General features: G+C 38.2%; 10 protein-coding genes, 2 long non-coding RNA genes and 1 pseudogene across 20 annotated transcripts; 4 read left to right on the forward strand and 9 right to left on the reverse strand.

Moving 5' to 3' along the window:
* Positions 1 to 17,356: 17,356 nt before the first annotated feature.
* On the reverse strand, positions 17,357 to 21,499 carry LOC133742856 (trihelix transcription factor ENAP1-like; annotated as a pseudogene).
* Positions 21,500 to 30,440: 8,941 nt separating this feature from the next.
* On the reverse strand, positions 30,441 to 31,670 carry LOC133744128 (FCS-Like Zinc finger 6). Its single transcript, XM_062172266.1, has 2 exons — positions 31,180 to 31,670; positions 30,441 to 30,851 (listed from the first exon to the last, which is right to left on the reverse strand). The coding sequence occupies exons 1-2, from the start codon at positions 31,461 to 31,463 to the stop codon at positions 30,704 to 30,706; spliced, it is 432 nt and encodes a 143-aa protein (XP_062028250.1). The 5' UTR covers positions 31,464 to 31,670; the 3' UTR covers positions 30,441 to 30,703.
* A 9,131-nt stretch (positions 31,671 to 40,801) lies between these two features.
* On the reverse strand, positions 40,802 to 44,706 carry LOC133707550 (probable glucan 1,3-beta-glucosidase A). The gene is made up of 7 exons (XM_062133200.1): positions 44,456 to 44,706; positions 44,247 to 44,366; positions 43,794 to 44,150; positions 43,378 to 43,547; positions 42,532 to 42,687; positions 41,752 to 42,104; positions 40,802 to 41,227 (listed from the first exon to the last, which is right to left on the reverse strand). The coding sequence occupies exons 1-7, from the start codon at positions 44,645 to 44,647 to the stop codon at positions 41,040 to 41,042; spliced, it is 1,536 nt and encodes a 511-aa protein (XP_061989184.1). The 5' UTR covers positions 44,648 to 44,706; the 3' UTR covers positions 40,802 to 41,039.
* Positions 44,707 to 60,751: 16,045 nt separating this feature from the next.
* On the forward strand, positions 60,752 to 84,584 carry LOC133707215 (uncharacterized). 4 transcript variants are annotated; one of them, XM_062132770.1, is made up of 8 exons: positions 60,752 to 61,148; positions 61,264 to 61,380; positions 61,464 to 61,565; positions 62,232 to 62,293; positions 73,984 to 74,088; positions 74,167 to 74,253; positions 74,329 to 74,673; positions 74,751 to 76,906. In XM_062132770.1, the coding sequence occupies exons 6-8, from the start codon at positions 74,245 to 74,247 to the stop codon at positions 75,405 to 75,407; spliced, it is 1,011 nt and encodes a 336-aa protein (XP_061988754.1). In that variant the 5' UTR covers positions 60,752 to 61,148; positions 61,264 to 61,380; positions 61,464 to 61,565; positions 62,232 to 62,293; positions 73,984 to 74,088; positions 74,167 to 74,244; the 3' UTR covers positions 75,408 to 76,906. The 4 variants fall into 4 exon arrangements, 1 of the variants encoding a protein (XP_061988754.1); XR_009845009.1 differs by lacking the exons at positions 73,984 to 74,088; positions 74,167 to 74,253; positions 74,329 to 74,673; positions 74,751 to 76,906 and adding exons at positions 82,717 to 82,790; positions 84,221 to 84,584 and having other exon boundaries at positions 60,758 to 61,148; positions 62,232 to 62,624; XR_009845011.1 differs by lacking the exons at positions 73,984 to 74,088; positions 74,167 to 74,253; positions 74,329 to 74,673; positions 74,751 to 76,906 and adding exons at positions 82,717 to 82,790; positions 84,221 to 84,564 and having other exon boundaries at positions 60,762 to 61,148.
* On the reverse strand, positions 62,618 to 65,185 carry LOC133707216 (uncharacterized). The gene is made up of 4 exons (XR_009845012.1): positions 64,922 to 65,185; positions 64,783 to 64,834; positions 64,289 to 64,349; positions 62,618 to 63,189 (listed from the first exon to the last, which is right to left on the reverse strand). It is a non-coding gene; the product is annotated as an uncharacterized LOC133707216 (long non-coding RNA).
* LOC133741810 (uncharacterized) lies at positions 69,125 to 72,038 on the reverse strand. Its single transcript, XR_009862151.1, has 4 exons — positions 71,521 to 72,038; positions 71,382 to 71,433; positions 70,889 to 70,949; positions 69,125 to 69,789 (listed from the first exon to the last, which is right to left on the reverse strand). It is a non-coding gene; the product is annotated as an uncharacterized LOC133741810 (long non-coding RNA).
* Positions 84,585 to 87,175: 2,591 nt separating the features above from the next.
* Positions 87,176 to 88,575, forward strand: LOC133745609 (protein DOWNSTREAM OF FLC). Its single transcript, XM_062173714.1, has 2 exons — positions 87,176 to 87,431; positions 88,046 to 88,575. The coding sequence occupies exons 1-2, from the start codon at positions 87,278 to 87,280 to the stop codon at positions 88,369 to 88,371; spliced, it is 480 nt and encodes a 159-aa protein (XP_062029698.1). The 5' UTR covers positions 87,176 to 87,277; the 3' UTR covers positions 88,372 to 88,575.
* A 3,222-nt stretch (positions 88,576 to 91,797) lies between these two features.
* Positions 91,798 to 95,234, forward strand: LOC133743460 (2,3-bisphosphoglycerate-dependent phosphoglycerate mutase 1). 2 transcript variants are annotated; one of them, XM_062171402.1, is made up of 8 exons: positions 91,798 to 92,153; positions 92,572 to 92,843; positions 93,003 to 93,226; positions 93,562 to 93,680; positions 93,772 to 93,928; positions 94,079 to 94,180; positions 94,291 to 94,410; positions 94,797 to 95,234. In XM_062171402.1, exons 2-8 carry the CDS (start codon positions 92,573 to 92,575, stop codon positions 94,839 to 94,841), a joined length of 1,038 nt encoding a protein of 345 aa, XP_062027386.1. In that variant the 5' UTR covers positions 91,798 to 92,153; position 92,572; the 3' UTR covers positions 94,842 to 95,234. The 2 variants fall into 2 exon arrangements, with proteins under 2 accessions (XP_062027386.1, XP_062027385.1); XM_062171401.1 differs by having other exon boundaries at positions 91,798 to 92,049.
* A 1,085-nt stretch (positions 95,235 to 96,319) lies between these two features.
* LOC133742154 (aspartic proteinase NANA, chloroplast-like) lies at positions 96,320 to 98,215 on the reverse strand. Its single transcript, XM_062169837.1, has one exon. It carries the CDS (start codon positions 98,160 to 98,162, stop codon positions 96,651 to 96,653), a length of 1,512 nt encoding a protein of 503 aa, XP_062025821.1. The 5' UTR covers positions 98,163 to 98,215; the 3' UTR covers positions 96,320 to 96,650.
* A 3,093-nt stretch (positions 98,216 to 101,308) lies between these two features.
* On the reverse strand, positions 101,309 to 105,017 carry LOC133746197 (uncharacterized). 4 transcript variants are annotated; one of them, XM_062174365.1, is made up of 7 exons: positions 104,948 to 105,017; positions 104,777 to 104,848; positions 104,153 to 104,250; positions 103,872 to 104,048; positions 103,329 to 103,427; positions 102,666 to 102,908; positions 101,309 to 102,026 (listed from the first exon to the last, which is right to left on the reverse strand). In XM_062174365.1, exons 3-7 carry the CDS (start codon positions 104,225 to 104,227, stop codon positions 101,601 to 101,603), a joined length of 1,020 nt encoding a protein of 339 aa, XP_062030349.1. In that variant the 5' UTR covers positions 104,228 to 104,250; positions 104,777 to 104,848; positions 104,948 to 105,017; the 3' UTR covers positions 101,309 to 101,600. The 4 variants fall into 4 exon arrangements, with proteins under 4 accessions (XP_062030349.1, XP_062030348.1, XP_062030347.1 ...); XM_062174364.1 differs by having other exon boundaries at positions 104,777 to 104,862; positions 104,948 to 105,013; XM_062174363.1 differs by lacking the exon at positions 104,948 to 105,017 and having other exon boundaries at positions 104,777 to 104,941.
* Positions 105,018 to 106,390: 1,373 nt separating this feature from the next.
* LOC133745717 (uncharacterized ATP-dependent helicase C29A10.10c-like) lies at positions 106,391 to 113,669 on the reverse strand. Of its 2 annotated transcripts, XM_062173837.1 has the most exons (10): positions 113,480 to 113,669; positions 112,599 to 112,819; positions 111,441 to 112,499; positions 110,384 to 110,572; positions 110,174 to 110,272; positions 109,912 to 110,071; positions 109,667 to 109,799; positions 107,818 to 109,578; positions 106,957 to 107,722; positions 106,391 to 106,824 (listed from the first exon to the last, which is right to left on the reverse strand). In XM_062173837.1, exons 2-9 carry the CDS (start codon positions 112,744 to 112,746, stop codon positions 107,300 to 107,302), a joined length of 3,972 nt encoding a protein of 1,323 aa, XP_062029821.1. In that variant the 5' UTR covers positions 112,747 to 112,819; positions 113,480 to 113,669; the 3' UTR covers positions 106,391 to 106,824; positions 106,957 to 107,299. The 2 variants fall into 2 exon arrangements, with proteins under 2 accessions (XP_062029821.1, XP_062029820.1); XM_062173836.1 differs by having other exon boundaries at positions 111,441 to 112,819.
* A 3,866-nt stretch (positions 113,670 to 117,535) lies between these two features.
* LOC133706881 (uncharacterized) lies at positions 117,536 to 120,836 on the forward strand. Its single transcript, XM_062132431.1, has 4 exons — positions 117,536 to 117,817; positions 117,914 to 118,461; positions 118,657 to 118,743; positions 120,473 to 120,836. Exons 1-4 carry the CDS (start codon positions 117,581 to 117,583, stop codon positions 120,753 to 120,755), a joined length of 1,155 nt encoding a protein of 384 aa, XP_061988415.1. The 5' UTR covers positions 117,536 to 117,580; the 3' UTR covers positions 120,756 to 120,836.
* Positions 120,837 to 122,237: 1,401 nt separating this feature from the next.
* Positions 122,238 to 127,686, reverse strand: LOC133744011 (probable beta-D-xylosidase 7). The gene is made up of 6 exons (XM_062172111.1): positions 127,169 to 127,686; positions 126,263 to 126,562; positions 125,165 to 125,334; positions 124,586 to 124,683; positions 123,108 to 123,872; positions 122,238 to 122,904 (listed from the first exon to the last, which is right to left on the reverse strand). The coding sequence occupies exons 1-6, from the start codon at positions 127,574 to 127,576 to the stop codon at positions 122,312 to 122,314; spliced, it is 2,334 nt and encodes a 777-aa protein (XP_062028095.1). The 5' UTR covers positions 127,577 to 127,686; the 3' UTR covers positions 122,238 to 122,311.
* Between the last annotated feature and the right edge of the window lie 15,492 nt (positions 127,687 to 143,178).

The raw sequence follows: 143,178 nt of genomic DNA on the forward strand, positions 1-143,178 counted from the left end.
TGACCCACAAGCTTTACAATTTAGATTCAGAGTTCATGGAATCTAACAATGACTAACCTTTGCATTTTTGCAATCCCAGAACAAAAGATTTTCCTACCAAAACACAGATTAACATATTTATTAGATAACCACACAACCAATCAATTTAAAAAATCACATACAGATTATGTTTGTTTTCATTTAAATTAGACAAGATTAAAAGGGGATAGATTTTACCTAATTCGTTGTGTGAAGAACCACCATTTCAACACCTTATATGCCTTTGAACCACTACTTGAACCAAGCAACTGATCTAGCTAGGATTCTAGGGTTTTCGAAAAATTTGGGGATTTCGAAAATCAAACGATATATGGGTTGAAATTTAGTTGGTGAGGTTTGCATCTTGCTTAGATTGTGTTATTGGACTGGAATTGCGGCTGGGTTCTGAGAGAAAGAGAGATTGAGAGAGTGGTGTCGAGAGAGAGAGAGAGAGAGAGGGTCGAGAGGATGTGATGGGAATGAGAGCTCTAAATGAACCCCTTAGGGTTTTCTCACTTTCAAATCAGATCCAATGGCTTTCATGGATTGTTGATACATCAACGGCTAATAACACACCTATATATATATACAGATCTTATCCAGAGCGGAGCTCCGCTTTGAAAATTAACGTGTGAAGTTCGAGTTTTTGGTCACTTTTCAGTCGCACATCCACATCTTGACCGTTCAATTTTTAGGTCCTAGTGTATAGATCGTCTCTGCAAATTTTCAGCCAAAATGATGATCGTTAAGACATTGATAACTGCTTTAAAGCTAGTACGGTTCAGGTTGACAGATTCAGTCCGTCCATTGGTTTAAGCGCGTTAGATAACTTAACGATCATTAATTTGACTGAAAATTTGTAGAGATGATCTATACACTAGTACCTAAAAACTGAACGGTCGAGATGTGGATATGCGACCGAAAAGTGACCCAAAACTCGAACTTCACACGTTAATTTCAAAGCGGAGCTCCGCTCTGGATAGGATCTATATATATATATATATATATATATATATATATATATATATATATATATATAAGCTATCCTACCGGTCGGTTCGGCAATACCGAACCTCCTCCATTAGCTAAACCGCTACCGAGCCAAGATCCTTCACTCGGTACGGCATTACCGCACCGCACCTCCGGCTGCCGTTTTGTTCGGCGCCGACTCCGCCGGTTCGGCCGGTTTCCGGTTGGTTCCGGCAGGTTCGGCATTTCAAGCCAGCCCTAAGATTTTGCCAACTATATTAATTCATTCGCTTTCAACATGTATGTCGTAATAACTGTAACCATCAGATGATAAAATTTGGTTTCTCCTTTCTAGTTTAAGATCTTGTACGAGGTGTATTATATGTTCATTTTAAACAGAATTAGGTGGGAGTGAAATCTGTATTATTATGTAGAGATGAATTGAAGCCAAACATGCGCACTTGTCCATCAACATAAATGAACATGATGGACAATCTCTTTATAGAACCATTACGTGCACGCTGGCTCATCTGTACAACTTGCGGCTGGGTTTTACTCTGTGAAGCATGCATGGGCCTCAACATAAATTCCAAAAACTTACCAGTCGGGGACCCCAAACTATTGTTTAAGTTTGAACCATCATGAAGCCAATAATCAATCTTCAACCACCCCCAGTCCTCTCAACTCAATCTCATTCACAAAGCCAATAATGTTTGGGGAAACAAGTAAAATTTCATGACCTAGAACTATAAGATTGAAGCCGGATTAATTGTGCAAATTAGCTGCACACATAAACCAACAACAAATATATGTTCATTCGATCATAAGAATTTAATTGAAGTGAAAATGTCTGATTACAGCTTTCTTTTGACCGATTGTCTTATAATCGTAGCAGCAAAAATGATTCATCAATTTGGAGCTAATCATACATATATAAGATAGCAAATGGAAGCTGCCAATGTGCAGGCTGAGATCTTCATACAAACTGTGTCCGCATTCCTCAATAGGTACCTGTGACCTGTCTGTACGTTCTAAGATTATTACTTTCCTCATGCAGAGTGAAAATAATAGCTCGATCGATCGAGCATTTGATTTGATTCCGACAAATTAAAGAGGCTCCTTCACCTTTATTAAGCCCTTGACAGTAAACACTTTAACATGCTTAGGTATTGATAATATCATATAGGTCACATCTGTTCATTTCGTGGGCTCAACCCCATTTGTCTCCTGAATAAAAGCTGATGATCATGAAAATCATGCAAGAGAAATTATTCATCCCAACAAAAGTCTGGAGCCAAATTAACTTGGGAAGTGGAGGATGGTGTGAGAGAACTCCTCCAAAAACCACAAAAGTCCTTTGCCTCCACGAAGAGTTGCTGTCCACAGAGTGGGCACACAAACAAGGAGGAAGGCCCTCGAAACCAAAAATTGTAAATGAAAACCAGTGGGTTGACATTGACCTTCAACCAAACCCTGCAACTGGGTTGCTTAGGTGTCAAGCTATTAATGGTTCTGGCCTAACCCTAACAACTGTCTTTTTCTCATTCACCTCCAAGAAATAATGAAAAATCATTTTGGTGGGGAATTTACGCTGTATCTTCTTCTCAGCAATAATTGAAGCTCAGGATATAGAAAAGCCTTCTTTGGTTTGTACTTTATACCAAGTTTATTGTGGTTAAGAATCAATGTAATTCAGCTGATAGGATTATAATGCAGAAAACAAATCAAGGAGCATATGTGACTTGACTGGTAGTGTTAAGCATCAAGCTCCAATCCCAGCTGGTTGGACCCATGGTTTTTGGGGTCATTCCTAAGTGAGGCCGTGAGGGGAACAAGATTGGTATGATCATACTGCATAGTCTCCAGATAAGTTATGGTTCGATCATGACTTGAAGTACTTTGAGAAGTGAAGACTAATATAAGTAGTACTTAACCTAAAGTGTGTGCCTGCCTTTCTTTAATTTTTTCATGGATCATTCCTAGTATTCTTAGATTGCAGAATTGAGCTTACTGAATTGCTATATCTATAATAAGGTGTAGACCCTAAGAAGTGAATAGTAGTAATTGAGAGAATTGAAATGAGAAGACTGAAATTGCAAATTCTCTGAATACAGAACGTATAGAAAATATTTGAAAATTTCAAAAACATGTCGTGTGATCTTCATCCTAACGGTAAGCCAGAATCTTTGTTAGCTCAATCCCACTAAAAATAACGTTACACCACGCCAAGTTAGTCCTAGTTACAGCAGAAAACTACAAACTCAAAGAAAATACCCAAACGAGTTTGGACCCTAACACTAGAGACAAGCTATGATACTGGTATGGACTATAGAACTTTCCCTAACACTATATTTGTAGCAACAGCAGATTCTTATTTGTCGTTTTAAATTAATCTCCATCATACGTAGGTACTCAATGGTAATATATATATATATATATATATATATATATATATATATATATATATATATATATATATATATAAATCTCCATCATACGTAGGTACTCAATGGTAATATATATACGTAGGTACTCAATGGTAAAATATATATATATATATCCGTCTCAGATGCGGACGTCCGTACCGAGCGGACGGTACGGATTTCCTGTTTTCGACCACTTTCCGGCCACATTTTTACATCTTAACCGTTCAGTTTTTAGGTCCTAGTGTATAGATCACCTCTGCAAAATTTCATCCAATTTGGTGATCGTTAAGGCATCCAAAACTGCAATTTACCATTATAAATACGAACGGTTCCGGTTCGACAGATTCGGTCCGTTCGTGTAAAATGCAGTTTTGGATGCCTTAACGATCACCAAATTGGCTGAAATTTTGTAGAGGTGATCTATACACTAGGACCTAAAAACTGAACGGTTAAGATGTAAAAATGTGGCCGGAAAGTGGTCGAAAACAGGAAATCCGTACCGAAAATTCGGTACGGACGTCCGCACCTGAGAATAATTATATATATATATTAGGGGTTTTGTCCATTTACCCCATTTTTAGAGATTTTTTTCTCACTTACCCCATTAAGTTTTTTTAATTCTCTCTTACCCAAAACACTCTAAGGAGGTCTTCCCTAATACCCCATTAAGATTTTTTTTTTGTTTTTAAATTTTTTTTAATACCATTTTACCCTCACCCCTTTGTTACTTAGAGAGAGAGAGAAAATGGAAGAGAGAGAAACCATGGGAGACTTCGCCGGAGCCCGGTCACCGGTCACCGGCCGCAGGAGTCCGGTCAACTTTCGCCGGATTCCGGTCACCGGCTGCCGCCCACCGGAATTTGCTGAAAATCTCACCGGAAAGTTTTTTTGCCCCCAATAGACATCTATTGCCCCCTAATAGATGGGCAATAGAGGTCTATTACCCCCCAATAGACGACTATCAGCCATGTATTGCCCCCCCCCCAATAGAACTTTCAATTACCAGAATGGGAACTAATCTCCCTAAATTTAGACAAATAAAACTTTGATTACAGAAAAAAAACAAGGAGATTACATCAATTCAAAACGTCTATTGCCCCCCAATAGCCGTCTATTGCCCCCCAATAGAACTTTTGATAGCCAGAACTAATCTTCCTAAAATTAGATAAATAAAACTTTGATTAAGCAAAAAAACGAGTAGATTACATCAATTCAAATGTCTATTGCTCCCCAATAGACGTATATTGCCCCCCAATAGACGTCTATTGGGGAGCAATAGAATATTATTTTCCTGTTTTCTTTCCTTTCGGGCCTTCTGTTGCAAAACAGAAGTCACACCATTTTGATTTGCCTCTAATACAACTTTTTTTTTTTGCTTTCCTTCTCGGATTTCTTCCCACAGTTTACAAAAAAAAAAAAAAGATTTGGGCACCCAAAAAATTCTCTGGGCACCCAAGACCAAAGCACCCTCAGGCAACAAACCTGCCGGTGTCGGACTTGGTGGGCTACTGCTCGATGAGAACATCGCCGGCGACTTTGACGGAGAGCCTTGGTTGAGCACCGGAGGCGCTAGATCTAGCGTCGGAGGGCCTGGGTAGAGCGCCGAACGCCGGAGGGGCTGGATCCAGTGCGCCTTGGTCGAATGTCGAACGCCGGAATGGCGCCTGAGTCGAACGTCGAACGCCGGAATGGCGCTTAGGTCGAACGTCGAACGACGGAGTGGCTGGGTCTAGCGCAGGAGGGGCTGGGCGAACGCGGGAGGGCCTGGGTGGAGCGCCGGAGGGCCTGGAACATTGCCGGAGGGTCTGGAACGTTACCGGAGCCGGAGGTCAGTTAGGGGGAGAGAGAGAGAGAGAGAGAGAGAGAGATCGGGATGAGACAGAGATTATGAGTGGCAGTGTGTAATTCATTAATTAAGCTGAGGACAGAATAGTAATTTGATTTTAAATTGGGTTAGTGGGAACAAAAATCTGTTGCTGGGGTAAGTGGGATAACTTTTGCTCATTTTGGTGCTATTGGTCAAGGACCCTATATATTAATCTCCATCATACGTAGGTACTCAATGGTAATATATATACATAGATACATACTAGTAAATATAAATATATGTGGGAGTTGTCTAATAATTTGTTGATGATGATTGGTTGGGATTTTTCTTTTTGTCAGAATGATTGGTTGGGATCTTAAGCTGTAGGGTTCACAAGATTCTTACTAACAATATCATATATCTGTATATACCTTTATCGATTTATTCCCAGACTAAATGTACGTGTAGCGGTTGGTGGCTACGTACATTAAACTTGAAAAGGTTAGGTAATATAGGTACAAGTTTTGACCAACTTGGTGTATTGGCATTCCCATACAAAACGGTGAAGTATCTTCCAAGCTGATCCAAGAGAATCTCAAGTAAATGCATCCATGCATATATGGTAGACGTAGATTAGTGGTTGGTCTAGGAAAGTATCTTTTGGGGTTTAATATTCCTTATTTAAAGATATTTTTTTGTTTGCCAAATTATGTTATTGATTTCCTAAGTATTTTAGGATTTGGTGGATATCTTGTATTAAAAGTTCATTTCCTAATTAAAGTCTAATTATGGTAGAATCTTGGGGCATTGAGCAGCTGCGTTGGTCAATTATATATTGCAGAAATATACACGGTCAGAAGCACCACCTAAAACGCAAGAATGTTTTTGGGAGTCTTGCTTGTTTGCTTGAGATTGATTTGGTTATAAGAGTCAAAGACACTTGGTCCATGTATAAGTGTTCTTGATCATCTTTCATATGCATATATTCTCTTGAGATCAGTAGAGAGGCTGTGAAGAAAGAAGAGCGATATTTGATGATCGTTCAAGTGAAGAAGGAGTTCAAGACGGAAGACAAACTTCGTATTAGTTTTTGTCTAATCATTGTAGCCGAGCTAGTGCTATTCGAGTTTGTAAAGAACATATCCTTCATCATAAGTTAATTCTTATTTTGGGTTCTCAAGAGTAAGAGCCCGCAGTGTTTTTAATCTCATATTTGAGGTTTTCACTGCGTAACCAAAAATCTGGTGTTCTGTTCGTTATTTTTGATTTCTGCCCAGTAAGGATTGATATGTGCCTTGCAATCCCCATTTTCCAGAAAACACATTCTGTCCTTGTATTTTCACTTGGCATCAGAGCAGGTTCTAAAGCTTTTTAGTAGATCCGAGGACATTATGGAACATGAATATAACAGAGCCTCCAGTTCGATAAACTGCGCCCCTTTGTTTGATGGTGAAGATTACTCAGAATGGAAGATCATGATGAGGGCATTCCTCTACTCTCAGGATGAAAATTATGTGGATATATCGTTGTTGACAAAAGAGTTCAAAAATTTTCTGAAAAACAAAAACTCATTTGGAAACTCTTCGAAATTTTTTCCTAACAAACCTAAATGCTTTGAGTGTGGTGGAATTGGACATCTTGCTACCGATTGTGGCAACAAGAAGTATAATTCACGTGGTAACAAGGCTTTAAAGACCACATGGAGTGATAGTGATGAAGGGTCTCAATCAGATGGTGAAGAGGTAAATCTTACTCTTACTTCTTCTCTTAATATTGATTTATCGGATGATTCTGACTTGGGAGATGATACTCTTGATGAAGAAACAAATGAAAAGTGTAAGCAATTGTATAATGCTTCAAAAAAATTACAAACTTAAAAACAAAGTTGAATCACTGAGAGTGGAAAAAGAAAAGATTGAGCAAAAATTTGAAACTTCTTTAAAAGAATGGGATGAAGAACATACTGACCTTGTTTGTAAGATTAAAGTTTTGCAGGGTGATGTCAAGTCTAAGGATTGGGACAAGGAACATGGTGATCTTAGGCCTGGGATTTTCAAATCGGGAACCGTGGAACCGACCCGGTCCGAACCGGAAAAGGCGGTTCGGTTCGGTTTAATAATTTGAAAGAGTGTTTTTTGTAAGCACCGAACCAATTTTCCTATAACGGTTCGGTTTCAGTTCTTAGTTTTTGTTAATTGTTGGAACCGGCAGAACCAGAGTTTGGGAGCTTAGGCTACTTAGCGCCTTAGCCTGCTTAGATATGGACCAAAGATTTGAGAAGCCCACATCTAATGTGCAGCCTAGTACCCATTTCAATTAACCCAAAAACCCACCGTTTGCCTACTCAGTCAGTCAGTTTCGATCAAACTGACCTAGCCCCGACCTTTTCTTCACTTCTTCACTTCTTCCAGTTCTTCTATTCTTCCCCAATCGGCGATCCTTTCTTAGCTACCCAGTCAGACCGTCAGTTGGAGGCTCGCAGCCCTAGTCGGCTAGGCAGCTAGCCCTAATTTCTCAGAACCCCAAGCTTGCACTTCATCCCCAGGCCATTTCAAATTTCCAATTCCAATTCCCAAACTCAGTTCATCATCTTCATTCGTCTTCCTAGCTCACCAATCGAATTTGTTTTCGGATACCAATAGAGGCGTAGAGCTACAACTTCATTGATTCTCTGCAAGCTCCATCACAACTACTTGAATTTCCCGAAACTGACATGGCTTCAATTCCTTCGATTCCTTCAAATTCAAGTACTGATTCTCCCGGGAATGAGATTGTACCTGCTTCAACAGCAGCACAATGACGAGAAGAAGAAGTCCAATCCTGGCACATCGAATAAACCTGCTACAAAGAGAAAGAGGGCTCCGAAAGTTCAGAAAGTTCCTCGAAGCTGGGTTTGGGAGCATTTCACCAAGGAGGAGCACCCGATAATGGAGATAATTGATGGAAAGGAGCAGCAGGTTGGGCACACCACAAGAGCACAGTGTAAGTATTGTGCTACTCACCTAGCATGCAATTCGACTAGTAATGGAATTAGTTCTTTGATAAAACACATTGAAGTTATATGCAAGTTGTATCCGGGCATAAATCAGTTGGCAGGGGGTCAAACTCAGATTGTAGGTGATGATGTGGATGATACTATAACTGCTAGGCAGTGGACTCAAGAAGCTTGCATTCAAGCTGCTACGGTTATGATAGTCACGGATGAAATGCCATTTAGTGCCATAGAAAGACCAGGGTTTAGGTATTTTTGTAAGGTGGCTATTCCAAAATGGAAAGTTCCTTGTAGGAAGGTTATTGTGAAAAACTTTTTGAAAATGTATGAGATGAAGAAGGAAGAGCTGAAAAAGGAATTGAGCTCTCATTGTGTGTGTTTGACAACCGATACTTGGACATCGGTTCAGAATATTAATTATATGGTTTTAACTACCCATTTCATAGATAATGGGTGGAAATTGCACAAAAGAGTTATTAATTTCTGTGTGATCCCAAATCATCAGGGAATTACAATAGGGAAGATTTTGGAGTCGTGTTTGAGGGCTTGGTCTATTGAGAGGGTGTTAACTATTTTGAAGATTTTGGATAATGCTTCTGCAAATAAGCATGCAATAGACTACATTAGGGAAAAAATGATTAGTTGGGAAAAGGAATTGATTTTGGGAGGTAAATTTCTGCATGTTAGGTGTCTAGCGCACATCATGTCATCATCAACCTTATTGTGAGGTCTGCATTACATTTATTGGACAAATCTGTTGGTAGTATAAGAAATGCAGTTAGATATGTCCGAAGTAGCTCATCAAGGTTGGATGCATTCAAGGCTTGTTGTGAAAAAGAAGATGTTGGATCGAAGAAGATTTGTGTGTTGGATGTTCCAACAAGGTGGAATTCCACTTACATTATGTTGGAGACAGGTTTAGGGCTTAGGAAGGCATTTGATAGGCTACAAGATGATGAGGATGTGAAGTACACTAATTACTTTGATGAAGAAGAAGAGTTGGTTGAGGAGGATGGTGACGAACCGGATGATTTCAGTGTGCCTTTGTCTCAAATTAGGAGAAGGGCATCTAGTAAGAGAGTTGGACCGCCTAATCAACATGATTGGGCAAAGGCAGCGGTGTTCACCAAATTTCTAAAGGTGTTTTACGATGTTACTTTGAGAGTTAGTGCCGCAAAACACCCTACCTCACCTCATGCTTTCCATGATATTATTGCTATACATGCTGAAATTGAAGACTTGTTTACGCAGCCTACAGATGGTGATGCAAGTGAGACACAAAAAGTCCTTTTTCAGATGGCACAGAAGATGAGGGCTAAGTATAAGAAATACTTCAGAAAGCTTGAGGACATTAACCAGCTTTTGTTGGTTGGCTTGGTTTTGGATCCTAGGTATAAGCTTAGGAATGTTGAAAGGACGTGCAAGTGGATGTTGAACATGGAAGATTCAGTAGTGAAGCAAAAGAGTAGTGAGTTGAAAGACTTAGTGTGGTAACCCTAACTGATTTGTATGCCTCTTCTAATGGCAGATATGCTTAGGGATTAGGAGAAAGAGCTTGAAGATGGTGATGCTGTTGTCGTGAATAATGAGGTTGAAAGATATCTTCTGGACCCTATAGAGAAGCCCCCCAAAGGCACTGAATTCAAGATGTTGACATGGTGGAAGCTAAATGGCCCTAAGTATCCCAATCTCCAAGCCCTAGCAAAAGATGTTCTTGCCATTCAAGTGTCAACCGTGGCTAGTGAATCCACTTTCAGCACCTGAAAGAGGGTTATAGATCCTCACAGGAGTTCTTTAACTCCTAGATCAGTTGAGGCTTTGATATGCCTTCAAAATTGGCTGAAATCATATGCCATTACCAGCTTGGCTTATGTTCCTACTCCGGAGGAAATGGAATGGTTTGAAGAGGCTAAACAAGGTATGTTTTTAACCTTATGTTCAGATTAGTATCACACTTTAATTTTGTCTCTCATAACCTGTTTTTACTTTTGTTTGGCAGAACAAGATAAAGAAGAAAGAGAGAGGAAAAAGAAGGAGAAGGAGAAGGAGGCTACTGCATCTACAAAGGCAAGCAAAGTCAGCAGGGCATCCACAAGCACAGATGCAGCAAAAGCCATCCAAGTGTCTACTTGAGGTGATATATGCTGCCATCTAGCTGTGTTATGTTTTTTTTTTTTTTTTTGTTGGTTGTGTGTACTATGCAATTATGTAGCTTTCAGTTTGCAGACTTGGTGTTGGCTTTAAAATGTGAAGCTTGCTGCCTTATTTTCAATTTCTGCATTTACTGATTGGCTTGCTGCATTAAACTGTGCAGTTTGACAGTTTCCTACTTTCCTGTGTTTTGGAAATCCATAATGCAATTCATAATGCATTATGGATATTGTTGTGTTGTAGAATAATATGGATAATGAAGTAATGCCATTTGACATCTTGCTGTGCATTTTGGATATTGCTGTGATTTGTTGTCTTGATGAAGATTTTCTGTGATTTGTTGGCGTGAATGCTTGATGAAGATTTGGCTGTGATTTGTTGGCTTGAATGCTTGATGAAGATTTGGCTGATTTGATTCGATCATTTGACATGTTGGTTTGCAGATTATCAAGAATGGCAGAATGCATTGTGGCATTTGTGTCTTGGAACTTGGAACAATAATGAAACTGTGTTGTATGCAAGGCTGCAAGGAATCAAAGACAAGCAATCTCAGTTTTATTAATTTTTCCATTGTACATACTAGGGAAGTCTTAACTAGGTTTGGCACTATCGGCTGGGCCCCATCGGTACTCCCAGGTACTATGCCATGGGCTGGGTTCACGACCCACCATGGCGGGACTCATATGGGATGTCACCCCGGGCACCCAGGGCCCGGGGCAATGCCAGCACAGCCCATCTGATTACACAGCAGAAGGTTGATGAGGCACCAGGAGAACAACCTGCGTCCCACATCGAAGATAAGGGAAACTCCTTTCCCATGCTCGAGTATTAAAGCATCAGTACAACTTCTATTACGGGTAATAACTCATTTATCCACTATTTACTTGATACACTTATATATTAGTTTCTCACTCAGGCATCGGAGAGGTGTAAACTGTCTGGTACGGTTTACCCCTCTAACGCTGTGTTCTTGATTGAGGATCTAGGAGTTGGATCGGTACCCCAGGCGGTACAACATTCTGTGTGAGGTACCCGGAGAAAGCCACCAGAAACATCCATGAACTTTCTATTCTGCTCATTAATGATTAATGTGGCATTTGTGATTTGTGCAAGACTGTGATTTGAACTCTTCATTAGTTCATTCTTTTCAATTTTCATAACTTCATCAGTTCATTCATCATTGTAGCATTTTCAATATTTCAGGGCATTGGTGACTTGGACTTTGATTCAAGACTGTAATGTTGTTTTGATTCAAGACTGTAATGTGACTTTGTGCAAGATTAATGTAGAACTGTTGAAGTGATATTGATTAGAACTTTTGAAGTTTTGATTACTTGATTCATTTGACTGCAAATTTTTAATGTTTTGATTGAATCATTTGATTGTGTAGTAAATTTCTGCATTATGCTTTAATGATTAATGAAGTTATTCAAGTGATGAGTTGATGTGTTCTTTGATGGAGAAACTGGAAAAACTGCAGAACAGAATGTGGCAAAAACTGGACAGCTTTGCTGTTGAATCGCTGTGTACAGGAACCGTTAAGAAGCAGTAACCAAACCGAACAAAACGGTTCCAGTTCCAAATCGGTTTTGGTAAGAACTGTGACAACACCGAACCAGAAAAACAAGGTCGGTTTTGGTTCCGGCGAAAAATGTCAAAAAAAAAAACCTATCCCAGGCCTAGGTGATCTTATTAACAAAATTAAAGTTTTGCAGGTTGAAGTCAAGGCTCAGTCCACTCTAAATGTTTCACTAACCCTTGAAAATGAGAAATTGCAGGATGAGTTACTCAAAGTCAAGGAAAGTTTCAACAAGTTCTCTATAGGGTCTGAAAAGGTCTCCAAGATGATGGGCTTTGGTAAAACTCATGGCAACAAAGAAGGGTTAGGTTATAAAGGTGAGTCTTGCAAGCCTTTAACCTTTGTTAAAGGTGTGGAATGTGAAAGTTCATTGGATCAGTCACAAGCTTCAAATAACAATGATTCTGGTCCCAAGTTGCCCAAAAGATCAGAGGCAAATTTAGCCCTTCAAACCCATGAAGGTGCTCAGGTAAGTTCTGACAGTCACAAATTTGTGCGTCAGCTCAGGTACGTTCATAACTCTAAAAGCTTTATTCCCACTTGTCATTATTGCGGAAAATTGGGACACATACATCATATGTGTAATATACTTCGCAGGGTCACTCAAAATCAGAGAAAAGCATCAAAAATTAGCCCAACTGCATAGCTGCAAGCTGAGCTGAAAGAGCATCTGAAGTTGATTAGCAGGATTGCAGAGCGTATTGCAATCCCCAAAGAGTAGAAGTTGAAGCAGAAGCAAATCTGGATTAAAAAAGGTTCAAATAATCATTTTTCTGCTCATACAGATAATCTTGATAATATGCTTGAGATTGTTTTCGTTCCTACTGAACACAAATTGGCTAATTCGTTTACTAGGCCGTTAGACAGAACTCAATTTGAATCACTTAGAAGCACCGTTGGTGGATGCTCTAAGTATTGATACTCTCACTTCTCTTGATCCATTTTGCATGCATTCATGTTGTATGTCTTCATGATAGTATAGGTGCATTGTCTTTACGTTTCTGCATTGTTTGGTTCAGTTTCTGAAAATTCAGGATTGAAATGGTGGTTTGTATCCCCGAGTGTCTGACAAATTATTTTGAACTTAGATTGACAAGGGCCATACTCTTTTCCTTAAATCTGTGTGTAATGAGGTGCCTAGCACATTTTGATTTTGATTTTGCATCACTCTGTAATTGTGAGCTTCAACAACATATTCTCTAGGACTAAATACTGTTTAGTCCTTGAACTTTTACCTGAAAAACACTTCAGTCCTTCGCCTTCAAATTTCACATGTTTAGTCCCTGTACTCTCCAATTTTGAACCAATAGGTCCATTCCGTTACTCTCTGTCCAAAAACTCCGTAAAGTTGCTGACGTGGCAATCCTTACGCATCAAAAAGTCTATAATACCCTCAAGTCTTTTTTTTCTTTCCTTAATTTATTTTTTTCTCTCTTTTTTTAATTTTTTTTTTCTGCTTACGCTCTCTCCAAAACCCTGAACCTCCTCTCTCTCCCAACCATCAAAATCCAGACCAAACAGCTCCATGCCCCAATCTTCACCGCCATCACCAACGCCACTACTCCGCCGCCGAAAACCATATCCGAAATGAAAATCCCTCACTTCTCCAATGGCGGCCTACAAAACCATATTCCATACTCCTCTTCTCATTCTCATACAAAACGGTGAAGTATCTTCCAAGCTGATCTAAGAGAATCTCAGGTAAATGCATCCATGCATACATGGTAGATTAGTGGTTGGTCTAGGAAAGTATCTTTTGGGGTTTAATATTCCTTATTTAAAGATATTTTTCTGTTTGCCAAATTGTGTTATTGATTTCCTAAGTATTTTAGGATTTGGTGGATATCTTGTATTAAAAGTTCCTTTCCTAATTAAAGTCTAATTAGGATAGAATCTTGGGGCATTGAGCAGCTGCGTTGGTCAATTATATATTGCAGAAATATACACGGTCAGAAGCACCACCTAAAACGCAAGAATGTTTTTAGGAGTCTTGCTTGTTTGCTTGAGATTGATTTGGTTATAAGAGTCAAAAACACTTGGTCCATGTATAAGTGTTCTTGTATGCATATATTCTCTTGAGATCAGTAGAGAGGCTGTGAAGAAAGAATAGCGATATTTGGTGATCTTTCAAGTGAAGAAGGAGTTCAAGACGAAAGACAAACTTCGTATTAGTTTTTGTCTAATCATTGTAGTCGAGCTAGTGCTATTCGAGTTTGTAAAGAACATATCCTTCATCATAAGTTAATTCTTATTTTGGGTTCTCAAGAGTAAGAGCCCTGCAGTATTTTCAATCTCATATTTGAGGTTTTCACTGCGTAACCAAAAATCTGGTGTTCTGTTTGTTATTTTTGGTTTCTGCCCAGTAAGGATTGATACGTGCCTTGCAATTCCCATTTTCCAGAAAACACATTTTGTCCTTGTATTTTCATATAATTAAATAGATATGTTCTTCTCTGATAAATTTTGGAACAATTCTAAGGTCACCTCTAGGGTGAACGAGCATATTCACCCTAATTGTCGATTAACATACTTTTACTTCAAAAATTTATAATCTAACGGTCCATATCTTAAATTAACCTTTAAAGATCATCTTTGCAAAAAATTAATCGAATCGCAAATCATTTTTAGTTATCCAATTGAATCAAACAAATGGATGGTTCTAACAACACTTACTACTATTATAATGAACTGCTCATGTATTTCATAGAAATGAATAACTAAAAGGTCTTCAATTTGATTGATTTTTTACAGAGCAAATCTTTGTATTACGTTATACAACATGAATGGTTGGATTAGAAAATTATAAAGTTATTATGCGTTAATCGCAAAAGAGAGTGAATATGTTCATTCATCCAAGAGGTGAACCTAAGAATTGTTCTAAATTTAGGGTTCTTGACTCAAAGTACCAAAAGGAGCTAAAATTATCTCACTTATCCCAGCAACAGATTTTTATTTTCACTAATCCAATTAAAAATAAAATGACAACTTTGCCCTCAGCTGAATTAATAAACTACAGCCACAGCCATTAATCATTCTCCTCTCTCTCTCTCTGCCCCTAATCATCGTCAATTCCAGATCCCTATGCCGAACACCAGACTTTCCTCTCATTTTTCTTGAAATTCTCGTCGGAATTGTAATCGGGGAAGTAGTAGTGTTAGGGTTTGGGAAGGGGCCGAGATGAGCTTTCAGGATTTTCGGGATCTGGAAGGGGGCTGTGGGTCGGTTCAGTCTAGGTGACACCCGACCCAAGCCATGGCCTCCGACATTTTCCAGATCACCACCACCGTGTCCACGTTTCTGGAGAGTCGAATCTGGAACCGAAGCCGCCGAAACTGGAGAGTCGTCGCTGGGCTTGGAGTCGAGTCGCTGGAAGATCTCAATGATGAGCTCTTCAGGAAGACACGTATTGATCCGATCATGGCCTTGTCTACTTTCTTCTAGAGAGAGAGAGAGGTGCCTTTTCAATTGGGGGGAAATGCAGGCGATGGCAATGGCAGTAAGGAGGAAGGGGAGGAGGGCGAATCTGAAGGCGGAGGTCCAGGTGAATTTGACTTTGACAGTGGTGAGGGAGGAGAGGAGTTTGTGACGCCAAGACCTCAGATGACGATCGTCATCGCTGTCGAAACTGCAGGCCCCATCAGACCTAAACGACAAGCTAGCTCTCAAGTTTGCCAGATTTAGTTCTTTCTTCTTTTTGTTTTCTTTAGTAAAATGGGGGCAAAATGCCTATAAGGAAAGAAAAAAAATGTTTTATTGTCTCACATTTTTCAACATTTATTGCCCCCCAATAAAAGTTATGAATTTATGTAATCTCCTCATCTTTTTCCTTAATCAAAGTTTTATTTGTCTAATTTTAGGGATATTAGTTTCCATTACGGGTAATAAAGATTTATTAGGGGGCAATAAACCTCTCTGGCGACCTATGAGATCTCCAACGATCTTTTTGGGGACCTCCGGCGAGGTTTCATAAACTTTTACTGCCCCCAATAAACATTTATTGGAGCGCAATAAAGGTTTATTGCGGGGCAATAAATGTTTATTAGTATGAGAGATCTCCGACAACCTCCGGCGGCTGGCGATTGGTGAATGGATTCATGCAACCGGTTACCAGATTCCGGCAAATTCTTCTATGGCTTCTCTCTCTTCCATTCTCTCTCTCTCTCTCTCTCTCTCTCTCTCTCTCTCTCTCTATGTAACAAAGGAGTGAGGGCAAAATTGTCACGCCCCCAAATCCAAGGCCAATATTGTACTGAAATATGGCTCGTGAATTTGTGACGTGAGTCAAAACAAATACAATTTTCTTCTTGAATAAATCAACAAGAAGTAAAAGAAAATATATACATGTTTGAATAGTACTTTTATTAGAAAACTAATATCGGTAATATATTTACATAACCAAAGTTAAGCAAAATTCGAATCAGTACAGGTATTCACTAGAAATAGTAGTAGAAAAATATTATTTTATCTAGTAGGTTCATCCCGTTTCCCCAAGCATCTACTCAATACCTGAAAACAAGAAGGTGTAGCATCATGAGCAACACAAGCCCAGTAAGTACACAACTTACATTCTTATATTAATGTATCTTATAAGAAATCAAAACTGAACAACCAAGTTAAAATGTACTAAGAACCATTTAAGTTCATACGAATTCTTAAATATGTATATATATATACACACAATACACACACACATATATACAAATATATTCATTCGTGTGAATGGTTTGGTAATAAATCACATAGTCACATATTCTTATCAAACCAACAAATATTGTAGCATTAGTATGTGAAATAACATTAAAGCAACACATGCTTGATTTTCTTTTTACTAACACCTTCACATATTAAAAATATATCATAGATAGATATTTGATCAAAATAACATAAGTACACTTCTCTTTTTAGTGAATTTTCAGATTAACTGGTAACAAATCACAAATCCACGTGTTAGGGTCCGACGTACTATACCCAAAACACGGGAAAACCAGGTTGACTGGTAACAAATCATAAATCCACGTACTAGGGACCGACGTACTATTCCCAAAGTACGGGTAAGCCGCAGCATACCAAGGACACAACCAAGACATGTATACTCAAAGTAAGCACCCTTCCTAAGAGTATAATAGTGCACTATCTGAAGGGACTAGGGCCCACAGCTTAACAACCACGAAGCATAACCACGAAGCACCAAAACACATTTACCAGTAATTCACTTAAGCACGGGGTTGTTGTAATCACCCGGCTTCATAATTGTACTTTTCAGACATAATCAAATTCACAACATACAATCTTTATAAATTATAGATCGTAATATATGTATATGTACACACACATATAGATACATATACTTAGGAATAATCTCATATGAAAACATGTATAACATAATTGTATATCACAAATAAGTATCTTAGACATAATCAAATTCACAACATACAATCTTTATAAATTATAGATCGTAATATATGTATATGTACACACACATATAGATACATATACTTAGGAATAATCTCATATGAAAACATGTATAACATAATTGTATATCACAAATAAGTAAATTCACTAGCAAACAACATAATTAAAAAGAAGTTTATACATAATTGAAATAAGGTAAAATAGGTAATAATAAAGCACAAGCATTAAATAAGTAACTATAAACAATTTAACAAAATTATATTATAGTTAGTATTTCAGTCCTTATGTCCAAATCCATTGAAGTTCATCAACCATGTTCATGTTTCTCCGATTAGAGTCATCAAACTTCAAGATGTGTTATGTTGTCCATCACAAGTCCGAATTAGTCAAATGAGTACACCATTTCAAAGGGTTTTTCACAAGGAATCTAATGGAATAAGTCATGTAATCCTGTTCGAAGTCACATAGTCCAGAAATGGTGAAGAACCATAACAGTGCAGAAACCAATATTTTTGATACTGCCCTTTGATGTTTAAGTCTTTACGTACGGTGTATTTTACCATTAATTCTCAAACTCTCCAGATCACAAGTAGAGGTCCTAAGCTTCAAATTGATATAAAGTTTGTAGAAATCGGATAAGAAATGAGAGAGATATGAATTTTTGAAGTTGTGATGGCTGTATGAGATTTCCAGCGAGTTTAAAAGTTGAAAACTTTGATTAGCCATAACTTCTTCATTTCTTAACCTTTTTGAGTGATTCAAAAGCCTAAATTGAAGAACTTTTGATGAGGAATTTAATACTGTAATTAGTTTTGACAAAACAGAATTTGTTATATACGAAAATACGGGTTTGAAGCAAAGCAGATCCTTTTCCATTTTATCATTGATTATGCAATTTGATAAATCTTAAAGACAAAAGAATATAGGAATGTATTCATGTACTTACTTAAGGAACTCAGAAGGTGAGGTGAAGATTTTGGTCTTGAAATCAAGCTTGGACTTCTTTGACAAAAAGGGAATTTCTTAAGAGAAATAGGATGAAGGATTTGTGTGAGAATCTTGAGTTTTTTCTCTTCAACTAAGGGAGTTTTTGATCAATTCTGCAATTGATCTTCAAGCTTGTAGGAAATATGATAGAGAGCATGTGTTTATATAGGCTAGGAGTATGCACTAGAAACCAATTCTCACCAAACTTAATTCACTAATTTAATTAAGACCAAAGTGGATAGTTAGGCCAAAAGTATAAACAAGAAAAATAATTAATAAGAAAGTAAAAGAAAAGAAATCAGCTGCTTGCTATATATATATATATATATATATATATATATATATATATATATATATATATATATATATATATATATATATGTACACACACATCCATATAGATACACATTTACCCAATTAATAAGTAAAGAACTTTAGTGCTTTCTTAAGGTAAAAATAATAACAATAATTAGTACTAAAATGACATGCATCACAAAAATAATATAGATGAGAGTCTTGAGCTCAATAACAAAGTAAGATTTTTCGAATATAACTAATAATATAGTACTCTATAGTTGACACTAATTTTCGGGTTATTACAAAAATAGTCTCAAAAAAAAAAAAAACTTAATTCGTTATTAGGGAAGACCTTATTAGAGTCTTTATGAGTAAATGAGAAAAAAAATAAGTGGGTGGTGTAAGCGGGGAAAATGTCCATAAAATTAGGGCAAATGGTCAAAACCCCATAAATTTACAATAAAGTTTTTTTTTCGATGGAAAAAGAAAATTAGAGAAACCCCTAAAACAACCTAAGCTAAGAGAATCAAAAGCAAAAGCATTTTGAACAGCCCGAGGTAGAGTATGAGACCAACTGCCAACACCAACTTGATGACCAAGATTCGCCAAAGCGTCAGCAACAAAGTTCGCTTCTCGCCAAACATGATTAAACTGAATCAAACTAAACTGGTTGGCCAAAAAAATCCAAATATCATGTACTAAGGTGGTAATTCTCCAAGGAGTTTGGGTTTTGTGGGTAATGGCATCAATAAGTAACTTTGAATCACCTTCAACTTTAGTATGAGTTAACTGATGAAGCAAAGCAGCTTGCAAGCCAGCACGAAAAGCAAAAGCTTCAGCACAAAGAACATCAAAGTGTCCAAGTCTTTTAAATTTATAATAAAATTTTGATGTCCTGTGTGAGGTCATTTAACCTTTTTAATTGTCATATACGTATGCTGCGATTTGACAAGTATGCAATACATATATTATTATTTTTTTGTTTAAAATGTAAAACTTTATTACTGATGGGTTAGTTATGATCTAATTATTTTCCTTCTTCCAATTTAGAAGGGTAGAATATAGTAATGGGAAGTAAGGGTGTCCAGCAGGATCATTGGAACTAATTGTTTGGAAAGATTTTGAGTTTGATTTGGTTTGAAAACAGAAATTAAAGTTTGAAAATAAGTTACGTCGAGAGGAATCAATTAGAGGAAAGAGTAAGAGTGTCTCTACTGCTAAACAATCAAGAGAAAAATGCACAGACAGTGTCTGGACACTTTGAGGACTGTCAAAGTGATACCTGAACTTTAAAACGTATCAATGTGATACCTGGACTTATATTTTCTTATCAACGTAGTACCTACATCAACTTTCCGTCACAGAACCGTCAAGTTAACCATGTGAGGCTGAAAATGAGGGCAAAATGACTGATGTGCCCCTCAAAAAAAAAAATTTATCTGATTTATGATTTAATGTGAATAAAATAATTAATTTAAATGGTTATATAAATAAGAGAGAGAAATAAATGAAGAATTAAAAAAAAAATTCTTCTCCTCTCTCATTCATCATCAGTTACCCAGAAGGCCAGAATCGATCGGCCTCCGACTTCACTCTCAATTCTCTGGCCTGCAATTGCTATTCCTCTGATCAAGAGCTTGCATTCAAATTGACCACACTGCCTTGTAAATCCGTGGCTATCTTTTCCGTTATCTTTTGTGAAGATCCAAACCCAATACAGCATTTAGTGAGGATTGAAGAAAAGGAGGACAATTAGAGCCTAAATCAGCTCCATTAAAGACTAATCAGTTTCTGAAAACCCTAATAGAGAGGAGAGGAGATTAAACGAGGACTTTGAAAGCTTGTTTCTTTGAAATTGAATTGGGGAGATTGCTTTCGAAGCGAATAGATTATTCAATTATCAGCAACACTTCTCAACAAGAGCATATAAATCCAACAAGACCCCGAAAACTAACAAACCAAAAACAATCCTATAGCATATAGAAGAAAGCTGACAGATTCGGCTCACCATTAGAGCCGGGTCGCTTGCCGTGCTTGATCCGCTCCAGCTGGACCTGTGTGGCCATGAACATCCTCATTCTCTGAACCTCCAAGTCCTTAGCAAACTGCATTCTCTGCTTTTCCAACTCCACCATCTGCCTCAACTTCTCAGCCTCCACTCTCTGATACACCTCCCCAAACCTCTCTATTGCCCTCGACAATCTCTTCAACCCTTCTCCTCCGCCGCCTCCAATCTCACTGTCGTTGTCTCTCTCCCTCTCCCTCTCCCTCTCCACCTCTGCCTCCTCATCCCCGTCGTCGTTATCTTCCTCATCCTCGTCATCCTCTTCGTCGTTCTCCGCCGCCGCCGTGCGCAGTAGCGACCGCCGAGTAATTCATCCTGATGAACCCCTCATTCATCGCCGCCGCGGACGCCGACCTTTTCTGCGGCAGAGCCACGGCCGTCACGACCGGCCTCGCCGGCGACGACTTCTGGTACGCCAGCGGCAGCGGAACAGCGACCGACGACGAGAGCTTCTTGACGTTAGATCCGATGAGAGCGTCGAGGCGATCGAAAAAAGGCTAGGAAGAGGTTGCTTTCGAAGCCCAGGTGCAGCAACGATCTTTATTTGATGCTTCAAGGCAAGTTAATCTCCTATAATCCGATGAAGTTGGGATCTTAATCTGCCGGATTACTGCACCACATCCTCCCTCCCCTCCTCGAAGACTGCGCACTCCCGCCGGATTCAATCAAAGATGCCTTCCTCAAAGCCGCCACTACCGTGAAGTCACGCGCCACCTTGATCTTTACCTCCGATGAACGACGAGGAAGACTTCATGAGGTCGTGCAAAAAGAAGCAGAAGACAGCTTCTAATCTCATCTAAACTTCGGAAGACACCACCTGATTCACAGAGGTCGGGATTTGGAGATGGAGTTTCAGGTTAATAGAACAAAGCAAAAAATTTCATTCAACTTTTCTTTTTAATATAATAATTTATTTAGTTTTTAATTTCAATTTTGATAATCCATTTAGGATGATGGGGTGAAAAGTCTTTTTTGCCCTCATTTTCAGCCTCACGTGACTCACACGTGGTCAAAATTGACGGTTCTATGACGGAAAGTTGACGTAGGTACTACGTTGATAAGAAAATATAAGTCCAGGTATCACATTGATATGTTTTAAAGTTCAGGTATCACTTTGACAGTCCTCAAAGTGTCCAGACACTGTCTGTGCATTTTTCCCAACAATCAATTAGTAACTATCTACTTCACTCAATTTAGTGCAATTTTTTTTTTTTTTTTTGAAAAGAAATTCAATGCAATTAGATGCCTAGAGTGTTAAAGTTAAAAATGTATATACAACTCTCTTATTAATTGGTGTCACTATAACTTGATATTCAACAAGATGATAAAGAAGTGTATTATCAAATACCTAAGTTGCTAAACTACTTAAGCAAGAAGAGTATATGAACATAACAAGCAGAGCCGCTCCTGAATTTTCAAAGGCCTAGAGCGAAAATCTAAATAAGCCCTATTAATTACAGGATTTAAAAAATATATATATTAAAAAAGCCTTGGTGGAAAAAAAAAAGATGATAGAAATGAACAAAACAAAAACAAAGAAAGAGAGTTGCCTGAGATTTGAAATCAGATCCTGGCATCTAAAAATATAGCACCTTAACCAACTACACCACTTCGTACTTGGAGGCCTCCTGAAATCGGAGGGCTAATGCGGTCGCACTAGTAGCAACCCCTCAAGGCTACCCCTGATAACAAGATACCTATGAGGTGTTATCAATTAGGGTTTAAAAGAGAGAGAGAGCTCCCATAGCCAAGATTTTTAGAAATTATAACACATATTTGTTAAGAGGCTATACGTTATAGGGAGCCATTCTAATGAGAACCACTAAAATAAGGACTAGTTGAGGACTTTTTTGTGAGACTCACTTTTTTATCACATTTCCACAAATTAACTGTTAGATGTTTGATAGTTATGTGCAGATCAGTTATGTAAATTTTCAACCAAATTGAAAATCGTTAAGGCATTTATAATCGTATTTATCAGTTATGAATAATGGGTCATATTTGACAGATTTAGTTAGTCCATTGATTTGATCTAATTCGGTAACTTAACGATTAGCAATTTAAAAGAAAAATTTCAGAAGTGATCTACTTATGCATATTTAAACATCTAACTGTTGATTTGCCGTAATGTAATCGAAATGTGGGTCTCCCAAACTATTGATTAGAAAATCCTTAAGTACTTCTCATTTTAATAGTCTTCATCAAAAGAGCTCTCATACGTTATAAATATTCAAATCCAATTGTTATAAATACTACATTCTTTTAAGTTTTTCATTAGGTGGACGAAACATTAATGACAGATTACAATATGCCACCCTGTTCTAGTTTATTGATACTACTTTGATTATGTTGTTTACCAAGATTGGTCATGTGAAGAAGCGCGCGCGCACACACATTTGGGTAGCAAATAGTAAAAATATACTAAAGTACATGTAGTGTATACTTGCATGTTGCATATCACTTATACTTAAGGAGTTGAGGGTCAGAGACCAATTGTTTTATGTGTTCAAGGAAAGAGAGTCAGCAATATTAATAGAATACTATGCAAAGCACTTGATATTATTCGATCCCAATAATGATGTCCCCCATTTGGCCAATTTGAGGGCCATTGACCCCTTCAAAAGAGAAATTATAGTGATATATTTCCCTTTAAGGCTTTAAACAAGTAAACCTTGTTAGGTTGTACTTCTGGATCTAGTAACATTTTTCACCAACCGATTACGATGAACGGTTGTCCACCAATGTTTGATTCATCATCATTTTATATTAGTGAATTAGTAAAAGCACTTGAGAAAGGTAAAACAAATATGGAAGGAAAGAGTTGCTACGTACGTACATAAAATACATATATAAGCTCCTTTAGATTTTACCATTTGACTTCTAGTCTTGGTCTTAATCATGCATGCATGATATATAATTAACATTCCAACACACATAATACCAAATCAATCTAAACGGTTTTACAAATGGCCTATACCCAAACCCGGATTTCACTTAACTTGCAAGTCTCATACGTTAGCACCTTCCGAACTAATTAATTTCATATATGTATTACCTACAGGACATGGCTATATATATACATGTAGATTTCCTTATACAATTCATTATAGAGAACTATAAATTTTAAAAGGGATACTCATTTTCAGAAAAATACGACGTACACATCTCAATCGTTCAAACTTGAAAATTTATATCTTAGAATTTAACGAATGTAGTTAAAAATTTATAGTTCTTCAAAGTATTAAAACACTAAAATGATGAGCCATTAAATTAATTATTATTTAAGATACGCTCCAAACAATGAACTAATCTGACGACTACCCTCTAATATCATTTTCAAAAGAACACCTATAATAACGAGTTAACGACTCCTTTTGCAGTTAAGCATATGTTCCATCTTTACACCAAGTACAAAGAAGAGTTCATAATTCTTTTTAAAAGCATCTCTGGTCCACATGTCAAAATTAAAATTAGTGGCTGAAATCCTCATCAGACTTATCATTATATATTTATTTATATATATACAGCGTCTTTTTAATGAGGGATTTTTTTTCTTGGCCAATTTGAAGGATCGCTTATTAGACACACTTTTCGATCACATATACACATCTCAACCGTTCAGTTTTAGGGTCTATATGAGTATATTATCTCTGCATATTTTCAGCCAAATTGATAATCATTAAGGCATTTATAACTGCGATTTACAATTATAAACATGAACGGTTCAGGTTGGACAGATTCAGTTCGTCCATTGATTTAATCTAGTTTGATACCTTAACGATCATCAATTTGGCTGAAAATTTGCAGAAGTGATCTATACATTAGGACCTAAAAACTGAACGATCGAGATGTTAAAATATGAACAAAAAAAGGGTTCCATAAGGGATCCCTTAAAATGGCCAAAAAAAGGGATCCCTTAGTGGAATGGCCCTGTGTGTGTGTGTGTGTGTGTGTGTGTGTGTGTGTGTGTCAGGGCCCTTCTAGTGAGGAATCCATTTTTTTGGCCATTTAAGAAATCACTTATTAGACCCACTTTTCGATCACATATTCACATCTCAACCGTTCAGAACTTAGGTCTATATGAGTAGATCATCTCTGCAAATTTTCAGCCAAATTGATAATCATTAAGGCATTTAAAACTGTAATTTACAATTATAAACATGAACGGTTCAGGTTGGACAGATTTGGTTCGTCCATTGATTTAATCTGGTTCGATCTCTTAACGATCATAAATTTCGCTGAAAATTTGCATAAGTGATTTATATATTATGATCTAAAATCTGAACGGTCGAGATGCCGAAATGCGATTGAAAAGTGGAGTATGAATGGTTCAAGTTTGACTGATTTGGTTCGTTCATTGATTTAATCTAGTTTGACACCTTAACGATCGCCGATTTGGCTGAAAATTTGCAGAAATGATCTACACATTAGGACCTAAAAACTGAATGGTTGAGATGCCGAAATGTGATCGAAAAGTTGCTCTAATGCCCTATCCCTAGAAAAGACCCAAAAAAGGGATCCTTCACTAGAAGGACCCTGTATATATATATATATATATATATATATATATATATGTGTGTGTGTGTGTGTGTGTGTGTGTGTGTTATCATTTGGCCTGCGGGCCCCTCATATCAAGCATGCCCAACGTAAGGATAGGGCGAAGGGTTCAAAGTTCAGGCCCGACCCATTACCCATCAAAGTCCGGCCTTATAAGTCCTACCCAAAAGCCCATTCAATAATAATATTAATACTTTTTATATAGCTATTAGTTGAATATGTGAACTAATTATTGCATTAGGCTATACTTTTCTTTAATTTTGTATTTTATCTTATTCAATCATTAACATATCATAATTTTTCATAATTTTTTGTATTTTCTTTAATAAAAGAATATTACATACACACAAGTGAGAAAACCCTAGCTCTCTCTCCCATAGCCGTCTAGGTCTCCTCTTCTTCTTTTAGTGTCGCTAGTCCGACGACGGCCCAGCGTTGATGTCGATCTTGGTTGCGCTGATGCTATGGAGTTGCTGCCAGGCAGGTGGTGGTTGGGCTTGCTTTCGGGCCTGGGGTGGTTTTTGCTTGTAGGCGGATCAATGGTGGTGTCAGTCTTGGGCCTGGTCTCAGTGCAACATTTGAGGCGGTATGGTCATGATTAGTTTCATGGGACGGTGCTAGGCAGCATGGGATGGTTTCACCAGACGGCAGGGACTGTGTGTTGGCGTAGGGTGGTCACCAGACGACGACGGTTGTGTTTGGTACCGCAGAGGCGGCAGATCAGGGTGCCGTTTTTTTGGAGGATTGTTGCGGTAAGCCCTCTGGAGATGGTGTCGAGATCCGTCTGGTGCTGATGGTGCTCCGTTTTGTGAGACGGTGGCTGCGGTCATTGGGTCTAATGATGTTGCACAGCGAAGCAGGGCTGGGCCGGGCTTTGGTTTGCGTCTGGGCTGGGTCTCTCTTGAGCTCTTGGGCTGCTGCTCTTAATTAGTTTTTATAGGGGATTGTTTTAGTGGGCTTCGGCCTGGTCTAGGCTTTTTATTTCTTGAGTCGCTAGTTAGGTGACAAATCTCAGTCATTGTTAGCACGATCAGGTTTGTCTTGTCTATGCTAGTTGAAACTCCTCTAGGAGCCTTTGTAGAAATACTTGGTTTCAACGTACCACAATAGCGTGCTCGGCATTTGGAGCCAGGTAGAATAGATTGCCTACGAGGCGATGTGTTTTTTGTTAGCATAGACTGCTCTAAGCTACCGATGTCAAAATAGAGTAATATTCTTTGTACTTTTCTTTGCCCATGAATCAGGGCCATATTAATTTATGTGCTCTTTATCTCACCAAAAAAAAAAAAAAAAAAAACATTACACACATAGATATATATATATATATATATATATATATATATATATATATATATATATATACAGACCCTATCCAGAGCGGAGCTCCGCTTTGAAAATTAACGTGTGAAGTTCGAGTTTTGGGTCACTTTTCGGTCGCATATCCACATCTCAACCGTTCAGTTTTTAGGTACTAGTGTATAGATCATCCCTGCAAATTTTCAGCCAAAATGATGATCGTTAAGGCATTGATAATTGCTTTAAAGCTAGTACGGTTCAGGTTGACAGATTCAATCCGTCCATTAGTTTAAGCGAGTTAGATACCTTAACGATCATCAATTTGGCTGAAAATTTGCAGAGATGATCTATACAGTAGTACCTAAAAATTGAACGGTCGAGATGTGGATATGCAACCGAAAAGTGACCGAAAACTCGAACTTCACACGTTAGTTTTAAAGTGGAGCTCCGCTCTGGATAAAATATATATATATATATATATTAGTGGATAGTCATAAAAGGTCTTTTACAGAGCACCTAATAACTTATTCATATCTAACCTGATGATGACTCAATTTCTATCTCCTCTTACTACTTTTTTTTTTTTTTTGAGGATGTATCTTCTCTTACTACTTCGGTTAAATTGAAGAGCAAAATATTTTTTTTTGTTGAAAAAAGAATAAAATATTCTTAATCTTACGAAGCAAAGATAAATCTCTTTCATTTATTTCTTATTTTATTTAAAAAGAGGACCCATTACAAGCAAAGTTGACCAGGCCACAGATTCCTCACTGTTTGCCTTTTATATATGTATATATAAGCACTAATCATGGACTCGTATGTCATGCAAATAGAATCTCTTAATTATGAAACTATCAGACCCGACTCCACAATATATATATATATATATATATATATATATATATATAGGATTTTTCTCAGGTAAGGATGTCCTTAGTTTTTCTTATGGAACGGATTTACTGTTTTCACCCACTTTCCGATCACATTTTCACATCTTAACCGTTCAGTTTTTAGGTTCTAATGTATGGATCACCTCTGCAAAATTTCAGCAAATTTGGTGATCGTTAAGGCGTCCAAAACTGCAATTTACACGAACGAACCGAATCTGTCGAACCGGAACCGTTCGTTTACATTGTTGTAATTTGCAGTTTTGGATGCCTTAATGATCACCAATTTGGCTGAAATTTTACAAAGGTGATCTATACATTAGGACCTACAAACTGAACGGTTAAGATGTGAAAATTTGATCGGAAAGTGGGTGAAAACCGGAAATTCGCACCTAAGAAAAACTAAGGACATCCTTAGTGTAGCCGGACTGTATATATATATATATATACAGATCCTATCCAGAGCGGAGCTCCGCTTTGAAAATTTATTTGTGAAGTTCAAGTTTTGGGTCATTTTTCGGTCGCATATCCACATCTCGATCGTTCAGTTTTTAGGTATTAGTGTATAGATCGTCTCTGCAAATTTTCAGCCAAAATGATGATCGTTAAGGCATTGATAATTGCCTTAAAGCTAGTACGGTTCAGGTTGACAGATCCAGTCCGTTCATTGGTTTAAGCGAGTTAGATACCTTAACGATCATCATTTTGGCTAAAAACTTGCAGAGACGATCTATACACTAGTACCTAAAAACTGAACGGTCGAGATGTGGATATGCGACCGAAAAGTGACCCAAAACTCGAACTTCACACGTTAATTTCAAAGCGGAGCTCCGCTCTTGATAGGATTTGTATATATAATTAAAATTAAAAAACTCCACAATATGTGTGAATCTAGTAAAAAAGATACTCTTAGCATAACAAAACTTATCTTTGGTTTTACTTGATTTGAAAGGGTTTCAATCATACTTGATTTAAAATGGGCATGAGTACCATCAGAAATGTGTCAGTTTGTCATGCTCCAAGATCTTGTAATGAGGTAGCACATCGTTTAGCTAGTATAGCCTTTGAAGCTAGCAATAGTTCCTTTTGGGTGGATCATACTCCAGATTGCATTCTGGATGTATTACAATTTGATTGTAATCAACTCAATTGAGTTCATTCTATAAAAATTCTTTCTTTGATTCAAAAAAAGAAAGGGTTTCAATCATATTTAACAATCAAATGGTTGTGTCAAACAACCAACACAAATAAGACGAAAAAAAAATCCTAAGTGCGAATATGCACGCATCTAAAACCCTAAATAACGCTGACGGCCTTCGGCTATATCTCTTCCTACGCAACACCATCTCACCATGGCTTCCATTGAGGATGTTAGCAACTTGCATCTCTAAATGATTTGAGGCGTTTTTTCAGAAGGGCTTGGGTTCTGGATAAGAGCTTCAAGATTCAAGAACGTGAACACAATAACTTTTTCCTGGCTTTTGACCTACTCCGAGACCGCAACAAGGTTCTTCCGGGAGGGGGGGGGGGGGGACGTGGAGGTTCAATTAGGCCCTTGTGGTGTTACAGGAGTATGATGGCATGGCGCCGCTGCATTCGGTGGACATGAGCTCCCTCTTTCTTCTGGGTGTGAATCACTAACATCCACCTTCTTTTGAATACCCGGATACCATCAGAGACATTACCTCTGTTGTTGGTAAGTTTCTTGAACTGGATGAAAAGCTGTTTGAGAATTTGGGAAGAGTTAGGGTTATGGTTTCTCATGAATTATCGAAACCTTTCTTTCTTCAAAAAGCTCTTCGACTTGCTTCAAATGTGGAGGCGGAGATTTCCTTCTTCTTCGAGAATTTGGTTGGCAAGTGTAATCTGTGTCACCTATTACTGCATGAAGGGGATCATTGTCCCTTAAGCACACAGGATCTGCAAAACCAGTAGAGAATAGGCTTGATATTGGAAGCTCATCTTTGGGTTTCTCTACAAGCAAGTTTATGGATGGAGCTTTCTGCTTCCAAGGTATTCAAACTTCGATATTGCCTCCTGTAAGCCGATAATTGTTTGGTTCATATGATCATATTGGACTCAAGCCAGTTATCTTGCATGAAAAGTTGATGCCTACTAAAGACACTGCTACCTCCATGGCCTTGGTCCCTGTCACCAAACTCAGTGAGGATGATCTTTCTCCTCCCAAAGAAATTGCATCTCCCCCATCTTCTGAGTTGATGGTTGTCCAAGTAATTGAACCTGTGCATTCTTCTGTCGTACAGGAAGATGACTCAGGGGCGCACATTGAATAGACCACCTCGGAAACCAAAGATGCTACACCTCCACAGGTAAAACATACCACTGATTATCCAAAAAAGCTAAAGATTTTTCTGCCTGAGCTATTCAAGAAAGTTGAGCAGCAAGATGCACCAACCAAAAAGCTGAAAACACCTACTTTTCCTAGCAAATTCTCTGCTAGGTCTCTTGAACTACTAGAAGCACCAGGTAGCATTTTGGTGCAATCAATAGTGGAAGTGAAGCTGGAACCGAAGAAGAAGAGAGGAAGGCCACTTGGTTCCAAGAACAAAAATCCTCCAAAGTCGAAAAAAGTTGCTGAGGCACAGGAAACTTGTTTTGCGTACCTTACCGTATTGTTGGCAGTGGATGATATGTATTCGTGTCGTTCTGGCTTTAGCTAATGGAAATCTATTTTACTGATTAAAAAAAAAAAAAAAGAGTTTCAATCATGAACTGGTAATCTATTCAATTAATTGACCCAATAGATTTCGGTTTTGATCCTATTACTTAGTTCTAAAATTTTTTTTTTTTTTTGAAAAGCTTAGTTCTAAAATTTAAAAGCTCTCAGTTTCATATCCACAAGAAAAGAAGGGAATCTGTTGGAATCCAATACCACCAAATAAACTCAGGTTTCAAACGGCCAGTCATCGATTTTCTCAAAAACTTGCAGGCTTGCAGCACCATTAATTCACATGTATGACACTAAAAATTAACTCAGAAAGACAAAGGAGCTCACTACATACATGATGAAGATTTAGAATTAACTCTGTAAATTTTCCATTAACTAAAGGGAAAAAAAAAATACCAAGAGGGAGAAATCTATGATGAAGTTGTGTTTTGCCTGAATCCACATGAAAATTACAGCTTCAAATCCCATTCATAGTTTCATGCATAAACCTAACCCCCAAATCTACTTATATTCATATGGTCCAGCGGCGCCTGCAAAGATCGTGCTGTGTTCACCGGGTTGACATACCACACTACACAGCGGCCATAGTTTCCCCTTTGGAAGAGACATGGTGTCCGGCGACGACGGCGGTGGAAGCCGAAGATGAACACTTATCATTCCTCTCATCAAGGGTCATCTGTTGCTGCCGGCACTCTAGACTGCAGAAAGCAGTATCACCTCTGCATAACTCAGATCAGTTATAGGAAAAAGAAATTGTGAGTTAATGCTGAATAATACAGAAGAAGTAGCATACAAATAATTAGATTAGTTTCCAAATATCGGCATATATATGTATATACATCATTTTTACTATATATACCTAAAAAACAGAAAATCCAGGAAAATAAGCAAGAAATCTCCAGACAGAAATCAATCTGGGAAGGACTGACTATCAGAGCCAGGTAAAATCAAGAACAGATGGCCTCAATCCAAAAAAGTTATGAACTGGGTTGTTTCCATCAATTAAAAATAAAAAAGAACGAAGCTCTAGTGGTTAAGAGCATTTACCTATACATGTAAATATCGCGGCCAGGAACAAGGCGGCGTTTGCAGAGACCGCAAGCCCTCAAGAAGTGAGGAGTCTCAACGAAATCAGCAGAGTTCCTTCTGTGGTTTCTAGGTGAGGGTGATGAGGAGGCCATCTTCACCATAAGGCCATCAAACGCCAGAGGGCTGAAGGGGTTGTGGGGATCTGAGGGCTGAGGTTGAGCTTCAGTGTTCAGATCAAAGGTGATCTCTGACATGCTTGTGGTCCTCTTCATTGGAGGCCTTGGTCTCTTCCCCAACAACATTTTTGCTCCTCTTCCTTCTTTCTTTCTCTCTTCTGCTACAACTATTAATACTGCTACAACTGCTGTTCTCTCTAAATCTAAATCCTTAGAGAGAGAGAGAGAGGAGAAACGAGAGAGAGGGAGGGGTAAAGGCTGAAGAGAAGGAGGGGAAGATAAAGAGGAGGGCCAGAAACTGAGGAGCGAATCTGGACCGTTTGATTGAATTAAAGACAGAGACTGTGAGACTTGTTAGCATTATATAGGAAATCCACGTCAGCCCTCCAATTGTCATTTGTTTATTTTCTGGGCAAATGGGAGCTTCGGATTCTTTTTCGTTTCTTTCTTCATAGTTCAAAGCTATGGCAGTCACTTACAGTGAGTTTTACTGGCTCTACTCTCTTATAATTGCAAATGCATGTAGCTTGTCGCATAAATAAAGGTCCACATACTCGCCATTCAACACGTATGTACAATATCCCTGACAATTGTCCCTTTGGCAATTTTTTTGGACTTTAGGTTAATCTAGGGTCGAGTAAACTTATTGGATGGTGAAAATTTTATAAGAGGAGTTGGTAATTCGGTAAACAGTCAAAAAGAATAATGGTATCTGCACAATAAGAAGTGATAACTATTAATTTAACCTGAAATATCCCATTGGTAATTCAACAATAAGAAGTGGTTAAATTAATACATCTATTGTTATCCTTTAAGTTTGGCTTCTGGTGTAAATTTGTCCTTACATCTCAGAAGTGATAACTACGTGTGCTATGATAGTAAGTGTGCTTACTCTTCTAACTCAATATTTAAGTTGGAGCAGTTACACTCTCACATAAAGTTATCTTGGATCTTTCCATATATACATCTATATGCAAGGTAATATTATTTTGTCATATTTCTTACATCTTATGACATTAGAATGATGTTTTATATTGCAAAGTTAGTCTTGTAAGAACATTTTGTGAGATTTTTTTTAATTAGATGACTATTTGTTTTTAGAACCGATCCGTTTGAATGGAAAAGAATAAAAATATTGGAGAAGAAAAATCTCACATTTAAAAAGTGACAAAAAATAATATAACTTATAAGTGGATTACTTTTTGTTTTTGAACTTGATGAAAAAAAAATTACAAGTGAACTTACACCTAATTGTAATGAGATATTTTGAATTAAAACTCAACATATAATAAATTGTTAAGTTAGGACAATATATGTACAGTGATTGGCCACATAAGCCACGTTTCTCGTTGTTCAACATAATCATAAATAGGCAAATCCCTACTACCTTTTCATACACAAAAACAACCACCTCTGCCATGACGACAGTAGTTTGTAGGAAGGCTCCCTCCACAGCTGGAAACGCAATTCATCGTCCACACATACCTATATAAATAGCCTTGTTCACATGCAAGTTGTGCCGCTAATATGCTTGCAAACCGTCTTCATTTACAATGCTATCAAGGATATGTCAAAAAACCATTAGAACCATGTCTCTAGTGTAAAAACACGGTCCATTACCAAGAACCCTAGACTGGCCGCTATAGGAAGCAAAACTGACCAAGAACTTCCCATCATCCAAAGTGTTGATCGTCACATCCTTGGGTCCCCTTTTGCAACCCATCTTGCCCACAAACACTGACGTCTCGAAGCCTTTAAAATGAAGAACTCGAGATACCATATGGAACTCCATTTTAGTGAAAACTTTTTACCGGTGTGGTGAAGACAATTCAAAAGTTAGTCGAATTATTGATGATTGTAAGGATTATTTACATGTTTTTGATGCTATTATAATTCGGCATATTTTTAGATAAGCAAATAGTATTGCATAGAGATTTGCCCACTTTGTTAGTTAGGTCATGTTTCTGATATATCTTTAGTTGAGGCTCTTACTTTCTTACAGAATATTCTTTATGATAATATTTGTAATGCAAATATGAGCACTAGGGTTTCAGGTATTACGTCCCCACCGATGCGATAGTATGAAATGAATAATAATATAGGCGTGGGGCTGAGTCTCCCAACTTGACTGGGTTACAAACCCCTTTTCAATTAAAAAAAGTACATCCACCACGTCAGAGTCTCCCAAAATAAGCTTGGAGGCTAGACTACCGCCATTAAATCCATAGAAAACATGCTAACAAGAAAACCCTTACCCTAGTACTGGAGAGATAGCGATTTATATCGGTGTAATATTCATAAAACTATTAGTGTTAGCTTCATCATTGATACCCTTAGTTAAACACACAAAAAAAAAAAAAAAAATCTCTTCTTCATTGCTCATGGTTGTTAACTTACTAATCTTTTAACATGAATTAAAATAGATTAACCAGCTTCTCCTCAGCTTTTTCCAGAAGCCAGCACTTTTTCGATGGAAAAGCCAAAGCCGTCTCACCCCAGCTTTTAGAAGCAGCAGATGGCTTTTGTCACTGTAGCGATGCTTACTGTAGTTTAATGAACTTCTGAAAATACCAATTTATGTCCTCTCTTCGTTTCAGCAATTACACAGATCATAGAAACTGAAAGAAAAAAAAATTTAAAAATAGAAGTAAATCAGATTATGATTTTATTAGGAAACTTTAATATATATTAGTTTCAGATTATGATTTTATTAGGAAACTTTAATATATATTAGTTTTTTATTGGTATAAATTAAATTAGAGATTTTCGTTAAAAAAAATCTTCTTTAATTGGATATGTCATATAAGGATATTTCTGGAAAGAAAAATGAGTTAGATAATTAAATATAATAATTGAAATTAAAATGTACGGTGTAATGAGTAAATAGGGTGAACAAAGAAAATAGTAAGGTGGCAATGGCTGCACCCATAATATAAAAGATGGTTCTAGTTGGACCTCCAAATTTGATATTTGGACCTCCGACTTTTTCAATTATTAATAGACTTTGTCAAATTATATGAAAAGACAAATAAGGACAAAGAGAGAAAAATGAGAAAAAAAAAATTACTCTTCTTACCTCCCCCAAATATAACATTCAATTCAATTCAATTTTTTTTTCCAAAATTTCCTTATATTCCCTATATAGTTTTATAATTTACCTAAAGCAATTAATTAAAAATAATAATTTCTATAGATGGCCCATTTAATACAAAAATAAATTCAAAGCAATCTGATTTGGAATTTCCTTAAACTAAATTCATTGAATATTATGATATAGTTATTACTCGATCTTCCAACCCAAAACCCTTAAAATTCTTCTTTTAGCAAATTCAAAGGGATTCCAACAACATATCAAGATCGAGAACCAACTCTCTGATTAATTTTGGTGGAGGAGAGACCTACTAATAAGAGAGCAACATCATGTGATTTTGATTCATTCTTCTTCTCGTAGTTGAAGATATAGATAAAAAGTAGAGTAACAAATTGTTGTATCTATGTTCAAGGGTGTTTTGGTAAAAATATGGAGGTCTACTTAGCTATTCAAGTATTCTAAAAAGTAAATTAGAGGTGTACTAAGTATGGGATGTCTAAATAGCAAATTTGGAGGTCCAACTAGAACCACCATAATATAAATTGTCAAAAATCCCTTTAGGCTAGGAAATAAAAAAAGCATAATGCATTCATCTAAATAGTTTATTTTAGGGTCTTTGACCCAAAACACTAAAATCAGCTAAAATTGTCTCACTTAGAGTATCTTTAGCAGACTCTATATTTTAGCTCCTTAGCTATTTTAGAGAGCATGTTTAACTTTTTATCTATTTTAGCAGCTGCACCAGACTCCTAAGAGCATCTTTAGCAATGCTAACTATTTTTGAGTTAAATTTTAGCTAAAGTAGCTAAAAAGTCATTTTGGCTAGCCATTTAGCCATTTTAAAAATATGTCTGCATCAGTGTTCTCTATTCTAGCTAGTTTTGAATTTATATTATTTTTTAAATGAATATTAAATAGTTTAAATATATTTATATGTTATATAAAATAACTCAACAAGAATGTTTTAAATTATAGAGAGCCTCATCTCGCTCTCTATATTTAGGAGCGAGATAGCTAAAAGTTATAATAGAGAGCCACTTAGGAGTCTGGTGCAACAGCTAAAATATATAAAAAGCTAAACATGCTCTCCAAAATAGCTAAAGACCAAAAATAGAGAGTCTGCTAAAGATGCTCTAAGTGACTCTCTATTATAACTTTTAGCTATCTCGCTCTTAAATATAGAGAGCGAGATGAAGCTCTCTATAATTTAAAACATTCATTTTGAGTTATTTTATATAAATTATAAATACATTTAAATTATTTAATCTTCATTTAAAAAGTAATATAAATTCAAAATTAGCTAAAATAGAGAGCACTGATACAGACGTATTTCTAAAGTGACTAGCTAAAATGACTTTTTAGCTACTTTGGCTAAAATTTGACTAAAAAATGGCTAGCATTGCTAAATATGCTCTTACTCGAGCAACCAATTTTTATTCTCACTAACCCAATTTGAAGCAAAATGACAATTTTAGCCTTAACCTAATTAATAAATAACATTTTATACACTCTCATCTCTCTCTCTCTCTCTCTCTCCATCTCTAGTGCGGCGTCGAACTCCGACATCACGCTTGAAGCTTCGGTCAGAGCTACCAGAGTCGAACGCAGTCTCAATGAGCGTCAGAACAGCGCTGACTTGCCTGAAGACGACGAAGAAGCTCCGGTCGGAGCTACCTCGCTGGTGGAGAGCTCAGATCTCGATGCAAAGCCGGAAGTCATGGGCCCTACTCTCAGCAGTCCGATCTTAGTCGCCTCTGGTCCGAGTTTGACTCCAACTCCAGAGTTCGAGGGTCCGAGTTCGACTCCAACTTCCGAGTTCGAGGGTCCGAGTTCGACTCCTAACTAACTCCAGTTCGATCGTGAGGCCCTCTGGAAGGACTTTCCGGCTAAGCTCCACCACAAGATCTTTGAGAACTGGCTCAACGCCACTCTTTCCTGAAAACGACTGTCGGTGTCGGGTCTGCAAAATCCAAAAGAATATATTTACCCTAACAAAATTCACAAATTATTATATCTCATGCAAAATACCAAAAATAGCGTTTTTATGGTTGTATCTGTAAAATTGATACATGTAATTTACTAATTGAACGATAAAACAAAATCAATGACTTACCAACTAATTGAAGAGATTTTTCTCCTCAAAAGGCTACATGTCTCCACTGTAACAATAAGGTCAATGCCATAGCTTACCCTATGTGTTGGTTCGATGTGAGAAAATATCCAAAACATTTTATACCTCGTAAAATATATCTCATGCAAAATACCAAAAATAGCATTTGTACAGTTGTATCTCTGAAATTGATACAAACAGCATTATGTAATTGACGGTACGATGAGATCAATGATCTGACCATGTAATTGAAACGAGTTTCTCCCTCAAAAGATTACATGTTTCCTCTATGGTTTTGTTTTTTTTAAATATGCACTATTCCAAAAGAAGGGGACGAAGTCTTTGGATAGTACAATCAGTAGTACTCTAAAATTATTGCAGTAAAAAGCTTACATCTTGCACCCCTACTTCTGATGTCATTTTCCGAGCTTGCACTTATCACCAGATAGCCCAACTATTTAGGGGGGTTGGCTTAACCCCTGGTCTTCCCACTTGCCCCTTAAAAATGTTCAGCTAGCTGAATCATAATAGTTAATGAACATAGAGATCATACTTTCTTAATACAGATGTCTCCCAATGTGACATACCCCTGGTATTCTAGTATAAACATATGCACCAACCTTGAAGGAGATCGAGATTCCAATAAAATGCAACTACTGCTAACTGTGGTTGCATTTCAACTCAATTCTTTAACTTGGAGTCGAAGATGGGGTAAGGAAAGCCAAAAGTTTCTGATTCTTTTAAGAAGATGGGTTAAACTATTTGGTCCCGATCATCCACTAGTACGTACTTCAATTTAAACGATGGCTCTTTGGGTTAACTGTTGTTGTTTTCCCATTTACCTTTATTTACATAATGTACACAATCTTCAGTTTCATTGACTTTTAATTACATAATGCAAATTCATCCTCGATCACTCTTTTTTTTATTTTTTCTTTAAAGAAATATCTAAATGAATTTATCTGACAATTACCTGGTCATTCAAATGCATATCATTCGATTGTCTATTAGTTCACTATGCTAAGAATTAGAGTACGTTCTAGTCCTCCAACCTTTTATCCAAAAGAAAAGAAGAAGAAAAAAAGACTGTGGTATAAAACTGGAGTGTTTTAGAGTTTCTCACTTTTTGTTTCCAAATCTCTCTAAATGATTTAGAGTATATGGAATAGACGAAGTGATTATTCCTAATTCTTTTGATAAAAAAAATCACTCCTTCATCGAATATTAGAAAAGTATAGATATGGAATACAAAATAACATCCTTTGGGAGTTCAATATATTCTTTTAACATGGGGAATATGCTGTGAACACAATAGGCACACAGTGCTATAGCAAGTGACATATGTTCAAGAGGGTATGGCTTGCTACATACATACATACAGAAAAACATATATATGCAAAATAAAGCCTTTTAGACTAGTTCTAGTTAGTTAGGTTTATTGTTTACCAAAATTCCCAGGGAGCTTAATTAAATTCTAAGGTAGGAATCAGCTGCTACTTAATTAACAGGAGAATATATGCAAAATATAAAGATTCTATTTGGCCACTTTTCTTATACGGAATTAAATTGATAGGATTTACTTTTTAATTAGATATTGTTCCATTCTAGCTCTGTTTACATACGTACTCTACACGACTAGAATCAATGTTAAGCTTCCCTAATATTTTCGCTTAAACCCTACTCACTTCAATTTATGACCGTCCAATTAACCAAAGAGCTACTAAGATGCACTACTCAATTTAAGCGATCAATTTAATATTTTAATTTATAAAGAGTCACATTCTCTCTATACAGACAGCTCAAGATGGACTTATTTGGTCTCCAATTGGCATTTTCCTCTCTAGGTAGCTGCTAACCTACTCACGTGCATTATTGCAGAAAAGTTCTATGGATGCTCGATTTATTTCACTTATCCCTAATCCAAACCTAACTTTGTTTGCGAAAATTTTAATGATCTTTAACAACTGAGATCCTTATCCTATTGGTTTGAAAATGATCTCAAAATCAGGTAGCAGCTTCAATTGTAAAGCACTAAAGCATTTATCCTCCCATCCTATGTTAAATTTGGTAAAATTCGATCTCCTTATCCTTTTTTACGAATTAAACTTAACTTTTTAAACCTTTTACCAAAATAAAAATGAATATTTTCATATTGCGCGTTATGAATCATCTGCATTGAATAAGAGTTTAGAATTTAGATTATTTTGTTATGTTTTTTTTTTTTTTAAATATCGAATGACAACACTCTCAAAATAGATAACTTTATGCTAAAATAAAGTTTTCCAACTCCTCCAACGCTATAATTTTTGTATTATAGAGAATCAAAAGTCAAAGGTTTAAGCAATGTTTCTTCTCCAACTCAAACAAATTTTCTATATTACAGCAATCTCTAAAATCTCCATAATTCTTCTTTAAAATTTTAGAAATTGCTGTAAATTTAGAGAATTTCGTTTTCTCTTTCCTCACTATCCCTAAAATGGGGATAGTTATAGAAAATCTGTTGGAGCAAAAGATACTCATTTTTCTTTAAAATAGAGAAAAATCAAATTATGAGGAAATTGTTGGAGTTACTCTGCCTAGATTTTCTTTGGCTGTTTAATATCAACTACGCCCGAAAACTCAATGTGGCCAAATTGAATCATTGCTAGTTATAGCAAATAGCAATCAGGATTACTGAAGAGGGACCAGATGATACCAGGCTAGTGGTCCATCAAATTAAGACTTTGGAGACTAAGTCTACACATGTGAACAGCTCACCTAAAGTTGAGATGTCATATGCTGCTAGCTGTAGTTTCCTGCTTAATAATTGACCTTAAAACTTGTTAAGCAAAAGAAGCTTTCTTAGCACCTACGAATCTCTTCAAGTGGGCATTTACAAGTGAGTTGCTTCCATTGCAATGCCTTGTAAGAGTGCAACGCCCACCATCAGAACCAAAATATCTTCCCTAAGATAACAATAGGAGGGGACCGACCACTCTAAAAATTATATCTCCTTATTCTTAAATCTGTGTGGTCTATACCTAAGATAATTTGTACGCCGCAAGGAAATAGACACTATACATTTTAAATATTACCATGTTTTGAAGCTCTTAGTGAAAAATGAAAATTAATTCTTAGTTTTTTTTTTTTTTTTTTTTTTTTCCTTCTCAAATTAAACAAAGATGAGTTTCCCACCAACAAGTTGGGAATGAACATAACTTTCTGAAGCCCGTGTGAAGGCTATACCTAATTACCTATATTGGCCATAGGTACCGTCACCTCCTACAGCAATGTACGTATTCCACTTGTGTTTGTTGCTTAACCCCTATTTGTGGGGTTAAAAGCTTTGTTGCATACAACAAACATATCATTGGAAGAACCCACTTGTCGCATCATCATGTCTGATCGAATACTATCAATCTCTGAGATGCAACGGCACCAACCGATTCCCTCATATGAAACTTTAACTGATTGATTTTATTTCATTTTTTTCATCCAATAGAGACATCAGTTGATCTTATTCTTAAAACCAGGAGGAAGTAAAACAAAAACTTCGTAAGAGGAATCAAAACCACCTCGATCGGGATCTGACCCGACTAGGATAAATGTGTGCGTATCCAATCTAGTAAATACAGATATAAATGAACCATCATAAAACTATAAAAGTAGGTTTTACATGTTTGTAATCAAGTGTTTGACATTGATACAAATATATATGTCTCATAATTTAAAGTATATCTCACATGTTCGGTCATAAAATTTGATAATACAATAATGTAGAAAGTATGCGATAATTTAAGCATGAATATCTAATCTTAAATTCACATGAAATGTAACCTTTGCTTTCTCATGCTAAATTCTCAAAAATAGAAGATAGATATCCATGTAGCTATATGTTGAAATTGAGAATGGTCCCAAAAGGGACCACAATGTTCTCTACTACTTTTTATGCCCAAGGTTTTGGATCTATACAACTTCAGTTTTATGTTCTTAATTGGGCCTATACCTTTGCCTAAGAGGGGCTTAGGTCTTGGCCCCCTCTTTTTATTTATTTTATTTTAAATAAAAAAGAAACTTAAAAAAAAAAAAAAAAACCAAGAAGAAATGAAAACAAAGCTGACCCTAAAGATCGTCTTGGCCATTTCAATTGCATGGTATTTAGAGAATATATATATATATATATATATATATATATATATATATATATATATATATATATATATATATCGCATAATTCTCTAAATTATTATACTGAAATTAGAATGCTTTCTGATACTTCTACCCTTCAAATTATAATTGTAATTGAGCTTTTATTGATATTATTGGTAAAATGCCATTCATTGATCTCATGTCACAGATTAACTGATCGATTCTTCTGCATGTAAGCTGCAATAGTTATTAGTCCCAGAATGAACCAAAGTACTATTACATACAGACCACGTATTGTTGAAATCATAGTGATGACTTAAGACAATGGGTATGAATGTAATTTTTTTCTTTCGGCCAATGGGTATGAATCTAATTAAGTTGGCAGATTTATGTAACCATTCTTTATCATCCACTCAAGACTCCAATGGTTATTGACGTTCCTAAGAGTCCAATAAGCCCACCCAAATGTTGCTCGCCCCCAGACTTCTAACTGAGCCTTGGCAAATCTTTGGTAATCCTCCTTTGTTGCATCTCTCACATTCCATTCAGCTACCCATTCACCTGCAAATGTAAGCCGTTAAGAAATAAACCAACCATACATCAAGCAAACATTTTTGCTTATATGCACTTTCATGCAAACAGTTAGAGCTACATGATGCCTATTTGTATCGGTTTACCAATTTGGTTAATATGTTTAACTTCTAACCTAAACTGAGTTTTCCTTTTACGATAAGAAGTGAGTGATAATTTATGCGTTATTTAATAAAGGCATTTCATAGGCTGAATGAAGGAACATGGACTCACAATAATATTTCCACGGCTACAAAAATTCTAGGGCTGTCCTTGACGTGCAGTCTCATTTTGAACATCTAGGGGAAAGAACAAAAAGTTTCACACCCCAACTTTCTTTTGCTTTTTTCTTTGAGGTATTTCGTAGAACACCTCACTTCAATCGTTTTGCACTTACCTAATTACTCGCTGAAACCTAGAACCACTAACTAAACTAAAGTAGGAATGGATGTCAATGTAGATGAAGTGGCCAACATCAAATCGTAGATAAACAAAGTGGGATTCGGATCACATACCAACAAAAGTGAGAGGGCCATTTGATGTGGTAACAGTGTTCAAATCCGTAGTCCGATTAGTATAGATGAAGTCGATGTTCTGTTGGACAGTCAAGTTGTCAAAAGCACTCACAAAGAGGTTATAGTAATGGACATCAATGACGACTCTCTCCAAGCCACTGGCAACAGGAAAGAGCTCAGTCGGTTCCATTGGTCCTAGTCTGTTTGAGAACACAACGAAAGCTGTGGAAGAGTGCTTGCGAACCGCAGCATAACCAGCCTTGTAGTATGTGGTCAAGTTCTGCAGAGAAGTTCCTGGGGAGAGTGGTTCGTTGATGAGCTCAACTGCGTATAGGCTTGGACTCTTTGCATACCTGCAGTTGTGTATCGCTTAATGTTGAGAATGACAACAATAAATACAACTTGAAAAATAATTTTTGATGGCTTTATCGGACTTCAAATATTTATATTATTAAAATATTAATAGTTTAAAGTAACTGATAGAGTTAGAAATTTGTATATTACTAAATATTATAGAGAAATTTTTAAGTCAATTCATCATATAGTTTATGTATATTGTTACAATGAAGTTGTTAATAGGGTAGACTGGGAGGCAACAACCAAAATTTAATATGAGAAATCTAACTAGAGACCCAGAGTTGCTTAAAATTTCAATGACAAATACCCGTTAGTCACAGTATCCGCTAGCCCTAAAACCATCTAAAACTCTACTCTAAACATTAAGCTTTACAAGAATTTGGCACATATTCTAATGGTCTATAAATGACACTAATTGTTTACCTTGCAGTCAAGAACTCGATGACATCAACTGTCTGCTGTATGTTAGCATCGGTTTGGCCCCATTCCTGAGATCCATCTCTTGAAGCACTGTGTTCAAAACCATTTTGAGATCCTGGTGCTGCATGCAGGTCAATTATTACCTTCAATCCATATTTCCTGCCAAGACAACCACATGTGTGCATAAATTATCTCAGATATTTCTATCAGACTTGGCAAAATCAATGATTTCTAGTCTCCTTTCAAACATGGCCTATGTCATGCTTAGGTTGGTCATTTGATTGGGTCCAGAGTCCAAACTCAACCACTACTTTAATCTAGACATAACTTGGACCCATTGAGGTATTTAAAAAAAATTAAAAAACCCAAGAAGAATAAGCAGCTTTTGGTTGGACCGGTACATACTCTACTTTTAAGCCTCGTTTGATTCACCGAAAGAAAAGTAATTCTTTTATCTTTCTCATGAAAAAAAAAATAAAATTTCTGAAGAACTTTTCATTCCGATGTTTGGTAACATTAGAAAAGTTGTTAAAAAGTTTGTAATTAATGGAATAAAATAATATGTTGTGAGTAATAAATGCAATGAAAGAAGGGGAAAAGTGATTCTTTTGGTGTTTGGAATGAACCACTTTCTCCCTTATTTTCCATTCCTTCAGGAAAGTATTTCATTTCCTTTTGTATTCCAAACGCAAGAAAGGAAATTTGGAAATAAACAAGTTTCATTTCCTGATACTTACTTTCCGTGAACCAAATGTGGCCTTAAACTGAAAAAACTGCATTTCTAGTAAAGGTGAGGATTGATAGTGAGGAAAGTGTTAAGATATAGCAGGATGAAAAGTAAAAACATACTGTGACCAGAGGAAGGCATTGTCCAAGGCTTTCAAGGAACCCCCAACATAAGGGTGTGGAGGGTTTGGGTCGCTTGATATCCACCAACCAACTGGTATTCTCACTGCGTTTAATCCATTTTTTGATATGAAATCAAAGTCGTCTTCAACAATGAATGTCCTCCAGTGCTCCTGATATGCACATGTTCCACACAAAAAAATCAGTCAAACATGTGTCAAAACATTATACCGCTAAATACTGAGACGTTATATTATCCTACTGTCAAATTTAACTATTTACAACATAGCATGACATTAAATCATAATTGTTAAATGGGTAAAGTTTAATTCATGGTCCGACAACACAGCAGTCAAGACAAAAGTACGTTATGGATAAAATGTATGGCAAACTTCTGTAAGAGTGATTATATCCCTTACCTTCATGACTTTAGGAGCCAATTTTCCATAACCATTTGTTATTTGAAACTCCCCCTGCAAACGTCCAGAAATGGTAATCACAAAAACAGAAGGATCATTGTCTCCCCATCCACTACTACTCTCTGCATAATCAGCTGTAACCAACACCTCTGTCTTCGCCTGCAAGAAGAATCCATTGGGTGCTTTGATCCGTACCCGGCTTGAATCATCCGGTTTTCTTATGATTTCAAATGTTTCCGATACACCCGGCGCGGTCACAACAGCCACCACGTCTTTTCCATTTCCCTTTACATCAATTCCCACAAATTGTTTGCCGAAGACCCTGAAATTAAATGTGGTCTCATTGATCCTCCACAACTGCAACACAATTCACATAAAAGAAAATAAGAATATAAACCAACACCATGTATAAGTTATTACATTTTGACAATCAAAACTAATCAAATTGATTACTTTGAATGTTTCCCAGCCTGAAGCTGAGGTTCGGTTGGCAACTATGATGCTTCCTCCTCCATTCTCAGCAGCAAGAAATTTCCCAGTTGTGACTGATTTGAACTGAAGGCCGGTTCCATCCTATAACAAAAGCTCAATCCATAAGTAAAGATATGAAATGACTAACAAGCTATACAGAACTACAGAAGAAGAAGAAGAATGATAATCACCAAGAAGTCCTTGTTGGGAATGCCGTCGAAAAGAGAAGGTTTAATCCAGCCTTCTGTAAGTAGCCAACCTCCGAGATTAACTGCTTTTACTGGAGTAGAAGTTTGAGCAGTCATTTTTCTTCCAAAAGAAATAGAGATCATACATGAAATGAGTACTAAGCATAGTGGCCATGTTCTTGAGTTGAAAGCCATTTTGATTAGGCTTGTTTGTTGGCCGGGCGAAATATGATTGGTGAGACAGAATTAGGATAGAATAAATGGGGGGACAGGTGATGTATAAATAAGGGAGGTGCTCAAGTTGTCAGGATTAGGGAGTTTGACACAATTGGGAGTTGAAAATTCTTTAATTAGTAATAGGAATCCTCGGAAGAATTGGTTCATTTAACCAATGCAAAAAGATGCAATATTATATATTATTGATGCACTAACTTTTGGTTTGTTCAAGACTTCAAGAAGATTTATTTGACTCAATTCTATATCTGGCAAATTTGATAAATCGAGCTGGATTCTATTTTTTTATGTAACAATGAGATAAAAATAGTTAAATTCTGCATAACTAAAATAATTTAGTATTTAATAAATCGTTTTTCTTAAAATAAATAATTAAAACGCACAGACACCTTTCAATTTATAAAAATAGAATGAGAGAAAAATAGAGCTGGATTCTGTTTTTTGATGTAACAAACTAACAATGAGATAAAAATAGTTAGATTCTGCATAACTAAAATAATTGAGTATTTAATAAATCATTTTTCTTAAAATGAATAATCAAAACTATGTGCGACACCCTTAAATTTATAAATATGTAACGTTTTACTTGATTTACTTAAGCATTTAGACTAACTTAGGTACAATAAGTTGGAAGGGAGATATCTCTTCTAAAGTAGAAGACGACTATATAGAGTGAAGAACCTTTGACATGTATGTATTGAGTTGTCTATCATTATTATACAAAACTGATTTTTTCATTGAGCTAATCTACTACTATACATTCAATATAGGCTTAATGGTCGAAATACCCCATGACATTTCCTTCTATTGTCAATTTACATACTAACTTATTAATTTTACCCAATAATATAATTTTTCTAAAGTTTGCCGATTTCCACATTTCCGTTAACTTCCGTCAAGTTCCATCATTAAGTGTCATCATGTTCGAAACACGTGAAGGTATTTTGGTCTTTTTTTTTATCTTTTATCTTTTTCTTTTTGGGATCAAAATCCCACTATCCTTTATGATTAAAAAAAAAATTCCACTATCCATGAATCTATATTTTGTTATGGAAAAATATTATTTTTACATGAATGATTCAATTTGATAAGCTCAAATATTTATCATATGTCAAATGATTATTGAAAAAGCATACCAAAATGCTAAAAAAGAAACCTAGATATTAAGAAAACACCCTTTCTTAAAAAAAAAAAAACAAAAAACAAGTCTACAGACGTTAAGCTCATCATGTATATACAATATTTATTCAGAGTAAGGTTAGAGTTTTGGTCTCATATTCACATCTCGACCATTCAGTGTTTAGATACTAATGTATAGATCATCTCTGTAAAATTTCAACCAAATTGATGATCTTTAAGGTATCTAACTCGCTTAAACCAATAGACGAACTGAATCTATCTAACTTGAACCGTACAAACTTTAGGCAGTTATTAATGTCTTAACAACCATCAATTTGGCTGAAATTTTGCAAAGATGATCTATACATTAGTACCTAAAAACTAAACGGTCTAGATGTGGATATGAGACCGAAAAGTGACCATAAACCCTAACCTTGCTCTGGATAGGATCTGTATATATATCTCAAAAAAAAAAAAAAATCAAATGTATATGATAAATTAAGTTGAGTTAGTCTAATAAAAAAAAGGTTAGTCTAAACAAAAATTAGATTAGATAAACAAAAACCAAAAAATTAAAATTAAGTAAAATGACCAAAATACCCTCACATGTTTCGCACATGATGATATTTAACGGTGGAACTCAATGGAAGTTAACGGAAATATGAAAATTGGCAAACTTTGGAAAAGTTAGTGTGTTATTGGGTAAAATTGATAAGTTAGTGTGTAAATCGACAATAGAAGAAAATGTCAGGAGGTATTTTGGCCATTAAGCTTTCAATATAATAAGAGCACCCACTACCTATGTACGAAGTCATGGGTTCGAGTCACCATAGGGGCAGGAGTGAAACCCTTTGATCATCTTTTTTTTTTTTTTTTTTTTTAAAAAAAGATGATTCCCATAATATAGATGCAATATAGAGAGAATTTTTTTTTTTGAAAGGGTAATATAGAAAGATTTACCGGTGTGAGATTTGCAATCTTCTTAGGTCGACCAAATCATTGCATAGACATTTTCTTATTCAAATGCCGCATTTTAGCATTTGTTCCACCGGTCATTGAAATTTGAACATACGTACGCACCTATCAATCTAGACTTTCATCACACCATGTCTGTGCCAAACTGAAAAGGAGAAGGTCAGCGCAGGGTTTCCTTATAAACAGGGATACTCGATAATAAACGAACAATACGTTGAACTTGAATATTTCTGAAAAAAAAAAGTAAACTGTCATTTTGGCATGAATCTAACCAATCATTTTTCCAGAAAATTAAAGACCAATTACCATAAACCAATACTGGTAGTCATCGATTAGTTTCAGATTGAATATCGAATATAAGAAGATCACCCAGTATGTTAATATATATGGAGAGCCTCCAAGGCTGTAACTAATATGGTTGCATTGCCCGTACGTTTTCACACTTTATGCCCTGTTTTTGAGCTCAAAAGCGATTCCAATTGGATCACAAAGATACAAATAAGGAAGCTTCTAACCAGACCCCATAAGATTCAACACCTTTTTCAAGCAAACACCGATGGAAGATGTTTGAAGCATAGAATATCCAAAAATTTAGAGTTGAAATAGTTGTAGACAAGCCGCAATCCAAGGCTACCTATTGTATGGTTTATGCGTGTGTATCCTTGGAGGAATTCTGTACACAAGAACAGAAATGAGGGTATTTTTATTTTTATTTTGGTTACACCCCGGAACTTTAATTGGTCAACTAGACCACTTGCATGAGAAAAGTTTTCTAACTTATACTATTAGTCCTCGTTTGGTTGCCGGAAAAAAAATTAGTTCTTTAGTCTTTCCTATGAGCATGAGAAAGTAAATTTCTCCTAGTTTTCCTACCAATGTTTGGAAACGCTGAGAAAGTAATCGGAAAATATATTTTACTTTCCTTTCCGATGTTTGGTTTCTGCATGACATGAATAGGAAAGTAGGTAACATTAATTTTCTAATAATATCTTTATTATCAAAACGTAAACAATTCAAAATTAAAAAGTATCATGGATAATTTGGTAATAACAAGCATTAAAATGATCTTTAGAGTAAGCAATTAATGTAGGAAAAATATGAGGGAAAATGAATCCCATAGGGTGTGGGAGGATCTATTTTCTCCCATATTTTTCCATGCATAAAGGCTGTTCCTTTCCTTGGGTGTGTCAAACACAGGAAAAGATAAAGTTTTCATTCCCAACATTTCCATTCTGTGTACCAAACGAGACCTTAAGATTGCGAAATTGATATATGAGCTAATGCGCATATATATTTTTAATTTCTTATTGATATACAAATTTTAAAATGTGTGAACCAGCCGGTGAAAAAAATGTATGAAGTTGTTTTTTTTTTTTTGAAAGGAGTTGTTTTTCTTATTTGTATAATATGTATTGAATGCCGAGCAACAAAAGAAATCTTGCATCTAAAAGCAACAAAATTACTTGTAGGATAAACACTTTGAAATTTGACGATGTGGTGTCAGCTTAGTGGTTAGAGTACCCACTACCTAAGATCAAGGTCCTGGGTTTGAGTCACTATGGGGGTATGAGTGAAATCCTTTGATCCTCTTTACATAAAAAATAAATAAATAAATAAATAAACACTTTGAAATTTGAATGCAGTAACACTTAGACCGGCCATCAAAGCCAAAAATTCATTATTATATTTTTAAATGCATTGGATGAGATATTCTAATTAGTTAATCCCAAAGGTTTTAGGAAATTAATAAAAGTTTTGAGTTGGTCAAACGAAGAACCAAGAGAAAACCCACTAATTTATAGTGGGGAGAAAAAGAATTAACTGAAAATGGTCAAACGAATTACGCTTCATTTTCATGGGGTTGGACCTCGATAAATCATTTTATGATAATGTTGACATTCAACAGATAGGCCTTAAGCATGTTAAATGTTCCATTTCATTAGTTGACTTTGCCAGCTTCTAGACCTATAAGCAATTGGACATTGATCGAAATCCAATTTCGTTTTTCTCTTCTGCATGCGCATACCAAATAGAGGTCACAGAAAAGGAAGACAGTTGAGTGGGAAAGGAAGGTTTTGACGCAGATCGTGCTCGATCAGACTGCTGCAACTAGACATAAGATATATAGCGCAAAGTCATCACAAGCCGTTATTATTGGCTGACTATGGCTTCACTCATGAGTCGTGTAAAACTGCTCTAATTAGTGCTGTAGGGCGTTTTAGCAATGAAGTTGTCGGTTTTGATTATTGAGAGCATCATTCGTAAAACTAGCTATATTCTAGCCAATGTAGCCAATGAAGAAAAGGCTTCACGAAAAACATGCACGAACGAGACATATATTAATATTACTACTGATCTTAATCCTTACCTCTCCTTGTATGATAGTATTATGTCGATCAGGGTCGATATATTTTCCATATTCCCACCCTGTCACAAGCTAGTGAAGCTACAAACAAAGGCGTGAATCAATCCAATGATAACTAGAATTGAATATGCCGGCGTAAGTGTTTTAGTCAACTAGAATTGCTAGATATTCTTCCTTTCAAAAAAACAAAACATCTTGTCAGTATCAAATAAAAAAAAAAATTACTGACCGGTTTTCTAGATGCATATGAACATCTAGTTTGATCTAGAATATTATTTCTTAAAAAGAAAAAAGAAGATAGTTTTACGGTACTAAGCATACCCAGACAGGTTCTATCTATATGTTGAGATGCCCGCTACTCAGGTTTCCATTATTTTTCTAATCCTGTAGAAAAGTTCGTGATCTTGGGCACTTTTGCTTCCTAAATTAGCTACCTTCTGTTGGAAGTGGGTGGTTGGAATTTGTGGATGCTCATGGCCTATTCGAGCCTAGTGGACTCGGAGTTGCAAGTATAGTGGGCTGCGCATAGCACATAATCGGAAAGAGACAACAAATTGGGTTACTTCATCATCGCTAATTAAGTAATGGAAAAAATTATGTTTAGTTTTTGTACTATGACTCTGTCATCGTTTCAGTCCCTAACATTATAATTTAATTTGAAAAGTCCATGATGTCACAATTACTGTCTAATAAGTCCTCGCCGTTAAGATTCCGTCAAGTTGGACCTTTATGTTGCTGCTGTGGCACTCCAAGCCAGACCACCTCATCATTTACAGGCCATGCAACCTGTAAATTGTCCAATATAACCCTCCTTCTTCTTCACACCCAAACCACCACAACCACCACCAAGCTCTCTTTCCAAGCCCAACCCCTCGCCGCCTTGTCTGAAACTGAATCAACCAACCTCTCTCCCTCCTCTCTTACTCAAAGAACTCAAACTCGAATTTCCTCTGCTGCTGCATCACCAAAACTTGAACAGGAACAAAGTCTCTGAGAGCAGTTTCAAGGTCACCATCACCAAAACCACCTTTGCACCCCCACCACTTGCTACTGCACCACCTCCTACTCTATTTGTCACTACACCCAATCCCACCACCCTTACCCTCCACCACAACCATCCCCAGACCCACTTCTCCAAGCCACTGCCTCTCAACTCCTCATTTCTAATCCCCCAGATCCTTACCTTCACCACCACCAAAATTACCACAAGCACCACCGAGCTCAACCAACAATCCCATTGCGATTATATATCCGCAAATTCCAAGAACTACACCTGCATAGTCAATCAAACCAATATATCCAACATCTGGGTATTTCCAAGTTCATCAAAAACCAAATTCCACCTCAAATTAACCCCAATTCTTTCTTTGAAACCCAAAATTACCCTAAAACAATTAATCTGAAGCACTGAGATTGGGTTACCTATCCCAATCCTCAGCCTACTTCAGTAAAATAGCAACCACGTGCAGCGTCGCCGCCATCACTGATTACACGCATTTCCATGAGTGTAATTGTATCTTTAAACACTAGAATTATGCTAATCCTCAAACTAATCTTATGTAATTAATCCATTGTTATTTATTTGTAGGAAATAAGTGGAGTCACAGAAATCAAAAGCAAAATGGTGCGAAAATGGAGCAATTCAGAGTTTTTAGCAAAAGGACGAAATTGTGGAAAGCTTAATTAAACAGTTCAATTGATTAATTATGCAATTAAGCTTAATTGGTTAATTAAGCTTAATTGGTCAATTAAGCTCAAAGGAAACGTGCAGCTATTTTATTTAATTGCTTAATTGTTTAATTGCTTGTCACTTTGTGGTCTGTTGGCTTTGCTTTAATTGCAAAGACTAGGTCATAAGATGATAGCAACATGGCCTGCACGTGTCACCTTACCTCACCAGCTCTCTATCCCTTCATTTTCTTTTGTTTTCTTAGCCATAGATCTTCCTAGGATCCCTCGCACCCATTATAATCCAAGCGTCCATTTCTTAGCAGGAGGGAGATATATATACAACCATCTCTACAACGAGAAGACAGAACCTGCAGTAGCCGCACCAGCACAAACAGGGCAGCCCTTTGGGCTGCTCTCTTCTCCACCTTCCTCCTCCATTTTTCCTCTTTTCTTTATAATTTCTTTTGAGATTTAAAGAACTACTCACACAAACCTTCAAGGATCTATCAAGGAACTCAATCTCTACAAGATTCAATATTTGAGTATTTTGTGGAGTTGTAATTCAAGGCTAGTCATGCTAGCTCCATAGCTATTTGTGACTATCCTTGTTTTCTCCTACACTTCTCTACTCTTTGCTATTTGAACTTTGTAATTTTGATGTTCATGAATATGGGTTATGAGTAGTTACTTTTGGGAGCTAGGGTTTCTAACTCTAGCTCAATTTTGATGTAATTGACATATTTTTCAAGTGATAAATAATGTATTTTCATATGGGTGCATTCTAATTACTATGTTACTTGGTTCTTGATGCATGAATTTAGGGAATTAACCACTCTCTTTGTTATGTGTTGAGATTTGTGATGTGTGATACAATTGGTGGTTCTTTTGTTCACTAGCTTCATGTAATTAGTGTGGTGTGTCAAGTAGTTGCTTAATCGAGAATGAATGATTGCCTAAGTTTCTATTTTCTTGTGCCCTTCGCCTTTAATCCTAGACGTTGTGGCCCTAACAAGGCATAATGATTAGGGTTAGAGAGTTCATTCTTGCCTTAACTGGAAGAATGGATACCAAATAAGAGAAATTGACTTAGTGGCCTTAACCAGCATTAGGTAGAAAACTAAGTAATCGTTAAATTTTAGGTTGTAACTATTGCATGCTTAAATCCCTAATTTCTAGAGCTCTAGGCCTTTAGTTCATGTTTTGGTGGCCCTAATAAGGTACTAACTCATGAATTAGAGAGTTCATATTTGTCCTAACTGAAAATGTGAATACCCTTAAGGAAATTCGGCTTAGTGGCCTTGACCGGCATTAAGTACGGGATTTGGTTCTCATGAAGATATGTTTGTTTGCTTGAAATGTGTTCGTTGCATTGAAATTGCTATAGAGTGATCCCTAGTACCCAAATTTATCTCTCTTTTATTTCTTTTTTTTCTTTGTTTTTAATTGTTGTTGTTAATTTAGTTTTTGATTTAGTCTTTTAGAAAATTAAAACCACTATTTTGAATGACAATTTCTATCTCATTGTAGATAGCCATCACTAGGCTCTTAGTTTTGATTAGGCTTTGGTGAAAACCAAAGCCGAGCATTGCTAAGGCTTGGTGCCTTAGAATAACATTTTTATTTATTTTCTTTTTCTTTTGCTTTTGTTATTTGCTTAGTGACTTTAGTTCCGACCACCCAAGGATTGTGGGTTAGCCACTAATCCCCGTGGTACGATAACTTTGGGCATAATATTTCCCTATCTTGACAATGATACGTACGCTTGCGTAAATGTGTATCAAGTCAATGGCGCCGTTGCCGGGGATTAGGGTTTAATAGCCTTAATCCATTGGTAAATCGGTTCTAGGTCACTTTGGCATATTTTTGATTATTTCTTATTAAAAAAAAATTGTTGTTATTTTAATTTAGTTATTTATGTTTTGTGTGCTCATTTTTCTATTTTCTTTTTAAATTTTGGTTACTAATTTTATTTTTTGGGAACTCATAGGTGCTTATTTTCTTATCATATTGAGCTATGGATCGATGGAACTATGGATGGGATGATCCGAGGGGATATGAGCAAGAAAGTTTCTATGGTGGAGGTCATCAAGTGTGGAATTCTCATGCGGTCGGTTCTATGTCCTCTTGCAATGAAACTTGTGCTTTGTGTAATTCTCCATGGCATTCATGTTTTGAGAGCTCTTTGAGATTTGAATGCCCAAATTTTATGCAAGAGTGTGAGTACATGTATCTGTTTGGCTCCAATTTTGTTACAGCTGGTCAACAGTCTCTTTTCTGCGCGGGCGTGCCAGCACCGTTCGGGTACGGTCGTCGGGGGTGTCCCTTGACCTGACTTCTTTCAAGCAATTGTAGACGAGGAGAGAACCAACCTCGTCGTGGGATTCTTTATGCCTCGTGGTGAGGACTTTTGCTAATCTTCTTGAAAATCACAATCGATACTCGATGTTGTAGATCGAGCAGAGCGAGAACCACTGGGAAGTAGAGAGAACTTGCTAAAGCGTGACTTTAGCTTGGCTGGTTTGCAAGGGCGTTACGCTTTCTTGGGTGGTTCCATAACCGTTGTGCTCGTGGTACTACAATCGGCTCCCGAGGAGACTAGGACCGAAGTACGTTGACAGAGGGTTTGGTGGCACTGAAAGTCGGCTTCTGAGAAGACTAGGACTAGGAGTGTGATCACCGGTAAGAGAAAGAGAAGGAGAGGAGTTGCTCTGAGAGAGGTTTGCTCTAGAGAGACTTAGATCATCTTAGAGATGTATTGATGAGTGAATTGTGTGTTGAAGTGTTTCATTGTAACCTCTATTTATAGGCTACCATGCCAAGGTGTTTAGCATTAAACAAATGATAGTGGAGCATTAATTGGAGATAAGAAATGATGAATTTTGGAGATAAGGAAGCATAATTGGAGATAAAGCATGATGAATTTCGGAGATAAGGAGATAAGGAGGCATAATTGGAGATAAGGAATGATGAATTTTGGAGATAAGGAAGCACTTTCTGCTCCTTTATTCCTTCAATTTTATCTCCATCAAGCACTCAGATTTTGACCGTGACTTCTTCATAAGAAATGTTCCACTATGAGTGTAGATCACCCTGGTAAAATTTCAGAGCTTTTGATATAGTGGTTGGGCCGAAAACGCTGCTGGACCTCTTACAGGTCTAGTTTTCCAAGCCTCTCTAGACAAGGAAATTGGACTGATTGTTTGAAGGCCTTCCACTCAAAACTAGCTCTGTCACTCTTCATAAGAAATGATCCTTGGGATTTCCAGATTTAATCTGGAAAGTTTCAGCTCATTTGAATTTCGTTTGGTTAGTCTGCCGCCCCTCCTTCCTTGTTTAGCTCGGTTTCTCCTAGCCGAAGTAGGAAAATGTGCTAAAGTTGACTTTTCATGCTTTCATGCTTCCATGCTTCCATAGTAGGCTTTATTTAGCCTCTAAATATATATTTCGAACTTGTCGACAATATATAGCTTGAGCCACTGACATTGGCTCAATTTCTCCAAGACGTGCCTTGTCAGGCCAAAATGCTCATTTTGGGTCCAAACATTGCCCCCCAGACCTCGAAGTCAAAGGTCTTCGTCTTGACTGAAGAGGTCTTGAATCAGTACTACTCTTATAATGTTGTCGCTCCAAAATCACTTGTATTGGCTTGACTGTTTCCATATAGGCCTCTAAATAGGCCATAAAGCTTGAATGCCGTAATCTGAAATGCCTTTGTCATGAACTGACGCTTCCTATGCCAACTTTATTGCCCCCCATGGATCTAGCGAAACTTGGGCAGGTTGTAGGCAATCAAAACTTTAGCGTGCCCCCCATACGAAGGAGACTGCTTTTGATCGCGAATGAGGATCCTTCTCTTCCTTGGTGGTAGCTTCGCCATGTGTATAGCAACAAGTATCTGCCTTGTTTGCTGGCTCTCTGTTGATTTTGTCAAATGTAGGTGTTGGAGCCGCTTTCCTGGCTAGATCAAGGCCTATAGTACTTGGCGAAATAAGATGCAAAATAGCAAATTGTTTGCTTTCATTTAATCCTTCGCGAGTCTTATGCCAAAGAGGATGATTGGATCATGGCTATCGTCATCATGACGTGTGACCAAGTGAAACCACCATATTTTTCTGCAACTTTAGCATCTAAAACCGCATCGGTTTTAATCATGTTTTATTTAAAAAACATCAGGCCACTATGCTGGCCCTGCGGTGGTAGGAAAAGGTGGAATATCTTCACTGTCGCCTTAGATGCGATTCTCAAGATGGAATAATGACTCATTAATTATCAACTAGGGCCACTCACTGGCCCAGCTAATAAATTAATCTCCAACTAGTGAGAAATGATTGTTGCTAGTGTGTGTTCATATAATTACAACTCTTCACGCGGTTTAGGGCCCGACTGGCCACCGGATTCCCCTAATGTATATCGAGGTTGAAAGTTGTTAATTATTGAATACTACTTGCGACAAATAAATGACTCTTGAGTTATTCTCCGAAACTTTGACTTGTTGTCAGTCGGAACTATTGTTGTTCTTCCTTTGAATTCCTTAATTCGAAAATCGTTATCCCTTCTTCGAAAGGTTGACTTATGTTCCGACTTGTCTTTGTAATTGAAATTGTGGTTGCGTGATTTTCTATCCTTTTGAATGTTGTTATATTGTTGGATTCACTTACCGATTTGGTTGTTTGCCATCGCTTTGTTCAGTGAATCCGGTTCGTTAAAAATTGTGCTGATTGCTATTAATGTTGGACTTGGTAATTATTTCTTCTTTGGGTATTTTTTCGAGTCTAGTTTACTTGATTGCTTCCACAGACTCGATTGTTGTGATTTGTCTCATCATCTTTTCAAGTCCAACTGTTATATGTTCATACGCTGTGTTGAATTGATTTAGGGATTCACCCTCAAACCGTGTGTATCCATTTGTTGTGTTATCAAGTGAATCCTGTTCATGGAAATGTTGCCAGTGTTTGCTTCTGTTTTCTAAATTTGATCAAGTCCAATTATTGTGTATGCTATTATTTGTTCTTTGAATTTGAACGAGTATTGCCACCCAAAGCTCCTCCACAGTGCACAGACCGCAGCAAAGTTGTGAGCCCAGTATGAGGTAAAAGTAAAAAGGAAAAGGTACGTGAACGACAAACTTTGGGTCCCTATAAGCATAGTGGATGGTTGGACAACTGTCTTGTGAATTTCTTTTAGTTGTCTGAGTGATGTTGATTGTTGCTCTCTTGTTAGACTTGAAATGTCATTTGACAACCCTCAAGGAATTTGAATCATTATTCCGGGAGGATCCTGTCGAGCGCAACTCGTTGACACTTCTCGTGCCTCAGAGGTATGAGTCAAGGAAAAGTGGATCTTCAGCTATTTAATCTACTGAACAGCGGAATGAAATTCCTCGCAAGGACATGTCGACTTCGAAATTAAGTAAGAGGGATTTAATTGTGTTTTAGTACTCGGCATTTGACGTTGCTTGTGAAATTTTAGGATTGTAAAAAAATGTGAAAGCATGGTTTCGGCGAGTGGGTTGCTTTGGGGTAGCCAAGGAAGCTACGTGATTAGAAGATTTATGGGTTTGACTAAGGTCACCCTATGTTATACTTTAAAGTGTGTAGACCTCCTCGGGATTGCTTAAACAAGATAATGCGGATTCACCATGGGCTCGAAGCGTGTCATAAGGGAAGAAGGAGAAGAGGTGTGTGTCACTGTGCGACCTCTATGGCGACTTCTTGAATTATGTTTCTTCGACTCACTCGTATGTGCGGTAGAAACTCCGTATCAATTATGGCTATAGTTTACTCGAGTTTTTGGACGTCGAGATTGGCGTACGTACGAGGAAACAAGGCTACTTTGTTCTGTGGACCAAATGGTTCGACTCTAGGTATCGACAAATTTGGTCGATATCGACGTGTGTTAACTATTGCGTAGTTGAGTTCGTTCGGAGCTCCACCATTTGCCGAAGTCAACAATGGAAGGTCATGAAGTAAGACGTATTTCAAGGAAGGGCAGGCGACTCTCTAGGATTCTGGCCATTTACAACAACACGTGTTACCGGTAAGGATCCTAGAAGGACTGCGAGTATTTCTTCCTTGTTAATAGTTACGTTGACTTTTATTTTCTTCCTTTGGTTGATTTTGTGTAGTTGGAATCATGCTAGTTCAACATTGAAACCTCTCCATTTGAGTTGTTTCCAAGGTTTAGAAAATCTTGTGTTCGAAAAGGTTTTTCGGGTTGCAAAAAAAATTTGAGTAAAGTGATTTCAAAGTTATTTTCAAAATTGTTTTCAATTCCAACAAATTTCACCCAAAGGTGAGAAATTTTAACCCTCCGAATCAGTCTCAAGGCTGAGATTCTTAATCTTAAGGTTATGCTGATTTCCCCGTTGTTTGGCTCCAATTTTGTTGCAGCTGGTCAACAGTCTCTTTTCTTGCGCGGGCGTGCCAGCACCGTTCGGGTGCGGTCGTCGGGGGTGTCCCTTGACCTGACTTCTATCAAGCGATTGTAGACGAGGAGAGCACCAACCTCGTCGTGGGATTCTTTCTGCCTCGTGGTGAGGACTTTTGCTGAGCTTCTTGAAAATCACAATCGATACTCGATGTTGTAGATCGAGCAGAGCGAGAACCACCGGGAAGTGAGGAGAACTTGCTAAAGCGTGACTTTAGCTTGGCTGGGTTGCTAGGGCGTTACCCTTGCTTGGCTGGTTCTGTAACCGTTGTGGTCGCGGCACTACCGTCGGCTCCCGAGGAGACTAGGACCGAAGCACGTTGACAGAGGGTTTGGTGGCACTGAAAGTCGGCTTCTGAGAAGACTAGGACTAGGAGTGTGATCACCGCTAAGAGAAAGAGAAAGAGAGGGAGAGGAGTTGCTCTTAGAGAGGTTTGCTCTAGAGAGAACTTAGATCATCTTAGAGATGTTGTTGTTGTATGTGAATGGGTGTTTGTGGTGTTGGTGTTTGGTCGTGGTACTACAATCGGCTCTCAAGGAGACTAGGACCGAAGCACGTTGACAGAGGGTTTAGTGGCACTGAAAGTCGGCTTCTGAGAAGACTAGGACTAGGAGTGTGATCACCGGTAAGAGAAAGAGAAGGAGAGGAGTTGCTCTTAGAGAGGTTTGCTCTAGAGAGAACTTAGATCATCTTAGAGATGTTGTTGTTGTATGTGAATGGGTGTGTTAGAATGAGAGGAGAAGGTGTTTATATAGGGAAGAAAAAGAAGAGTGAAATGATGAGTGGAAGAAAAATAATGAAAGTAGATCTAAGTTCACTTGTAAAATATGGAAAAGATAGAGAAAAGATGAAATGAAAGCAAAGCATGAAGGTGCAGCAACATGGAAGTGGTGATGATCTATTAAAGATGAACATGTGGGTAGGAAACATGAACATGTGAATATTAAGCTGGTTTTAGGTCAGTTTCTGCCCCTTTATTCCTTCAATTATTTCTCCAACAAGACTTCATTATATGCCTTCGACTTCTTCATATGAAATGTTCCACTATGAGTGTAGATCATCCTGACAAATTTCCAGATTTTTATTCCATGTGGTTGGGCCGAAAATGCTGCTGGACCTCTTACAGGTCCAGTTTTCCAGTTTTGCTTCTGTAGAAAATTGGGCTGATTGTTTGAAGGTCTTCCACTCAAAAAAAGCTCTTGCACTCTTCATAAGAAATGATCCTTGTGCTGTCTAGAATGGATCTGGAAAGTTTCAGCACATTTCGATTTCATTTGGTTAGTCTGCCACCCCTCCTTCCTTGTCTAGCTCGGTTTTTCCTAGCCGAAGTAGGAAAATATGCTAAAGTTGACTTGTCATACTTCCATAGTAGGCTTTATTTAGCCTCTAAATATATATTTCAAGCTTGTCGACAATATATAGCTTGAGCCACTGATATTGGCTCAATTTCTCCAAGACGTGCCTTGTCAGGCCAAAATGTTCATTTTGGGTCCAAACACCCGTTATAGCAACTTTGGAATCAATTTCTAATGACTTCTAGAGCTCCAAAATTTTGAAATGTTAACACAACAATGTTCATCATCTTGGCCAATGATCTGGAAGATTTCACTTCTTTTTGACTGGACTTGAAGTCGTGGCAATTTTTCCAAATCTGCTTTATGAGAAAGGAAACTTGGAAACTCTTCTGCAAGTTGTTTTGGTAAAAATTTTCACTTCCTTTCTCTTCCCTTCTTGGAAGTTTACAGTTGTGGTATTGGAAATCATTTGGAATTTCCTAGAGCTCAAATTCCTTTTCTTAGGAAATTTGCAAAACGAAGTTTTGAGCATTATTTTCGGTTGCTTATCCATATAAGTCCAGTTCAACGTAAACTGTAGTAAGGGAGGATATTCTCTACACTACTAGACGATTGGCAACCGAAAGGCAAGAAAGAGACATGCAAAGAACGAAAGGTGGAAAGCTTACCTTACCATCATCGGGAACGCAACTTGAACGCAACTTGCGACTTCAGCCACATGGCTTGACATGGTCTGAACGACGGGTGATCTGGAAAAGTGTTTTGACGTCAAGTACGTTATGAATGTTGTTCATGGTTGTTTAACCATCAGCTCCTCTAATTCTGGCGATGCTTTCGAAATCAACGCTGTGCTATGTGTGGAAGCGTGTGAGCCTTTAGTCTTCAAGAGGTAAACCTTTAACGATGATCCTCGAATTTCGTCAGATAGTGACGGAAGCACTTGTTGAATCTCATTTTCAAGACTGATCATCAGTTCGTCGAACTAGTGTCCAAAGATCCGTTGGCACGTGATTGTTGCAGGTAGGGCAACATGATTCGATGTTGGTAACACGACGCATATCGTCCACGTGGTTGGAAGAAGTACTTCGCTTTCGAGTTCGTGAAGTGGATGCATTAGCCAAGACGGCGTCATAAACGAATACGTAACGAACTCGGGTGCACTACGAGAAAATTCGTCAAGTGTCGTCACGTGGCAATTCGTGGAATAACTTTTAGAAATCGGCTGTTAGGTTCCATCGTGCTTTTCTCGTATAGCTTGATTAGAAGGACGGATGCTCAGCCAAGTTCGCGTGTATTTGTCCTTCTAAGGACAATGACATCTTTCACGGTGAATTGCGAATTTCATGTTAGTGACGACGACGTCTACTTGTTGTTCATAGTTGATGGGAGTTCCATGAGGGGAACATATTTATACCTACGGGTAGTTGCGTAGGTCTCTAAATTCCCGAATAACGGTGTGCTTGTAGTAAGCAGGAATTGGATGGAGACGTAACTCGTCTACGAGTTGCCAGCTGTGGCAATATTGAGTTAGGGTAACAGGATTGGTAGTTACCCAGTTTTATTTGGTACAGACATGAATTGTCTGTGGAATTGCCAAGTACGGCAGTGTTATGAGGAGAGTGATAAAACGGTAAATTACTCATTCTGGTTGTTATAAGAAAAATCTTGTGGGTACAGAAGAATAAAGTGAAATGGAGCGAAGTGTATCCTGTTGGTGATAAATAAGGAACACTTGGTAAAGAGAAATGCTAGCTCCTGTGTCGATATGTGTGACTAGTAATAGTCCAGTTGTACCACAAGAACTCAGAATGAAAAATTGTTATGGGTACTGGAGTCCGACATGAAAAGTAAAGTATTATTGACCATTTGACCAATCATGAAATTTCGAGGACGAAATTTATTTAAGGGGGCTGGAACTGTGAGCCCCGGAAAAAAAAAATATATATCGAGCTTAGCGAAGATCGTACGATAAATTATTCAACGATCTCGATAAATGTCATGATGCTCGAGAGTATTTTCAGAAATTTTCACAAAGTGAAATCCTCAATTTAGAAGTTGGAAAATAAAGTACACGACACGACAAGTTCGTGGGAATTTTCGGGAGATTTTTCGGATACCCGAAGTGTTTATAATGAATTTCCGAAGTTTGGAAATTAGGGAAATTCATTTAATATATATATATATATATATATATATATATATATATATATATATATATATATATATTCCGCGGTGCAATCTCGGCCATCCATCCACCCACCGCTTGATCGTGGCCGTTCACTGTTAAATGGACCAACCTATATATATATATAGGTGTTGATCAGATCAAAGGTGGAGGAATATCCAGAAAGATCGAGAGAGAGCTTGGTGCGCTCTGACCCGGACACAGCCGCGACCCAAGAGAGAAACCCGACCGGAGTGACGCCTTCCGGCCACCGATCGATGACTCACGACCACCGATATCTTCCTCTAGTCGTCACCGTCACGGTACTGTCCCTATCTTGATCGTTTGTCGACTGTGGAGATCGAATCGACGCCGAGAAGACCAGACTGCTACGGTGATTTCGTGGCTATTTCCGGCGACTCCGGTCACCGATTTGTCTGCATGTGGTATGAAACATAACCCTCTCATCGTTATCTACGTCGTGCTATGATTGGTTTTTGGTTTCGATCAAGTTTTAATGATTGATGTTTTGGGTGTCTACGGGTTTGGTCGGAAACTCAGTGCACGGCGGCTTTTCCAGTGCTTCTTGGGCTGACATTGATAATGTTCCTGGTCTTAAAACTTAGGGTGAGGCTTGATCTTGTTGAAAGGCAGAAGTTGTATCGAATTGGAACGAAGGTAAGAAATTGTCGATTGTTTGGGTTCATTTTGGAAGACGGATTCATGATTGATTGATCACCGTACCTTATATGTTAACGCAGAAGAAGATTCTCGTCGTGGTAATTTTCATCTCTCTGCAGTACTTTTCTCTGCAAGACAGGATTTGCTTGAATGAATAATCTGCCTTCTATTTGGTTGGAGAGGTGAGCTGCATGTTATTCACGTAACCTTTGGAATATATCAATTGTGTTGGAGTTGATTTGTTGGGAGCACACGAGTAGTGTACGTGGAATCCTGCATTACTTAGTGTGTGTTTAGATTGGGTTGTTGCTTTCTGATTATAATTAAAGGTGGTTTATCTTGATTGTTAATTGGACATGTGAGGTTGAATTGTACGTGGTGGTTTCCTTTTGCTGGACTATTGGTTATGGAAAAATTAACCAGGACATGCTATGATATTTTGGATTGAGAGTAAATCAATATGGCATAATCATGGTTTTGTTTATCATGGTATCTGGATGCTAATGCTACACCATGAGACCTTGGTATTTAAATAGAAAGCTAGTACGTCATGGTTTATGCTTAATGTTGGGTGCCCTTAGTAAATTTCGGGGTGCACCTAATTGAAAAGGAAATTGTGTTGATTTGAGAAACATCTTGATATGGTTATGATTGGCGAAAAGTCTAAGAACGATAAATGGTAAAATTTTCGATAATGGAGATAATTATCAAATTGTGGTGATTGGTCAAAGCTTGGTCAATCCTGGTCAAACCAGGAAATGTTGGTCGGACGATTCTTTAATCGTCGAAACTATAATATTTGTTCAACGAGTTATTAACTATCGAAATGGCGGAATTTATGACTCCAGTTACCCGAGGAACGGAAGGTTCGCGACTCTCGGAGTATGTGAGAGGAAGCATTGGAATCCAGGTAGGGATTCAGGACTCTCCTCGGTTGGTGATTTTCTTATATATTTTCTTATCTACGTGATGCATGATGAAAGTATATTGTTAGTTCAAATTTAATATGTTTTTAAGTTAACGTGCTTATAAGATTTTGATGGCGGTGTGTGAGAGCGGAAAGGTGGTCAATGACTTCCTTGGGGATTAGCCACCCCTAAACCTCCGGAGGGTTAGCTACACCGGTCGGATGGTGCGTAATCGCAATGATGACACGGTTCCGTGTGTGTAGCTAGTGTGTTAAGTTTGGCGCTCTGTGACTGGTAAGGTCAGCTGTTGGTTCTACGGAACCAGGCCATCAGGTAAAGCGCACGTAGTTTTCTAATCATGCATCGGGTTTTTAAAAGTTTGTCGTTCCTTTAAATAATTGGTTTAAGTATGTTTTCATACTAGAGCTCCAAACACTTATCTGTTGATTTTCAAACCTAGTCGAGTTAGAGTTTCTGTTGAGCAGCGAGGACGAAAGCTCACCCCTACAACAGTATGAATACAGGTACTGACAGGACCCGCCCCAGATTTCACCCTGAAATCCGAAGTGGCCCTGCGGGGCCCACTTTAGAAGAGATTCTACCAAAAATTTGGCGGAACTTCCCCTAAAATTAGGCTACCCAAAACCTGTAGGAAAACATTTACACTTCTAAATCATCAATCCTTAATCTTCTGGAGCCATCTGCTCCCCAAATCACAACTCCAATTTCACAAATATCAGTCTCAACCCAAAAACAATATTAATCCCATAGGTTATCAGAGCAATACTAATCCACTAGGTAACAAAGAAAACAGAAATAGAATGAGTACGCGGACGCAATGCTGTTGGCTATGCCTCGACTCCATGTACGCCCGACCTCAACTAATTTTGCCTGCAAACTGGGCATTTGAAACCGAAGGGCCCAGGGGAAAAGTATTGAAAACACGTTAGCGTGAGTGGACAAAAATAAACAAATTTTAACAAAAGGAAATTTAATACTTTCCCCATTTATTTCTCTAAAAATCCCGATGCATGCAACAATTTAAAGAAACACAGCTTTAGTTCAGCTCAAGAAAACCGACTAGCCCCGCTAGCCACAACCAAGCAAAGAGGAAAGAACTCTGATACTCAAGAAAATAAGACCAGCCCCGCTGGTTAAGGGAATCGGACTAGACCCCGCTAGCCCAGCAATAATATAATGAGTAGGGGAAGATGATAGCCATACGAATAAGCCACTCAGGCTTGGGTGATAGCCTCCCAGGCTAAAGAACTCCCATAACTCCCATAATATACCCTTACGCCACTAAGTGTAGCGATAGGATACTGGGCTACAGAATTACTGTCACAGAGACAGTAACCTGCGCCACAAAGGCGGAAGGGCTACGGTGATCCCATCACCGCGTCACAAAGGCGGAAAAATCAATGCTAGCATGATAAAATCACCCCTCAGTATGGCACAGGGAAACATAACCGAAAATCCAGTAAATCCAAAATACATAAGGCTTCCCCAACTCTCGCAAATGAATTTCCAACGACGTGTCCCACACGCCAAGAGTATCATCATGATTCGAAACAAAACCAATTCCAAAATCATCATCGAGGCATTCCCAATGCCAAAACCGAAAGTCGATAAACAAACAAGAAATAATTCCATCGAAATCTCATTTCGAAAATCTTTCGGAGATCTCAAATCGGTGAATGAAAAATAAATATGAAATTCCGGAAATCACCTCGGAAAAGAATTCATTGAAAATCACAATATCAGAATTTCAAATAATAATTATAATCAATTTCTGAAAATCAATTCATATTCTCAAAAACAACTCATAAATCCAAATCCGAGCATAATAAGTTCATATCCGAAACTCATGAAAAATCAATGTCAAATTATAATCCAAGACAAAATATCATGCTCGATAAATAAAACGATAATTAAATAAACCAATAATTTCAAAATAAATGCATGCATCATTTACTTAAAAACAAAAGTCCACTCACAGTACTATTGGGCGACCACGCAAACGAGTTCCTTCATTTAACCGTAGCTCGCGGCATTGCCCTGTACACAATTATATTTCCGTAAACGACAATCCGATAAAATAATTACGAACCTAAACGAAACCCGAAAATCCCTATCTCCATTACTTCTCAAATTCAACCCAAATCTCTTCCACAACACCAATTCCTCAATTTATATATCCCACAACGAAAACGAAGGAAATCCGACGGCCGGATTTCCCACAATTCAATCACAAAACTTCAAACTTCGGAAATTCACAAATAATTCCAAACCCCTCCAAAATTCACCAAACTTCACATACAAGCTCTACAACAATTCTACAATTTAATGGGCTAAAAACTGAAATTAAAACACTGCCCTACACGCCTCCACGCGCCACCGGCAACCACCTCCGATGGCCACCAAAATTTGGCAGCACCATCTACTCAACAAACCCAACCTCTTTCTCAACTACAACAAGTTCCAATTTTACCTGGAAGAGCTCCAATTTGGCCGGTGAAAAATTTCCAGAAATTCCAAGAACCCTAGAAATTGAAATTGTTAATTCGACCTCTACACTACAAATTGAAATGAAAGACGTTAGGGGAAATGATCTATGTCAAAAACCGAACCTTCGACGCCAATTTGGTGGCCGGAGACTGCCGGAATCGGAAAATATCGGCGTTGACTCAAAACTGCTACAGTGACCGTCCTCTTCTTCTCGTTGCTGCACCTTCCACAGTTCATATTAAGCTACGAAACGAACCCAGAAATGAAGAGAAGGAAGAGAGCTTTCCAACGACATCTTACACGTCAAAATCCGTCGCCGGATGGAGGAGTTATGGCCGGAAGAAGGTGAAGAGGTCGGAGAGGAAGAGAGAATCGGGGAGAGGCTCGGTAAGTTTCCGAAAATGGAAACTTACCACAGTAACTCGGCTATTTATAGAAACTTACTATATGAACAGTAATTTTAGTATTTCGCTTATAACTTTCACATACGAACTCCGATTTTTACGTACCACATATGCACGCGCTCGGTTTAACGTCTTCTACAACTTTCATGAAGAACATTTTCTCAAATTTTGACCCGAACAAAAAGTCAACTTTTAGGGCCACTAAAGTTACCGAAAAAGAGTAAAAGTAAATCAAATAGTCGTTTACTGTCCAAATGACTAGTAAACCGGTGAATTAAGATACGGGATGTTACATTCTCCCCTCCTTATAAAAATTTCGCCCTCGAAATTTCATGCTGGTTAGAAAGAAATAGCACATCAATTGCTTCAAAATACCACAATCTCAAAACTTACCAACTCTAACTTAGATTAAGCTTTTCCTTTCGCGACCTCAAATCAACAACCACAAAAACTGTTATGATCCCCACTACAAAAGCAATGAAGACATGCCTATAATCCAAAATTATCAACGTCCAAAGTCGATTCACTTGTCTTGTTAAACCATGTAGCACCATAAACTCGCAAGTACATGAATTCCGGTGTAAAAGAAAATTCATTTCAATGGTTAGCTCAGATAACACATAGTATTAACGTCACAAATCACCCTGTTAAAATTATAGCATTCATAACCTTCTCACAAAAGTCGCTTAGTGAAAATCCAACCCATTTACCAACAACATTGTGATAACCATGCCACAAGATGGTCACTGCTAATCAACAATTCCAAAACACATCACTTCCTTAGCTACCACAAGACAGCACTTCCTTGTTTGTGCTTAAGTTCCTAATCGAATGTCGTTCACGTAAAGGTCCCATAGTTGTCAAACATACAAAGGTCGACCTCAAACGAACCTATAAGTTCTTAACCAAGTAGATTATGGGGCCACTACACTTCCACTGCGCTACTCTGATATCTGACTAAAATCATTAGTCCAGCTTTGAGATGACGTTCCGAGCCGACTAAGAAAACTCATTTGATAGCTACCTTACTGGCCACACATATAACACCTCACTCAAAAACTTTTATAAATACGATAATGTGGAAAAACTTTTCTAAATCAAATGTGTCACAAGAAATTTACTATTTACAAATGCCTCCGATCAAAACTGCTAATAATTCTCACAAGTTAGTACTCGCTTAACTACCATGTCTTGTACCACATCCTCAAAAATCCAGTGCAAGCAAGAATTATAACTACTAACTCTACTCCAGCTCAATGAATCATATCCGGAAGAAGATGCATCACACTCAAGTTGTTCTTAGCCGAAGCTACACTTCTTTAATAGTCATAGATCTAAAATATGGTTGAATCCATGTCGTTCTCGTTGATCTCTGTTGCCCCAATTGATATTCTTAATCCATATACCAATGTAATTCTCACAACCGAAAACACCACTATCCGTATTATTAAATACTTGATTGGAATTCTGATCAAACTCAAATAAAATAACTTCCTTAGATAATTAGAAAAACTCTCTCTCATAACTGCTCCACCAGTCCCAAGTAGAACATTTCCAACCATCTGTCCGACATCACCTCATAACAATTCTACTACAGGTATGACATTATAGAAAAGTTCTAAATTCTGTATGTGTCAAATCCTCTAATGGACACATACCTCTAATGGACTATGATGCATCAAACAACACTAGAAATTGTTCCAAATCTGATCCAAAATCTGACCAGCAGGAAAGAAATTCAACATTTGAAAAGAAAAATCCTCAAGCTGGAATCTGGTCAGAGGCAACAATCCCCACAAAATTCACAGCATCCCTTGTTGACTCAACAGTTCTAAAGTATAAATATACCCTCAAGTATTACCAAAAAGTCTTATCCACTACTAAGCAAAAATTTGCAAAAACTCTTTTGCTCAAAACAACCTGGAGAGAAAGTCGAATAATAGGCCAAATGGAAAAGCTCAAAGTCAATTAATTAAACAAATAACACTTTGCGTACCACAGAACGAAAATCTAATTCTCAAGACAAGAAAATGAGATATCAAAGAAGTTCATTATCTGATGTTACAAGAATCACCAAAAATCAGTCATGTCAAACAACGTTGAACTTGCAAGGACTAGAATATAGTCAACTCTCCTTATTTAACTTAAGGCCAATGCTGATAAAGGACGACGGTCCTTACCGAAAAGAGGATAAGATAACCACGAATCCACTCCTCGAGCGACGCTTAACTTATAAAATTTCAGCTACAACAAGAATTCCTATGACTTTCCTGTGCTAACCAAAATTGTACCAAAAACTTTCCAAATCTTCTCACCAAGAATTAATCCAACAACATAACTCAATCATAGTAGCTCAACAATTAGTACTTAAATATCTGTTGAACCCTTGATAGAACATAAGCCCAATCAATTTATTCCAACTCGACTCCAACTTCCTGTTCAAGTCGTCTTACCTTTAGATAAGTGGTGACCGGATTTCATTCATACCAACAACTTCCTATACATTTCCAATTAAAGGTCACCACGGTGGCAAAGTTCGCTCAATTCCTCCCAAGGAATCCATTACGTATATTCGATTCAAGCAATAATCAATCCCCCAAGGTAGCTAACACAATTCACAAGATCTTTCCTGAACAATCCTTTATATATATGATAGGACACCCGTCCAACATCTTGTAGCACACCAAGCGATATCCGGATCCGAATGTGGTCCCACCACAATAATGATCCAATTTCCTCAAAGTAATCAACACTAAAGTACATCACTTAAAGTATGCTACAATACCTTCCGCCCAAAATAACAAGAGTCCTGGTCAAACCTTGACTCGAATATTTCCGGAGCTAACTGAAAACTTATTTCCTTAAAGTTATTCCACCAACCGCTAATATCATATCACAACCCATCCGTCAGGCAAAACTTCCACCAAGAGCCTATCACAATTCAACCTTCAAGGCTCCATAATTCAAAACTCGAATCAAATTCCATATCACATAGTAATTCCGTTCGAACTTCTATGGACAACCAACAAGGTCATTACCGCTATTCCCCAAACTTATGTGTAACTGTTTCACTCAAAAGCGGATAACTAAGGACACCCATTTGCATAATATCACATACGAAGAGTTGATTCCAACTCTCCCAATTATTTACCGACCAAAACAGTAACTCTATTATAAAACCTTAAGCATTCTACCAATTTCTAGAACTTCAAACACATAACTATAAAAACCCACTCATGTTCATCTCCCTACTCGATACCATCCAAGACTCAGGTAGACAAAACTATAAGTTGTGGTATCTAAAGTCAATTTCTTTTATTCCGAGCAAAACTATGCTCATACACCCTGGTTAGGTCAACGACCCAAATCGACAATTTTTTAAAAATTTCATTCTATTTAAAATTCTCATTTACTGTTATCTCTTCCCACTTACCAACATCAGTGACCATAGCCACTTGAAAACACAACCTCTAGACATAACAACCCAGGACATTTCTTCAATTTTCTCTGTTGTCTACCGGAGAGTGATGCGTAATGATGCCGACATAAGGTGTCCAGTTGAGATACATTCCAATGTGGATTCTCTATAAATGATTTCCAACAATGAGATTCACAAAGAATCTCCATCGAATTCCAGTAATATTCCTCATGCCACTTACAGAGCCGATCGTATCAAGTAACACATTCTCCAAAACTCAATTCAAGGTTAGAACCATCATTATTACTAATTTCAATTCTCCAAAACCGGATTCTAAAACAGTTATACTACTCAGAGACAGCCCAAAACAATGGTCGTTCATCTCTACCAATAAAGTACAAAATAAAACTCCGGTCTCGCACCTTAACCATGCCCCAACAACTTGTCGGCATTGAGGAAGGGATAACCATAACATTTTCTCGAATCACATTTCATAGCACAACTCGAATCTGTAGAGTAGCCTTACTCTACCAATACCAGGGAAAGGTGCATATGTAAGGAGACCAATACGCAGCGGAATCCCTAAGAGGTCGGCGTACAAGAGGCATAGCACCAGAAGAAAACCAACTAGCTTTGTACCTTACACACTTGATGAATACCACAGTACCGAAGAGTACACGATGGGGAACCGCTGCAGTCGGGCCATCACTCGAGAGGTACTGGGCAACACCAAGCATATAAGGTAACAGAATAGAAACGAGTCTACAGAACCTAACAACCTAATGCTCTGATACCAACTGACAGGACCCGCCCCAGATTTCACCCTGAAATCCGAAGTGGCCCTGCGGGGCCCACTTTAGAAGAGATTCTACCAAAAATTTGGCGGAACTTCCCCTAAAATTAGGCTACCCAAAACCTGTAGGAAAACATTTACACTTCTAAATCATCAATCCTTAATCTTCTGGAGCCATCTGCTCCCCAAATCACAACTCCAATTTCACAAATATCAGTCTCAACCCAAAAACAATATTAATCCCATAGGTTATCAGAGCAATACTAATCCACTAGGTAACAAAGAAAACAGAAATAGAATGAGTACGCGGACGCAATGCTGTTGGCTATGCCTCGACTCCATGTACGCCCGACCTCAACTAATTTTGCCTGCAAACTGGGCATTTGAAACCGAAGGGCCCAGGGGAAAAGTATTGAAAACACGTTAGCGTGAGTGGACAAAAATAAACAAATTTTAACAAAAGGAAATTTAATACTTTCCCCATTTATTTCTCTAAAAATCCCGATGCATGCAACAATTTAAAGAAACACAGCTTTAGTTCAGCTCAAGAAAACCGACTAGCCCCGCTAGCCACAACCAAGCAAAGAGGAAAGAACTCTGATACTCAAGAAAATAAGACCAGCCCCGCTGGTTAAGGGAATCGGACTAGACCCCGCTAGCCCAGCAATAATATAATGAGTAGGGGAAGATGATAGCCATACGAATAAGCCACTCAGGCTTGGGTGATAGCCTCCCAGGCTAAAGAACTCCCATAACTCCCATAATATACCCTTACGCCACTAAGTGTAGCGATAGGATACTGGGCTACAGAATTACTGTCACAGAGACAGTAACCTGCGCCACAAAGGCGGAAGGGCTACGGTGATCCCATCACCGCGTCACAAAGGCGGAAAAATCAATGCTAGCATGATAAAATCACCCCTCAGTATGGCACAGGGAAACATAACCGAAAATCCAGTAAATCCAAAATACATAAGGCTTCCCCAACTCTCGCAAATGAATTTCCAACGACGTGTCCCACACGCCAAGAGTATCATCATGATTCGAAACAAAACCAATTCCAAAATCATCATCGAGGCATTCCCAATGCCAAAACCGAAAGTCGATAAACAAACAAGAAATAATTCCATCGAAATCTCATTTCGAAAATCTTTCGGAGATCTCAAATCGGTGAATGAAAAATAAATATGAAATTCCGGAAATCACCTCGGAAAAGAATTCATTGAAAATCACAATATCAGAATTTCAAATAATAATTATAATCAATTTCTGAAAATCAATTCATATTCTCAAAAACAACTCATAAATCCAAATCCGAGCATAATAAGTTCATATCCGAAACTCATGAAAAATCAATGTCAAATTATAATCCAAGACAAAATATCATGCTCGATAAATAAAACGATAATTAAATAAACCAATAATTTCAAAATAAATGCATGCATCATTTACTTAAAAACAAAAGTCCACTCACAGTACTATTGGGCGACCACGCAAACGAGTTCCTTCATTTAACCGTAGCTCGCGGCATTGCCCTGTACACAATTATATTTCCGTAAACGACAATCCGATAAAATAATTACGAACCTATACGAAACCCGAAAATCCCTATCTCCATTACTTCTCAAATTCAACCCAAATCTCTTCCACAACACCAATTCCTCAATTTATATATCCCACAACGAAAACGAAGGAAATCCGACGGCCGGATTTCCCACAATTCAATCACAAAACTTCAAACTTCGGAAATTCACAAATAATTCCAAACCCCTCCAAAATTCACCAAACTTCACATACAAGCTCTACAACAATTCTACAATTTAATGGGCTAAAAACTGAAATTAAAACACTGCCCTACACGCCTCCACGCGCCACCGGCAACCACCTCCGATGGCCACCAAAATTTGCAGCACCATCTACTCAACAAACCCAACCTCTTTCTCAACTACAACAAGTTCCAATTTTACCTGGAAGAGCTCCAATTTGGCCGGTGAAAAATTTCCAGAAATTCCAAGAACCCTAGAAATTGAAATTGTTAATTCGACCTCTACACTACAAATTGAAATGAAAGACGTTAGGGGAAATGATCTATGTCAAAAACCGAACCTTCGACGCCAATTTGGTGGCCGGAGACTGCCGGAATCGGAAAATATCGGCGTTGACTCAAAACTACTACAGTGACCGTCCTCTTCTTCTCGTTGCTGCACCTTCCACAGTTCATATTAAGCTACGAAACGAACCCAGAATGAAGAGAAGGAAGAGAGCTTTCTAACGACATCTTACACATCAAAATCCGTCGCCGGATGGAGGAGTTATGGCCGGAAGAAGGTGAAGAGGTCGGAGAGGAAGAGAGAATCGGGGAGAGGCTCGGTAAGTTTCGGAAAATGGAAACTTACCACAGTAACTCGGCTATTTATAGAAACTTACTATATGAACAGTAATTTTAGTATTTCGCTTATAACTTTCACATACGAACTCCGATTTTTACGTACCACATATGCACGCGCTCGGTTTAACGTTCTCTACAACTTTCATGAAGAACATTTTCTCAAATTTTGACCCGAATAAAAAGTCAACTTTTAGGGCCACTAAAGTTACCGAAAAAGAGTAAAAGTAAATCAAATAGTCGTTTACTGTCCAAATGACTAGTAAACCGGTGAATTAAGATACGGGATGTTACAGGTACTGTGCACTGGTGACGGGACAATAGCGGATGGAGCTGGGTGTGCAGAACAAGTTCGGTAAATTACCGTGTGAACCTTATTCTAAATTCTATTTCTCGAACCTGATGTTATCTAGTCTCGTGTCATCATTTAGTTGAATTCTCTTCAAGTGAAATTCAAACCTTGTGTGAGCCTTTATCCAAGTTCTGGACGAATGAGATAGATTTCAGCAACTCAAGTTTTTCACCTCAAAAATATTTGTAGCTTCCGCTGTGTTTTTACAAAAAGTTTTCAAGCAAAATGCCTAGCGGTTCTCTAGGATGTAAATTGAGCGTTCAGTTTACGTTTTAGAGACTCGCGGCACTGTGACGTGCTTAAGCTGGTGAGGTGCAGCTTGGGGCGTTACAATGGGTTTCCCATCCGTCGTCCCATAGCGGCTCTTTGGCAGGTGCCTGGTGATTTTAGCAGTTGGGGACCAAGGAGGAAAGTGGGCTTTTGGCCTACCGTCGCTCCCAAGGAAAAGGTTTGGTATCAGGAGGTCCGAGCGAGAGATTTGGCCCGATGGGATGCGGTGGGTATCACCCAAACCATCGATCTATGCTTCTGTCTTCCCCATAATACTAGCCCTGCACCGCTAGCCGCCGCTCTTTGCTTCTGGAACACCTCCAGCAATACATTCGATTTCCAGTTTGGGCAGATGAGCATAACTCTGCTGGATGTTCTTACCATCACGGGGTTGCCCATTGACTTTGACCCCTATGTGCATGGTCAATTTGATGGCATTCAATTTTCTTTGAGAATGGATATGGCTGGTCGAGGGCATCACAGCAGATCCTACCCATTCTGGCGTGACTATTACTGCACCCGGCGTGACCATACAGGAGGTATCGCATTCCTGGAATTCTGGCATTGCAAATTTATCTTTTGCACTTCTTCCAACAAACTTATTGGGCCCTGGAATTCTCTAGCCACTGCTCTCTACAATGGTATTTGCGTTGGCCTTGGGCAACCTGTATTGGGTGCGTTATATCGCTCCCTTTATAGAGCCGTAATGCGCCCATTTGATACTGACATTAGTGGCCCCTTTTGGATCCTTGCCTTTTGGCTGCAGATTTATTTCCCTCTCTTCCGTCGCGGTGATATTCCAAAGGAACCTCCAGTTGATTCCCTTTTGGGGAACTGGCTTTGCCGCAACGTAAGGTATCGAGCTCCACCCTACTCCGAGTGTTTTATTTACTTGTACTTGCTGGGAGAGATGCCAGACCCAAAAATAGTCCTTTCTAGGCGATTCCCTCCTCCCCTTGATGATGGCTTTCTGCCCAGTGGACGGGATCATAGCGAAAGAGCCATCCTGGCTTTTCGTCGCGCCATCTCCTGCTTGGATATTCGTCTTGCCACTGACCGCGTAAGTTATGAGCTCTATGCCCCTAACCACTTTGCTCGCCAATTTGGGTTGGCCCAGTTGGTACCCTGGCCTCTGGTTGATTCTGCCAATTACTACACCTCTTGGCGGAGATTAGCCCCACCTGGGTCTGCCCCCTTTCAAAGTCGGTTTACTTTGATAGTGATTCCCCCTTGGGTCAGAGCGCTGTACCCCCTCAACGATGTAGACGATGATTATGCTGATTGGTGGAAAGAAGTGTCTGTGAACTGTTGGGACCCGCCACATGACGAACTATTCGTCCTGATCTTTCGTGGCATGAGTAGTCCTGGTCCGGAGGACCGCAAGATTCTTGAGCGCTTCTCCAACCCTGCAGCACAACCCCCGCGACCTATTCTACCTTCTCGCTCATCGCGTCCAGGGATACAAATCCACGAGCCTAGGGCAACAATAAGTTTTTGTCTTTATTCACCATTCCTTTTCCTTGTGTTGATTTTCCCGCTCTTATTCCAAAGTTTTTTGCAGCAAACTATCTGGAGCAGGACAGCCTCTGTTCAGGCCAGGAAACAAAAGGCAATAGCAGAGGAGACTTCTGAGGGAGAGTCTTCTCATGATGAAGATCCCACTGAGGTAATTTGGTTAAGAACGATCCCAAATTTACAGATGTTGTTTCCCCCCATTTTGAGTTATGACTCTTTTCTCGTATAGGCCACTGTTGTCTTTGCTTGCAAACGCGATCGAGCTCAATTCGTCGAAGAGAGTTTTGAAGATGACGAACCTCTGGGAATGCGATTGGTAAACTCCGGCCCCGTCTTATCCTATTTAAATTTTAGAATCTGGGCAGGATCTTCACTATGTATCTTTTGATAGGTCCGTCAAAGGACCACTGATCCCTCTCGCCTAAGCGAGGCTGGACCCTCAGCCAATGCAGAAGAGCCAACTCTCTTGCTAGGTCAAGCATCAACTAACCCCGTGGCGCCTCTTCCGTCTCCCACATCTACAGAGCATCTGCAAGGTCCTACCATTCTAATAACAATCTCTGATGACGACTCCTCGGAGGATGAAAGCGTGGAAAGCCACTCTGAGACTTCTGCCGTTTATGAGGAACTGATGACGACAGAGATTCTCACGGCACTAGAGGTCCAAGAGGTGAATGAGGTGGGGCCTCATCCTCTTGGTGACCACGTACCAGATATTGACCCGACAGCTCGAAAGGTAAGCCACTGTTGGCCAATGCTTTCCATTTCCCTTTAGATTCAACCCCGCTCTCTGACATTTCTGAACCTGACCAGGATTCTGTTTGTACCGAGGAGGTGGCTGCAAACGCTGAGGGTCCTATCGGCGAGACAGTCGCCCCAGAGATGGAAAATGATACTGACGGTGGTGGTGCCCCCCAAGTCTCGCGAATAAATGAGACAACCGTCGAAGCCGAGGGCTCTGTGCTTGAATCTGCTCCACTTTCCCATGGTGAGCCGCGAGTTGAGTTTCCAGATTCTCCTGTAGCTGAAGGGACATACCAACCTGTTGAAGATGAAGAAACTGAGGAAGCTGTCCACCCTTTTGCATTGGTGGTTCGTGATCCTGTGGCGCTTCCGCCGCCTCCTCCTCCTACCAGATTCGAGAGATTGATGAGGGTGTTAGAGGTAACTCCTCCTTCTGCTGTGGATGAGGCTAAGATGGTGCTTCACGAACATCTGGGTCCTCGGGTATTGGAGACTGACATCCTCCCGCGAGTCTTGGAAGCTCTAAGGTATCTTCGCCAGGAGAAGGCATTGACCCTGCAGCAATTTAGTGCCATTGACGATCTGCTGAATGAACTTGGTGAGGCCCGCCAACTTCAACCGGCCGCGAACGCCCAGGCTCACGACACTCGAGAGGCTTTGAATAGCCTCTCTCGAGAAATGGACATCTCTCGCGGTATTTTAAATGAGCGAACCAACCACCTGTAGGAACTACAAATCCAAAGGTCCGACTTCAAACTTCGGATCGAGAATCTCCATACTGGTTTAGCCTTTGTTGAAAACGCGATTGCTACAGAAGAAGCCCAACTCGATGAACCTTTGGCTGCTTCTGAAGAAATGGGCCGCAACCTGGCCCATCTCAGAGAATGGGCCACTCAGGCCGAAGCTAGTGCTATTGCGGCGAACCTCCGCGTGGAGGAACTTTGCTTGAAATTGAGCTTTGCGGGCCAATTTCTGTAGGCCCCCTCGAAAACCGTTCGGTCTCCTCACATGCTATTAATCCTCTCTTTTTCACGATTTAAGGCATTAATAACTCGTTGAAAAACAACGGTCGTGAAAAAATAATCTCGTGAATAGAACAGTTACCTCCTCGAAAACCGTTCGGTCTCCTTACATGCTATTAATCCTCTCTTTTTCGAGATTTGGAATCACTAATCTCGATTTACTGACATCGGTTTTGAAATTGAGCTTCATCCAAGGGTGGGGATTTGCCTGAAGTCCTTATAAATAGTTGTATTTAGGGAAGGGAGTACTCACAACAACTTTTCTGGAATATTCAAGAAATGGCGTTTCAGTCCTTGCTTCTTTTTCTCCTTCTTCACAAATCTTCCCCTCATGAAATGACCTTTACCCTCTAAATTTTAGGTTTTATGGCATAATCTTAAGCCTGGGTTAGGCCTTATGGCGTAATCTTAGGCAACCCCTTGTTTCTCCTTCTAGAATCCTGCAACTACAATGCCAGGCTTCAGATTGGTTTAGAAACGCGAGGGGGCTCCGAGTGTGGGATCCACGATCATGCGAGATCATCTTTGTCATAATCCTACAAGCAGAGCGAAACCGAGAAAGGGAGGACGGCCACTCTGAGGTTCGTCTTTCCTCCTCTGTTTCCTTCCTTTTGGACCCGGCCCGTGTTGTGCCCTCCAGATGGAAGGGGCTTTGGTTCTCACCTCCTTCTCCCCCTTTCTCTTCTCGATAGAATCTTGGAGGGATGAGAAGGGATGGACTCTTTGAAGGAATGGGTTCAAGCTACAGAATGGTTGTTCCTGTACTTCACGTCCAGCTAATGGTGGTTACCAAGGCTAGAGGGGGTGCAGAGACTCAAGCTGATATTCGGTTCCTTCACTCTCTGCCCCTCCAGGAGATAATGGCGCGGCTCAACCCGGCGTTGGATTCCATAGCTGCTTACAATTGAGGGGGCTCGGGGGCTCCATTTTCTTTCACTGGAGTCTCCATTTCTCATGGATAATGTTGTTGGCCAAGCCTATATTGGATTCCTCTGCCGCTTCCATGTAAAGGGGGCGCAGGGGCTCCGTTACTCCTCTTTTTCCTTCCCCGAAGTCTGCCCCTCCTTGGGATAATGGTGCGGCTCAACCCGACGTTGGATTCCATAGCTGCTTCCACTTGAGAAAAGATTCAGAAGATATCCGAAGATTCCTGTTTTGTATTCTAGCCACTTTTGACTTTGTAATGAATGTACTGCTTTTGGCCGCAAAGCCACTTTATGAATACAATAATATTTTCTTATCCTGATATTCAAATATCCGTGAGAAGTTGAGTCAATGTGTCTCTCAAGGCCCCAAATATAGGCCCCCATAGTTGTATATTGAAAATAATATGAACTTTTAAAATATGCTCCGCATCAAAAAGAGCATCGCGGTGAGGTTTTTGAGGACACATGTATCTTTTGGATCCACTTGCTGGCTCCCAACTCAAAACTCTTAGCGTCAATAACTCCTTCTTTTCCGAGATTTAAGGCACTAATCACTCGTTGAAAAACAACAGTTGTGAAAAATAATCTTGTGAAAAGAACAGTTACCTCCTCGAAAACCGTTCGGTTTCCCCACATGCTATTAATCCTTTAATAATAGCTAACTCCTCAAAAACCGCTCCTCACATGCTGCTAGTCCCTTTTTTTCTCGAGATTTGGAATCACTAATATCGATTTACTGACATCGGTTTTGAAATTGAGCTTCATCCAAGGGTGGATATTTGCATGCCTATATCTTCCTCCACATTATAAACCCAAATTTCCAATCCCAAAATCATTTCATCAACTCGAATATTTCTAACAGCAATCTTTCTTAATTACTCATCATCATCACTCTTCAATTCTTGCATTCTCTCAACCCATCACCAATGGAACCACAAACCCAGCAACCAACCGAGGATGGAGGAAGCAACAAAGCAGCCGGGAGTAGTGCTAACATGCTTTGTAGGCGGAGCAGGTGGACTCCCACTACAGATCATATAAGAATCCTCAAGGAGCTTTTCTACAACAAGGGAGTTAGGTCCCCAACTATAGAGCAGGTTCAGAGGATCTGTCTCCAGCTGAAATGGTACGGCAAGATCGAGTTCAAGAACGTCTATTTTTGGTTCGTGAACCAAAGGGCTAGGGAGAAGCAGAAGAAGAAGTCCACTTCGGATGTTCATGTGCCCATGCAAAGATCAGGGCTTGTTGGTGATGACAATGTTACCAATTGGAAACATGAGGATCAGTATATTAACTTTGGATCTTCAGCACCTGCTTCTGCTTCTTCCGCTGGTGTGATGATTGCTGTTAACGGGAAGATGGGGAACTATGGTGGTTATGGATCTATGAACATGGAGAAGAGTGCTAGGGATTGTTCAATCTCAGCTGGAGGGGGAACTAGTTCTACTTTCTTTGACATGAATGTAGACCAAACTTTCATGGAACAAAGAGGAGAAGATCACCAGGAGATTGAAACCCTTTCACTGTTTCCCGTGCATGGTAGGACATCTTTGACAACATGAAGACTACTTCCGATGGAGGTGGCGGTCACGGTGGTGGCTCTCACATTTCCCTTGAGCTCAGCCTTTCCTGCGAGGGCAAAGCTGGAAAAAGTTTCCGGAGCCGCTGATTCGGCTTAGAAGCTTCGCGAGTGTAAGAACACTTAGAATTGTCCCCTAAGAGTTGTATTTACGACTTCTTTTTTTTTTTCTTTTTCTTTAACCCATAATTTTGGAGACAAAAACTCAACATAGACAGTTGAAAGGGCATCCTAAGACTCAAAACAAAACAAAAACAAGAACAACACATAAAGTGACGCAACAAACAAGAAAAAACGTTTTGGACTTAGGGATATTTCTCTTCTCCTTTTGGTAACTCCTTTGGAATATGACCAGGTGAAGAGAGGAACGATTTTGGCGGAGCTCAGCTCATTTGATTGACAGGGGATGAGACCGTTTGTCAGCACTTCTCGTATCCAAACTAGACCTTAGACATTACATCCCATTGGATGCGCCTACTATGAAGAAGATATTTACCCAAAATTCATTTTGACTCTAATAATAAAAAACAACCAACGAAATAAAGAACAAAGAAGAACAAAAAACCGAAATGTGAATATAAACAAACAATTTCTATTGAAGTGTCGCTAGGCTAAATGGGCTTAGTATTGTATAGTGTTGCCCCCCTAGTGTTGCTAGGCATAGCAAAGAAATGATTATGGGCCTCAAAAACAGGCCTTCATGAATGAGCTTTGCAAGTGTAGGAACACTAGAATTGTCCCCCATGTCTTATGCGAATAAACTGTCTACGACTCCTCCGAGTCCTAGACATTGGGAAAGTATTTCTTCAAGTATTTCCCATTGATAGGGTTATGATGGACATCTCCATCCAGGTCCTTGAGATGAAAAGCTCATTTCTCTAAGATTTTATAGATGATGTACGGGCATTCCCATCTTGGAGTCCATTTGCCGGGACCATCTAATTTTTCGCCAAGCGGGAGAACTGCTTTCCAAACCAACTCTCCTTCGCTGTAACTCCTTCCCCGCGTTCGCTTGTCATAGGCACAAGCGACTCGTTGCTTTTCCATGACCAAATTATCTAAAGCCTCCAAGCGCTTTTCGCTAAGGTCTTCATGTTCCTGCCACATAGCCTGAACGTAGTCTTCTCCAATGAGATGATGTTGCTCTTGAACTCGTAATGATTGGACGTTGACTTCCAACGGCAGAACTGCATCATGGCCAAATATCAAAGCATAAGGTGTTGTCGCGGTGGGATTCCGCTTAGAGGTGCAGTAAGCCCAAAGAGTTTCATAAAGTGTCTCATGCCACTGTCGTGGATTAACTTCCAATATTTTCTTCAGCAAATTGATAATGATCTTGTTGTTGGCCTCCGCTTGACCGTTAGACTGAGCATAATATGGACTGGAATGGATGAACTGTATTCCCCATTCTCTTGCCAGTTTATCAACTTCACCACCCATGAAAGCTGCTCCCCGGTCCGAAACAAAAACTTCTGGGATCCCAAATCTGCAGATGATGTTTCTGAATAGGAATTGTCGCAACGTGCCACCAGATGCTTCCTTCAAAGGTTCTGCTTCAACCCACTTTGTAAAGAAATCAGTCGCGACGATGATGAACTTGTGTTGAAGTGATGAATGTGGGTGAATCATCCCAATTAAATCCAGCGCCCATCCTCTTGCGGGCCAAGGCTGTATAATGGTCTGCATTGGAATATTAGGAACACTACTAGAATTATGGCCCCAGATATCGGCCAAAAACCGATGAGAAACAAAAACCCAACCGATGTCTTTGTGGGTGATGAGAAAGATCCGGAAAATGCAGACATCGGTTTTTAGCCGATGTCTAGTATTCGTGTAGACATCGGTTCCTAATTATAAATCGATGTAAATAGGTTTAAATGATAACAAACTTACATGTTTTACTATTGTTAAACACACATTTTATTGTATATAATGCTTAAAGAAATATAGATTACACAACACAAGTTTGCGTTTTAACATCGTTATTGATTTAAGAACCGATGACTGATACTGTTACAGACATCGGTTACCATTTTGGAACTGATGTCTGCTACTCAGTAACATATCGTTTTCGACAAAAAATCAATGTCTGTATATTTTTGTAACATCGATTTCCATTTTGGAACTGATGTCTGGTACTCAGTAACATATCGTTTTCGACAAAAAATCGATGTCTGTATATTTTAGTAACATCGATTTCCATTTTGGAACTGATGTCTGGTACTCAGTAAGATATCGTTTTTGACAAAAAATCGATGTCTGCATATTTTAATAACATCGATTTTCATTTTGGAACTGATGTATCTGTATTACTGGACATCAGTTTTTATGGTTAAAACTGATTTCAATTTTATATCTAGACATCACATTCTATAAAGAGGATGATGTCCACAAAATATGTAGCTGCTGTTATAAATTGCAATTTTGACAGTTGACGAGTGATTTGAATATTGGGGTATTATATCTGAAATCATCATCCTTAACAGTTTACAAAATGGGCAAAATAAAACCCCAATTAACCTACTACAAGGCTAGCCTAGCAATTAGTATTCATGTTTGTTCATAACTAGAAAGCGTACCCGCGCTTTGCTGCGGGAATATAGTCGTTCAAGAGACGATAGAAGAATAATCAAACCCATCAAACAAAATCAGAAACACATGAAGAAGTTAGCCAAAAAATTCAACCAAACTTAAGTTGGAAATGCTGCTCTTTGTATACAAATAATAGAAGTGTTTAGTAATCTCTCGAGGGATTAGGTGTCTTGTTGGTCCTGTGGCTTGGGCCAGAAGGGGGGGATTTTAGGACGCTTTGACATGAGCATAATCCTGAGAAGCTGCTTCCACCTCGATGGTGCTACAAATCAAACAACAGCAGTCTGTTCTTCACAGTTGGTGCATTCTTTTGTAAAGCATCTAGGCTTAGTGTTCTGTGATCATTTGGAGCCACCAGGCAAGTTCTAGTTGTTGATGTTATGGCTGCCAAAACTGAGAGAAATCAAAACTTTGATGGTATATAGTGAGGTATATAGTGAGGACGGTAGGACACCATAAATCGAAGTTGTGTGTGTAAAATAGCATGCATTATGAACATGTGGTTATACTGAAATAAAGCATCACATATATTTGGGAGGGATCAAACCACAAATGAAATTTCATCTCTTTTCCAATAATTTTTTTTTACCTTGACGTCCTCTGATGTAATGGCCATTATGTCATGGAAGGCTTAGGGTGCAATTGGTTGGTTTGACCTTCAAAAACTTGACAAAACCGCCAGCCTTGTCCCAATCTGCTTCATATAGTGGCCCTATCCTTTTCCTAGGCATTCTGGATGGTACGTCCCGTATCTCAATTTACCAGTTTACTGGTCATTCGGATGGTAAATGACATTTACTTTCACTTTTAACCTCGTTTCGATACTTTTAAGGGGTCATAAAAGTTGACTTTTTGTTTCGTTGGTCATTTGAGAAACTTTTTCTTCACGGAAGTTGTAGAGCATGTTAAACCGAATTCGTAAGCATGAAGTATACTAAAATCGGAGTTGTAATGAAGAAGTTATTAAGGATTTAAGTTAATGGTATTTTTATAAATAGTGGGAACTCTGATACTATAAATAGTAGTTTCCTCTTTTGGAAACCACCATATATATAAATATATGGAAGCTTCCCAAAATAGAAGCCCCAAAACCCAAAAACGGCATATTCGCCGTTGAACCTTCTCAGCCTTGCCAGCCGATTCCGGCCACCTCAGGCTGTGAAACTGGTCCCAGTCTCTTTGCCTTGGAACGTGCTTTCCAACCATTTATTATTTGCACGCTATCATTCACCATACACGACGAATCGAAGAAAAGAAAGTAAGGCTCTTTTTCGGCATATTTTTCGAATTCCGACCAACTCCGGCCAAATTGGACGTTGAGACTAATTGGGCTTTGTTCGTCTTGCTATCCTCTACAAACCCTCCAAGTTTCACATCTCAATTCGACCCGAGGAAGACGAATTTCGGATTTGAGCGATTTGGCCCCAAATCCTTCCAAAATCCTTTCGAGGTAAATTTCGGCTTCTATACTTAAAATGGACTTTATGTGATGAGGGGATCATGGTGATGAAATTTCATGACCCAATTCGGGGTCGGGACCAGCGGCCCACGCGCCGCCATTGTTGGTGGCCCGTGGGGGTGCATGTGGCCTTTTTCGGCCATCTATTTTTGCTAATTGGTTCCTTGTAGTGTGAAGAACTTGTGGGTATGAGTTTGGTGGAATTCAGAGGAAGTTTGGTATCGATTAGGAATTTACGAAGTTTTGGAGTTTCGAGTGTTTATTTTCAGCAATCCGACCATTGGATTTTCTTTGTTTCTATTCTAGAATGCTAGAATTGATGAAACGATGTTGATGGTAATGTTTGAAACTTGTAGATTTTGGAGGGTCAAAGATATTGAGTTTTCAGTTCATTTATTAAGAATTTATTTCGGACATTCCGTTCGGTTATTTAATTAAGATGTATTATTGTGTACAGGACGACATACCGAGCCACTGCGCGCTCGTTGAGGAAATTGTTACATGTGACGGCCTAGGCGCCTAAATCGTATTGTGAGTGAACCTTTGATTTTAAATGATGCATGCAAATATTTTCCGAATGAGTGATTTATTCCTTTATCATTTCATTTATCGACCATATTTTATTTTATTTTTGAATAAAGGGCTGGTGCGGCTGCCTTCAAACCTTGATCGACCATATTATTTGTTTTTGGTTTATATTTTGAACATATGATTCGATTTTGGAATTTGATTTTGATTTATCTCGTGAATTGTTTTCGATGATGATTTCAGAGAATTAATTGTGATTTATTTTGATGTTGACTTTCAGAAAAAAAATTTGTTTTGCCATTTGTTTGACCTTAAGCTTTCGATGATTGGTTATTATTTGAATTTATGATTTGTAATTTAATCTCGCTATTTATTATCGGTTTGAGATTATTTTGACGTGTGAGACATGTCGTTGATTTAATTGAATTATCTTGAGATTCTCCAAGTACAGTTGGGAATCGTACTCATGATTTCATTAGCAAGATTTTGGGGAAGCTTGATGGATTTTATGGATTTATGGATTTGATGATTTTCGAATGTTTTTCTTATGCCCTACTTGTGGTGATTATATTATCATGTTAGCATGTTGTCTGCCTTTGTGGTGGCGTGATTGAAACACGGATTGCTGTCCGCCTTTGTGGTGCTGGGCTGCTGCCTTTGTGGCGGTAACCCTGAAGCTCAGTATCCTATCCGCCTCAGTGGCGTAAGGGTACGTACTAGATTATGGGAGTACTTTAGCCTAGGAGGCTCATTCGTATAGTTATCGTTTTCCCCTACTTATACTTTATTATTCTTGACTAGCGAGGCTAGTCCAATTTCTCTTAACCAGCGGGGCTGGTATGTTTTCACGAGTTTTTGAGCTTAAAGAAATATGTTTTATAAACCTTGAATGCATTGAGGTTTTATAAGTTTAAATACATGGGAAAGTATTAAAGTTTACCTTATTTAAAGTATCTTGATTATTTATTGGGCTAAATACTAGTTAGTACCATGTGATTTAGGTCCAAAATCAATTCAGTCCCTGGACTTCTAATTTCATCAAAAACACCCCTGTACTTTCAATTTTGATCTAATAGGTCCAATTCGTTAATATTCTGTTATGGGTTCAAGTTATAGTTGGATTATTTGTTGAAAATCTATTTATTTTTAATAGTAGGACTCACTCCTAAATTAACTATGCAGACCACCTCGACACCACATCATAAAACATAGGCCATATATGAGCCACATTAACAAGTTAAATAACTCAATTGTTGGAAAACTAACAAATTGGACATATTAGATCAAAATTGAAAGTGCAGGGGTGTTTTTGATGAAATTAGAAGTTCAGGGACTGAATTGATTTTGGACCTAAACCACAGGGTAGTAATTTGTATTTAGCCCTTATTTATTTTTGTCCACTCACGCTAACGTTTTTAAATACTTTCCCCTAGGCCCTTCGGTTTCAAATTTCCAGTTTGCAGACCAGATTAGTTAAGGTCAAGCGTACATGGAGTCGAGGCATAGTCAACAGCACAGCTTCCACGTATTCATCTTATTTCTGTTTTCCTGGTTTACCTTTTGTATTAGGTGTAGGATTGATGTTGTTAAGTTGAGACTTGTATTTGTGAAATAGGAGATGTTGTGATTTGGGGAGCAAGGTGGCTCCAGGAGAATAAGGATGGATTGTTTAGAAGTGTAAATGTGTTTTCTACAGGTTCTGGGTAGTCCACTTTTAGGGGTGACGCTGCCGAATTTTCGGTAGAGTTATTCTTAAGGTGGGCCCCGCAGGGCCACCTCGGGTTTCAGGGTGAAATCTGAGGCAGGTCCTGTCACTTGACTTGGCTTTAACCAAATTGTCTTCCTTATCCTCATGTATCTTATTCCTCATTCTCATCAAAATAACTCAAATACTTCATATCTTTTTTCTCCTCAACCATCCTATCAAACCCTTGTTTAAGCTCCAATGCAAGTCGAACATGATGTATGTGAAATTCCACCTTGTTGGAACATCTAAGACACAAACAATCTTGCACACCATGTTTTCTTTTCAACACAAAGCTTAAAAGCATCTAGCCTAGCTAATGAGCCTCTAATGTACCTAACTGGATTCCTAATATTAGCCACAAACTTGTCAATAATATGCAAACCAAACCTCACAATGAGGCTCACAATGTGAAGCAAGCATCTTACATTTAGAAACCTCCCTCCAAAGATTTGCTGCTTGTCCAGATTGCCCATTTTTTTTCCTAATGTAATCAATAGCTATCTTATTGGCTGAAGCATTATCTTCTGAAATAGGTAAAACGATCTTGATTGACCACACAAGTCTCTAGAATATTTCCTATGGTAATGCCTTGATGGTTTGGAATAAGAAAAAAAATTAAGCTCTCTCTTGTGCATTTTCCAGCCATTATCTATGAAATGGGCTGTAAAAACCATGAAGTTTATGTTTGGATCAATGTCTAAGTATCGGTCATCAAACATGCACAATGGTTGTTTAATTCTTTCTTCATGAGCTCTTCTTCTTTTCATCATACATTCTCAAAAATGTTTTCACTATCACTTTCCTACATGGATTATGAACTTAGGAACTAGTACCCTACAAAATCTTTTAAATTCTAGTCTTTCAATGTAACTAAATGGTAGTTCATCAATGGGAAAAATTCACCAACGGTGTCTGGACACTTAGGGGACTTTCAGAATGATACCTGAACTTACAAAGTTATCAATGTGATACCTGGACTCATTTTTTCGTATCAACATCGTACCTATGACCAATTTCCGTAACGGCTCCGTGACGGAAATTGGTCATAGGTACGACGTTGATACGAAAAAATGAGTCCAGGTATCACATTGATAACTTTGTAAGTTCAGGTATCATTCTGAAAGTCCCCTAAGTGTCCAGACACCGTTGGTGAATTTTTCCCTTCATCAATTATGATAACTTTAGTGGCTGTTATAATGCAATTTTCCTGAGTCCAATGCTTCACAATAACATCAGTCGCTTCGATGGAAAGATGGGTTTGACCCTCACCTAAATTAGTTATACCAAGGTACCCAATGCAAATTTGCTCAATGTGCTTTTTAAGAGAGCTAGTGCCATTGCTAGTAGAATTGCAGGCAAGATGAGTATAGCAATACTTACATCGTGCTCTCTTGGTGTTCCCAACACACTCTTCCTTACCATCAATCACCTCGATGATGGGATGATCTTCCTTGGTGAAATATTCTCATACCCATGATATCTATCTTAAACCAACAGCAGATTTTGATTTCCTCTTCCTCTTTATTGGAGCATGTTTCGTTTCTTTCAATTTCAAATTAGGCCGAACTTTTGCATGCTTTATTTCATCATATGATTCTTCTGTTGCATTTACAAGCACAATTTCGTTCCTTTTGTAGTTGGATTATTGTATGAATCCATGAGAATTTGGAGGCTTGAGTATAGGGATCAAGCAGAATTTGGGGACGAGTTAAAATTTCAGTGTTTGAATTAGGGGTAAAGTGAGTTGGGGTTCATAGTTCGAACTTCGAAGACAAGTTGGAATTTAGGGGTTTGAACTGGGGATGAAGAAAGTTGGCATAAGAACTAGGGTTTGAGAGATGAGACACAGAGAGAGAATGAGAGATCAAAAAATTTTAGGGTTCGATCGAGAAACTGAATTGAGAAAATCAGTTTCAGGTTTACCTTATAAAGATAATGAGTGATTGTATGTTGTCAAGTCTATATACCTACACGTGTAAATCAATTTCAAATAAATGCAAAAGAATGGGAGTGAAAATCGAACCGAATTAAGAGTGTCAAGAACCGAACAAAAAAAACTTACTAGAAAGATGTTGTGGAACCGAACCAAACCAGATTTTCCGGTTTGATTCAGTGCGGTATATCCAATTTGTGGTTTCTGATCCCGAGCCTAATTTTACCATCGAAGACCACGAAGGAAGTCGCATTTCATGCTTGTGAAGTTGTGATTACTAAGGTTTTAGTAAAGCTATTTTAGTCTTATTTCTTAATAAATAAATAAAAAAAGGAAAAAAAAAAATAATACAGTCGAGTATTTACGCGCCATGGGCTGGCGAACAGCCCATCACAAGTCTGCATTCACAAGTTTCCCTCACGTACCCTCCATGTGAAGCACCGACAGCGCCTAGCTGTCTTCAAAATCCACCACCACCGTCTCTTCCTCTACATCCATTCTCACTATATCTCACTCAAAAACTCTCCCTCCATTGGCCAACCCACTTCACCCAATGACGTGTCAGCCATACAAAAAACGCGCTCACAGAATTCCCGCCCGCACCCAATCCACGCCCCCACGCGGTTCGGGCACTCAATTTTCCCGTAAATTGCTCTCACCTCTCCTCGTGATTATGCGTCGCCTTTTATCATCATCACATATATAATTATTTATACCCACAACACTCTCCTTCATCAACTCCCAAAAAAAATTCAGTCTTCTCTTTCTCTCTGCAATTCAGAAAAAAAAAAACCAAGAGAGGCTGCTACAATGGCGAAGCTTGTGATGCTGTTTGCTCTGTGCGTGCTGCCGGCTCTGGCCGTCGCCACCCGTCCGATGAGGACTCCGTTCACCGTCGAAGGAAAGGTCTACTGCGACGCTTGCCGTTTCGGTTACGAGTCCTCCGCCACCACCTACATTGCTGGTAACCTAGATCTCCTTCTTTTTGCGCTTTTGTTTTTTTTTTTTTGGCTTTGTTATGGATTTACGGCTTCGATCTCGGTTTGCTAGATCTGAAAATTGTGTTTTACCTTTTTTTCTCAATTTTTTTTTTTATATTTTTGTGTAAAAGGTTTTGTTTCACAGATCTGACTGGGATTTGAACCAGTTGGACTGTGGAGATGTGCTCTACAATTCTTGTGTTTATTATATTGGTGTGAAGGAAAAATAACCTAATAGATCGACAGTGACTTTCTGTGGATATATAAGAACCGCGGTTCAATCAGTAAAAAAAAAAAAAAAAAAAAAAAAAAAAAAAAAGTTTAACTGAGAATATTGATTTAGCATTAGGACGCAGTAATCTGTTTTGAAGAATTGCATTGCTGTAAGTTTCGGATTTCTTGTACTCCGTAGCAAAATGCAATATTTTTGGGCGATGTAGAAATGGTTTTGTATTATCTTGTGGTTAATTGTATATGTTGTTATGTTAGGCGTAGGTATGTGAAATGTGTATGTTTTGAGGTGATGTGATTTCGACTGTGAATGTGTTATGGTTGTTGATTTGTCTCTGATGAATTTGGTTGGGGGTGTTGATAATAGGTGCTAAGGTTAGAGTGGAATGCAAGGACAAGCTGACAATGGCACTCAGGTACAGCAAAGAAGGGACAACTGACTCGACCGGAACCTACAGGATTACAGTTGCAGAGGACCATGAGGACCAGATCTGTGATTCTATCCTTGTGAGCAGCCCACAGAAGAGCTGTTCAGAAGCTACCCCAGGGCGTGACCGTGCTCGTGTCATCCTCACCGGCTACAATGGCATTGCATCATACAACCGTTTGGCCAATGCTATGGGGTTCATGAGGACTGAGGCCGTGTCTGGTTGTTCCCAGATTCTCAAGCAGATGCAGGAGTTGGATGTGTAGATGTGGTTTGAGTTCCTAGAGTATGCATCTAGTTTTAAAAGCTTTGTTGGCTATATTCTCCTAATGTTTGGTATTATTTGTTGGTTTGTTATCTCGACACCTAAAGATTCTTCATTTAATTGCTAATGTACTCTCCATGATATATATATATATATATTGTATGGTCTCGTTTGATCTGGAAATAATAGGTTTTGTTAATGATAATTGAAATGTGTTTAAATTGGTTTTTCCAGTGGATTTGACTTTAGTATAGTATCTATAGCAGATATCTTCTGCCTGATTGAATAGTACTTGTACATTTTTGATCAGGTGAAGGATCAAACATGCAATCTGTTCTGATAGTCAAGCTTGGTGTTACAGATTTACTATTAGGCTTAGAGCATGATACCATATTTGAATTTTGACCGTGCTTAATTAAGTTTTGAAGCTCAATGTTGGGTATGGGCCTTCCAAACATCTAGAAGAAAAGACTAGCCAACTTGGCTCTAGGCAATTGTCAACACATTCCAACCTTGTGCCAAGCTGAAGCAAGCACAATATGCAGTTTAAACTCCACTGGAATCTTAGCACTCCGGAGAGCTTTCCACAATAGGCTAATCGCATTGGAGGAAATTGAGAAAACAGATAATTCGAGGCCTAAAAGGCTAAAACATGATGAAAAGCAATGAGTCAGATCCATAGGGAGATTGAAACTAATTGGAACAGATGCACATCTGGAAGAGAGAACAGAACTCACCAGCATTTAGAATCAATCAGGTCGAAAGTAGGTTAAACTAGGGCAATGGGCGAATAAGGAAGAAACTCCGGCGTTTTCACCATTGCCTAGATGCCATTTAGGGAGAAAGAATCTCCCTAACCATAAGAATCCTGGGCCAAGGGTATGATGGGTTCCTACCCACTTCAGCCTGCCAATAATGGGGTTTGTGGGGAGTATGCTGACCCAGTTAGTCTGAACTCACCTGTTTGGGTCTGGCCCTATTGAGTTTTTGGGCTTTTTCAGGGGGTTTCTCTGAGTGTAGAGGCTTGAGTTGATCCGCTCAAATTTGGACCTTTCTGGCGGGCAGTTCACTACTTTGTCCTTCAGTAGTCTGCATAATCTGGATCATGCCTCCCGGAGGAGATTGTAATTATCTCAGATTATTGCACATTTCAAGCGATGAGTAGCTCATATTTGTTTGCTGAGATGTGGCGTTCCACAATAGTGTGCTTAGGCAAGCGGGAGTGTTGGTCGATTTGTTCTTAGGATCACATTGAGATGTGGCACAAGACAATATACACTAAGACTATTTTGCTCCCACACTCTTTATTCAAGCGGCTTAGTTGGGAGTCGAACTCAGGTTCAAGAATATAAACCTCACCACTTATTACTCGTTCCTAAAATATGAACTAAGAAAGAACTTGGCCTTTAAGAGCCTGGAACAAAGAGAGGATGGATTAGTCAGAAGCCTCCAGGTCGGCTTTGCAAGCTTATATCAGTTGAATCCATACTCATGCATGACCAGAGTTATGCCAGCAGTCCCTCTCAGCTCGTGCATAGATATCCCACATATCGAACTTATTTTAGAACCTTTTTTTTTTTTTTTTAACATAAAAATACATTACAATGAGAATCACCTTGAAATCCTGAATAAAGACTTATCAAGGTACAAGAAATTCTGAAGAATTACGGGAAAATTGGTAAACCAAATATAATTATGGTGGATCGATCTGATCTCTTCTAAAATCGGTTAGCTGTTAATTGGCTGTACCTTTGTTTGTATTTAATAATTCTCATGGGAGAATTTTATTGTTCTTTGACCTAGCTTGAAAAAAACACCCAAAAAAAAAAAAAAGGCCCTTAATTTCTAATTCTCTCTACTGAAGATCGATCAAGAAAACTAAACTAGCTAGCAAAGAGTACGTCGACTTGCCAAACTTGGAAGAAAAAAACACAACTCAGCAAATAGAGTAGCCAGTAGTGCACTCTTTGTTAATTGGTGCTCGTTAAAATACATGTATTTTGTAGAGACTTCTAATATCATTTTGGGACGATCTCTAGATGCTTATTGTAATCAGAGGTTTAGACTCAATGTCTCTCCCCCTTGTATTCTACAGTTTCATTAATTAAGACTTGAGAGCAGTCGCACCAACCCTTTATTATAAAAAAAAAACACACACACAACTAAACATGACACATTGAGTTTGCCCCGCCTTATAGTAAAAGGGACTCAAAACAAACAATGCCCGAATATCCTTCCCATTTCTTCTTTGATAAAAAAGAATATCCTTCCTCACTCGTTGTTGAGTTTGCCCCGTGGCATCGGTCTCTGAAAACTGTCAAGATCTCTGATGGAAGGAAGAGTGGTTAGGTGAGGTGCTGTTGTATTTGCCTATTTGGTGTGACTGCGTAAGAATAAGCTGCATGCATATATATACAAATACAGAGAGGCACGTGTTTGTGTTATAATATCGATCAGAGAAGACTTGGAAGGAGCTGGTGGAGTGGAGGTAGGTGCTGGTATGAATTCTGGGTGAAGGCTTTGAAGGGTTGCTTTTACTTAACTGGCCGCTTTCGTAGTTAGGGCTAATTAGCTAGCCCTTCCAACTACTCAAAAGACAAAAACACATCGTTGGTTTTTATGCTGAAAAAAAATAGAAAGCCATAAGCAACTGTCTCTGTCAAATAATTCATGTCTAAAAGTCTCGGTCCATTCATTTATAGGCAATTAGCAGCTGACTAACAAAAACGAAACTACATATGATCTTTGTTGTATGCATGCGGTAAGGGGCCGATTTATTAGATATTTAAGAGAAGGAAAAAGAAGAAGAATAGGACGGTTAATTATTGTGCTTTCAATTTACACGTTTCTCCTTCTTTAATGCGTAAATTGCAGTGCTGTGAGAGATTCTTGCGTAGGGCAAATGTACCACGTGACTAGTAGGGCGGTCCAATCAGTGAACATGCATGAGAGTGTTTTGGGTATTTCATTTTACATAACAAAACTATTCCAAATTATTCTTTCTAAGATAGTAATGTTACTAAAGAAAATCGATTAACAATTGCAACTATTTTCGCTTTCTAACAAGTTTCTTATCCAAAAGACATCAAAAACTACAAATTACATAATAAACATGGACATTCAAACATGTTTATCGATTATGATTAATCCAACATGGATTTACTTGGTCATGGTTTATCTATTCAATTTCTTTCACATGCAAAATGATATTCTTCTTTTCAATCGAATATATGAATTTCAAACACAATGTGACTACAAAAAGAAAAGAAAAAGGAATTGAAGACAAAGAAGCCTAACTTAGTAGAACCATAAACGCCCACCAATGGTGTCGCCAAGTTGGGCAAATTGTCAATATACTGTTCCTCATAGCGCTTTTAGTGACGGCGACAAACAACAACGATTTCTTCTATAAATAAAAAGGCCATGTAAAACTCACTTCCCCAGTTTCCCTCGCCTATTTCACATTTTCTCTTTCCATTTTCTGTTTGGTTTTGGTTTTGGTTTGGTTTTGTTCTCTCAGAATCGACATGTACATGCAGCTATCAACTTGTGTCATATAAACTGTCAATCATCTTCTTCTCCGTCAACTTTTCTCGTAATAAACTCTGGTCCCATTTGGTCGTTTCCATTTTCCTCTTCCTCGGTTTCGTCGGTTTTTCCCATATATATAAACATCAAGGTAATTTACGCGTACCAACCTTCATCAAGACAGATTCTTGATTCATTTTGCATTGGATTCTGGGCCTTTTGGTATCTGGGTTTCTCTCTGATTTTGCTAAGGAGGTTTGTTCTTTTTTCATTTTTGACTTTGATTTGAATGTGATTGAAAATTGAAAATGGTATGAAGCAGAGATCTTTTAATTATTTTTTAAGCAAATATTGTTTCGGGTTCCTTCAACATAGATCTCTTATTACTAATTTTCTTTGTGAATTATGATTATGATGCATGAGGTTGATGAACATGTTTATCTGAGATGAATTAGCCTGTTGTTTCCCCTAGCAATGTTTAAGTTTGTGGGTTGTGAGGAAAGTGATTGATTAACATGCATCTAATGGGGGTATTGATTTACACATTTGAAGGCCTAAGAATCTCTAAGAGAGAAATGTTTATGATCATTTGTATATCAATATAGTGTCTTTGTTCCCATTTGTGTAATCGTTGTACTTTTGTCATTTACTTGAGATATTTATGATTTTTTAGGATGGCTACTGCTGTGTTTCACCAATCCATTGGAACTCACCAGTCCCATGGACATCTCTATAACTCTGGCATTCATCAAGAGTTGGGGAAAAGTTCAGTGAGATTGATTTCAAAGGCGTTCGAGGTTGATGTTGGACTGTCAAGAAGAGTATGCTACAACTCTGGTCAGAGAAACCTTGGTGTAATTCGAGCTTCGACTTCCCAAACTTCAGTGATTGATCATGTTTCGTCCCCCTCAAAGAACAAAGAAAGTGACCCGCGAAAGAAATCTAGTAAGCTGGTTTTACTCACCCTATTTTGATTCGTTGATGAATAGTCAATATACTTGTATAATTGTTCTTTCTTTGCTGTAGATCTTTTCTATTGAGCTGAATGAAATTACCACATTTGGTCATTGAAATTTTGAAACATTATTTTCCATATCCTTTCAGATGAAGCAGCTTTGATTTTGATTAGGCATGGTGAATCATTGTGGAACGAAAAGAACTTGTTCACTGGCTGTGTTGATGTGCCTCTGAGCAAGAAGGGTGTAGAAGAGGCAATTGAAGCTGGCAAGAGAATCAGCAACATACCTGTCGACATGATCTATACATCTGCACTGATTCGTGCACAGATGACTGCCATGCTTGCCATGACACAGCACCGTCGTAAGAAGGTAATTTTAGGGAAAACAAATCTGTTTAGTGTCATAAGATACCACATTATGTAACTATTTGGAGGCATTGTGATGATCGTAATTTGAACTGATGTCGATAGATGATCGAATTGGTTTAATACCATTGATCATCCATGCAGTAATTAGCAGGGGAATGCAGATAAAAAAATCTGTATTAAAGGGGAAAGGGGAGAAATGAAAAAGATACCTATTAACTCAAACTCCGGGTTTTACAATTGTATTAATGTCTGAACTGTAATTAAGTCTTCAGGTTTTACTCATTTGGACAGAAAGTTATCCTTTTGTCATCCTGCTAAATATCAGTTTGCCTACAGGTGCCAGTTATGTTGCATAATGAAAGCGAACAGGCTAGGGCATGGAGCCAGATTTTTAGTGAAGACACAAAATTGCAATCCATTCCTGTGGTCGCGGATTGGCGCTTGAATGAAAGAATGTTGTTATTACATCTCTGCTTTTCCTTGATAATTGTTCTGGCCTGTTATCCCTTCCCTGTACTTACCTGCATGACGTGATTTTTTTAATAGGTATGGGGAATTACAGGGTCTCAATAAACAAGAAACAGCAGATAGATATGGGAAGGAACAAGTTCACGAGTGGCGTCGGAGTTATGATGTACCCCCTCCCAATGGCGAGAGTTTGGAAATGTGTGCTGAAAGAGCTGTTGCTTATTTTAAAGATCAAGTATGTATGACTGCATACTTACCTGTATCTAGTTGCTCTGAACTGCTTCTATAACACATTTTATGTGAGAAAGGTTTTGTGTAGTTTCAAAAGACGTCATTGACTGTATCCATTCTTCACCGTCTGACTGTATAAATATTGCTCTGGCAGATTGAACCCCAACTCTTATCTGGAAAGAATATTATGATTGCTGCCCACGGGAATTCATTGAGATCTATTATCATGTATCTGGATAAGCTAACTTCCCAAGAGGTGACAGACCATTTATATTGTTGAGATCGATATGCATTATAGTTGTGGCTCTAATACTTTACAGCCAAGAAAAAAATGAATTTATGTTTTGTCCTGTTCTTCCTTGGCAGGTTATTAGTTTAGAACTGTCAACTGGAATACCGATGCTTTACATTTTCAAAGAGGGAAAATTCACTCGGAGGGGAAGTCCTTCGGCACCTACTGAGGCTGGGGTTTATGCCTACACCAAGGTAAGAAAGTTTTGCACTTAGTTAAATATTTTTCTAAACTGCAATTTTATATTATCAACAGTTTGCCTTTGCCATGCGGAATCATTATTATGATGGAAATGTTTAACTACTTGGCATGGGAGAAACTGTCTTCGTTTCCCTTGTCTTCTGTTTGTTGAGAAAACAAATGGAGCTTCAAGAAAAGCTTCAACTGATATGTGTATTTATAAGACCTTAATAGACATTTCAAAATGGCTTTGATCTATAGCTTTACATTAATTTATGAACAAACACAGAGACTGGATAATAATTGCTATCAACTTCTTTGTTAACTTTATTTCCAGTTTCTAGACCTTTTAACCCTCAAATACGGAACTAATGCTTCTGCTGTTTTAATTTTGTTGCAGAAGTTGGCCCTTTACAGGCAGAAGTTAGATGAGATGGTTCATTAGTGTGTTATATAGTACAGGTAACCCATCATATGCTCTCAAAGTCGAGAACCAAAATTGCTGGTTTTCTTCTGCTTTTAAAATTTTAAGTAGCTGGTGCAAGTTCTCTTCCGTTGCTTCTTCAGGGGGGTTTATCTTTCAGCAGTTTTGTTTGTACCAGTTGGTGTGTCATACTTTTTTTTCAAGTTCTACAGATATATGAAATATGTGGGGGCAGCTCTGAAGCAGTACATAGCCACAGTCCTGGCTACTTGCTTCTGTGTACTTTTGTGTGTCTCTAGCAAATTTAGTTGAAGTCCCTGTGCTAGAAGAGAGTTCGGTTTGTCCTTGTATGTTATTACTAAGTTGTAATCCTGTAATTGATAGGACTGAAATAAGAATGTATCTTTTGGTATCTTCTGGGTTTCTGCCTCTATATGCTTTATTTATTGGTCTCCCATATCTCACAAATGGTCACTCAAATTCCGCTTATTTGACACTTAAACTTACTTATTTTTGAAAAATGAGCGACTTAGTCATTCGGTCTGTTGTTTTGTTAAAATTCGTCCACGTAATGAAGAGTAGAGATTGGTACCCTATCTTGATAATCTCGATTCACAAATATGTTTACAACTTTACATCACATATATATTTGATTGATATGATTTGTTCAATTGTCTTGCATTGTAATCAGTGTTTTAAAACGCTAAAATGCACTCCGATGTATTTCAGTAGATCGTCACTAAGGCGTAAAACGTAAATCTTACATTATAAAAAATTGTATATACATAAAATGATAACAATATAGAAAAAAACAAATGCTATTCATAGTCATCAATCAATAAGAATTGAGCTAGATTCAATGAACCTCATAATTCAATAAATACTCAAACATAAAATGAAATCTAAGGTGAACATGATGGGTTAGTACTTGGTACAGCATTTGCTGTTTATGAGAAAGGTTTGGCGGCAAAGGAAGAAGCCTGGGGAGAGTGGGAGTCAGGAAAGAGATTCCTTTCTGATGGAAGAAATTTGAGGAGAGGGGAGTCAAATTTGCCATGAAGGAAGAAATTTAGGGAGAGTGGGAGTTTGCAAACCTGCTATAGCCGTCTTTTTTTTCTTTTTTTCTTTTTAAAAAAAAAAAATCTGAGCCTAAGATTAAATTGATTAAGCTTTTTGTGGCTCAATTGGTTTTTTGCGTTTTAAGTATTGAATATAGATAAGAAAATATGTCATCCACGCCTTGAGGCGCGCCTTTTAAAACACTAATTGTAATTAACATTCTCGAAAATTATAGCACAAGCGTACACTGCATTTTCCCAACACTGTATTAGCTCGCCACCTGCTTTCACAAAGGACACTCGTGCAAACTCAAATTGTGCATCAGAGTAACAGCCACAAAAAGCTTTGACCAATTGAGCGCTCAAGCCAGTAGATTCACCAGAATTAGGCCTGAAATATTTCTGTCCTATTGAAAGATTATGTAAGGCTAGAAAGAGAAGTTGTACAGTAGTTCTAGCTTTATCTTTTTTATTTCTTGATAAAGATTTATGATTGATACATTAAGGAATTGTTAGGGGCATCACATTTTGATCTCGCTTAGACAAAACCTCAGCCAAAGAAAAAAGCACCACACTACACCCCATTGCAGAGCTAGAACATCAGCTTGCACATGAGAGTTTAATAGTATTACCTAACTTCATTTCCTCTGCATTTTTTTTTTCTGTGGGGGGAACTTTGGCCCTCCAATTTATCGAAATAAAGAAACAAAAGAATAAGAAGAAGAAATTACAAGTTCAAGTTAGTCAATTTAATACGTACAGCACTAGGTATCTAGGTGCAGCTGGAAGGAGCAAAACCCACAGTACGACGTGAAATATCAAATTCCCAAAGATGGTTTTGCTGCATTTGGTTGCCAATAACAGACTTGTCATCGAGAGATGGAACAAAGCCAATACACTTGATCCCCGTTGTCACAGGTACAACATAGTTTCTCACCGGTGGCTCATATCGAACACCATCTGCAAAATGAAATGCAAGTCTTGGCACCGAAGACTCGTCATATCCTTTATCATTGAAGCAGAATTCAAATGGGAGATCTTTGAGCACGAAATTATTATATTTTGACAAAGCATCTGTCAATTCGTCCATGACAGCCTTGTAAGCTGGTAGGGGTAGAAATGTGTTGGTTGAGCCTGAATCAAGCACTACACCACCATTACGCGACGTTGCATCCCAAAATTGACTTGGTATCTTCAATAATGTGCCCCCGATTGAGATGCCCGTTATGTTTACGCCATATAAATTAGAGTTATGTCCGTTCTGCTTCCTCATAATCAACTTTGTGTACCTCATAGGGCTGTTAATAACAGTTTGTTTATTGGGACCAAATGTAAGATAACTCAACACACTCGAGTTGCTCCTATGAAACATTAGGCAGTAAGAGAACTTGCCAGCAAACTTATAAGAAACTACTGTCTCGGAGAATGAGTAGTCACCGAAGCCTAAACCTAGAATGCCATCACCTTGCTTTAACTTTTGGGAGGAATCTGTGCAGCCGATTGTCACATTAGGCAGCTTTGTTTTGCTACCATTTGCGAGGGGTACTGTTATAGTGTCAGACCCAAAGAAACCATCTGCTCCCTCCCCTCCCATGTACCTGTAAGTGTATCTGCAAGGCGACGTTGGGGTTGGGCAGTCTTTATAAGACATCATGTGTGAGAGCCCTTGTCTGCACATACCATCGGAGCATGGAACAGGTTTGAATGTCGATGATAGATCAGCACGAAATTCCCTACCTTTATTGAGAAAAATTAATGACTTTTTGAGATCGCCATGATGGTGTTTCTTCTTCTTGCGATCGTCTATCATTTTCTGTTTGGCCTCCTTTGTCAACGTTCTATCGTATTTGCATTTGACCCATGTCAAGTCACTCGCTGTATCTGCAGCCAACAAGAAAGTCTTGGGAGGTGTTCCAATTTTTACTTCGACCCAATACAACCCCGACAGCATATCAAAACCCGAATGCACCGGCATTGCAAAGGATGAGTTAGTTTCTGAGTCCTGTCGCCTTGGGATTTGATGATCATCTCTATTCATTTGGAAAATCGTTTGGTGGCGGATTATGTCATGGAGGTGAAGCTCTTTCATGACATCTATATCGGTTTTATTGATCAAACCAACTCCTCCATTGAAATGAGGAGAGTACTTGTGAATTAACGGCAACCGCATGGTGGTATGATCACCATTTGCACAAACATGCAAAAGTCCATGATGAGTGGCAGAAAGCAAGAAAATGATGAAGAGGAATGTTGTTGAACTAGTTGACATCCTCCCCTTCATCATTGATTGTCGAAATGAAATGACTCGAATGAAAGTCTGAAACTAGAATATACAAGGATAGAATTATAGGATCATGCATGTGGACATGGGATGACTAACATCAGAGGCGGGAGAGCTAACTAAATTTAGACGTACAAAATGAGAAAATTCTAGTTGTAACCGATTCAATACAGCTGAAATTAGAAATTATCAAATGATTGAAGATTTCAAACAATAAAATAGATTGCCAGAAGGGCTGCAGTTTATTATTGCCAAAAAGGGCTGCAGTTTATAATAATTCATGACAAGCCTGCACCTAAAAATGTATTTCTAAATGTATCCCGTAAATATTCAAATACACCCTGCATATTTTTTACATCCAACAAAATCATAGAACCGCTAACTCCACCCAGCAAGTTTTTCAATAATTTCTTTATTTCTAATTAAACCCAACAAGACCCGTTACACCCGGTAAAACCTTATCGAGATGAAGAATAACACACTCAACAAATCCTTCATTCTTCTGAGATGGTTTGGTATTCTATATTGACCTTCTTAACGTTGATCTGGTAACGTAGGTATATGCATACCCAGTCTCAACCTCAAGAATTTCTCTATCTTAGACTTCGTTTGTCATCGCCTCCGAAACTGTCCCATGATGATCATCCTTCAAAATCTTAACGTATAGAGCGGGTATTGAGAAGAAGTAGATGCAGAGAAGAGTTGCCGAAGAGAGTAACTATAGTTGCACTACATACATACCAGGCAATTAGATTTTTACAAACTTAGATTTCTAAAACAAATTAATGCCTACTAAAGAGAGGAAGCAAGAATAAGTACAGACAAGTATACAAGGATTATTCTGAAATCAAATCACACAACCAAAATATTGCAAGTTTAGGTACCTGGCCAATGCATTGCCCCACCCAAGGGCAGTGATGATCAAAGCGCTCCACACAATTGTTGCAGATAGAACAATGGAAACAACGAGGAGGGTGATATAGGCATACAAGTGTCACAATACTTCACTCTTACAGGAAGCCCATTGATCATCACTTCTTTTGTTCTAGGATTTTGATGGATGCCCATCATGCATGGAACATACCTTGTTAGAATCTCCGAAATCATGATTGCACTCACTACTTGGTCAATATCATGTGTATTAAACCTAGGAGATGAAGCAATTATAATGAAAAGTGAAATTTGGGTTTAAGGTTTTGTTGGAAGAAACAACATAATAACATGGAATACAGTGAACTGCTGGATACAAATAGACTAAAGAGTTTCAAATTTTATCGTTTCGTTTGTTCTTAGCTTAATTTACCATGACTTTTAATATAATTTCATATGAGGATACAATTGTTTTTTCATGAAAAATTAATTTTCTTGGTGTACCTATATATTTACTAGATACATTTAGAAAGACCATTTTAAAAAGATAAAATGTCTACAGTTCATAACAATTCATGACAATTCAACTACATTTTTACAAGCTTTTGAACAAATTCGTTGTCAATGTTGTAATTTTTGTTTAACTATATGTAAATAGTGTAAATGAATATGGTAACTTTTGTTCTCAATGTTGTAATTTTGGTTCAAATACTTGTAAATTTTTGTTCAAATAGTTGTAAATGAGGGTATCTCATACCCACCAGTACACTAGCTTGTCTCTGAAATGGCTTGAATGATATTCAAACTCATGAAAAGTGCAAGTCAAGAGGTGAACTAAAATAATTAATCAATTGATTATCCAATAATTTGATCCAACTGCCTTACGTTTGTTTGAGAGTTTCTCTCCATCAAATGATTCAATGGAAAAGAGGAGCTGCGTAGTCGTGAGCATGAGGATCTAAGAATCTGAGATAGATATAGGATTTTGGCGGATGGATATATTCTGTATAGTAGGGGCCAAAAGTCTTAGTTATCCAGTCATATGGTCATTTATCAACTATTTGATAAAATATGGTTAAAAATCAATCTGATAACCTAAAGTAGGTTATTTATCAAAATTTCACATTTTTATTTTCTCCTGTGATCTCGGTTTAGCTTTCTTAGAATTTCTATGGCTGTGCTAGTTATGACTTGGTAGTATACCCAATCGAGCATTAGCAACAAAATTTGTCTCAATATCCAAAGAACAAAAAGCTCCTGAAAAATTAGGACATTATAATGCAAAAATTTAAAATCACAAAAAAATAAAAGTTGAAAAAAAAAAAAAAAAAAAAAAAAAGGTACGTTCTTCTCCGCTCAATTCTCACATTGCCAAACTATTCTCAGTCCCACGTTGCACGTACAACTGCTTCTCTCTTATTGTCTTGGTTTTTTTCTATCAACTCAAATTTCCCAACTATTCTTAATAAAATCCCACCATTCGAATCATATCAACGAAACGACGAAATGGTTAAACGGGAGAGATCGAAAAGCCCCTAGATCTAAAGCCAAAACTCCAAAAGCTTCACTGCCACCCCTAGACCAGCCGTCATGGCTACCCACTACCAAGCGGCAACGAAAAAAGCCCTGAAGGGCCTCACTTCCAGAGGCCGAACATTTCTCCACCATGAATCTCCACCCCCAAATAGCATGCACAAGGACATAGATACCAAAGAACTTAGTAATGGAAGTCACAAAGGTGGAGACCAGCAAGCAACACAACACCATTGGTCGGCGGTCCAGCCACGTCCCCAAGTTTTGATGAAGTGCCGGTATGGCAGCAATTTTTACATATAAAGTTAGGTGAATAGATCCAGCAGAGACTCCTGGGATCGAATATGGAAGATGAGGTTGTGGAAAAGAGAATTAGGAGAGGACGAGGTGTCTAAGATGGATGGAGAGCCATGGAGGAGGATAGTGGATCTGAAAATTTGGTGAGAATGCAAGGAAGGAGAGGATCAAAAACCACGCCAAAAACATGGCTTGTCTTACAAATTCCAATGTTGATCCAAACCATCATTGTTGCATTTTCATTGGAAAGAGCCAGCAGTAGACAGAAAATCTGAATCCAAACAGGGAAAGATCGGATTGGTACAAGCGCTGCATCACAGAGACCATCAAAGTCTGCCAACACAAGCATTGTTTTCCCATAATACCATGGACGATCTATTTGGTACAACTAGTCGATCATATTCAGTCACTTATGCTAAAGGGTATTTCACAAAAGCAGCAGTTGAAAATTATGTCAAGCTTCACCAACTTCGTGAAGTTTCTTCTTGAAGTAAAAATGCTTAAATGAAGTAAGGAGATAAAATGCCTCCTTTGAGTTGGTTTTAGGAACTACATTTTTGAGTTCTGACCAACTTCACAAGCCGAATTCATTGACGGAGTGTCCAATATGCTCAAAACAAATAAATTGAGAACTTGAGTTTACAGGAGCCCTCTAAATTTGAAGTACCTAACCCAACAGCCAAAGGGTCAGCAAGATACATCACTACAGTTAGGTCACCATACCTGAACCTTGAGACAAGATTATACTTTATCTACATCATCGGCAGCTTTTGTGGTACTAGCAGCCACCGCCATATTGTGGTCTGAGATAATTTCTGGTTCTATGCCATGGGATGAGGAACTGTCTGTTTTCTCGTTATCAGAAGCATCTGAATTTGAGTCTAACTTGACAGGATCCAATGAGAGAGCAGCACTGGTCAGGACAGGTTGTGAGGCTGCCAAGGGCAGACTTCCAGTTGTGCAAATCGTGGACCTCTTCTTATCATCCTCATTCATCCTCTCGGCGTACTTATTTATATCAAAACCTGCAGTATCATTTCCGCCAAATGCAGCCTCCAGTTTTTCAATATCAAATAGATCCTCCATTATCTTCTTGGTGTTGAGGTCTTCCGCATACACAAACTTCACTTTCTTGTAAGTCTTTGGCTCTAGAAAGGGCTTTACTAACTGCAACAAATACATGACATTAATTCGGCATCGTAAGGACTCTATTATGAATTACAGGATGCTGGCATTTAAGTGTCACATAAGGCTTTATTTGCAACAAAAATTGCCAAAGAAAAAAAAAAAAAAAGCGGAGTGAAATCCACTCCCTCTTTTCTTCTTTGGTCAAAATTCTCAAAACCTAAGTTAGTAAAGACAGAATTTAAGTTCATTCTCAAAAAAAAAAAAAAAAAAAAAAAAGACAAAATTTAAGTTACCAAAAAAGGAAACATGGTGTGTGGATTGTAAAATGGGGAGTGGATTTCACTCCCAAAAAAAAAAACGTACAGCGAAATATGCTTTGGTTACAGAGTTTCCCCACATTACTGCATACCTAACAAGTACAAAGTGATGGTGGTTCTCCCAATTTGAAACTTCACTAAAATAGCAAAGGGATGGGAAGCACTTTAAAATGCCGAAGTCTTGGAATGGCCCAAGATAAAATGAAAATGAAAGGCCAGTTGTTCACAAATGTAAAATTCGTATTACTTTGAATCTTATTAATTCATAAGGATAAACAATTGGCATCTCCCTGCTGTTCTATTCAGAAGTATTTCTAGAGAAAAGGTAAAATAACAAAAATGGCATCAGAACTGAGCTTACCGTATAGAATGGCTCAAAAAACTTGGGTGGGTTGTAGAGTATTGCAAGACCTAGGCGTTCTGGATAATGGTCTTGCAAAACATGGGCTGTTTCACGTGTCACCTTCACTGAAATATGTGACAAATTGAAACCTTGAAAATCAATCAGCCAAACCATCTGTTCCTGGTCGGGTGGAAGATTTAATATAGCATTCTCCAAGCAATACACCAAATATCGTATCTGGCCTTTCGTTGACTTTGAGTTCTGCAATTGATATAAACAACTAATAAGTTACCAAGGAAAAGTAACTTTTTGACAATCTCTTTCCCAAAAGAATGAAAATTAGCTTTCTGCTGAAACTTAGATCTCCAGAGCATTGCAAACATTTATATTCAGCAGATCCTAATTTCAGGAATTCAACCAGATGTGGAAATCACTCATAATGCACTATGGTTGATACTATTATCAGAACTTGATAATCAACAAAATCTTTGAAACAGGTATCTGATGAAAAAATGTGGCATTTTAGTTAGATGAGATGAGTTAAGTCGACAAATAAAATCAGTTTTTACAGCAAATAAGAGTATGCATCAACATGAAGAGAGCACCAACTCTTAATTATAAGTAACAGCTACTTTTATAAAGTAAAAAATAATTCATGGAGGTGTGAGGAAGGCTTGTAACCTGGCAACTAGGCCTCATGACAAGAACTGGTCTCCCATGCTTGTCCATATAATTCGATCTGTAAATTTTTCCCGTCTCAGCTTCACGAGCTACGTCCTCCTACATAAGAAATGGAAACAACTAATTTGTAAAATATCATCTCTTCAGTACCTGAAGAACTTAACCCTTGTAGTATCTGTTTGTAATGTAACTATTACTATTTTAGACTCTGCTAATTGTCCAGGGTTTTTTTACAGTTCACATCATAGGTCGGGACTGAATTCCAAAAGAATAGAACTGCTAATAGGTGTAGACTCTTGATATCGTACTTTTCAAAACACAGAACCATATAAGCCAGCTCTAAATGGATAGCAAAACAAAGAAAAAACTACAGAACATAACCTGCATAAGATTATCAGGCTGCATTCAGTTCTAATAACTCACAGTGGCTAATGGTTTACAGAAACCTAAAGAGACAGAACGTGTCCTAAGCTGAGGAAAAAGGTAAAATCTAGCACATTCTGTTCCTGAATTCTGACTATAAGGCTATGAAAAATAGTATACCCAACAAATCTCCTCCGGTTTGTATTCTGACCTCCATTTCAAGGTATCTTTCAACATTTTTGTGGCCTTCTTGACATTCCAGTTTCTTGCCCTTAAATGCCTTGCAATGGATGCATCGGAACAATATGTGGACAACTTATCCGGCACTGTCCCTATCAACTTCCTCACCTCGCTAATCTGCAAACATGAAGATTTTTTAGGGCAAACAATAAAAGTGGAACTGCTCGTGCCCCAAACTAATAGATTTCAAACAAGTAAATGAGCACTTTTACTAACAATACCTTTGCCTGCTGCTCTTCACTTGTTAAAATATTCTCAGAGCCATTTGAAGAAGATTTCTTCATTCCCGCACTCATAGTTTTGAGAAGAAGAAAAAACTCTGCAAATCCGCAATGGAGACTTCAAAAATTATGTCCTAGTTTCAGAGTTCCCATTTCAATCTCCCTTCACCATTATTCATCAAACACATTGAATTCCAATATATGTAACAAAAAGCATGCTCTTTATCCGACAAACACAAAGCGTATATCTTCATTGTTCAATGTATCATTTGAAAATCAGCAACTTCTATTCTTGTAGTCAAACCACTTTTCGCTTTTCGCAACTAAAACTACCTAATCATTTGAACTATATTTTCTTTTTCTTTTCAAAAAAAAAAACAAATCATCAACTCAATAAACCATCCTTTCCATAGCTATCAAATATCCAATCTAAAAGAGACTACTTTTGTTCATGATAGCTTTTGCACTATTTTCTACTTCTCTTACAAAGACTCCCATGAATCCACCACAATGGGTCACAAAAACCATCAAAAACTCAAGCATATATAATACATAATCAACCAAATATCTAGAAGGGTAAATCAAACAGGTCCACTAACTTGGAAGGGTACAAAGATCTCTCACCTGACCAAAACAGATTGAAGAGAATTTTGGGTGCCAATATATCTCGGAGCCTCCTCAGCAGTCGGAACCCATCTGAACAAGGTCAACTACAGTGTGCCAATTAAAGTACAAACAGAAAGAGAGAGAGAGAGAGAGAGAGAGAGAGAGAGAGAGAGAAGCTGAGAATATTACAGGGATCTCGGGATCACACACAGTGATGCAGGAAGCCCAAGGCCAACACGTGCTTTTGGTAAGCCAAGGCCAGTTTCGCTTCATGTTGTTTTGTGGTGTAAGACTTTCGGACAAAGCTTCGACGGTGTCGTTTTTTCCTGGGGAGAAAAAGACTGAAATGGCCCTAGATAATGTAAAGGGAGGCATGTGCATTGCGTGGTGTGGTCACTGCCCTTTTAAGCGAATTCACATGGATTTTATAATATATAAAGCTTTGGCCGTTGCCGTGTACGGAGTTTCCTAGGAACAACGAATAGCATTTATTTCTCATAAAGGAGCGTATTTCTTTTATTATCGCTTTTATAGTTTAGTTATTCACTTATTTGAAGTCGAAATTTAAATGTTGTATGATAAAATTAATATAAAATAAACATCTACCTAGCCATTCACTTAATCCTTACGTAAACGCCTAGATGTTAGGTTCCTCCCCTCCATCCGCCTAGAAAATTAATATGGCTGTGTTTGTTTCGCGGAATCTGGGTATTTGAAAAGGAAAGTGTTTCCTTTCTTGTGTTTTCCTGTGTTAGGGATGGCCAAGGAAGGGAAAATGATTCCCAAATGAAAAGAAAAAGAGGAGGAAACTAGTTCCCCCCCCCCCCCCCCCACGGCCCCATCCACTTGCAAAATTATATGACTAAATTGTCCCTGCTCAAAATCATTATTTGCTAATATAACCAACTGTACTTGTTGTTTGTATGATTTTTGCACTACTCCTGTAATGGAAACTAAAATGTGTATTATGACTACATTCCTAGTCTTTCCAAACACTGGAAAGGAAAATTGCTGGGAATTGCAATTTCCCATGTCTATGGAAAGAGCAAGGATTTGATTTCCTTTCCTTTCCTTTCCTTTCCGCGAACCAAACGCAGCCTATAGAGGTAACCAAACAGAGAGGGCTCACAAATTTGCGTGTTCGTTAACTTTTTTTTTTTTCTGATAATTTCTCTGAAAAGAATTATACGGCCCAAAATGAAAGGGAATAGCATCAAACCTCGCGAATCTTTGTTAAAAAGATGTGTTCATTACATATTGGGACTTCGCACAATATTTGGGAACCAGTATTTTCAAATTTTCTTTAGAAGTTGGGAATGCTTAACATTCCACCAACTCCTTTTTTCTCATTCCCCGTCTACATCGTAATCTCATAGATAGATAGTCATTTATGTATGTTGTTAACAGTAACTTTGGGGTGTGTACTAAAACAAGGACTACAGCAACAAAGCAAGTGCATTATACTGTACCCTATGCCAGCTTGGTCCATCGTAGGACAAGACTCACAAGAGCGACAATAACTAGGCGATCACATGTGATGTATTCTTATCGTTTCAATCAGTCATTTTTCTTTTGAGAAATTTCCTGTTCTTGGGTCACAACAAATGCTAAGGAAACAGAGACAAACGCATAGAAAAGAATTTGATGTGATTGATTCCAGAACTGAAAGATGTATGTACACTACAAATGCTGCTAGAAATATACTACTCCTATTACAATTTCTGTACCCCCATTTCTATACAGAATATTGTAGCAAACTAGTAATGCCGCCTTTCTAATTTAAATTTCAAACAACATTAACATTCCCCTTCGTGTGGTATGTGGTACCAGTCATCATGCATTTGCATGTCTCCAAAAAAATGTACAGAGCATCATTCAAATGGGATCTTTCGGCATTTGAAGCACCAAGTCTAGTCTTTTATCATATAGCACAAAAGAACCGAGTCAGCAGTGTGTTTGTCAAAAGAGGTCTATCGAGCCATGACAGTTATTTGCATCACAGGTTGAAGCTCAGATATTCTAGCATACAATGCTTTGAAGCTTTGCCGACAGCATCATTTGGATTCCTGAGTTTCATCGGTACCCAATGCATGAGAAGAAATGACAATGACGGGGAAAAAAACTACCACACTTAGTTATGAATGTTTTATGCTTTTGGCATATGAAGTGTCTTTTATTTATTGTAAGAGAAGTTTTACCTCTGATGACTGTAAGCTGGTGGATTAAGGGTATGATTTTTCCACCATCTACCCAAAAGCATCCAGCTGCTTGCAAGAAATCAAAGGAACAACATCAATCAAGATGAATGTCTTCTTGCACAAGCCGAAAGCGCCAGCCAATCCTCCTCCCCCTTATTGCCGAACGTCACAACTAACCAAAAGCTCATCTAGCACAAAGTTCGGCTCTTCTAACTTCAGGAGTCCAGCTTCTGTAATCAGCACAGAAAACCAGCACTGTGGCAGAATATCACACGGTAGGAAAACAAAGAATGCCACGAAGCTCCCATGATGCAGAAAGAGGATTCAGAACACCCATCAATAGTTAGATCTCTCTCTTTCCAACAACCCCAGCAGGCTTCTTTTGTATACCATATTGCCAAGCATCTCTAGACTTATCACCCGACTGATCAAAGTCGTCCAAGGAATTCTCAAATTGTGGTTTCATAGGCCGGTAATGACCATTCCTAGAAATTACTGGTGCACTGAATTTCTCATCATCTTCTGAAGGTGTTCCTGACCTGGATTCCATGCGCATATCGAATGATCTATGTCTTGGTCCAGCAGATCTCAACCCCCTCATATTAGATGAAAGCTTTCCTGGTAATGGATTGTAGGAGGGTCCCTTTGGACCCAGAAATTCTTTGGGAAGAGTCTCCATGTCCATATAACAGTTCCTGGCCTTGGCATCAGTAATCAATGCAGCCCAGTCATCAGACTGCATTAAGGCATTAGCATTCCCCATGACCTGTTGAGAGAAATAAAAATAAATTAAAATCAACACGGTAGATGCTGTGAGCACATTAAATGAGCAAATATGACTCAATGGAAAGAAATGCATACCCAAAGAGCCCTTCTTGCACGAGTAAGAGCTACGTTCATGCGGCGGATATCTGCAACAAAACCAACCCCGTGACCAGAAGCGCGCACACAGGACATGATAATCACATCTCGTTCTTGGCCTTGGAAAGCATCAACCGTGTTAATATACAGATCCTTCCCTTCTTCTGACTTCAAAGCATCATCAAACTCACGCTGAAGACATTTAAGTTGCAGTTTGTAAGGGGTGATTATGCCAACAGAGATTTTCCCCATGCCCAAAGATTTCGCTGTCTTCTGGAGATGCTCATACAAACGAACACAAAACTGGGCCTCATGAATGTTCTGATAAGAGACCGATCCCCCTCTGTGCGACTCCCGCCCATGGGTAATATCATAAAATACGTAAGGTTTAAGTAAAGGGTCCTTGTAGTATATCTCATCAGGTAAATTAGCAACACTCTCACTGTCAGTGAGGCGTCCTTGGTAAAAGTACCTAGAGGGGAAATCTCGGATTTGAGGATGCATTCTATATTGCACAGATAGCAACATTGTTGGACATTTTGCTTGCTGGAATCTTTCAAAAAGACTTCTACTGTATAACAAAGTTCCAGCGGCCTTGCTAATAACTGTTGCGGGAAGCTGCTGAGGATCACCAACAAGAACACATCGTGCAGCACCAAGAGCAAGGGGAGGAAGAACTCCTACTTCACTGGCTTGGGCTGCCTCATCAATGACAACCATATCAAAACCATGAGAAAGGCGAGAGAACAACTTGCGACCACTGCTTGAAACAGTAGTGAAGACAATTTCTGCCTCATTAGCAAAACTTGCCTCAAGATTAGCACGAGCTTCTTCCAAATTGAAATTGCTGGAAGCGCGAAACTTTCCTTCTAAAATGAATAGGCGGGACAGCTCAACCAGAGTCTTATCCCTGCTTTCAACCGCCGCTGCAAGGCTCTGCAACAATGCATCTCGATTCTGGTCCCGAGCCACCAGAACATCCGGATCAACACCCACAGATCCTTGGGAACGAACAGCAGCTGCTGCAACAGTAAGGTCTCTTTGAAGAGCAGCAATCTGCATAGACAACTGAGCTTCACGACCTCTTAACTGATGCATATACCCAAAAACTTCATCACGATTCTTGACCAAAAGCTGTTCAGTTCTCCGCTCAACAGAGACGGCCTGGGCAGCACGTGTCTGTGAATCGACACCTACTCGGGCTACATCAGGCCGATATACTTTCATCTCACCGTCAATGAATCCACGGTCAAGAACACGTGAAAGAAGCTCGTCTGTTGCAGCATTAGAAGGAGCGCACACCAACATTCGAGGTTTTGGGCACAGCTTTGGTAGTGTACGAAAGAGATTCTGATCCATGCTCTGAAGAACCTCATCAATTGACCCCATAGCAACATTATCAGAGTTGCTCTCAGTATTTTGCTTATAGCTTTCAGGTGCTAACTTTTTGAGCAAAGAAGTATAATACTGCTGATACTGAACCAGATGAATGACGTTTAGCATTCCCCAAACAGTGTGTGTCTTACCAGTTCCTGGAGGTCCTTGAACAAGAGTAAAAGGCCAAGGATCTTGCCTCTTTCCACCACTTGTACCAGATGCAGTATGCACTGCAGCCCATTGGATAGCTGAGAGCTGGGGTCCATTGAAGCTCCTATGCAAATGATCAACAAAATTCGGTGTGAAGCATTCGGGCATAGCAGGGCTCTGCTGCTCATATTTTGGGAAATGTTCAGGACTGGGCTGAAGAATCGCAGCTTGCATCTGTGAAAATCAACGGTCAGATCATTATCCACACAAACAAAATAGATCTGAATATTAAAAGCCACTGACAATTCCAAGAATATGTCACCTGCACATTCAGACGACGAAATGCATGCAGTGCAACGTACTCCCTCTGGGTGGTTGCAAGAGAACCAAGCACCGTCAAAAACCAAGTGCCTTTGGGCTGCAGCTTTCTCAGAATGTGATCATCATCAACCAAGCTGTACAATAGAATTAGAGAAGGGGGGGGGGGGGAAGATGTCAGCATACTTTTGCTAAAAAAAATATTAGAGAATAATCAAATTTAATAGACATAGAGAACTATTTAGCAACCTATTGGATTCATAGGTGTCCCCAACATAAAAATGAAGGATTGCTCCTGATGGATCACGTGTATCGATAGGAATATGTCGCCTGACAGTACCAGCCACACGTCCACTGATTTCAGGCTCCTCATTCTCGTCTGTTGAGGAGTTGTTCCTTCTGGATCTGACTGCTTGACATATGAGACTATGTTAATAACATCATCAAAAACATCTAAAACCATAAAATAATAAATTGACATGAAATGATGGATTGTATTCACATATCAGACCTAATCCAGGCCTGGGGGTTGAAAGAACTGCAACATCACCCTCCTTAAATGTCCACTTGTTAGATTCATTTGCTGGAAGGACTACAACATCATACCACCCTAAGCCACCAAAAGTTACACCTCAGTCAGTTCACAGAACAAGGATAAGAAACCACAGGTACTAGTGTTGCAGCTAAAGTAAACTAGGGAACATAAGATTAGACTTGGTACCTCTTTCTCTCCTTTCAATGCTCCTTACACGAACCATTGTATGACCATTAATTGAAGCACCTTCAGTTAATTCCTCCCACGTACTGTAAAGCTGTGCCCGGCATTCCTCAAATAGCAAGGGTTCAAATACTCTGACATAATCCTCAACAGACTCAAACCGATCAGGAACGCATTGGAGATCAGTCTCCCCTGTTGCACAAGGAAACGAAGGAAAATAAGAAAGGATATTGACAGAAAAAATATGACGAGGGTCAAAATCAGACAAATAACTATGCGCCAGGACATAACCTAAATATTCATATGAACTAGAAGCTCCTCAGACCTTTAAAAAGCTACTGAGCCAAATTTAGAGATTACAATTGACTGAAGATTAAATTTGATATTTTCCCTCTTATTAGCTCAGAAATCAGTGTATCTTTGCTCAATAACAATAATTCAGTACAAAAGCAATATTCTCCAAATAGGCTTTCCAGATGATTGAACACCCACCACATGAAGCTGTAGAGATCCCCCTCCACTAATTTGTGGGCCTGAGTAATACAATATCAACTTTTTACTTCTTTTAAAGCTAATAAGGAAAATTACAATTACCAAAATTCCACATTTTGATAAGGAACACAAACTCAACAAACAAAGCGTGCAAAACTATACCAAAAGGAGATGAAATGTAGAAAGTTTATCTCCTCTCCCATTGCCCCCAAAACAGATTATACTATGAGAACATTTGCACACAAGATGGCATATGATGGTGATAAGAATTACAAAGTGAAATTGAGAAAGTCAATGAAATGTGTTAATCAGAATCTCGATTTCACGCTATAATTGTCATCACCTTTCCAAGTCTTTTGTGTGCTATATGTCTCATAATGTAACAATTGGAGGGCCATGGAGCACTGGCATAAAAAAACCAGGAAAGTTGTCAACACAGATAGACCAAAGTTCCTAAGAGTGACAATATTGGCCAACCAATCACTAAAAACTAGTCAATGGTATTGAACATGCACTTTTACAGTAACCGAAAACTATAATAAATAAAAAACAAAAAATAACTTTGTACCTGGATTATGCCAAAACTTTTCATTGGTAACCTCCCGTATAAGACGCTCTACTGATGTGTCTTGGTACATGTTACTGACTGTCATTTGCTTCTTGGCAGGAATAAGCTTTTTGTTCCCCAACTTGGAATCCATGGAGCTTTGAGTGACTGGCTTCCTATTAGCAACCTGTGAATTCTTTGGGAGCCTCATATCTGTGGGCTGCTTCCATGAACTCTGTCTCGGAATAGGTGGTAAGACCTCTGCAGATGAGTCGGTATCACCATTTTGCCTTTTCAGCCTAGCTGCTGCATGATTAACATCCCCATTACATTCAGCTTTAGATTCACTAGAATCCCCAGCAAGTCCTCCTTCACTGCATAGAACATCAGGATGTTTCTGGTCCTTGATTATTGGTTGTGACTGCTTTTCTCCTATGCGGTCAGTAGGTGGAGGAACTGAAGGTGGAGAAATTGTGCGAACCTCCTTCATAGTGCGAGTTGTAACAGCTGCAGGGATGGACTGTCTTCTCGGTGTTGAACTTTTGATAGGACCAGCTTGCTTAACATCTTCCAAATTAAGGAACATTGTCTGTCTACTACGTTTCTTTCCCAGCTTTGCTTCATTATGCTGATCCATCTTCCTCTTCACTGGATTATTTGCACCCTTGAGGGGACGGCTCGCTTCAATGCCCTTAACTTTCTCTTGTTTCAGAACCAAGCCAGGTTCCTCCTGACAGTCCATGGATGTATGACCTTTGACATTGTTGTCTGAATTGCGGCTACTGCTGCTCTCATCCTTCAGACTTTCTGATATTTTAATATTGCAAGGACTACCGTCTGGAGCAACACCAGAAGCAGCACCAGATCTTTCTTGTTCTAGGGAAGTTTTACCCTGTTCACGCAAACTGCCGCTTCCATGAGCATCAGCAGATCCATCGGCATCAGACCACTCTCCTTCTTCTCTTTCCACAACAGGGGCATCTACAGCTGGCACCGCTTTAATGTCCTCGTTACTACTTGACCTGCACAATGAGGCATTGTTGGGAATCCTATCTCTTGCCTCCTTCTGCTCAGCGCTACCTTCAGAGCCATGAGCATATTTAGGGCGAATAAAAGGTTGAAAACCAGACACAGATGATGCATGTGAGAAAGCATGATTATTAACAATTCCTTGTGTACCAGCTGCTACGCCAAGCATTTCAGAAGTGTGGGGGCTTGTTGAAGGGAGTGCCTTTTGAGGCGGCAATGAGACAATGCTATCACTCTCGTCATTATCCTCGGCAGGGGGTTCATTGAGATCAAATAATGGCCGTCCTCGAGAACCCATCTCATATGTAAATACATACAAACTAAACCGTATTCCCAAACTGATTGAATTAGAACTCTGCGTAACTTTCCTTCTATAAAAAAAAAAAAACACATGCACATGAAATTCAACCAGTTAGCTAATACGAAAGCATCACCGAATAACAACCACAAACATTCACGAAAACCTAGCTGACTTCTATCACCAAAATTACATTACAGTCTATCATCAATCAAAGAGTAAATAATCAAACAATCAATTACAAAAAACAAGCTACAGTAAAACAGTTATCAAGCAGAACGAATATCAAGTTAATCTAACAAACTAACTCTTAGATTCAAATGCAAAAAATCAACATTTCAAGGAACAAGGCAACACTAAGAGTTTTGAAATTTATTCAGATTGAAATTTCTAATTGCACAGAGAAAACCCTAATCCCAAATCCAGAAGCACAGTGCCTGATCCAATTAAAACCCACAATTTCCCAATTTACTCAGATTAAAAAATTTCAAATTGCAAGACCTAGCTTCCGTTCTAGGGTTTCATCACTTCAAATCCACACAGATCGAACCCCCAAAATTTCATTCAATGCATTTTAAGTCACGGCATACGATTCAGTCCTCCTCCAACCCCATTATTCACGCCTCTAAATCATCATCATCATCATCATCATCATCATCATCATCTTCCTCCACAAATCACAAAACTAAAATCTGAATTTTAATCTATAATCTATAGCAGATAGAACTTTTACCTCGAATTTTCGAGCGTCTTGTGTAAAATTTAACAAGATGAAAATAATAATTTTCACTAAAATATACGAGAGAGAGTCTCTGTATTAAGGTGAGGGGTTATAGAGAGAGAGAGAGAGAGAGAGAGAGTCTCTGAGCGTTACAGAGAGAGAGAGAGAGAGAGAGAGAGAGAGAAGAGAAAGCGAAGCTAAATATGAGAGAAAGCAAGGGGGTGGTGACGGGTTTATATAGGAAATATCAAACTAACTTCTCCGGCCGGTTTTCTCTCCGGTCACCGTTATTTAATTCCGGCTTTATTTTTTAATCCACCCCTTTTTTAATACTATATCCTTCCGAGGAAATCAAATTTCCACTACCACCCCTGGTTTAGCCTCGTTATTACCGAGTCAGATTTTGCGGGTTGGAATTTTGACCACGAGGAGTGATGCGACGGAGGGGCAGTTTCGGGATTTCATTAAGGCTACAGATTAGGGCTGAAAAAAAAAATTTATGCTGGCGTGTATGACACTCGCACGTAAGAATCTTACGCTGCAAGGCCGATTTCGAGGTGGGGCCCCGAGGGATGCACACGTGGACGTGGTTGATTTGCTTACCGTTGCCTGATTCCTCGATCGGGTATGTGTGCGGTTTTTTGAAATTTTTTTTTTTTTTTTACCTTAAACGGTACAATTTCCGTGACATCAGAGGGCAGAAAGGTCTTTTCAAGAGACAGGCGAGAACGAGCCCACGTGCATTTAAAGCGGAGGAGGAGCACAGTACTGTGTACGGGACTAGGGGATACAGATGTCCTTGGGGTGAACGACACGCATGAGAAAGGCGCGTGGGAGTGCAGAGCAGAGTATGCCGTGTCCTTTTGTTAGAATCAGTAAAAAGAGAGTAGATCTCTCTATTCCTCGTTTGGTTCGTAATTACGTTTTAGTCCATTTAGGAGTGAATCATGACCAACACCCTAAGAATCTAGACCAGAAATTTTCTTTTATTTTTATCATGAAAATTTAGAGATTATGGAAAAAAATTAAAAATTAGGATCAATTTGGTGTATAATAAATAGGAAATAAATATTAGGAAGACTATTATGACCTGCCCTGAATGATTTGATAGAGCTTGTTGGGGGATTGGGGGCGGTTAGATATTCATTGTTTTAGCCATTTAGAGCACCTATTTAGGAGTGTGACCAAACTCTTAAAAAGGTTGTATCAAGATGCTAAATTTCATGTGATTTGATCGACCTAAAATTTATGTTATTTTGCATTCAATTAGGTTGTTTGGTATTCTCTAAAATCAAATCTAAAAATCTTGTGTTTAGAATTTTAATGATACGTTTACTTACTTCTAATGAAAAATAAATAAATAGAAATATTATGAATGAACGTATATTTGATTAGCTACGCTCCAATACGTAACCTAATTCAAGAAAAAATGAGGGAACTCGCTTGAGAATTATGATTTACTCGTCTTAGTAATCACAAAAGAGGTCATGTATTGAAATCGTTTCTCTTAGTGTCCAAAATGTTTATCTATGCATAATTGTTAAACTATATGTCTTTTAAGTATCGGTCGAATAATTAACGAGTTCAATTATGAGTTAGGCTGTGTTCAATTCAAATGTTAGAGGCTAGAAAGAAAAGAAAATAAATTTGCATCGCATTTTCTATAGATACAAAATGTATAAATGAAAGGAAATTATATTGTAACGAATAAAGTCATTTCCATTTTATAAACCAAATGGGATCTTAACATATAATTATGATTCCATTTATAGTATATAATGATACATTTACTTGTAATGAAAAATAGATAAATTGAATAAGATTATTCAATACACTACCCTCCAACATGTAATCTAATTTAGGAAGAGATATGAGAGAACTCACTCGAGCATACGATTTAGTTGTCTTAGTAAACACAAAAGAAGCCATGTATTAAAATCGTTTCTCTTGTGTCCGAAATGTCTGTCTATGTATAAATCTATATGCACTATATACGCTATTTTAAGTATCAATCTAATAAGTAATAACGAATTCAATTATGAGTTAGACTTTACTTAAATGTTAGAGGTTAGAAAAGAAGAAAATGAATTCGCTTCGCATGTTCTGTAAATGCAAATTGTAATATAAGGAAACTTGCTTTATGAGAAAAATATATCACAAATGGAAGGAAATTATATATGTACTAAATTGAATCATTTCTATTTGTAACAAATTGAGATCTTAAGATGTAATCTTAAATTTACTGTTCTATCTATGATATTTAGTCAGTTGCATGTGTGGCATATTCATATATGCGTAGTTTTATTCCATAACTGATTACACTTCTTTTCTTCTCCTGTCAAACACACACTTTGCTATCTTATAGTATATAGTTTATCTTTTGCATGGGACAATAATTTTTATGTACGATTAGATAGATTAATTAAGATAGCCTGGACAAGCATGACCAAACTACCATTATGTTGGTTGTAAACTTTTGATTTAAACGTTTTTGTAATTGTTTGGTGGGTGGTATACGGTAATTGCCAATTTAAGAGAGGGATACTGTAGCATGACTTAAAAACCATATAGTTTCTTGGTGCCTCACTCTGCAGGTTGTTGGACTCCTATTTAACATTACAATATCACAGGAGGAAAGTATCACCAATTTAGTCAAACATTACAATTAAATTGGGGAATTGGGTGGCTGGGTTTTGACCCTTATAAGGTATAAGATTTCAATTTACACACCAAAAACTTTCAAGTTCTATAATGTGCAATGGACAAATCTATTTTATTGGAGAATTCCTACTTAGAAAAAATGGTGACAAATCTTGTGTAAACCATATTATTAGGAAGTGTACGTGCGCTTTAGCATCTAGAAGTTGCAGCCAAGTGCATTATTGTTGATATTGGATTGGTAGTTTGATATTCATTTTAAGATAAAACCTACGAAATTTCATCTGTGTACTTACATGAGCATTTGCCAAGCATAATTAGCTATAATGAGCCGCGCTCATGCTACCGCCAGTGGTACCAACTACCATCAACTGTGTGACCTACGGAAACACACCCAAGCAGGCTACCGCCTGAGCCCCGGCTCACCCCCAAATCACCGCTGACGCGCCGCCACGCCCCGCCAAAACAGCATCAGAAGCTCCACGATATGGGAATTGAAGCATATCAGTCCCACATCGAAAACAAGGAAGAGGTCAACATCTTCCCCACCTATAAAAGGTTCACTCATTTCTCCTCATTAATTAAGCATTTACTACTTACCTACTGTTATTCTGTCAACATGAATACATTGACTAACTTAGGCATCGGAGAAAGAGAAGACCGCCCAGCGCGGTCTCCCTCTGACGCCACTTTGTATTTTACTTGGCAGATAACGGAAGCTCCGAGAATATCACAAGTAGCGGTCCGCCCACCGGACCCGCGTTAACCAAGATTATGCTACCGCCCAAATCTTAGACATTAACAATATGTGATGCCTTGGAATTTGGAACTCACTCACTCAATGGTTATGGAAATAATTTGATCATCAAATGGGTGAAGATCGTTCCATGTTGATTTACTCTTAGATAATCGTGATTTAGTATCAACCCCTATCACAACTTTTTAAATTATGATTTGTGATTGAATTGAATGAAGAATTGCCACATAGAACTAGTAATAGAGCACGTACGTGCTATCCCGTATCAATCCAATAGGACTAAAAATGGTGCAAATATCTAGTAACATGGCTTTTAGGTGGTATCCATTTTATTGTTGACATTGAAATAGAACCTATTCAACACTTAACTCCCTCAATTTAAACACCATCTTACATATATTTGTCGGCTCAAAATCGTCACACTATTTGATCACATGCCTTATTTTCAAAGTTAATCTCATCACTTACGGAGAATAATATTCTCCCTTTCAAAAATTTCTTTTATTTTATATCAAAATCAAAACTACTAACCGAGCCGAACCGAACCAAAGTCAAAATGGGTGCGACTTTGCTAATGAGCCGGGCCTGCCTAGATATAACCTGGCCCAGACCACGAAGTACAAGTTCTGACGTGGCAAAATCCGAAGCTACTACTTCACTGGGCGAGTCATTTTCGTTTTCCATCTAATTCTGCAGCAATGGCGGTTGCCTTGAAGCCATTGTTGCCCATCATCATACTCTCCTCTCTGCTCCTCTACGAAGAGTGGGTCTCAACTCCCTCATGCAAACCCGAACCACCCGGACCCGAACCCGACCCGGCCCACCACCCGGACGACCTCAAGGTCATGATGGTCGCCAACCTCCTCCTCCTCGGCTCCGAATCCGGCTACTTCGACCTCCTCTTCCGCGACTACTACACCTCCAAATTCTTCACGGTAAATTCCCCATTCTACCCTCCCTCATCTCCCGATTTTACCAAAACCAACCGCCTTTTAACCTGAAAAATTCGAAATCCTAACTGAAAAGCGCAGAAATCGTTCCGGACTCTACGGCCCGATATGCTCCTCGTCCTCGGCGACATCTCGGCGCGTGGCCACCACTTGCGGAGGAGCGAGTATGTCTCGGTGATCCGTCAGTTTCACCGGGTCCTGGGCCCGTTTCTGGACCTCCCGCTCCACGTGGTTCTCGGCGACCGGGACGTCGGAGTCTGCGACGGGCTGAGTGAGGACTCGGTGGGCTGGATCGCGAGGAGGTTGCCGGGCCTGGACCCGGCCGGGTGCGGAGCCTTTGAGATCGGGAACGTCAGCTTCGTGTCGCTAAACGCCGTCGCTTTGCTGTGCGGGAATAGTGAGGTGAGGTTCAGCGTGGAGAAGGCGGTGGAGAGAGAGAGCGTGGATTTTCGAGTCGAAAATGAGGGGGGAAGTGGAGATAGAGAGAGGAAGGAGAGGGTTTATGAGTTTGGGTGGAGAGAGAATGCAATGTCCTCCGGGTCTGGACCTGTGGTTTTGCTTCACTTTCCGTTGAGCCGAAATGTGAGTACTACTGATTTCGATGGGAGTCCTAATGTTTTCGACGGCAGGTGTGTGTAGATTTCTTCATGTTCTTGTTATTTCGGATAAGTAATGATGTTTTAGTAGAAATGGAGTGTAGAACTAGACATGCGTGGAGTGATTTTGATGATTTGATATGCGAAAGCGATGATTATTTCAAGCAATGCATCTTGTTTTCTGCTAAAAGAAGTACTAAATGTGTTTTGTTTAAATTATTTCGACAGGGAGGATGTTGGTAGAGGGCCGTACGATTTGTTACAGAAGCTACCGCCAAATGCTACTGAATATATATTTCAAGCTCTCAAGCCAAGGTGAGTTCACGCTTTACGTTTTTATGACACTGCCTCACGTTCCCCTGCACATTATTTGTATAAATGTGTGTTCATATGTAGATATTACCAATATGTTGTTTTTTGACTCTTGATATTGTTCTGTACACACAGTAAGGTCATTTTATGTCATTTCAACCACTGAATTGTCCTCCGATGACTTGAGACTTGTATGCGTCTTTATTAGAATACTCAGTGTTATGTGATTGGCATTGCTCTGTATATACAAATATGAGGTATTAACTCAAAAGGCATTGCATAGACTTGTTTTCAACCATTATATCGTACTCGGTTGCCTGAGATCCACACTCAGTGAGATCATTGGTTATTCATATTTTATATCACAATTGAGAAAGAACTCCTTATTAGAGAAGTATCTCGTCTATCCACATATATAGGATGGAAAGTGCAAAAAAGTATACTGACATAATATGTAATTCTTGATTATTAGAACTGGTTTCTATTTTCTAAAATCCTAATGCTGGATTATGTGTGTTTTTAAGTGAAGCATGTAATTGAGACCTGATTTAGCAATCAAGGAGATGATTTCCCCATGGTCGTAAGCTGTTTGTGTATGTGTGCAATGGTCTTAATTTTGTAACCACATTCAAGAGTCTTCTGATCTATCATATTCTAGGGTCTGGTATGACAATTCTTTCCCTCTCATATAAAGAAAAAGTGGATGAATGATGAATCTAACTTGATTTATGAATATATCTAGAGTTCAATATACTTTTGTATATGGAGAACCAAACCACTTAGTTTATCCATAAGATACAAGATGTCCAAGCAACTATTATTACTACTTAGTTCTATCAGGTGACTGGCTGCAAGTATGAGTACCACCTGATGTGTTGCTACCATTGCAAGACCCACTTCTTTCTAGCTAGTGAACAAATCTTGTTGTGGCTTTGGGGAAAATGGCTTACTTGGTGGCGATGGTATTTGCTAATTGCTAAATGTATTTGTTTTCTGCATTTAAAATGAAAGAAATATTATTAATAGTACACTGTGGGGAAGGTGGCTTCCTATGTAGTGATTGCTTATTCACTAGTTGCTAAATGCTTAGTTGATTCTGCATTTTAAATATTTTTTTCTTTCTTCACAATAACAAAAGAAGTAAAGAACAGTTGTATTTTAAGGATCTCTGTTAAGTTGTCTACTCTGCCCTTTCCCCTCAGTGACTACGGGTCCAGTTTGCATACAAACATTGGAAAACAAATTTATTTTACACAAAACATGCGCAGAGGTTGTTTTGGAACCTTCTGTTACTTTCCATTTCTATATTGCTGAGGGTTGGCAAACTAAAATGCGCAGAAGTTGAGGTGATAAATTCCAAATATCAGGAGTATTGCTTGTTAATGTCGTAATGCTTGAGAAATACTTGGAGGACCAAAGATGAATTGATAGTTCAGGGGAACAACCCCTACCCCACTGATAGAATGATCACCTAATGTTCCTCAGTTCTATACTTATCCCTTTCTTAAGTCAGACTGGTGGTTCATGCAAGTTTGATGCTATAGTATTCATTGATCCTATTGTTGATTTGTATGCCTAACTGAAAGACTTGAACTTATGGGTTTGCTGAAGTTCATTATACTGTCAATTTCTAGACACTTCACCTGTCAGTCTATGTTCTCCAATTTACAACTCAAATTGTAACTCAATTTACCTGTAAGCTAATCGTGTTATGTTTCTTCCTTGTTTTCAGGATTGTTTTCAGTGCCCACACTCAGGAATTCTATGATCATTTCCATCCAGATGGAACCCGTGAGGTTACTGTTCCGGCCATGACATGGAATGCGAGGGATGATCCTGGATTTGTTATTGCCACTTTCCGAAGGAATGAAGGAGCAGTAAGCATCAGCCATTGCTCTCTTGCTAGGGAATCTCACATACTTGTAGCCTATGCATCTCTTCTGATTCTTTCGGTATCAATGCTGGCTTTCTCAAGCACACCTAGTTTAAGATCTTTCAAGACAATGATAACCTGATATGTGTGTTACGATTGTGTTGTGCATTACTGTCCGTAAAATTTTGTATATACATTACTATAGTATTTGGGTGAGCAAAAATCCCATGTGGATAAAGCTCTGTGTTATTAAGGAAAGTCATCTATCATATTTGAAGAGGTGGAGGTACATAGTGCTACTAAGATGAGAAAAAAAAAAAAAAAAAAGGAATGGAAGTCACCTATTGCAGCTCCATTTGGTTGTTTTGATATTCATTTTGTTGATGGTGGGGATGGAAGCGTTTTAGAAGCTGCAGCTGTAGGGTTGGCTCTTGACTAATTTGTTGCTTTTGAATCTGAACTAGAGCTTTGATTTGAAGCAATAAAAATGGGCTGCCAGTTGAGCTTAATATGAAAATGATTGAATAGTTTTATTGAATAGTCTTAGACTTTTGGATGGCTATTGTCTGTAAGAATTACAGATGAGTGGCAGAGTGAGGCACTTGCATATAAATACATTTTTGACTTTATTTTTGGAAGAAATATACAGGAGTACTGCTTGTTCCTGCCACACCAGTCAAACACCTCTACATTGCAATTAGACGTTACTGAGATTATTTACCAGCCATTAACCAAAGGTGAGGGACTGAGGGTATAACGAATTGCCAGAAAACAAGTCCAGGGATAACTGAACCACTGCAAGTGGCCTAGTGGTTCTTGCCTAGTTGGGTGTGCTCCCCAACCTAGGTTTGAATCCTGAAGCTGTCAAAGTGGCCAGGCATTGTGCTGCAATGCACAGTTGGAGCATTTCACATGCGCTGAAGGGGTTTATCTTGGGCCTAGGAAGCCTTTGAGTTTCCCTTGACAAAAAAAAAAAAAAAAAAAAGTCCAGGGATAACCGAGGGAAACGCATACTGCTCCTTTAGAGCTGCATGTGTGTCTCTTCTTCTACCATGACTGATGTCAAGGTACTTACCACTAAACTTCTATCTCAGCATTATATGAATTCATTGGACTGTAGATCTATCACTCCAGATAAGTTGTAGACAATTAGCTCTGGATGTTGCACTCAATTGACTTCTGATTCAGCTAATTTCACTTGAGCAACGTATGCATCTAATTTTCTTGATTTAAACAACTAGTGGTTTCTGCCGGTGGTTAAGCTAGGCCTACAATGTTATGAAAATCTTGTAGTAGAACTAGTAAATGACGTGTGTAAACCCAAATAACTAATGTTCTATGTAATAGTTTTTCTAAGGTTCTCGAATTCTACATTTTCCATTACATGTGCAGTGTATTGTAATGTCGTTATACGAGTAAGTCCACTATCTTTCCTTTTGCGCGATACAACAGTCTTGATGTCGTTATACGAATATTATCACTTTATTATCAATCTTTCACAAGATTGAGTAAATGGGCATGAATGGAAGCATTCAATGAGCAGAGAGACAGAACAGCTTAAACTACTAATCAAGGTTGGTTGTATGCCATCAATATTTGAGATTTGCATCATAGAAAACAGCCCTCAAAATCAAGCAAAACATTTAAATTATGTTTAAATCCTTTTAGATTAGCTGTTGCAAGATGCAACCTTTCAAATCAAACTATGACATGAATAGGGTGCTCCACATCACCCACAACCAAGAAACGAGAACCTTCTTCTACCACCATCAATCCATCCTCATTTGCATGGCTGAAATGCTCACAAGGGTTCAACATGAATTCAAATTCAGCTCTTTCCCCAGCGCTTAGTATCACGCTTTTGAATCCAACCAACTGTTTTATTGGACTTCCATTTGACGGATTTTTCTGACTTACAAATAGCAACACTGGATGCTTACCAGCCATCTCTCCATCATTCTTAGCCCTAACAGTGACCTTGAACAAATTCTTCTGACAGAATTCTTCACCTAGATCTGAAACTAACTGGTAGCGTCTAGAGTCCGAATTCTTAGCTGGTAGACCAACCGATGACTCATTTAGGTAGAGCTTCTTTTGGGTTAATGAAGATACAAAGTGATAAGCATAGTTGGAGTAGCTGAGGCCATAACCGAAATCAAACACTCTTTTGCCTGTGTAGAATCTGTAAGTGCGCCCAGGATAGCCTGATTTTTCGTCATGCCTCATCCTCATGTCAGTCATTGGTGTTTTGATGTAATCTTGTGTATACCATGTTACTGGCAGTCTTCCACCTGCGTATGAGTTGAACATGTTATGTTACCAACCAGATAGTCAATCCAGAGTCTAGACCAGTTATTACGTGAACTCTTGTTAAATTGTGTGATCTAGATTGATAGGACACATAGCATGTCACATATTTGTCAAAAGAACATTTCCTTACTTTGTCTATTAGTTATGGTGGGCTGTTTTTTGTATATGCTATCATTAAATTTACCTGGGTTGTGATCACCAAAGATGATTTCTGCCAGGGCAATTCCACCAGCTTCACCTGGATATCCAGCCCACAAGATGCTTCCGATTTTTGGATTATCCTTGGCTGCAGATATGTCAACTGGACCCCCAGAGAGAATTACAAGAATCACTGGTTTCTTGGCAGCTGTAGCCACACTGCTAATGAGTTGCTGTTGCTTACCAGGCAAGTATAAGTGGTCTCTATCGTGCGCCTCTCTCTCTTCACTTTGGTCCAATCCCACAATCAAAACCACATAATCTGCCTGTTCTGCTACTTTCACAGCTTGATCAATCGTAGGATTAGGGCATTTAACTGTATCACATCCAGGGTGATACACTGTTTTCTTTGCATAACCTAGCAGTCCTTCTAATGGCGTAATGAACTTGCACGGTGGGCCATGATAGTTTCCGAGAAGTGTTTCGGAAGCATTGGCATTGGGACCGATTACAGCAAGAGAAATTCCCTTTGATTTAGGTAGTGGGAGTAGCTTGTCTGCGTTCTTCAAAAGCACAATGCCATCTTCTGCAGCTTCTAGGGCTAAAACTTGGTGCTGTTTAGAGCACACTTGGTCTGGACCAATGTTGCCGAAAAGTAGCTTGGTTGGGTTGCCATCAAACAGACCTAACCTCATCCTTATAGAGAACAGGTTGTGGAGGGCTTTGTCTATGTATGTTATGGGCAGCTTTTTCTGCTGCACTGCACTTTTCGTGTAATTCTGCAAGTAGGTTCCACAGTTCACATCCATGCCTGCACGTATAAAACAGAAACATCTTATTCTTACCTATCTTTCGACATTTCTTAATTGAAATTCGAGTAATTAGACATTGAATCTTTAACCATTGCACACAAGCATAGTATACAACTCTTCTCTCACATTCAACCCTTCACATGTAGTCATGGATTGGCTTTGTGAAAGAGATGTATGTGAACGGTTGTACGTAAGAGTTTCAACACCTCAATTACATGTGTACGTACGTAATTAGTTATTGCGAGAAAAATATTGTATGCAATAATTTGTCAGATTCTTGTTTCTTTTTTTTTCACTTAAGTCCTTATCTTTCTGTTAAGGTAAAGATTTAGAGCTTTGTTAATGCATTTTTGGTAGGAAACTATCAGGGTCCAATTTTGTTTATGATTTGTTAGCAAAATTGGTTCCCCTATTAGTACATTCCATGCATCTAAAAAATAGAACAGGTTCACTTTGAGGGCCACACTAGGTGATGGCTTATAGGACCATTTACTTTAAATATTGACTTTCAGGCAACAGTATAGTAAAGTTTTGGGCCCATTGGATCATAAATTGGGCCATGATTTAGCAAATAATGCATATAAAGTTGTTAGATATGCCCTACCCAACAAAAGGTGCTCGAAAAAACAGATAATGACGGAACCCATGTGAACATGTCAATATTTATCCAGGTAAAAATAGAAAAGAAACAAAAGGAAGGGTCCCACCGTACCTGCTCTGAGTACATCGACGACGGCATCTTCCGGCTGCTTAGCGTATCCCTGCACGTCGTGGATAATGCCAACGGCATCGCAGTCCGACGTGATGTACCTGATCCACACCAATACAAAAGAAATCTACTAATTAGTGTTAAGAACCTCAAACACCAATGAATGTATAGGTAACTCGATCAGCGTATGACTCGTAAAAAAACCGAACCTCCACCAGTCGCGCGTTTAGGTGCATTTGAGTGACTACAAACTATTGTATCAGTTTAATTACACTATACGAGACACTGCAGTAGACAACAATGCACGTACATTGGTCTTTACATGTGCAAGTGTGTGTGTGTGTAGTTTTTAAATCGAGTTTACTCAACTATACTAGACTCCATTCTTGACCGCCATAGTGTTGGGAGTTGATTGGCTTTCAGGTGATGGTGTTGTGAGTGAGACTAAGTCAAGTCGGTAAGGCCATTGTGCTAAGTTCGCATCGAGCCTTGAAGATTAGATATGGATCGATCCCTATCACTGTAACTATGTAGTTAAACACCTATTAAGCAAAATGTGATGCATTAAACCTATGTATATACCCGTGAAAGTCCCATTGTCCTCGAGCAGTCTTGGTTAAGAGATTGTGATCTGCACAGCTTGGGACTCCATTGACTTGATTATAAGCACACATAATGCCACTGGCTTTGCCTTGCTCGACGCAACTCTTGAATGGAGGTTGGTACGTGTCTGCTAGGTCTTGCTGAGTCACCTGCAACGCATGCAAAGCAAGGCAAACAAACAAAACTTCTTCATAAGATTTTGTGGGAAAGCAAATCTTGGAAAACTGACATCTTTTCTCATCTCAAATAATAGTCTCAAGAAAAACACTTCCGTTCACGTAGAAAGGTTTCTATGATTTTGTTTGTTATGCATTGTTAGATGGGCTACATGATACTCTGTTTGTTTGTTATGATAAACTCTTATCATTGAGTTTATACTTTCTTCTCACTCACTTATGATTGAGTCTATACTATACGGGACAAGATTTTGTGAGACTAATAGTTGATATCCTGTTTATCAAAATTCGAGAGTAGTTGGCATTTCATTTTCATTGTAAATAAAGTTTAAGATTTTTAACTGATGAGTTGTAACTTATTTGTTATTTGAAATAACTGTTACCGTAAAGGTTATATGTTCAATTTTTAATGACATTATGAGATAATTGAAGTGTGGTTAAACAGTTGTCGTTTCTCCTAAAAAAAATATTTAAAACTTAATTTAACTTCAATATTTTTCAACCTTAACGTGGTGGATTCAACATCGAAACTATTTTTTGTTTTCCACAGGAGAAAAAGAACTTGGTTTATAGACCATAAACACAAGTTAAGGAAGACAACTAGACAAGAATTATTAGGTAATATTTGAAACAAACAAGAATAAAGAATAAAAAAGAATGAATTTTCGACTGACACATAATTCAGAACCCAAGAAAGCGCTCGTGATTTCATCAAATCAAAATTGAAGATAATTGAAGGCACTTAACTCAAGAAAGTCTCTTGAATTGGTCCACAACAAAGGTCACAAAGCGACTAACACCAAATAGCAAAAGAAAATAAACAATTGAAACATTCGAGGCAAAGATCTGTGCATATTAAAACACACCAATAGATGAACACTGAAGATTGAAGAAGACTCACCTTTGCATTAAACCCAAAACGAGTCACATTATTCCAGCTATCTAGATCGTACGCCGTGAAATGCTTACAGCAAGCCGAGGCCTTGAGATGGCCAGCCAGCTTCCCTCCCTCATATGAATCACCTTGAACACCTCGAACATACGCCACGGCGTATTTTCCCGTCATCATTGGGTCTTCCCCGGGAGTCTCTTGCCCTCTTCCCCATCTTGGGTCCCTGAATATGTTGATGTTTGGTGCCCAAAATGTCATCCCTGTCGCTTGTCCTGCATTGTACACCGCCCTCGCTTCGGTTCCGATCGCCTAACCGATTCATGCACAAGTTACATACATCACGATTCTCATAATTAACGCATTCAAAACGAAAAGCAACATTGTATAATGCACGAATTTACTAACTAGGGTGAGCGGATATTGAACATCACAATTGTCATTTGAAGCTAAAGGGAAAGGCAAAACATCATCAAGAACATTATTAAATTGGCAGTTTTGAATTTCATAACGCGGGGTTACAAAAAGGTGCTCTAATTATTTCGATCAAAAGTGTAACAGATCATGCCGAGTTGGTATAGCTGTTTGACTCAGCGTGTCACATTTTTGTTTTGAAGTACAAGAGATCAAACAAACACAAAAACGAAGATATGGCCATATGGGGTTTAATCTGGAGCAAGAAAAACGAGTTGGGTTGTTATTGGTTCGACCAAAAGAGTAAAGATCATGCCCGAGTTGGGATGTTTAACTCAGTGTGACACATTTTTGTTTCGAAGTAAAAGAGACCAAAAACACAAAAACGACAATATGGGTTTGCATCAGGAGCTGAAAAAACGAGTTGGGTTGTGACTGTTTCGACCAAAAGAGTAAAGATCATGACCGAGTTGGGTTTTTGACTCGGTGGCCGTGACTCATTACCTGACCGATTCGATACCAGAGATGCTCATTGAAAGAAGCAGCGGTTAAAATGACTTGAGGGAAGCTGGTGGCACCGGAGACGGTGCCATAGAGACTGACGCCCTTGCCGACGTCGGCGAGGCCGTGAAGAGCCTCCGACCACCACTCGTAACTCGGGATACCGAGTCGGGGAATCGGAGGGGCCGAGTTGACGAGTTGGGAGATCTTCTCGTCCAATGTGAGACGCGAGACGAGGTCATGGACTCTTTCGTGGATGGAGAGGGTGGTTGTGCAGAAAGGGTAGGACTCGGTTGACGGGTTGGACGAGTCACATGAATATGGGGGCTGAGTTGACTCGGTGAGATCAATGAGGAAGATGAGGGTGGAGAAGAAGATAAGAGGGATGAGAATGAGAGCTCGGAGCTTCATTTTCGAGTGTGGGGTTTTTGTTTGAGATGCAGAAATGAAAGCAGAAAGAGAGTGAGAGTAATATAGCAGCTGGGGATGGACCAAGCTAGGTCTCCCACTAAATCGACTGTTAATTTTCAGGGCTCCTTTCCTCATATAACATTTTACTTTTTCTATTTTGAGAATTATTATTCAAACTTTTCCTATCATTTTTCCGTTGAATTATCAATTTCCAACTTTCTAAATTTGCAGACTAGAGATGTTACACGGAGCTATTATAAGACAAAAGTTGAAATCTTTCGTTGTCAAATGTGATTAAGTGCTAATAATATTGGTCCTATAGGATACCAACAGCAGTGAGTCATGCTCATTCCGTTGCATAACATTTACCACTGACGTAACCCTTTTTTTTTTTTTTTTTTTTTTTTTTTTTTTTTTTGACTTTGTTAAGGGGAATCCAAAGGCTTCCTAGGCCCAAGATAAACTCCTTCGGAGCATGTGAAATGCTCCAACTATACATTGCAGCACAGTGCCTGGCCACTTTGAAATAGGGTGCGGCTGCTCTCAAGTCTTAATTAATGAAGCTGCAGAATGCAGGGGGATGTAGAGCCTGAATCTCAGATTACAAGAAGCATAAAGATAACATCTTGAAATAATATCATGAGTCTCCACTAAATTTATGTATTCTATAAAGCACCAATTAGCAAAGACGGCATAACTGGCTACTTCATTTACTTTAACAAAGCAATGACATACGAAAAGATTACTCTATAATCTTGGAACAATACTTATTCATTGACCAATATAACATCTTAAGTATTTATGATCGTTTAATTTAGTGGCGTAATGTTAAACAGAATGTCTCAAGTTCAACTCAAGACATAAGTTCGTCAATCTTCTCATCTAGGAATTTGAGATCAAGCGTTTTTGTACATTCGTCAAGTAGATCACCAATATCATCATCATCTTCTCTATTCATGGTTGCAACACGACGTCGACATCTCTCACTCTATTCTCATGGCTAGTCTCGAAAAATTCACGAATTAGAGAGTGTGGATGAAATTTGAATATAACTATTGATATTTCTAGTTTTTTTCGTTAATGAAATTGTTATTTTTACTTGCCAAAAGAATATGCATGGTTTGCCCAAATAAGTATTTACCAATCTAGTTTGAGAAGTTAACCTCATCCCTACTCTCAATAATTTTTTATTATTTTAATAATTCTCACAAACTTAATTTTTATTTTGCACAAATTTCATCGTCCACCGATTTAAAAATTGAAACTCTATAAATGTTCAATCCAAGAAATTAGATAACCAAGAATGAATAGATTACATAAAATGCAAATGTAGACTTGATGCATGATGAAGGAATAGAACTAAAGGAGAGGAGAATGAAATTCACACTTTTCATTTTACAATTCACACTCTATATTTTCTTTTTTAGTATCTTAACATCACATGTTTTTACAATCCACATTACAAAAGAACAAAACTTAATATACTAAAAAAGAAAATATTGAGTGTGGATTATAAAATGAGAAGTGTAAATTTCACTCCCCGAACTAAAATTACCTCCAAATTCAGGATTTGTGAGAAAGATATAAAGTAGCCAACAACTAGCCAATGTAGGTACGTAAAACACTAAAACCTATATATGTTTGTCTGATTGCTACGTTCTTGTTCCTTTATCCCCACTCTATGTAGTTTTCTGATGTCGGTAATTAGTCACATATATTTTAGTAGATAAGTACCTTACTTAATTCTTAACCAATCTTTATGTCGGCTGCCACAAGGCCTTGTGCAACACCGCAACCAGATCATGCAACGGGTCTTGGCCCTTTGTGAAGATATTATTGCCAGCCCATATTTAATCTTATAAAATACGTACATTCTAACAGAAATTAACGGCCCAATAACCATGGATTGGGGGTTTGGTTTGGTACTTTGGTCATCCAAATCCAAAACCTACGCAAAACTTATACAGTTATATGTATATAACAAAGGTTTTTTTTTTTTTGGATACATTGGAAGAGAAATCGTTTAGTCATTAATTTTACATTTGATCTAAAAAATTGTATGTCTGTGTATTTGAGATCATGTAGGTGAGTAAGCGAGTTCTATTTGATTAGTTTTCTACATTAATGACACTTTAAAGGAGCTTACTTGTTTAGCTTGACTGCTAAATCAACATGTAAATCGATTTGACCAAACCATCGTCAAGACTTCCTTTTTTTTTTTTTTTTTTTTGAATAAGAGGAACCTCCCGTAAAGAAATTTGCCCACAACTGTTCATAGCAAAGACCATGTGGGAAGCTTAAAACAGCTAAACATCATCTGTAGTTCTGATCTAGCTTTAACTAGAGTAGAAGCGTTCTGATCTAGCTTTAACTAGAGTAGAAGCATATGAAAATACCAAAGAATTTCATCAATGCAGCAAAATTAATATTTCTCGTAACTCATGTAACCATGCAAGTTTAATTTCTAGTCAAATAGAGCATAATTCTCCTAGTAGGCAATCATAAACAAACTTTAGACGAAGTGGTGTTAGCTCAGTGGTTAGAGCACTCACTACCTATGTATGAAGTCATGGGTTCAAATCACCATGGGGACAGGAGTGAAACCCTTTATCCTCTTTAAAAAAAAAAAAAAAAAAAATCATAAACAAACTGTCAAACTTTATCCAACTATCTTCTGTCCTATCTATATTGAATGTCGGTCACTATAAAGATGGAATAGTTTAGAAGAAAGTAATCCACTACTTAATTAATATGTTCGATAGTTCCCCCTATGATTGCGATAGTTTTCTTTGAAAAATGTATATCCTTTTTCCTTACATATGGTTACAAAGTCAATTGTAAAACGCAACCCCTAGCCCTTTCACATTGAATATATATATCAAAATAGGTTTTTACAGAAGTAGTACAGATGGAGGCAATTTTCCAGACTACGTGAAAACTGAGGCAACAAAGAAAATTTTAATGGGGAAGAAAATAATGTTACTAATTAAGGTAATTGTATTGTAAATCTTCCACTAAATGCATGGTTATGACCACAAGGTATTGATTTAATTAGAAATCTATAATTTTTAAGATTTAAAATTTAGTGTATGAAAGCTTACCCATTAATTTAAAGGATTGAGCTCCTCTGTAGTCAATATATCTCTGAAGTTATGAATTTCATAAAATTATAGTCATTGACATATTTCAATGGTTAGATCGTCGCCACATCAACTTGTCTAATCTTTTGGGTTTTTTCTTTTCAAACCAATGTTAATCTGCCGTTATCTAGACAAAAAAAAAAAAAAAACCACCACGATGTTTAAGATTTGGAATCCTACAAGAACATTAACATATAAATCAGAAAGCTTAATTTTTAGATTCTAGGGAACTTAGACTCAAAGAACTTACATGCATCTATCTATTTTTTGCATTTCCTCATGCATCGTGGTTATGACCACTATGTTTAAGATCATCTGCTTCATTCTTAGAAGCTTGGTTTTCTTTGATTGATACCTGGATTGAAATCATGGTGGAAGAAAGTGGCAGCGAGGTTTTTGACCGATACCCGATCACCTGAAGAATGGTTATCACAAGCAAGGGAGTTTGTTCCATTGGCACTGAATAGGCAAGAGAGGTCACTACTAGCAAAACTACTTATACACACAGACTGCAATCAGTAGCTGTAACATGTAATAGTTACTGATATCTGTGTGGGAAGCCCAATAGGCACCCTACACTCACAGATCAGATTTCTGTCCCATTTGAGGGGGGTGGCCTTTGGTCTTTCCACACTGATAAAAAAATCAGTGTGAATTTTTGCAGGACCCATCTCTACACTAGTATATCCATTAAAAATATTTGGTACTTGATATCAGTGTGAAGTATTTTCTGCGGCGGACCCATCTCTATAAATATTCCATTAAGGATATCGTTTTTGCATTTTTGTTTTTCTTAATTTACTTTAAAGATTAATTAATATAATCACAATTAGTGATAATAATTTCCTGAGTCAAATGTATTTTTAGTCATAATTTTCAGATTCACAGTCTCGGCCACCACCGCTTCCATAGCTACCACCCCCGCGGCTGTATCACTGCCTCTACCCTCACGCCACCACCTCCGCCTTCACAACGGCCACCGTAACCACCGCCGCCCCGGCTGCTACCTTTATGTTGTTGAAGGTGACGAATCCGAAACCCCTTCCTTTCCGGTCTCACGGTCATTGATGATCTGAAAAACAAACAAACCAAAATCGAATCAGATCTGAGCATAAACACAAATCAGAATCACAAAACAGATCAAAACAAAAAGAAATAATAAAGGAACCGATCGATCTTCAATCTAGAAAGATGAAGATGAACTACCCGATTTTGAGATAGTAAAACACAAGAATCACAGTGACATATAGTAACAGAGGGAGTAGTATTATAGATCAAGTAACATAGAAACACAGATCACAGAGATGAGAGAACAGATAAGATCCATCTTATCTCTGCGACTAACAGACCTTCGATTCGATGATCTCGGCAAAAGGAGTGAAGGCCCTTTCGAGCGCATCATTGTCGGTGGCGCAGGCCATCCCTCCGACGAAGCAACGAAACTCGATCTCGGTAGAGGCCATAGTGAGAAAAACGAAAACCCTATAGAAAAGATAAAGACTCAAAGTTTCAAACTTAAGAGGAAGAAGTGAGAGAAACTGAGAGAGCAGAAGTAGTGGTTGTTGCAACCTCTACTTATTAAATTAATACAAAGATTCATAATATCTGTCAGCCATGGCACATTTTATAACAATTCTATTATAAATTAATACATAATGCAATTTTAATAGTGTGTGGTAATTATTAATGACCAGCTTTAGGGGTAATTAACAATTATTATTAGGTTTCACACTGATAGCTGTGGGAATCAACAACAATAATGCAAACGCATATCTGTGCGCGCGATTTGTTTCTATTTTCTAATCGTTTTAATTCTCAATTCACACTGATATCTGTGTGTGAGATGCAATTATTTTTTTTTTGTCAGAACCATCTCTTAAACAAATATTGCCACAAATGTTTGTGGGAAAAGTAGCACTTGCTACAAAAAAACTGAGTGAAACTTCATACTGGTATTACTATCACCGTCACATTCATACTGACAACAGTGTGAAAAATCAATTGTTACAGATGGCCGTGTAAATGAAAAATTATTTTAAAAATTATAATTTTTTAATAGTGACGAATATTTGTGTAAAATCATTTTCACAGATATCAGTTTAGGTTAAATATTTAGTACATACAGACATCTGTAAGAAAGTCTAGCCACACTGATTTCAGTGAGTGATAGAGTGAGTATGTGTTTATATGGGACCCAGTTTTTAGTTCACACGGATATCAGTATATGTTAGATATTTGGTACATACAGATATCTGTGAGAAAGTCTATCCACACTGATTTCAGTGAGTGATAGAGTGAGCATGTGTTTATATAGGACCTAGTTTTAGTTCACACGGATATCAGTATATGTTAGATATTTGGTACATACAGATATCTGTGAGAAAGTCTAGCCACACTGATTTCAGTGAGTGATAGAGTGAGCATGTGTGTATATGGGACCTAGTTTTAGTTCACACGGATATCAGTATATGTTAGATATTTGGTACATACAGATATCTGTGAGAAAGTCTAGCTACACTGATTTCAGTGAGTGATAGTGTGAGCATGTGTGTATATGGGACCCAGTTTTAGTTCACACGGATATTTGTATCTACAAACTAAAACCCACTGATTTTTTATCAGTGTGAAAGTCAGTATGTATGAAATCTGTGTGTATTGCTCATTTTGCTAGTAGTGGGTTAAGGGGTTTCCTGGAGGATGATCGTTTCAAAGTTGGAGCAGATCCCATCACGATTATTAGACATGTCTAGCCATCCCTGCTTCTCCAAGAATGCTCTTTGTAAGGAGCCATTGCAGTCGATCAGTATCTGAGACACTGAAAGAAGCTCTTGAATTGGCAGGGTTTTGTGTGGGGGAGAAGTATGAAGGAAAACTTTGTATGCAGAGTGATCTTGATTCATTGTCTGGTAAATTGGACTTGAATTTGAGAGATTGTGGCCTTTTGATCAAGATTGGGGTGCATGGTGAGGCTCCTTTGCCTTTATCTATAGCTGTTCTTCAGCTGAATCTGATTGTAAAGCAGCAAGGGGTTTAAATCTTTTTTTTTTTTTGCTTGAGTTAACGAGGCTTGACCAAAAAAAAAAAAAAGAGCTAACGGGATTTAGAAAAAAAAAATATTAATAATTAGTGGAAGATTGATGCATTAATTTTTAGAATATTTAGGTTATACAAAGAGTTCAGATTTTATGAAATTAAAGTAAATTTACAGACTCTTAATTTAGAGGAGTCGGATCCTAATTTAAACCCACCAATCTATCCTAAGTTCTCGTACAAATGACGTGCACATGATGTAGTCACGAAGCATCATCATCTATTTAAAGTGATCGAAACAAAAGAACTAAATCTACCAGGTACCACATTTAAAGAAAGAAATTAAAAACAGTAGCCAATTACTATAATCCAATGTGATAGCTCGTACGTATATATATTGTTTAATTGCTATTCGGTAGGTACGTACCCGAAATCCCTATCCATCAAAATCTCTAATTTGAACTCCATTCCATTCACGTATGTTGGACGCTTGTCCCTACTAGCTCATTCTTTAGTTTGCTTTTCTCCCTAAAGGTTTAGATTATCATTCTATCTCTTTCCATGTTCCAAATCGATGGTTAATTGGTCATTAAAACATGTAGCTAGCTAATTGCTAGTTGTTCTCTTTGGTATAGTTTTCTAGGATCGAAGACTCTCATCAAGTTAGCTGATCCGGGAAACCAGAACAGTGGCTACGTACGGTTAATGATTCAGTTATATTTGAACCAGAAACGATTTAGTTATGAAACGTGTAAGACTAAGATCATATTAGATAACCTTCAAATCCATGTGTGTAAGTCTTTATCATGGAACCTACTCCGACATCGTCGGTTTTAATTTTTCAGCAAATACTAATTAAGTTCTACTTGTCACCATATTTTTCACCAAGATGATTCTTCTGATAATGACATTAATTATATAGAACCTTTGGATATATATTATCTGGAATTTATTGTATGAGGATTCTTCGTTCGATCTCTTCGATCATAATAGTATAGAAATATAGAATGGCTCTCAAGTGCAGAAGAAGTCATTAAAAGAAGATACATGCAGCAGATCAGCTAGCTTGCTGTAGATGAAACCGATCACTAAAGTTGATCAAACTATAACCCACCATGTTTAATTCGCTCCCTGTCAATGTGAAGGAGCTCAGAGCCCGCCTGTAGGTTCCTAGCTACAACTAGATAAATTTCATGATCATAAATTTTGCAAATACTATCAAGACCAAACAAACTAATGCCCGATTTTTTATTTTATTTTTGTAGTACGTGCATCAGATGAAGATGATATTATTCGCAGACCAAAAAGAACCAAAGGACATTGTAAACACTAACTGAGTTCGATCACATGAAATTCACATGTCATGTTTCACGCAAGACCACAATAGCAGGTTGAAAAGAGCTTGATCATCATCAGGAAATTACATATATATTTTTGGACAATTCCAACTCAAGAGTTACATCTATAGTTTATCGGAACGCCCAAAACGTGCATGACAATAAGAGCAGAATTCAAAAGAAAAATGAAAGCTAAACCCTAGGTGGCAGTGGCTGTTATATGTTGGTTTTATAATCAATATAATGTCGTTTTTAATGAGTATTTTATAATAACGACTTATAAATACTATTAAATTTAATATTGTGAGAGACTACAAGTACAAATAATAAGGGTGATGTTATTGCCACCATATTATTTTCTTTGTTCACCTTACTTGCTCATTACACCCTACATTTTAATTTCAATTATTAAATTTACTTATTTAACCCATTTCCCTTTCCAACAAATCCTTATATGACATATCCAATTAAAAAATAAATGTTTTTAACAAAAATATCTTATTTAATTTATACTCATAAAAAGATTAAAATTTATTAAAATTTTCTAATAAAATCATAATCTGATTTACTCTCATTTTTTAAATTTTTTCTTTCAATTTCAACATTCTCTATTTCAATCCATGTAAAAATATTAGTAAATTTACAACTATGATCAATGAAGAAGAGATTGATTTTTTTTCCTTTGTGTTTTAAATTTTTACTTTTTGTGTTCACAAAGAATATTGCAAAGATTTTGATGAAGTTAAAAATAATAGTTTTGTGAATTCAATAACGAATTAACAATGAAGAAACAACAAAAAGACAAAAAGATAGTAATAAATTCAAATTTGGGTGGAGAAGATAAAGATTAATGCTATCCAATGATAAATTAAGTAGTCTTGGTATTTAATTAATTACTTATATATTTATTTTTCTTACATATTTGGATTTTAAAAAATTAGTGTACTTATCAGTCATTTTGCACTTGGGTAATATAGTCTTTCAATAATTCAAATGTTTGTAGGGTGAACTAAGAAAATGGTAGGGTGGTAATAGCCGGCACCTAATAATAATTATTCAATATTACTGTTTGAACTAGACTTGTAAATGGACTGAGTTTGGAGTGGATCGACATAAATTCGAATCCGTTTAGTAACAACAAAATTCAACCCCACTCGATCCGATCCATTAACCCGTCAATCTTTAATAGATCAATCCAAATCCGTATCCCGCGAATTAACGGATACCTGGGTCACTAGTTTGATTCGTTTATTACAATGAATATTCTGAAATTTTAAATTATTATAATATTAAATATTTTATTATGATACTTCATAAAACTTTAATAAAACATTGAAACAAAATGAAGAATATCACCGAATGTTCAATTAAATAACCAAAGTACTTCTTAGAACACTACACTAACATAAGCAAAATAATGTATTCATAAAAAAAAAAAATATTAGATAATTATAAAAACGGACTGAATTATTAATGGATTGGATCACCTCAAATCTGTGTTTGATCCGTTAAATAAATGGATTAACGGATTCAAACTATTACCAGATCAACGGATCAAATTTTCAATCCAAACTCATTCAATAATCACAGATCCAACCGGACTGAATCTGAATCAAAATCTGGTTCACTTACAAGTCTTATTTGATCTGTCTATAATTTCTTATTGTAAGATTTAATTACAAATTGTTTCAGTCAAGATACGTACATTCATTTACACTTTTGATCAAAGGATGACTAGCTCAACTAGCTTGCCACTACTGCCAAAAGGTATAAATAGTGTTTAAGCGGCTACATGCAATTAAAGACTCAATATGAGGAATTCAATGCAACACCGTACCCATACTTCATGCCTCTTATTAGAGGAATTCAGACTACCTGTGATGTTGGTTATTATTATTATTTTATTATTTTTTGAATAAAGGACTTGTGCAGCTGCCCTCAACCCTTGATTAATGAAACTGTCGAATACAAGGAGGGACATTGAGCCTAAATCCTTGATTACAATAAGTATCTACAGAATGTCTTAAAATAATATCAGGATTCTCTACAGAAAAAAAGTATTCAACTAGGCACCAACTAGCAAAGAGTGCATCATGAGCTATTCTATTTGCTTTGACATAGCGGTGACATAACAAAAAGACAACTCGATATGTAATACGATTACAACATAGCAAAATTACCATAAGCACAGCTTTCCTACTATGTTGCCGCCGGAGGATAAATCCGACGACACTTACCTTCACCCTGCCATTGGGCGGTAGCGACCATTTGACGAAGCAAGGAACTCGCCACCTACCTAGAACAGACAAGACACTGTGAATGCACCCACAAGCATATAGCCCGACTAGCCCTACAAAACAAATGTAGGGACTTATTGCTCGCAAATAACGCAAACAAACTAAGCAATCTAAATAAAAAGAAACTCTAAATAAGAAAAACCATAGGCAAGGCCCAATAGATGAGCCCAAACCCAATCTCCAGCCCAGATCGAGCCCACATGCAGTATCCAAGCCCAAGAGACCAGATCAGTAGAGGTACTGTATCAAACTCTTCCGGCCCAAGTTCGCAGTTGCACCACGCCACCACCCCGGTCGCACGACTCCCGAGGTTGGACTCTCACCACCATCGCCACCCCACTGCCGGGGGACCAGCGTCGAAGGATTCCACACACCATCACAATTCCGAACCTATCTGGGCAGAGACAAGATCGAAGGGCAGATTCAGCAATCAGGCCAGCACGATCGCTTTGAGCACCATCCTCAGCCTTTCCATCCAACCACTGATCCCCCACTCCAAACCGGCTAAGATCCGCCTCCCTTCTACCTCCTCCCACCAACCCTGAAGTAGCTACTCCCATCACCCGAGAGAGAAGAAAAATAGTAGCCCTTGACCCCAACCTCTAAGCACTAGACACGCCTACGCAACAAGTTGCCCGTCCGACCGCACTCATCATACGCCGGCGCGGCCAGAGGCTTGCACCCACACCGACGCGCAGCCAAACAGGAATGAAAGAAAGCAGTTGCAAAAACCCTAGGTGCTCAGCATGTGTAGCACGTTCTAAAAACCAAAAAAAAAATTGTTGGTTATTTTATCTAAAAGCCCAATGTTTTTTTTTGTTGGTTATTTTATCAATAGATGGAGACAAAACAGCTAGCCCTTCTTGAACAATCAAATTCAAAATATGACTTTGAAAGACTGAAACTACCATTGGGCTTTTCGGGCCGGGTTGGGCGGGCCTTATTCGGGCAGGCCTAAGCTTTGAACCCTTGGCCCTAGCGCTGCCTTATGCTCACGCAGACCAGGCTGAAATAGACTTTTCTTTGATGGGTCGGGCGGACTTTCTCTGGTGGCTAGGCCAGAGGGTCAAATGATGGTACCTAATTTAAGATAACCAAAGAAAGCGTTGTACGCTAAGCCCTCAACTAATAACTGCAAAAAGGGTATAACCAAGTTGATGCGTTGGATGAGTCACATGAATATGGAGGCTGAGTGGACTTGGTGAGATCAATGAGGAAGATGAGGGTGGAGAAGAAGATAAGAGGGATGAGAATAAGAGCTCGAAGCTTCATTTCCGTATGTGGGTTTTGTTTGAGCGAGATGCAAAAATGAAAGTAGAAAGAGAGTGACATTTTTACTCCTTGAATCGACCGTTAATTTTCAGGGCAGCTTTCCCACTTAATCGACCAGTTAATTTTCATGGCAGCTTTGCTCATATAACATTTTACTCCTTGGTCCTTGCCTTTTCTATTATGAGAATTAATATTATAATTTTGTTTTCCAAAAAGTTTAGTATTTTGTAGACTGATCACTTTTCCTATTATTTTTTGGTTGAATGATCAATTTTCAATTTTTTATATTTGCAAACTAGAGATGTTACACTGAGGCATTATAAGACAAAATTTCACATTTCTCAATGTCAAATGTGGTTAAGTGCTAACAATATTGGTTTTATATGATAACAACAGGAGTGAGCTATGCAGTTTTTGTTGAACAATAGTAAAAATTGTCAAAACTAACCCTGAACTTATTCGTTTACGAAAACGATATCTTGGATATGTATGACTGTTTAATCTAGTGGCACAAACCTTTCCTTCATAAGTGAAATGTCTCAAGATATAAGTTCGTGAATCCTTTCATCCACGAATTCAACATCAAGTGGTTTTTGTGAATTTGTCAAGTAGGTCGCCAACATTATCATCATTTTCCCTTTTCATGATTGCAACACACCCTTGACGCCTCTCACCCTGTTCTCGTAGGTAGTCTCGAAAAACTTATGAATTTGGGTGTGGTGATGAGATCTGAGTATAAGTATTGATGTTTCCATTTCTTTTTTGTCAATGAAATTGTTAATTTTACTTACCACAATAGTATTAACCAATTTAGTTTGAGAAGTGGACCTCCTCATTCCTACTCTCAATAATTTTTTTTTTTTTTTTTTTGGATTCTCACAAACTTTAGTTCTACTTCGCACAAATTTCGTCATCCACCAATTTAAAACTTGAAACTCACAAATTTCTAATCCAAGAAATTAGATAATAAAAAATGAATAGATAACAGTGACCGCAAATGTAGACTTGATGCATGATGAAGGAAGAGAATTAAGAGTACCTCCAAATTCAGGATTTCAGAGATGGATAGTAGCCAACAACTAGCCAATGTGGTAGCCGGTACGTAAATCTTATATATGTTTGTTTAATTGCTCCGTACATCTTGCTTTCCCACACTAGAAGGTTTCATGTCTTTATTTCAATTTCTAGATTTTTAATAGCTGGTGATTTAGATACCTTTCTAGGGCATCTCCAATAAAATAGCTAAATTCAATTCTTAGCTATATATAACTATTTTTGAAGGAAAATTCAACTCCAAACAGACTAGCTATAGCTAAGTTAAATTTAACTTTAGCTAAAATGGTTGGCTATATTTAGCTAGACAATCAAGAATAGCTAAAGCAAAAGTCATATTTCTCTCTTCTCTTTTGTGCACACGTCAGTCTACAATTGGATAAAATATAGTATATCACTTACAAATAGCTACTACTGCTGGAGCAACATTATTAAATCAATAGCTATATTTCTTAACTTTAGCTAAATTTAACTAAAAAGTAACTTCTACTGTTGGAGATGCTAAATGTTGATTAGTCACATATATTTTAGGCAAGTACCTTACATAATTCTTTACCAATCTTTATGTGGGCTGCAATTAGGACTTGTGCAATCAGGTCATGCAACGGGTCTTGGCCCTTTGGTGATGAAGATTTTATTGCCAGCCCATATTTAAAAGCCCAAAATATATGGATTGGGGTTAACATCCAATCCAGAACCAAGTTTACAATAGTATTTGTAGTAAGGAATAATCTTAAAACAAAAATTGTTTACTCATTTGATTATTATCACAATTATTTTCATGTTTGTAAAAAAATGTATGACGATCTCAAATACACAATGTAGACGGTCAAAGAGTCCCATTTGATTAGTTTTGTCAATATTCTGCAATGACAACAATTTTTTTTTTTTTTTTTTTTTTAAAAAAAGACCTTAGCCCAACCTACTCTTACATATGTCAGTAAGAATTGAACACATGACTTTTACAATGTTGGAATTATAACTTACCAATGGGGCTTACTTTACTAAAGATTTGGCTTCCTAACCAATCTCAAAGTCTATTTTGAAGTGAAAGCTCGCCCTACATAAGTTGGCAATCCATGTATGTTTAACCCCCAACTAAACGACCAATATCTGGATATAGCAGAGCCCGTTCCTAGGGTTTCTGAGCAAAGCGCGGCGGCTGATCCAAGTGCTGTAGTACCGGTGAGCCTCCTTGTCGAGGATCCGGGGGTGGAGGTCGCGGGACCGAGTGCGAGTGTGAGTGCAGATCGGGCTTTGTGATTAGGTGATTGATGCTTTGCAGAGGAGGCAGATCGAAGTAAGGCACAACATGCAGATCATTAGGGCAAGCAACTTTGTTGATTGAAGTGGCATCAGGGCGAGAAGTAGTGTCGGAGGGGAGGGTTGTTGTCAAGCATCGGTGGGTAGCAGGGCTTCTCCTTTCGGCATACAAAGGGGAAAGGCAAGCCGGGGTAGCGACACTTGTAGACCCGAACTTGATAGGTTGCTGGTACGGCAGGCCGCCAGAAAGCGTGTTGGCTGCTTGGCAGAAGCGGGCTTGGGCTTCTGCTCCCTTTGCTCAGGTTTGGGCTTGGGCCTTTGGGTATAGGCTCAAAGTTGACTTGTTGGGCTCTAGGTTATGGGCCAGTAGGGAGGGTGCCTTACCACCCTCAGTTATGACCAAGTGGTGAGAGTGGGGCTGGCCTAAGAGGTGGATCTTCTTGGCTTTTTGGGTCGTTGTATGGTCCAGAACCAATCGTTTCGGGTCATAACTTTTACGGGAGTTGGTAATTATTTGGAATAAGATTGGCTTTCAAGCGGCTTATGAATAAGGAGTTGCTCCTATTTGTTGGTTAGGAAGTGGTATTCTGTTGTTACCACAATTGCATGATTGGCTAATAGGAGGCTAGATAATGATTTTGCCATATAAGACATGGAGTTTCTTTATAAGTTTGCTAATTATGGAGAGCTTATCATCGACTTGTAATGAGTTTGTTTTTGCTTGGAATAGGTTTTCGGATTTTCTTGCCGGTAATCTTATTGTAAGTACAGATAGACTTTAGCTATTGGCTGTTGCCAGCTATTTATTCTAATGATATCAATTTCTATTTAAAAGAAAAAACGACCAATATATGTTGCACATCAAGAGATAAATTATGATTAAAATAAACACACTACTTAGCTCTAATTACTTACTATATCGATTTGTGCTTATTTATTCTGATCTTGCTTTAACTGGAATATTGACATGCTTCTAATGATAATACAAAATAATTTCATTTATGCAGCAAAATTAATCTCTGATGTAACTACTAGTTTTCTGGTCAAATAGGGCATTCTCCTAGTAGGCAAGAAGAAACAAACGTTATCCAACTACGTTCTGTCCTGGTATACCTGTATTGAATGTCGGTCACTATAAAGATAGAATAATTTAGAAGAAAGTAATATTTCATTACTTGATAACTTGATTATGTTCGATAGTTACCGCTATGAATGCGATTGTTGCATCTTTCAAAGAAATATCCTTACATAGGGTTTCAAAGTCAATCGTAAAACGCAATCCCTAGCCTTTTCGCATTGAACATCAAAATAGGTTTTTACAAAATTAGTAGAGACGGAGGCAATGTTCCATATTTTAATGTGAAATTGAGACTAACAAATAAAATTTTGATGGCGAAGAAAATTGTCTTACTAGTTCAGGCAATTGTACCGTAAATCTTACACTAAATGCATGGTTATGATGATTTGATTAAAGACCTGTTATTTTTAAGTTTTAGAATTTTGTGCATAGAAGACTACCCTGATATAAAGCAATAAACCCACCAACTTATTCTTAGTTCTCATACAAATGACGTGCACAACCAAATTGAAAGAAAGTAGCCAATTACTATGATCCAATGTGCATGTTAGCTCGTACGAATATATATTGTTTAATTGCTATTTGCGTGGTAGTACCTGAAATCCTATCCATCGATCACAGATATGAATTTCACGTATATATGTTGGAAGCTTTTCCCTACTAAATCTTAATTTGCTTTTTCTCACCTAAAAGGTTTAGATCATCATCTAATCTATTTCCATATTCCATATCGATGGTTGATCATTAAAACATATAGCTAGCTGTTTAAGCTTGGCGACAAATATTGAAGTAGAATGATTAAGCTAGTCATTCTCTTTGGTATAGTTTCTAGGATCGAAGACTCATCAAGTTAGCTGATTTGGGAAACCAGAACAGTCATCAACAGTGGCTACGTACGGTTAATGATTCAGTACATTTGAAACCAGAAACGATTTTGTTATGAAACACGTGTAAGATTATATTAGATCATATATTAACCTACAAATCCATGCGTGTGTAGGTCTTTATTATAAACCTACCATGTGAGACATCGATCATCAATCTTAATTTCTCAGCAACTACTAAAATTCTACTTGTCATCAATATTAACCAAGAGGATGCTTCTGATAATGACATTAATTATTTAGAAACT

Source organism: Rosa rugosa, chromosome 4 (assembly GCF_958449725.1).
Source record: "Rosa rugosa chromosome 4, drRosRugo1.1, whole genome shotgun sequence".
NCBI lineage: Eukaryota > Viridiplantae > Streptophyta > Magnoliopsida > Rosales > Rosaceae > Rosa > Rosa rugosa.

Bases quoted from the DNA above. Each gene is read 5' to 3' on its own strand.
- LOC133744128 (XM_062172266.1), bottom strand. From the start codon at position 31,463: ATGTTGTTGGGGAAGAGACCAAGGCCTCCAATGAAGAGGACCACAAGC. The intron at 30,852-31,179 runs GTAAATGCTCTT...TGAGTTATGCAG, and splicing joins CGCGATATTTACATGTATAG to AGGTGATACTGCTTTCTGCA.
- LOC133707550 (XM_062133200.1), bottom strand. From the start codon at position 44,647: ATGGCTTTCAACTCAAGAACATGGCCACTATGCTTAGTACTCATTTCA. The intron at 43,548-43,793 runs GTAAGGGATATA...TGTGCATATCAG, and splicing joins TGGCTCCTAAAGTCATGAAG to GAGCACTGGAGGACATTCAT. The intron at 42,105-42,531 runs GTAAACAATTAG...ACACAACTGCAG, and splicing joins ATCGAGTTCTTGACTGCAAG to GTATGCAAAGAGTCCAAGCC.
- LOC133707215 (XM_062132770.1), top strand. The intron at 74,674-74,750 runs GTAAGCCACTGT...GAACCTGACCAG, and splicing joins TTGACCCGACAGCTCGAAAG to GATTCTGTTTGTACCGAGGA.
- LOC133745609 (XM_062173714.1), top strand. From the start codon at position 87,278: ATGGCGAAGCTTGTGATGCTGTTTGCTCTGTGCGTGCTGCCGGCTCTG. The intron at 87,432-88,045 runs GTAACCTAGATC...TGTTGATAATAG, and splicing joins CGCCACCACCTACATTGCTG to GTGCTAAGGTTAGAGTGGAA.
- LOC133743460 (XM_062171402.1), top strand. From the start codon at position 92,573: ATGGCTACTGCTGTGTTTCACCAATCCATTGGAACTCACCAGTCCCAT. The intron at 92,844-93,002 runs GTAAGCTGGTTT...ATATCCTTTCAG, and splicing joins TGACCCGCGAAAGAAATCTA to ATGAAGCAGCTTTGATTTTG. The intron at 93,929-94,078 runs GTATGTATGACT...TTGCTCTGGCAG, and splicing joins TTGCTTATTTTAAAGATCAA to ATTGAACCCCAACTCTTATC.
- LOC133742154 (XM_062169837.1), bottom strand. From the start codon at position 98,162: ATGATGAAGGGGAGGATGTCAACTAGTTCAACAACATTCCTCTTCATC.
- LOC133746197 (XM_062174365.1), bottom strand. From the start codon at position 104,227: ATGAGTGCGGGAATGAAGAAATCTTCTTCAAATGGCTCTGAGAATATT. The intron at 104,049-104,152 runs GTATTGTTAGTA...TCATGTTTGCAG, and splicing joins GTGAAGAGCAGCAGGCAAAG to ATTAGCGAGGTGAGGAAGTT. The intron at 103,428-103,871 runs GTATACTATTTT...TTTCTTATGTAG, and splicing joins AACCGGAGGAGATTTGTTGG to GAGGACGTAGCTCGTGAAGC.
- LOC133745717 (XM_062173836.1), bottom strand. From the start codon at position 112,746: ATGGGTTCTCGAGGACGGCCATTATTTGATCTCAATGAACCCCCTGCC. The intron at 110,573-111,440 runs GTACAAAGTTAT...CTTGTGCAACAG, and splicing joins AAAGTTTTGGCATAATCCAG to GGGAGACTGATCTCCAATGC. The intron at 109,579-109,666 runs GTGACATATTCT...TGATTTTCACAG, and splicing joins TTCGTCGTCTGAATGTGCAG to ATGCAAGCTGCGATTCTTCA.
- LOC133706881 (XM_062132431.1), top strand. From the start codon at position 117,581: ATGGCGGTTGCCTTGAAGCCATTGTTGCCCATCATCATACTCTCCTCT. The intron at 117,818-117,913 runs GTAAATTCCCCA...TGAAAAGCGCAG, and splicing joins ACACCTCCAAATTCTTCACG to AAATCGTTCCGGACTCTACG. The intron at 118,744-120,472 runs GTGAGTTCACGC...CCTTGTTTTCAG, and splicing joins TTTCAAGCTCTCAAGCCAAG to GATTGTTTTCAGTGCCCACA.
- LOC133744011 (XM_062172111.1), bottom strand. From the start codon at position 127,576: ATGAAGCTCCGAGCTCTCATTCTCATCCCTCTTATCTTCTTCTCCACC. The intron at 126,563-127,168 runs GTAATGAGTCAC...TGAATCGGTTAG, and splicing joins TCTGGTATCGAATCGGTCAG to GCGATCGGAACCGAAGCGAG. The intron at 122,905-123,107 runs GTAAATTTAATG...ACTCATACGCAG, and splicing joins CTTTGGTGATCACAACCCAG to GTGGAAGACTGCCAGTAACA.